The 144,179-nt window shown below is 38.5% G+C and overlaps 4 protein-coding genes across 4 annotated transcripts; 3 read left to right on the top strand and 1 right to left on the bottom strand.

Annotated features, from left to right (window-relative positions):
• The first annotated feature begins 11,983 nt into the window (after positions 1-11,983).
• On the top strand, positions 11,984-13,952 carry LOC127512025 (cytochrome c oxidase subunit 7C, mitochondrial). The gene is made up of 3 exons (XM_051892522.1): positions 11,984-12,152; positions 13,536-13,673; positions 13,863-13,952. Exons 1-2 carry the CDS (start codon positions 12,078-12,080, stop codon positions 13,650-13,652), a joined length of 192 nt encoding a protein of 63 aa, XP_051748482.1. The 5' UTR covers positions 11,984-12,077; the 3' UTR covers positions 13,653-13,673; positions 13,863-13,952.
• A 53,404-nt stretch (positions 13,953-67,356) lies between these two features.
• rasa1a (RAS p21 protein activator (GTPase activating protein) 1a) lies at positions 67,357-116,339 on the top strand. Its single transcript, XM_051892517.1, has 25 exons — positions 67,357-68,351; positions 88,493-88,645; positions 93,183-93,318; positions 93,505-93,575; positions 95,360-95,477; positions 95,586-95,617; positions 96,218-96,270; positions 99,007-99,157; positions 99,471-99,549; positions 99,638-99,761; positions 101,902-102,058; positions 102,730-102,817; positions 103,111-103,191; positions 103,542-103,699; positions 103,785-103,861; positions 105,094-105,266; positions 105,857-106,016; positions 108,129-108,271; positions 108,549-108,664; positions 109,944-110,030; positions 110,115-110,182; positions 112,046-112,134; positions 112,257-112,334; positions 112,441-112,575; positions 115,273-116,339. Exons 1-25 carry the CDS (start codon positions 67,978-67,980, stop codon positions 115,354-115,356), a joined length of 2,985 nt encoding a protein of 994 aa, XP_051748477.1. The 5' UTR covers positions 67,357-67,977; the 3' UTR covers positions 115,357-116,339.
• A 641-nt stretch (positions 116,340-116,980) lies between these two features.
• On the bottom strand, positions 116,981-122,184 carry ccnh (cyclin H). The gene is made up of 10 exons (XM_051892521.1): positions 121,920-122,184; positions 121,597-121,726; positions 121,334-121,456; positions 121,171-121,244; positions 120,859-121,069; positions 120,581-120,744; positions 120,429-120,499; positions 119,414-119,516; positions 117,277-117,340; positions 116,981-117,202 (listed from the first exon to the last, which is right to left on the bottom strand). Exons 2-10 carry the CDS (start codon positions 121,711-121,713, stop codon positions 117,170-117,172), a joined length of 960 nt encoding a protein of 319 aa, XP_051748481.1. The 5' UTR covers positions 121,714-121,726; positions 121,920-122,184; the 3' UTR covers positions 116,981-117,169.
• Positions 122,185-122,566: 382 nt separating this feature from the next.
• On the top strand, positions 122,567-124,283 carry LOC127512023 (uncharacterized). The gene has a single exon (XM_051892520.1). It carries the CDS (start codon positions 122,655-122,657, stop codon positions 123,951-123,953), a length of 1,299 nt encoding a protein of 432 aa, XP_051748480.1. The 5' UTR covers positions 122,567-122,654; the 3' UTR covers positions 123,954-124,283.
• The last annotated feature ends 19,896 nt before the right edge of the window (positions 124,284-144,179 follow it).

Raw genomic sequence — 144,179 nt, 5'->3', positions numbered from 1 at the left:
GCCATCCCCAGAGTGTCAGCTTGGGTAATAAAACGAGGTTATGTACTCCAATTCGCTCAAAGGGCCCCGTTTTTCAACGGCGTGGTCAAACCTCTGTGGAAAGCAAGGATGCGCATGTCCTGCGTTCCGAGGTAAATGTCATGCTGGCAAAAGGAGCCATAGAGGTGGTTCCTCCAGCACTGAGCGAGTCAGGTTTTTACAGGAGGTACTTCCTCGTTCCCAAAAAGGATGTCGATCTCAGACATCTGAACAGAGCCCTGATAAAACGCTCATTCAGAATGATCACTTTGAAGCAGATCTTCCCGCAAATACGGCCAGGAGGCTGGTTCTTTACCCTGGATCTGAAAGAAGGTTATTTTCACATCCAGATAGCCCCCCATCACAGGCGATTCTTGAGATTCGCCTTCGAAGGGGTGGCATATAAATACATGGTCCTTCCGTTCGGGCTATCTCTGGCTCCCCACACTTTTACGAAGTGCATGGATGCGGCTCTCTCCCCCCTGAGACAGATGGGTGTGCACATACTGAACTACCTCAACGACTGGCTTGTTCTGGCCCAGTCGGAGGTGGAGCTAATATCCCACGGATCCATCATCCTCAACCACTTAGAGTGCTTGGGGCTCAGGGTCAATTTTACAAAGAGCTCGTTATCTCCCAGCCAACGTGTATCGTTCCTGGGGATAATTTTAGACTCAACCCACATGAGGGCCACAGTCACTCCAGAGCGTTCTCTGGCCATTCAGCAGCTCGTACAAACCTTTACACCCGGGGCTTCTCTGCCGCTCAGAACGTTTCGGAAGATGCTAGGTCTAATGAGTTCAGCATCTCCGGCTCTGCAGCTGGGCTTGCTTCACATGCGCCCTCTGCAGCTCTGGCTGAAACCACGGGTCCCGCCCCTAGCCTGGCAACATGGTCGTTGCTCGCTCAAGGTGAACCAGGCGTGTGTCACAACCCTGGCCCCTTGGACGAACCCTTGCTAGTTCAAGCAGGGCGTGGCAATTGGGGCGATAGACAAGAGGAAGTTCGTCTTCACAGATGCCTCCCAGATGTGTTGGGGAGCTCTGTGTGACAACCGTCCGGCCTATCGCCCCTGGAGCCATGGCCAATCCCTCAGAGAGGGGACCTCCTCTCTCAAGGGAGAGGGACAACATGGTACCCCAGACCCGAGCTGTGGGACCTTAATGTGTAGTTTCTCAATGGGAGCCAGCAAGCCTCTCTGAGAATGTCTTAAACACTATCTCTCAGGCCAGAGCTCCGTCTACAAGACGTCTCTACTCCCTGAAATGGGCCATCTTTGCCGCCTGGTGTACAGCCCATGGTGAGGACCCATTGACTTGTGACATATCCCAGATATTGTCCTTCCTTCAAGACTTAATGGATAGAGGCCATACTCCCTCTACCTTTAAGGTCTATGTCGCAGCTATATCAGCTTCTCACGCTCCTATAGCGGGGCAGTCGATAGGAAGAAACGACCTTGTTGTTCGCTTCCTTAGGGGATCCAGGAGGTTGAATCCCCCTTGTCCCCTCACGGTTCCTACCTGGGATCTTTCTGTGGTTCTTAGAGGCCTTAAAGGCCCTAAAGGCCCTCCCTTTGAACCAATCCAGACTGCCGACCTATGACCCCAGTCACTGAAAACTGCCTTGCTGCTAGCTTTAGCATCAGTTAAGCGTGTGGGAGATTTACAGGCGCTCTCTGTGAGCCCCTCGTGTCTTGAATTCAGGCCTAAGGACTCCAAAGTCGTCCTAAAACCGAGACATTGATATGTCCCGAAAGTCCTATCTACCCCCTTTAGGGCGCAGATGGTCGTTCTCTCCGCTCTTCCTCCTTCTCAGGATGAACAGGAGTTGAACCTACTCTGTCCTGTCAGAGCCATGAGGTCTTACAATGACCGTTCCGCCTTCTTTCGTCAGGCGGAACAGCTTTTTGTCTGCTTCGGTGGCCGCACAAAAGGTCTTCCGGTCACAAAGCCCAAACTTTCCAGATGGATAGTCGACGCTACAGCACTCGCTTACTCCTCCTTAGGCCTACAATGCCCTTTGGGTGTGAGAGTGCATTCCACGAGAGGTATGGCCTCCTCGTGGGCGTGGTTCTGTGGCGTTTCCATTGCCGACATCTGTGTGGCGGCCGGCTGGGCCTCACCATCCACATTTGTCAAGTTTTATAATCTGGATGTCCCTGTGCTTCAGTCACAGGTCCTTTCTGCATGAGCCTCCCTGCTGTGTCCAGCTTATGGCTTTCCATTACGACCCCGACCATGTCTGGGCGTAACTATGTTCTGTGCCCTCTATATATGTACCCTAGGCCCCTCCTGTGAACTAGTTATGGGCTTGGGTGGAAGACTACAGTGTTTCGTTGTCTGGGCTACCCTGTCTTGAGTGTCTGTCGCGAGCCCTTTTTTCAAGTGCTCTGCACTGATGCTCGGTCATCCCCCTGCATAGCACAGCGTGATTGTACTGTCCCTATTGCGTCTTGTCTTATTAAATAATCAATAATAATTAATAAGACGAACAACGCTGTACTCGTGTAGTATCGCAAGGGAACATACTCGGTTACTAACGTAACCTCGGTTCCCTTAGATACGGAACGAGCACTGCGTTCTTTGCTGCGCTACGCACGAGACGCCTCATGCCGTCGCTTCAGTCGAATTTAATCGATTTGCCATGGCGAGACGGCCGCTTATATAGCCCGAGACCCCGCCCCTTTTGGCGGGCTTGAGCGGGCTCACTCACCATTGGTTCGTTTTCTTTAACTTCACAAACCAATGGCCGTGCAGTTTACACTGCGTGATTGTATAAAGGCTTCAGAATCTGGGAAAAAAGGAGTTTTCCCCATTGCATCAATATTAATTAATTAATCAATATTAATTAATAAGATGAATGACGCAGTACTCGTTCCGTATCTAAGGGAACCGAGATTACGTTAGTAACCGAGTATGTTTTGTGCTTTCAGAAGCAAAAGCTGCTGCTGCTCTCTGTATGTTTTTTCGTTGTCTTCTTTCACGTTCATATGTAAATTTTGTGAACTTATTTCATTCATTAGATCGAAAGAACTGGAAAAGTAATTATTTCATTTCTGTTCATCAAATGCAACAGCCACGCACGCAGCTTTTTATGGTTATTGGCCACTTTTGGCCACATATTGATCATTATCTCTATATTTTCTGCTGATGTTTACATCAAAAATAGAGCATGAAACTTTAATTGCATCTTTACATCTACTACATAGCACTAGCACTGTGCTGCTTATGCAGGCATTGTGAATGCTGTAACCCATTAATATGGTTGCCAAAATAAATATGTGCTGATTACATGTGTGGCGAAAGTATGCTTATTTGTATCCATTTAAACAGGCCTAAGTTCTGAGTGTTTTGTTATTTTCCAGCTTGTTCAAGTTTATGTGCTTAAAATTGAACCACAGTCTGAGAAATTTGTATCTGGACTCATAGTTCACTAATCCCAGGCCTTGGGGTAGAAAGGAAACCTTTCATCACTTGTTTCTAACCTTGGGAAACAACAGATAAAGATGTCACTCTAAGCTCCCGCCAAGAGGAAAAGTCACCTGATAAAGTATGCAATATCTGTCTGCCTCCGGAAAAAACAGAGGATGTTAAAACCAATCTCAGCCCACTGCATTCTTCTCACTTTGAACATAATCTTTTCAGTTCAGAAATGTCAGCTGCAACGATGCAAGACATGTTAGCTGGTGGCACAGCTGCCAAAGCAAATTGATAAAATGATTAACATCTTTTGCCTAAAGTTACTGCAAATTTTGAATAGGAGATACAGTGTTCTCTGGCAGGTGAGGTTTCCCCAGTAGTTTACAGCGATGATTGCACTTATTAAAAACAGACGAGTGCACATTAAGGGTATTTGTACCAGATTGTATCAAACTGTTTCTTTCTTGTCTTCACAATTTTCACATGAGCAAATTTGCATAGTCAAAGAACTCTGAATTATTTATTCCGGATGGAATCAGCACATCAGCACAAGGTGCCACAGACATGTAAACTACTAACAAACAGAAAGTACTAACACAACCGAAAATTACATATGTTCCAAACACATGAAAAAAAACTATAGTAATTTATAGTAAATACTATAGTGTTTTTGAACCATACTATAGTAAATTGTAGTATACTGTATTAACTATAGTGAACTGATAAACTGTAATAAATACTGTAGTAGATTTTTACTACAGTAAACTATAGTGTATTGTAGTATATACCAAAGACTATAGAATAACACAAGACGCGTCACTCGTATTGTTTTGAATGGGATAAAATGCATTCAATATGGCGGGATAAGTCCCACCTTCTAAATAAAAGCCAATCGCTGATTGGTAAAGTCATCGCGTCACTGCAGCTGCCGTTAGAAGCTCCGGTTTCTATAGAAACAGTCAGACGCGCGCCTCCGAAATGAGGCCAAAGCCACTGGAAGGCAAGCCTGCAACCTTTAGCCAAAAAAGCATAATGGCTAATGCTAACTGGTGGTACGCATTGGCGGTAGGCAGGGAAGAGTTTTGAATGGCGACACGATAAGCTAAGAGGTGCCGCACGTGATTAAGTTAGCCGTTATGCTTTCTCCAATGGTAAGAGATACAGACCCTCTTATCTCCCTATAATAATACAATCTCTGATGAGGCACAAGAGACACACATTTAGGACCGTGCATGCACATTAGCTTGATCCAGCCTGAAAAATACCGTTTTTTTGTCATGATTCAAGCGTTTAGAAACAAAATTTATGAGACAGTTGTTGTCAGGTTTCATTGGTGATTTCAAATATGAAATTTAATCGAAAGCTTGGCAAACAGCTTTAGAGAATTTTATGTTTCCCCATTCAAAGAGATAGGAGCTGCAGTTGAATGCCCGAGAGGCGTTTCAAAGATGGCCGCCAAGTGAAATGACTTGTCTTAAAGGGACTTTGGTATATACCCTAAAACTTAGTACAGTATTGGGTAAAGTAATTTGTTTTACTATAGTTGTTATATTACCACAGCAACTATAGAATTACCACAACAAATTAATTCAAGTGCTTTACTAGTATGGTATTCATTATATTTACTATATTATATATGGTATTTTACTATAAATTACTAAGGCTGGGACAATACATAGTTTCTCGTTTCACGATACAAAGAATCTGGAACAATTCTGATATTTTCAGATGTATTGCGATTCTCTTCCGAATCGATTCTGAGCTTAGGTTTTAACAGCAGATGGCACTACGTGCTTTAGAAACACTCGTACTCTGCTTGCTTCTAGTTCCTTTACAGACACCACTTAAACCTAAAATAATTATTCATAAAGTTCGAAAAGGTTGAAGCAAATTACACGGGTGTTCGTAGGGGGCTGTTTACATTAATCTCGCGTCATAAAAGCATTCTGAGCCGAGGTGCAAGTACAGGTGCATCTCAATAAATTAGAATATCATGCAAAAGTTATTATTTTTTTCTTTAATTTAATTCAAAAAGTAAAACTTAAATATATTCTAGATTTATTAGGCAAAGTAAAATATTTCCAGACTTTTTTGTTTTCATTTTGATGATTACAGCTTGCTGCTCATCAAAATCAAAAAATCAGTATCTCAAATTATTAGAATATTTAATTTCAAGTTCTATTAAATTACCATTCTCAGGGTATAAATACTGGGTTTAGGTCAGTAATCCCAACAGCAGTCATAGGGAAGTCTGCTGACTTGACAGTTGTCCAGAAGACGATCATCAAGACCCTCTACAATGAGGGTAAGCCACAGAGGGTCATTGCTGAAAGAGCTGGCTGTTCACAGAGTGCTGTGCCAAAGCATATTCATGGATAGTTGACTGGAAGGAAAAAGTGTGGTAGGAAAAGGTGTACAAGTGAAAGGAATGACCGCAGGCTTGAGAAGATTGTCAGGAGAAGCCGATTTAAGAACTTAGGAGAGCTTCAAAAGGAGTGGACTGAAGCTGGAGTCAGTGCATCAAGAGCCACCGCACACCGACGTCTTCAGGAAATGGGCTACAACTGTCACATTCCACGTACCAAGCCACTTCTGAACCAAAGACAATGTCAGAAGCGTCTTACCTGGGCCAAGGAGAAAAAGAACTGGACTGTGGCTCAGTGGTCCAAAGTCCTCTTTTCAGATGAAAATAAATTTTGCATTTCATTTGGAAATCAAGGTCCCAGAGTCTGGAGGAAGAGTGGAGAGGCACAGAAACCATGTTGCTTGAAGTCCAGTGTGAAGTTTCCACAGTCAGTGATGATTTGGGCTGCCATGTCATCTGCTGGTGTTGGTCCACTGTGTTTTCTGAAGTCCACAGTCAATGCAGCCATCTACAAGGAAATTTTAGAGCACTTCATGCTTCCTTCTGCTGACAAGCTTTATGGAGATGCTGATTTCATTCTCCAGCAGGATTTGGCACCTGCCCACACTGCCAAAAGTACCAAAAGCTGGTTCAATGACCATGGTGTTACTGTGCTTGATTGGCCAGCAAACTCGCCTGACCTGAACCCCATAGAGAATCTATGGGGTATTGTCAAGAGGAAGATGAGAGACACCAGACCCAACAATGCAGATGACCTGAAGGCCGCTATCAAAGCAACCTGGGCTTCCATTGCACATGGGGCCTCATGGTCTTTGACGTGGAAAAGTGCTTAGAGCCACGTCAGGGTCTGAGCAGACGTACACACTTTTCAAGGTCAGATTACTGCAGGTTTTTGGAAAGCTAAGCTATTCTTGCAGTTCGCCAAGGATTTGGACGATGACTGGTGATCTTTTATATGTAAATGACATTAATTTATTGACTGACTGTACTATTAATTTATTGACTGACTGTTTTGTGACTTAAACACAAAGTCTGTAAAATAAACTGTTAAAAGGATTTGATGATCACTAGTGATAGTATTTTATTCTGTGTTTATTCTGTGTTGTCATCATTCAGGTTGGATTTCAGCTTTAATGTACTGCCGACTCGCTTTCACCCCCAAGTGGCGGAAATGCAGGGCTGCTGCTGGGCGCTGGTGTTGCAATGGAACGTTCTATTGAGTGTCGCTTCTTGTTAGTGTATATTCTTTGGCCGAACGCACAATCGCTGTCCTTCTTCGTGAGCATTTGTGTGTGGTTAAAAACCAGCCTAGAGCGCCATCTGCTGTTAAAACTAAGCTCAGAATCGATTCGAGAGGGAAAATATCAGAATCGATCCAGAATCATTGTATGTAGAATCGATGTATTGTCCCAGCCCTATATAAATTACTATAGTATTTTTTCAGGAGTGTAACAGTCCAAAAGTAAAAATGCCATTCATTTTTTTCAAATGGGAATTGATTTTTAATGATAACTTATTAGCCAGGCTTACTGTGAGCTTGATGGTAGCCTATATACTTTTGCTTATACTTATTTTTTAAATAATTGTGTTTAACAGAGGAATTCCTGGTGAATTGGATTGCAGTTTTTTTCCCCTCATTAAAACTGTTAATGTTGTGATTCATCTTGTAGCTGGTTGGTTTGTTTATGGCTTATAACTCTTTAACACAGACTAACTCTTTAAAGATGTCAAAAATAAATTGGAAAAACACTTAGGGAACCAAGGCAGCTGAAAAAATGGGCTGGCACTGTTGCACCCCATAAAACTTCAGACAAACAGACACTCCTCTTTCTACAATCATGCCACTTTGGCATAACAATGATGATTTATACCTGATAAATTTACCTGTCAAGCAGAAGAAAAGCAAGTTCATCATCTGTTTTGAAGCACGTTTAAGCTTTCAACACCCTCCAGCGATGAAAAGCTTTGCAGATGTTAACTTGCTTCTTGCTTCATTTTTGGTTTCATCACTTTTTGGTTTATTTATTTCTCTCTGTCTTCATCTTCCTTTGCTTGGGTGTTGATCAATTTTGCATCCTCCAAACTCATAAATCCACTGTAAGTTCACGCTCTCAACTTCCCCCTGTGGTCTGCCTGCTGTGAATGTGCAAAATGATTACCAAGCAGAAAATGTGATTAGTTATACACAAAGCTGCAATTTGCTGTCATTGTTTATAGAGAGTCGAGTTGTCAGTCTGTAACAGAGATCTCTATGATATTTCAGGACAGTTATAGTTAAATAGTATCATCATTTTCTACACACCATTCCAGTAAATGAAAGTGTATGTGAAAAAACTGCTTACAGCACTATGTGCAGATTAATCTAAAAGTTAGACTTCATTACACAAAAATATTGTTTTTTAATGTAATTTTTAATGACAGCAAGGTCTGTAAATACAATGTAAATACAAATTGCTTTTTTTATGGAAATAACAGATTTGTATTGAGGATCATGGCACCCTGGATCCTTTATTTTTTAACCAGTTGCAAAGTGACAGCAGAGACAGGTGGTTGCTGTCCAGGTTAAGACCTTTGGCTGATGAATGCAGCATCATTGAATCATTGTGTCAAAGAAAACAAACATGCATACTCAAACACCCGGGATAACATATTCAAACATGTTGCGGCCATGGGACAAACAAGCTGTCGTGACAAGAAAATTCTTATCAGGCTGAGGGCTGAGAAGGTGAAACAGTCAGTTGCTAATCATGTTTTGCCCAGTGAAAGAAGGTTTGAGCTGCATTTCAATGTGAAATACTTCAGTTGTACCTGTATTCTGTTCACTTTGACCAGTGACCTAGATTCTCCTCTCAGGCTCCCGTATTCTGAAGCAAAATTAAATCTATAAAAGACTATGTTTAATATAAGACATTAACGCCACTTGGTGCGAGTCTAAAAAACTACATATAATGTTCGAAAGGATTATTTGGTTAGTCTGTGTCAGATGAAGAAAAATATCTTAGATGAAGGAAAATGCTAAACTCTAATTGGAAGACTCAGAGAGCTGTTCTCCTTGACATAAAAGAAATGAAACCCATACATTTTTTATAGTCTTCTCCATCTCTGAGTGAAGGAATGTATTGAACAATGGCTGAATATAGCCCAAAATCATTTTCAGTGTCCATTACTGTACATTCTTTCATATCTATTGCATAAACCAAGGGCGACAGAGCACAGTTGGAGATCAATGTTTCCCAGTGTCATTCTTCTATTGCATTGAAGAACTGTGAGTAAATATGAAAAAATAACCAAGAATATTTTATAATCCACTCTCTTAAATCGACCAGAATTCATGCAGGGACATCCAACACAGAGACTTTCTTTAAGTAATCACATTTTATATGATTGCAAGCTACCTAAAGACGAATTAAATATTCTCCAGCAAACTCTTCAAAGTGCTCCGCTCCTAAATTATTTATTGCGCTGTAAACTTTTTATGCCACACAAATGTGAGTGGGTCCATAATGGCAGTTTTATCAAAGCCTGCTGTTAGGACAGCTCCTTTGAAGTGAACTATAATCAAATTCACGTTTTAGAAGAAATGTTTCACACACAGTTGTTTATACTGAAAGCTACGGTTACTTAAAAGAATATTTCACTGCCAAATGAAAATTCTATGATTATTTACTCTCATGTCATTTTTATAGTTATGTCATATAGCTGTATAGGAAAGTGTATGGATGCTATGTTTGATAAAGAACTTACCTCAAAACCATTAAAAAAAGTATGTTTTATATGCATAGGCTTTATGGCAAACTTGTGACGAGAATACTTTTTTGTGCACAAAAAAAATAAAATAAATAAATAAATAAATAAAAATAACGACTTTATTCAACAATATCTAGTGATGGGCGATTTCAAAACACTGCTTCATGAAGCTTCAAAGCTTTAAGAATCTTTTGTTTAAAATCAGTGGTTCGGAGCTTGAAAGTCATGTGATTTCAGTAAACGAGGTTTCGTTGCATCATAAGTGTTTCGAAATTTCAGTGGTTCACGTGACTTTGGCAGTTTGATACACGCTCCGAACAACTGATTCGAAACAAAATATTCGTAAAGCTTCGAAGCTTCATGAAGCAATTGAAAGAATTGTTGAATAAAGTTGTTATTTTAGTTTTTTTTGGTGCACAAAAAGTATTCTTGTCGCTTCATAACATTAAGGTTGAACCACTGTAGTCACATGAACTGTTTTAAATACGTCTTTAGTAACTTTCTGGGCACTGAAATTGTTAATTATCTTGCTGTCAATGGAGGCCTCACTGAGCCATCGGATTTTATCAAAAATATCTTAATTTGTGTTATGAAGATGAACGAAGGTCTTACGGGTGTAGAATGACATGAGGGTGAGTAATTAATGACAGAATTTTTATTTTTGGGTGAACCCTTTAATGTAGCATGTACAAAAGACCTGAACTGGAAGCGATGCAACCTGTTTTACAGAATACAGAAGTTTGTTGTGCAATTCAGATGTACATCCGCCATGTTGTTATTGTCATGTGACCAATGGTGTCAGTTGTGTCACTTCCCTGTCAATTTATGATTTATGATGATTTATTAATTATGATGAATCAAAGTGATCTGGACTCACTGACTCAATGATCCAGTCACAGTATAGCATACAAAAATAAACAGCGATAAAGAATCTTACTATAGTACAGCTTGTACAAGGATTTAATAAACTATCCAGCTAATTACCATATCAAAAAAGATATTGGCCCTCTCAAGGACATTCATAAATTTGTGCATAAGCCACTCTTGCACTGTCTTAGCAGTGTGCTTAGGGTCACTGTCCTGTTGGAACCTTCTGCCCAGTCGAGGTTCTGAATACTCTGGACCAAGTTTTAATTAAGGACTGGGAGACTCGTAAGGGTGCCACTGAAAAACACAACCACAGCATGATGCTGCTACCACCACACTTCACTGCTAGGATGGTATTGTGCAGGTGATGAGTGGTGCCTGGTTTCCTCTAGACATGAAGCTTGAGGTTCATCAGATCAGATAATCAGTCTGAGAGAGTCCTTTGGGTTCTTTTTTGCACATTCCAAGTGGATTTTCATGTGTCTTCACTGAGGAGAGGCTTGAGTCTGGCCACTCTGCCATAAAGCCCAGATCGGTGGATTATTGCAGTGATGTTTGTCCTTCTCTAAGTTTCTCCAGTCTCCATATATGATTATGGAACTCAACCAGAGTGACCATCAGCTTCTTGGTCACCATGGAGGCCAGTGGTTGTTCCAAACATCTTCCAGTAAGCATTATGGAGGCTACATGCATCTGTGAACCTTCAATGCAGCAGAATTTTTTTTGTAGTAATTTTTGTATATAATAAATTACTTGCCCCTCAGAGTGAGCAGACGAAACCCAATAAATGCTGTTATGTTATCTTGCATTCAGATGCCTGGTGTTTGTGAACGCAATCGTGTGAGGCGCTTCTGGGAGGGACTTTGCTCAGGCATTACAGAATGACCAAAACAGCATTTCAGATGCTGTGCTACTTCTTGGCGTTTCATCCAGCGTTTTTATTTTTTTATTTATTTTTTTATGCGATATCCCAAAATGCACATAAAAATAGGTGGATGGAAACTATTTTATACAAAAATTATTACTATATACTACAGAATTTTCTTTTAAAATAAAACTAGGCCTAACTAATAACCGGGCAGCATGAGATAATGTAATAATGTAATAAAGTTATATATATATATATATATATATTTTTTTTTTTTTTTTTAAATTAAAGTTATAAAATGCTACAAAGAAACTTTGTATCCTCCTTATTTTTTAATGTAAGAGCATGCAGCATTTTCACCTTGAAGTTACTAATGTTGTTTGAATAACTTTCACATGAAATTGCTTGTAAAATAAATAGCAGTGAAAAATAAGTTGTATTTTGGTCCCTGGATTGGTTGATGGTCCCTCATGGATGGTGGATAGTCCCTCGGAAAAGTTGAAATCCCCTGAAATATGCTAATTATTACTCTTAGGGTATTATTATTATTATTGTTATTATTATTATTATCATTGACCAAAATATTTGGATATTGTTAATTCAAGTCTTTGATAGGCTATTTTCGCTTGAGTACGTGACTTTTGAAACGCCTGCTTTAAAACTGCATTTCCCATAATAGCTCGCGATGTGACTGTTTCGTTACCCATAAGGCTGTTCACCCTCTATCTCCAGGCAGGAAGGTCGTTGAGAGTCAGACTCAGGTCGAGCAGATCTAAAACTTAAGCAGGAAACAATGCTTGGACAAGCCGTGCGACGTTTCGCCACCTCTGCGGTTCGCTCCAGCCACTATGCGGAGGGACCAGGAAAGGTAAGGAGATTTTAGGATACGACCAAAACTAGTCCGTTCTTTTTTAAAGCTTCAACGCCTGTATGCCTAATCGGCACAGGCCTGGTGTTCATCTGAAGCCCGACTGGAGGTCGTTTAAAGTGTTTAGTTTAAAGTGATCAGGTTGATTTGTACATAGCTACGGTTAAGCTTGTACAAATATATGTATTAAGTGTTAAACAGTGATTGTGATGCGTCTGCAAGGGCTGAGTTCAGGAGTTTCCTTAGCATAGCTTAGCTTAGCTTAGCATTTGATCAGGCCACCGCGCCTGTGTACGTTAACCGCTTATTTTACGTGAAGGAAGGAATACAATGATTTTCAGTATGAATGCATTCATGTACTTTTATCTATGATTCAAGTAGGCTAACTTATGTTACTGTAGTGTTTAATGTCCTTGAATTGTCATTAGTGCACCTGCTGCTTGATATATTGTCTTTATCCCACGATCATGGAAAAGCTAGACATATATCACTTGTAGTCAAGGAAGTTAATAGTCTTAAATCATGGTCATTTCAAATGTTACTAATGTACATTTTTGTAGTTATGTTTAACTCTTATATTTTTCAATTGGCAATAAATTGCTTATTGTAATTATCCAAATAAATTGTTATTTTAAATCAAAGTAGTGGCCAAACGACTGCAGAAGTCCTTGAAAAGTTAAGAAAATCCATTGATCTAAAGGTGTGGGAACTCTTTCCATTCAGTACACATACACACAAATACACCTAAATAGTGAAATTCATAATCTAAGTAATTCAAACACTTTGGCAGAGATTAAGCAGTGTGATCATTTTACAAGATTCCCACTGTGATGGAAGACCTGGAAATATCAAAGAATTTTAAACTTATTTTAAAATGTTAAGAAAATTCTAAAAAATCATTGTAATTTCTATATTTCTTTTTCTAGTTAACTCTAGAATATTTTATTGTCTAAAAATTGCTTTTTTTTTTTTTTTATTAATCTAATCTGTATACAGTTATATCCAGTAATCACAAATGATTGGAAAAGTCATGGAAGTTGATTGGTCAGAAGCTCACTGGAGGATTCTGGCTAGGTCACAAAAGCCTTGTTCAGACTATCGGTCCAAATCCAAATTTTGTGCATATCTGAATGGAATCCAATCAAGTGTGAACAGCAAAGTAAATCATTTAGATCAGATTCCAATTGGATACACAAATAATCGGATTTGGACTGACACTGTGGGCATAGTCAAAGACCTTATTCAGTTTAATATATTTTAAGGAAGCAGTTTATCTTTAGTTATAAAACCAATAGTCATAAACCAGATGGAAATGTTTATCATTTTTTACATTCATTTTCCTCAATGTGGTTTCAATAATTCTCAAATTATTTATTTTTGCAGAATCTGCCATTCTCAGTAGAGAACAAGTGGAGGCTCCTTGGCATGATGGTGCTGTTCTTTGGCAGTGGATTCACCTTCCCGTTCATCGTTGTCAGGCATCAGATCCTGAAGAAATGAAGCTCCTATCAGTCGCACATTGTAAGTAACTTTGCATCATTCACATTCTGAGCACAAGTACTTCATGACTCTAAATGACCTTTAATGCTCTTTATCTCTCTTAAAATTTGAACACTGTCACATTCAAACAACATTCAATAATTTAGGATGCCATTGTTTATTCTCCTCTTACATTGCTCCTTTGTGTTTTGTTTTTTTTTTTTTTTTTAGGTCAGTGTGATTCTTGTGCAACACAGCTCTCAATTTCTACTGGTGTGGATCCTGTAATGTTATTGTAAATAAAATGACCAATTACATTTACTTTGTTTTTTCTCGTTCTTTCCTGAAACTTAAAAAACATAGGTTGAAATTACACATGAAATGTTTCTCCTTTTAAATATTTACAGGGATTGAGTCCCTCCAGTATTTTGGAATTTCTACATTGAATGAACAAAACTTGCTATTCATGCTAGTTTCATTAAATGTAGTTAGTCATTTTTTTATGATAAAATGTTTACTTAAAAAAATTCATTGATCAGTTCTAAGTAACATATTATGAAAACCTGTGGAGATTTTAGTTGTTCACAGCTCTTGCATGGTTTTATGCTCATACAGAATCCTAGGAGAGCTCTCAATGAGAATAAAAGGCATTCTACAACAGTGTGATTACAACATAAATAATATTAAAATGGGAACGTCAGCCGGAATGTTAGATATTCAGTGAGAAGTCAGCCACTAACAGCTGGTAAGGTGTTTGGAAGGGTATTGTTTTCCCTCCACACTTTTCAGCTTTATGCCTCTGCTCCTGAATTTCATATATGAACCCATTATAGTTCAATTAACCTTCTACTGCCAAAAGCTATAAATATCTGGGAACAAAACAACAGGGAGGGAGACTTGCAAAGTGACAGGGTAATATTGGAAAAGAACTGGCATTACACTTTTTATTTCACTGAAAACTGGCTCAGTCGAGTTTTATGTACATTATTCAAGGCAATGTGGCTTGCCAATTTTTAAGAAGACCAAAGGGGTAAGGGGTTGTAATAGAAACGAGCTGGAAAACTAGCTTGTCATTCAAACCATCTTGTTCATATACAGTTTGGTTGACTGATAGATTCTGCTACTTTTCAGTGCACAAGATCGCATGCAGTTGGTTCTGTATGGGAATGCCACTACTATGAAGTTGGTTTGTAATGTGCAGCCAGCGTTCAGACGTTGAACTTGGAATCAATGCACTGTGTTTACTATGTGAACAGGGTAGGAGACTGACATGGAGTTGAATAAAGTCATTATTTTTGTTTGTTTTTGCACACAAAAAGTATTCTCGACGCTTCATTACATTGAGGTTGAACCACTCACGTTGACTATTTTAACAATGTCTTTACTACCTTTTTGGGCCTTGAAAGTGGTAATAATGTCCCAGTCAATCGGAAGCCAGAAAGCATACTGATTTCATCAAAAAGATCTTAATTTGTGTTCCGAAGATGAATGAAGGTCTTGTGGGTTTGGAACGACATGAGGATGAGTACTTAATGATGAATTAAGTCTTTAACTCAATAAGACAAATCCACTTCACCAGCTAATTACATTTAGACAGTGATGCCATAGAAATATACAGGGCTAATGCAAAAACAGAAGTTCAAAGACAAAATTCTAAATTTTGCGTGCTTGTTTCTCTGGCGCATTAAAGGGTTAGTTCACCCAAAAATGAAAATGCTGTCGTTAAGTACTCACGCTTGTTCCAAACCCATTAGACCTTCGTTCATCTTCGGAACACAAATTAAGATCTTTTTGATGAGATCCGAGAGGTATATGACTAGTCCATAGACAGCAATATAATCACCAATTTCAAGGTCCAGAAAGGTACTAAACACGTTCTTAAAACCACCAACGTGACTAAAGTTGTCAACCTTAATTTTATGAAGCAACAAGAATACATTTTATGCGCAAATACAAAACAAAAGTAACAACTTTATTCAACCATATCTTCTCTTCTGTGTCATTCTCATACGTTGTTTACGTCCAGCGCTTCCACGTTCTACGCCAGAACGTCATTATTGGCCGGCTGTAGCGTCAGCATCACACGCATACGCTGTGCTGCTTACGTGATCAGCTTTGGCCAATACTGAGATGGCATTGAGACGTAAACATTGAAGCCTTCACTGTTCTTACTGCATCAACTGCGTAAAGCTAATGACAGGGAAGAGAAGAGAATGTTGAATAAAGTTATTTTTATGAAGCAACGAGAATACTTTTCGTGCGCAAAACCAGTCCTAGAGTCCTATACCTCTCGGTTTTCATAAAAAAAAAATAATAATAATAATTTGTTAATCTGTATTCCGAAGATGAACGAAGGTCTTATGGGTTTGGAACGACGTGAGGGGGAGTAATAACAAAAAATTAATTTTAAGGTCTATAGGTAATGATAAATAAAGCATTAACTGACGGGAACTTATTGTAAAGCGTTATCAATTATTTTAACTATAGTAACAATTAAGTATATTTAATTCACATATTCACTTTTAGGTTGTCTTTATATTCTTGTGAGAAGGCTCACTGTTAACTTTTGTTTTATGTTGTAAACGTTATCTTTACTGTCAGTGTGAACTTACCAAAGACCTCTTTTTCAAAGACCTGGCTTAGCATAAGTGTTTATGTATCTCTATAACACTACGTCCTTGAGAACAAAGATGCTATCTTTGCCAGTGCCAGAACTCTAAGGTCACACAGAACAGGCCATTAAAAACCAGCCATCCCTAAATCAAAGTCTGCCAGATTGTATGATAACTCTTCCCTGGACACAGGCTCTGATTAAAACAAAGCAGAGCCATTAAAAATCTATTCCATAATTGTATATTAATGTTTAATGATTTTGGACCGTCATGCAGCACTATAAAGTTAATGTACCATCAAATTTGCCATAAGCAACAAAAGCGAAGGCAACAATAAACTGTGTGTTAATTTTGGATAAATTCGTATTTGCTCCAGCTTTGAAAAGAATATTAAATTCTAGTCTGTTTAATGGAAAGCTACCATTTTACCTCTGGGCTCTTTATATCTTGTAAACACTAAGATGTCTAAATGGGTCTAACTTTGTAGGTTAATTGCCAAAATAATTAGCTGTTTATTGGTGTTAGGTTGTATTTGCTATACCTGTACCATGCAGTGACTTTCAGGTCGTAAAGTGTTTATGTTTACATCGGATTTTATTATCATTCAGTTTGAAATGAGAAGGGAAGCATCAGTTTTCAGATGTGGGAAAGATGCCTCCAAGATTGCAATACTTACTTGAAAGGATATCATATGGCTTGAATAGCTTCCATAGGACCGCCACTTACACACACTCACAGACACACACACACACACACACACACTATTATACACACAAATGAAATGGTGTTGCTATAACAATGTAACAATATGGCAAAATTGAGCCAGAAGACTCAAATAAGAGGTTAAAATCAGGATAATTAACCTCTGATAAAGCCTTCCTGTTCATTTTTGTTACATTGTTGTTGAATTTTTATGTTATGTGTAACAAAATGTCTTTCTCTGTGTTCAGGTTTGATTGTAGCAAAATTAATGCAAAAACTGACACTTCAAACCAACATAAAAAAATAAAATAAAATAAAAAATCTAAACCTTTACAAAAAGTTGTCTTTAGAATGTATAATTATATATCCAAATCCACAACTTAATAATGTCTAAAAATAAATATTTGTCTAAAAACAACTAGATTTTATGAGACTTTTTATATAGAACTAGATACGAATCTAGTGCTTAAACCATGGCATTACAGATGGCACCAATCTGCCTTCAAAAATTGGATTTTAAAAACATTGTCTCTATTTTAACATGAAATACTGCTTTAATTGAAAAGTAATAAAAATGGAAAAAATTTATTATTTTCAATGGGGAAAAAATTATCATAATTATTGCATTAGTGCCATGAAATACTATTCTCTCAAAATACAAAATGAAAAAAAAAAAAAAAAACATATATATATATATATATATATATATACACAGAGGGTACGGAAAGTATTCAGACCCCCTTAAATTTTTCACTCTTTGTTATATTACAGCCGTTTACTAAAATCATTTAAGTTCATTTTTTTTCCTCATTAATGTACACACAGCACCCCATATTGACAGAAAAACACAGAATTGTTGACATTTTTGCAGATTCATTAAAAAAGAAAAACTGAAATATCACATGGTCCTAAGTATTCAGACCCTTTGCTGTGACACTCATATATTTAACTCAGGTGCTGTCCATTTCTTCTGATCATCCTTGAGATGGTTCTACACCTTCATTTGAGTCCAGCTGTGTTTGATTATACTGATTGGACTTGATTAGGAAAGCCACACACCTGCCTATATAAGACCTTACAGCTCACAGTGCATGTCAGAGCAAATGAGAATCATGAGGTCAAAGGAACTGCCTGAAGAGCTCAGAGACAGAATTGTGGCAAGGCACAGATCTGGCCAAGGTTACAAAAAAATTTCTGCTGCACTTAAGGTTCCTAAGAGCACAGTGGCCTCCATAATCCTTAAATGGAAGACGTTTGGGATGACCAGAACCCTTCCTAGAGCTGGCCGTCCGGCCAAACTGAGCTATCGGGGGAGAAGAGCCTTGGTGAGAGAGGTAAAGAAGAGCCCAAAGATCACTGTGGCTGAGCTCCAGAGATGCAGTCGGGAGATGGGAGAAAGTTGTAGAAAGTCAACCATCACTGCAGCCCTCCACCAGTCGGGGCTTTATGGCAGAGTGGCCCGACGGAAGCCTCTCCTCAGTGCAAGACACGTGAAAAAACACCTGAAGGACTCCAAGATAGTGGGAAATAAGATTCTCTGGTCTGATGAGACCAAGATAGAACTTTTTGGCCTTAATTCTAAGCGGTATGTGTGGAGAAAACCAGGCACTGCTCGTCACCTGTCCAATACAGTCCCAACAGTGAAGCATGGTGGTGGCAGCATCATGCTGTGGGGGTGTTTTTCAGCTGCAGGGACAGGACGACTGGTTGCAATCAAGGGAAAGATGAATGCGGCCAAGTACAGGGATATCCTGGACGAAAACCTTCTCCAGAGTGCTCAGGACCTCAGACTGGGCCGAAGGTTTCCCTTCCAACAAGACAATGACCCTAAGCACACAGCTAAAATAACGAAGGAGTGGCTTCACAACAACTCTGTGATTGTTCTTGAATGGCCCAGCCAGAGCCCTGACTTAAACCCAATTGAGCATCTCTGGAGAGACCTAAAAATGGCTGTCCACCAACGTTTACCATCAAACCTGACAGAACTGGAGAGGATCTGCAAGGAGGAATGGCAGAGGATCCCCAAATCCAGGTGTGAAAAACTTGTTGCATCTTTCCCAAAAAGACTCATGGCTGTATTAGATCAAAAGGGTGCTTCTACTAAATACTGAGCAAAGGGTCTGAATACTTAGGACCATGTGATATTTCAGTTTTTCTTTTTTAATAAATCTGCAAAAATGTCAATAATTCTGTGTTTTTCTGTCAATATGGGGTGCTGTGTGTACATTAATGAGGGAAAAAAAATTAACTAAAATGATTTTAGCAAATGGCTGCAATATAACAAAGAGTGAAAAATTTAAGGGGGTCTGAATACTTTCCGTACCCACTGTATATATATATATATATATTATTGAACAAAAATATATTACATTGATTTTACTGAAAATAATTTTTTTAAAGTACATTTTAGGTGTTCGATCACTTTTGACCGCGAAACAACACAAGAGTGACCCCCAAATGAACACTGCATTCTCTCGCAAATGTTTTGAGTTCCCCCAAGAAACTTTGCGTTCTGCTGAGAAACTATGCATTCACTCAAAAGTTTTTGCAAGTGAACACAAAGTTTCTCAGGGAAACACAAAACGTTTTGTGACAGAATGCAAAAGCATTCACTTATTATTTTTCCACCCATCTCATATTTTCTTCCCACCACCATGTCCCTTTAGGGCCTCCATACTAAAGGGACATGATGATGGACAAAATATGAGAAGGGAGGAAAAAATATATTTCAATGCTTTTGCTTTTGTTTCCCCAAAAAGCTTTGTGAAGTTCTGCGAGGGAACACAAAGGTTTTGCGAGCCAATGCAAAGTTTCTCGGGGGAACACAAAACATTTTGCAAGCGCACGCAAAGTTTCTCAGGGAAACAAAATACATTGACGAGAGAATGCAAAAGCATTGACAAATAATTTTTCCTCCCATCTCTTTTTTTCCCCCCTTCACCATGTCCCTTTATGGGCTCCTTATTATGTTTGCCAAATTAGCTGTAGTGTAAATTTGGAAGATGAAAGACAAAATACCAGTGAAAATAAAACAAAATTATAGTAACCCAAAAAGAACAATAACAACAGTGAATGTTATGTGAGACACTCACTGACTCGCACACGATATTCTGCTAGGTTTTTTATGTACTGTAACAGGTAGGGGAGATTTTATTGACAAGAAAATATCAATAAAAATTCAGTCTGAAAATTTGTTTTTATTGTGGCATCAGTGCCTGGTTATGTCTGGAAACATTTGCATGCTTTATTAATGTGTACATTTCTTGAAGAAGAAAAAAAAAAAACCTATGTAAAATGCACATAATGAACAAACAAACAAGCAAATAAAGAGTTTAGAATTCCTGTAAAATAAAAATGTATTTTCCCCAAAGATTTATTCAGATTGAATAAACAATATCTGCAGGGTGACAGCAACCAGAAAGTTTGGAAAGAAATGAGACCAAACTGCCAATTAGGTTGAGAGCTTCTTGTTATTGTTGTTGTTTCATAGATGACTCTCCATACAGTCTCATCAGAGGCAAACAACATGAAATGATGAAGGCTTTACTCTGTTTCTTGCATTTCTTTTAGACTTTCATCACAGTCATTATAGGTCTATCAAAAAGGAAGTATACATCATTTAGCTTTGAAGTACAGGTCATTTCTCTTGACATTTTTTTCAAAAATATCCTAACTGCTGTCAAAGATTAATTGCTGTGCTTCAAGATCTCATTAAGATCACAATTTGATACTTTCCTTAAGTTAATTGATCATATTTTCCTTTGAGTGAAAGGTTTATTTTCCATTCATTTGCAGTAGAACTTACTGGGTAGCCCACCATGAAATATTCTCAACATGTAGCAGCTGTAGAGGAAGTTTTTTTGATGGCTTTCTTTTTGGGGTATCAAGGATTTTTTTTTTTTTTTTTTTTTAGTGTCCTAACAGTTGTACTATGTCTGGAAATGAATCAGACTGAGAGGATATTAAAGGTTTACATGCTATTGACATTGGATGCTGTTAATTTTTAAAACACACTTTATAGATTTGAATTCTGTTTGGGAGACATTATAGTGTTTACTCTTAACACTACCAGAGCCTAATGAGACATCGAGAGGGTGGTGACATATCTTTCCACTAGTAAACAGGATTGGCCAAGAGTACATAACTCTCCCATTATGCCTTTCCTCTGCCACAATGTTGTTTTTGTGTGGAGTTTGGGGGCTGTTTGTGGATCATTATTTGTTCCTTTTCGCAGCTGCAAGCTCTCTTTCCCACCCACGGACAGAAATAGATGTCTTTTGAACCTGACGTCTTGATGGTTCTGAGGTCCCGTCTGTTAGTTTCTACCTGTGGTTGTTCGTGCATTGGCAAACATCATCTGGCCTCTAAAATACGCCCTCACAAAACAAGTCATCAAGTCCCAGATGCAATATGTGTTCCACTGGAGTGGTGGCAGACACTTGTCTTTATTATAACTCTGTCCTTCATGCCACAGCAGTAAAATAAGATTCTTCCTCAGTGTTTATCGAGTACATCTGACCTTTTAATGAAAAGTAGATTTACTAAAGATAAATCGTTGTGGCTGTGAGTCTTTCAATAGGGTTCAATGGGGTCCTTGTTTGAAATAAAATAATGTTGGATGTTATTGAGTATCATTACCAAAACTGAAAAGGATAACAAATTAAGAAAATTACAACTGTGCAGTAGACCAAAGGTGTTTTATGACTCCACATTTATTTGGTTTTCAAAAAAAAAAGTCATTCCACCGTAAATCACCTATTGATACTATTGACATCTATGCCAGAGGTATTTCCACTATATGATAACATGCAATGAGAGAGAGAAACAAAAAATATAAATAATTTTCTAAAAAACCATTTGATGCAGCATGAGATTTAAGAGCCACCGATATTAAATGTTGCCTGATATGGAATGTTGCATAATATATGAAACCAAACAGGAGTGATGGGAGAGCTTTGCCTCTCAGCAGAACGATTCTGTTAGAAATAAAACCTTTAGAGAGCTGCTGATGATGCGGATCAGCTTGGTACAAACGATTCAAAATTGCTAAACTTACTCTTTGTCTTTCTCAACAATTTCAGTGACTGACAGTTTTGTCACCCAGGCAGTTCACTGATGACAACGGTAAGCGCTTGTCATTGTTGCAATTTGCAGCTCCTACTGCTGTCATTTGTTTCTGCCTTGACATACACAACAGCAGAAACACAACAAATTGCTGACACTCTTATTTCAGTTATTGTTTTCAACACCAGTGCCTTTTTTATTATTGTCTTCATCATCACAGAAGGTTTATCTCACCTGAAAGACGCAGCAGCTGTGGCTTGTCTGAGTTTAGATGGTCATGTGTCTTTCCTTTGGGATTTTGGGGTTATTTTTTAAATCTACTTTAGCGTGTTTCTATAAAATCACTGGTAAATGAAAGAGATTATTCTTGAAGCTAATTTCAGAACAGTAGATGTGAAAACATAGTTCATATTTTCTGTGTGAGACAATAAAAAAGTCTCATAACATAAAACTATAAGACTTTATAGTCTTTATATAACTTAATTAATCTGGCTAGCACTTATATTACACTATCTTCACCATTATAAAATCTATTCCGGACATCTGAGCAAAACAACCTATGTAGGTCTATATGCAGGGGCGTGGGAAGTGTTTTCACAGGATTGTAAATGCAACACAAATTTTTGTTCATTTACATTTATTCATTTTCAGCATGTAGTAATTTATTTGTAATAAACACTTTAAGAGGACTATTAAAACGTATTATTTATATGTTAAATTCCCCACATGGGGAACACATATTCGCTATTAACTACAACTTATTAATAGTTAGTAAGGTAGTTGTTAAAGGCACAATTTTTATATTAAAATATCCAAAAACCACTTGCACAGTGTTATATATTTCGTTCAGCTGTGTACTTACATTATCCTAAATGTTTCCAAGAATTTGTAAATTCAGAGAAATTCACAATTTTTATATAGTGCCCGTCCCTCCCTTGTCACTTGTCGCCGGTCAATGACGTAATATCTGCGATATACCTGGTTTCTTCTTGTACTGCATAGTAACCATGGCAACAGACGTGGACAGCTGCTTAACGTCTAGCGACACGCTGTTGTTGTTTCGTTCAAACATTATGGACCATGGCAAGCAAACTTTGGGACAAAAGGAGAAATAAAACGAGGATCAATATCGGCGTGGCGTTTCCGAGATGGTGAGAGCTTTGACAACTTTGACTTGACAGAGCTCATCTAGACAACCTAGATGACTTGACAGAGCTCACCTAGACAAGGTAAGCAAATGTAGTCTACATAAGACTAATCAATGTTATATAGCTCAACACGATGAAATGTTAGAATATCATCAGTATGATATTCTAATATTGATCTAGCTTACTGTTAGTCTCATACAGCCAACAAACTAATACATAGAATAACAATACAACTTTCAACACACTCAAAAGCAGTATGATAGTGTAATGACCAAGTGAAACGGTGCTGCGTTACCTCACAATTTTAATTCGTCAAATAAACTGACCTGTATTAGTAGTATTTCAGCTTTGCGAGTAACGTTAGTTCGGTAGAATGAAATGTCCTCATTCCTTTATATCCCCTGGGACCCGCGTGTGGCACAGATATCTGTCTCTCATTAGCAATCCCACCCGCGATTCTCGGCCACGCCCTGCTTCATACCACAGTCATGTTAAAAACATGAACGCATTCACTCATCCATAAACATTATTTCCATAAACATAATTAGATCCATCGGCATGACAAGTTCCATGAGTCCACGCTCATTCACTGCATCATCAATCTACGCCTTTGTTATTGTTTTGAAGAGTTTAGCGACCCCTAGCGGCGAAAAAAACATACTGTGCCTTTAAGATTAGGTATTGGGTAAGATTAAGAATGTAGAATAAGGTCATGGAGAATACTAATAAACAGCCAATATTCTAGTAATATGCAAGCTAATAAGCAACTAGTTAAAAGACCCTAAAATAAAGTGTTACCGTGTCTTTTTGTTTGTTACTTAGTTGACTTTGTTTTATCTAGATCAGTGTCATTTAAAACAACAACAACACACAATGCAATCTACTGCACAGCATGGTGTCTTGTCTTGCAAAGAGGACACTACTCTATCTTTTTTAAAGTCAGACCTTCATTTGCCACAAGCTAGAACCAAGGAAATGCTACAAAGGCATTGCTCATTTGACTTCTCGTCTTTCCCTACAAAGCGAATGTGAGATTGATATAACACAACTAATAATGTTGTTGAACCAAGACTATAAATGCACGGATGAAATATCTACAAAGGCTCTGGACTACTGAGGCAGAGGCAGTTTACTTTAAATCTCATTTCACTGTAAATCATTTACAAAAGCAAAGTCCTTTCCTTGTACTAAAGTTCATACCTGAAAGGTGAAATGGCATTGAATTTGAATTCAGAGATTTTCTGATATTATCACCGCTAAACTTTTTTACCAATAATAATGAAAAGATAATTTAAAAAAAGGCTTATTTTCACTTGGTTTCTTACACAATACTATGGTATGACCTCAAAACATTTTTAACAGTGTACGATTTGTAAACAAATACATTTTACATCACATAATCAGCTCCACATGTATGGCTTTTCTTGCTCAGTTATAACTCACCTGGTATAGCATTGTACTTGCGATGCAGAGCACTCAGGTAGGATAATATAACAATAATGAATACAATTAAAGCTGCAAGCAGCGATGAAAAGGCCCTCGCACCCGGGCTCACCGCCACCCGTTGGCCTTAGGAAAACAGTGAACAGTGGGCTACATGCATGTAAGCGAGCAAATACAAGGGAAATATGGCATTTCAAAGTGCCACACTTCCTGCTGCCAACAGGTGGTGCTTTGACTGTAACTGAATATTGCCATCTAGATGTCTTCTGAATATTGCCATGTAGATGTCCTCCAGGACTGTTATCAAACATGTGAAGTTTGGAGCAGATCAGACATTGTATGCCCGAGTTACAACAACTTCCTGTTTCGTGGCATGAATCGCAAACATTAGCATTTAGCCAAGTGTTGCATGATTTAACATGTTTCTAGTATGTTTGGCACTTCGTGGCATATTGAAATGTGTTTCTGGGAGTGAATTACAGTGTAAAGCATGCCATTTCCTGTTGCCAGCAGGTGGCGCTTTGACTAACTGAATATTGGCATATAGAGGTCTTTAGGCCAGGACTCTTATCACACATGTGAAGTTTGGGGCAGATCGGACACTGTATGCCTGAGTTACAACAGCTTCATCGTTCAAGGTGAAACATCAGACTTTGTCAGGCCGCCACGGACATGCGCTTCAATGAAAACTGTAGATCTTCTCAATTTAACATCGCTAAGGCCTCAAGATTAGACTGACCAAATATGATTTTGATCTGATTAAAGCTCTAGGAGGAGTTTGTTAAAGTAGAACGTCTGGAAATTGTAAAAACTGCACAAATTTTGCAGAGAAAATTCAAAATATCTCACTTCCTGTTGGGTTTACAGATTTTGCACCCCGGGGCTTTTTTGTAGGTATTGAGATGTTACATCTGTCTACCGAATGTCATACCTGTATGTGAAACGTAGCATGAAGGGCACTTAATTGAAATTTTGTAGGTGGCGCTATCGAGCCATTTTGCCACACCTAATTCCAAAACCCATATCAGACGTAAATTTTCACCACACAGTTTTCGAGCATGTTTAGGCCCTCAAAAATGCGGTGCTCGGGCCCCTAAGTACGATAATAGGCCTACTTGATAAAAGAGCTCAAACACATGTAGGTAAGCTCAAAAGGCAGGGTTGTTTCAGCAAATAGGTTTTTATCGTCTGTTTTTGTCAACAGTATCATTTAGGTTTAGAGAAGGGTTTAGTGTGATATTATTTTCAAACGTGATAGAACATTAACCTTTTAGCAACACTCACCAGACATTTCATTTCATTTCAACTCTCATGATACGTACAATATATATGAAGAGTTTGGTTCCAAAACGCTATAACTCCATTTTGATTAATTTGATTAAAAAGGTGTTTTCTTTACCAAGAAAGTGGCAAGATGAAAACCACTATTTTCTGTTTCAAACTTTCACATAGCATCTTTTGGTTATAAAAACATTAAAAATTCAAATCTACATTTTGATTTTAAAAGGTTTATTATAAAAACAGATTATTTTTTCCCCAAAATGCAATAAATCCATGACACGTTTTTTTTATTATTATTATTTTTTTCAAAATGCAATTAATCCATCAATATAAAAGTTATTTTTCATATTGAAAATACACAACAAAGTAAGTTGATTCACATATATGACAGCCTCTGAACTTTGCCAATACTAATCTTATATACAGTCATTTTACTAAAAATACATTCAGCCGTCGCTCCCAAAATGAATTCAACGAGTCATCTTGTTAAAATGAATTATGTCTCTGTTTGTCATTACCGATTAAAGAGTATCTGGCGCCACCGCAGGGTTAAAATAAACACATTTACAGAGTACACTGGTATTAAAAATGGCTTTTAAAAACTGTCCATGATTCAGTTTTGGGGACCATGACAGAAGTTTGATGCTGTCGTGGAACAAGCAACAGCTTGACCGAGTGCCTCATCTTCTTAATCTCCTCACATAAAAGATTACATTTCGATGACTTGTGTTTTTTCCCCACCGCAGAAACCACCACAGGTTCATGAATGCCGTCAAAATTATTCATTTTTCTGTTTTTGTTGATCACAAAGTACAAAGCAGATAAGGAAAACTAGGATGCCGGTGGCCTGTTGCACAAAGCCGGTTTCAGTTTCTACCCAGGTAAGTTCAAGATTAGTTTGAGCAAACTCTGGTTTTTCGGGTTTATGAAGGTGGATTGGTTTTTAGCGGGGTTTGTTGCTATGGTAACTGACGCTACACGGCTAACCTGCTCCAGAGCAGGTTTTATTCTGGGTTAGAGACCAATCAGCTGTGAGTAAAGTGACATGTATCTGATGCAATAAAGCCACTCCTCCTGTACCTCTTGCTCCAAATTAAATCAGTTTATAGTGAAAACATTTTAGAGACAAAATTTCTCAACATTTGCTGTTAATTATTCATTATATTTATATTAAATCAATTAAAATTATGAATAATTCATGACATATTCATATAATTAGGCCGATTATATTAATTGACAATATTAAACTTTGCTTTTAAATTAAAATAAATACATGCATAATATATAAAGCTTTTAAACAGATTAAGCTTACATGTATTCTTTTGAGCTCTTTGTGAAACTATATTAATTATTTGTTTGATTCACATGCATTGATATAGTCAGATATTTTCTTTCAGCTGCCTTCTCAAACTTTCACTGCAGCAGCAGTGTTTATTCCTGCTTTGTAAATGCGTTTTATTTCATATTTTTCATAACGATCTCTTAATCTTCGGAAGCGTCATGAATTGCGCGGCTCTCTCGCGAGAAGTGAATCAAACTGACATTCTCCTTGTTCCGTGTGATTGGCTGTTTGCCGCACGTGTCAGACTTTCAGGTGCACGCGCTTTGCAAACTCTGGATCAAACCTGAGAAAGTTTATACCAAACATTGTGCAACAGTTGAACCTGATCTAAACCAGGTTGGATTTATCTGGATTTGTCAACTGCAAACCTACTCTGAAACTCAGAGTTTGTTCAACTAGCTTCATGCAACAGGCCATGGGTGTATTCAGAACGCCGCCATTACTGTTTACAGTGCGTGGAATGGTGCGCTGTGATTGGTTGAGTGGATATATCGCATTCTGCAGAGAAAGGAGACTGCCGTTTGTCGCGTTTTGGAAAGAAAGGGAGAAAACATGACAGAATAACACGACGTATATCGCATTTTGCGCAAAATTAATAAATGACTTTTCAATACCGACCAGATACAATACTGATTTTGGCAGAAACTCTTTTTTTTTTAAAATGCCATTTATTGCGTTTTGGAACCAAACTCTTCATATGTACACGATATGTACGATATATTCAAATTTCACTTTTTAAAATATCGCGAAATGTGCAAGAAGAAACGTAACGGTACAAATCATTTTACACAAATGTCAGGCACTTTCTTCAATGAGCCTGGGTTGTAAATGTTTTGATAACTGCTGCAAATTTATATATTACCCATTTCATTCTTAAGTAGCCCGGCTTATCCTGAACAAATGCTTAAAAAGCTATGTGAATGATGACAAACACATTACATTTTATTGAATTCCATTTAGTTCAGTTCCAGCCTCAGTGCCCCATTCAATTAGTTTTGAATACTTTCATTAATTGAATTTATTAAATTGCTCTCCAGGTCTCAACAATTTGGTTCCTAATGGAAGACTACTTCAACTTTTGTTGCAATGCTAATTGATTTTCAAGATCCTTAAGCTTTGGGTGGATTTGCCTTATCATAGATTAGCTATGTGATACGCCTCTCCTTCCTGAATCGTTTTGTGTGATTTTTGCACGGGTGGGCATGAGAAAGGGTTGTGAGAAGTTAATTACATTTTATAGAGGCCAAAAATTGTCTTCCATATGAAACTGATTTAGAAGACTAATGCTTTAAATGACTCTTTCTTTTTCTGTCTCACAGTAAGTCAGGCTGGAATTAACCATTCAGTTTTAGTCTATGATAAATGAGCTGTGTTCTGTAATTCTGAACTTTTATTAAATAGATTAATCATTACTTCATTAAAGATGTATCCATTGGGTTGAGCAGCAGACTGAAAAAGCCATCTCTTCCTCATATCAGTTCATCTCTTTCTGTCCAAGTCTCTGAGATATTGGGTTAATAAAATTTCCAGGCTTTTTTATGTCTTTAAGAACAATCTGAAGAAAATAGAGTCAATGGTTTGATCATATGCATCAGCAGTTCGTTAATTTAATTTCAGCTAAAGTTGGTCAGACTCCCTCAGGGGAAATATTTGACATGAGAAAATTAGATTCAGGTTCAGCTGTGCACTCCCCAAGTCTATATTTAACCTTAACATCTTAAAGAAATACAAGAGAACCTGTGAGCAATAGTAAAAAGATGTTACGATTCACAGGATCCCTACAACTGCTCCCTATACACAGAGGGGATATACATAGCAGTTTACTGTGTAAATAAGTACAGATTTCCATACTTTAATTTCATGAGTTCACACTTACAAATAGTCATATAGAAAAGAGTATGCGCATTTGATATTTGCCGTGCTGTCCGAGGGGAGGCCTCCAAGCTCCCGGAGTACTCCTCCCTGGCTGGGATAGGAACCAGCCGAGAGTGAGGAGTCGAGGTGGTGGAGGGATGCAGAAAAAACAGTCGAGGAACATAGGTGAGTCGCCTATACACACACACACACACATATATATTTTGCATACTTGCAACCCTTAAATTCTTTGCATTTAAAAACACAAGACACTGGGCTGTGGAATAAGGCCTTGACACTTGAACCGAATGGTCAAACACATCTGTCTATTGCATGTTTCATAGAAAAACAAAGAAAAAACAGAGCCTTGGAAACTGGAGTGCAAAAATGCATTCTGTGAGAATGGCCCGTAAGGACAGAACCGCATGCCAGAGCACTTAACCAACGCTCTGCCAATCCATGGTCTGGCTGAACGTATTTACCATACTCTCTTATACTGGTATGGAGGCAACAAATTTCAGTGTTCAAGGGGGCAATAGAGTTACATTCAAATTTCTCCCACATTAAGCCGAATACATTATTCAGGTAAGTTGCTATAAATTCTACTAAAACTTTAACTAACTTGCTTTTTAAGATTCTCATCAAACTGTTGCTCTGCCACGCCAGCAGTTGACCTGAAGAGGACTCATTTGATGCTAATTCCAGGGTGGATTTCATAGGAAATTGCATACATAAATCATTCGTCGTGCATGTCATATCCATACACAGAGAAAGTGGCTCTGGCTACTGGCACATGCATGGTGTGGGAGTAGCACAAAGCTGAAAGTTTGTCAGAAAGATTTACCATGCGTCGTTCAAAACTGGAAACTTTTGTGGAATCAGTGGTTTCAAAACAAAGAAACTTTTATTTATGTGTCTATCCGGTCTGGTAAGATGTTCTATATCTCAAACCCCATTCATCTCTGCAGGGGAGCTCACAGGAGCCAAAACAATGTTCTTCCACAAGACACGTGCCGTTTTTAGGGCCAAATGTTACATAGTGTAGCTTTAAGTTCTTTCTAAAATAACAGTATTGATATAGCCATGTAATATGTTAAAAATAATGGCAATGAGAGATGATCAAAAAGTGTCCCACTTTCTTTATTTCCACCCTATATGTGTGTCTAATCCAAGAGTAACCCAGTTTGCTAACAGGGAACGTTCTCAGAACTTTGGCTAATGTTCTGGAAATGTTCTTTCAAAGTTCTTCCAGTAACATTTATAGAATGTTTATTTTAAGTTATCTGTTCACAAAAACGTTATTAAATGTATTTTTTTTTTTTTCTCTCCCTGAAACTTATTTTAAATTATCCTACTTGTTTCAGAATGTTCAGAGACCATTAAAAAGTAACACGCCCATAATGTTTGCAAAATGATAAAATAGAATGTTCCCTTCACATTTAATGATAATAAAAAATAATAAAACATTATAAATTCAGAAAAGATTCAGATATCACGTTTTCATAACTTAGCAAAACTTTCCTAGAACATATTTCTGTTATCTGGGTTAGAAAATGTATTCTACCAACACTTCAAAAAATTATGTGCTTCCTACTAAAACATAACACATTGCTTACCATGCATGGGTTTCCTTAACATCACTGTTTAGTCCATGTTATTTGTCTGATCAAACAGGCAGTACTTGTGTCATGGCTGTCAGCTTTGAATGGGAGAAGAGATATCAAATGTCTTGAAGGCAGACAATCTAACTCCTAGTGTGAGGTCCCCGACGGACAGCGAGAAAGAGTTCAGGGATGGGCCGTAGCCAAATGAACGATGGGGGTCCAATCTCTCAAAAGCACTGAATCAAATCATTGCTTCAGCTGCAGAATGAGATATGTGAAGTGTGTGTATAAGGCAGAGAAAGAGTATGTGAAAAAAGGAGACAGAGTGTGAGCGTGTTTAACACAGAGTGTTCTTCTTGATAAAGTCCTCAGATGAAAAGAAGCTGGGCCCACTGAGGACTTCCATCTGTGTGCTTCTTATAATCTTAGGCTCCACAAGGAATAAAAGAGAGATAGCATGTGAGAACACAGAATTACAGATAGAATGCGGGGGAGGGGATTTTTCGGTTTCTAAATATTTGCTTTCTTTCATTTCAGTGTCTTAAATACTGGACTAACTGATTGCATTCATAGTGCTCTCATGTTTACGTGCACTATCACAGTGGTAACACCTGACATATTTATTGAGTAAATTCTTATGGGCCTTGTCGGAGCCATAGTTGTTTACACACAACTTGTTTTTGCATTCCACTACACTGTTTCTCCATTGTTTTTCTATGTAAACATTCACTAGACAGACATGTTTGAACGTTGCGCTAATGTCTTTTGCATTGTCTCGCTCATGACACGGCGTTGTAAAAACATGGTGCTCAAGTTAAAAGTTGTTAAACATTAAAAAAAAAAAAAAACATGTCTTGATACTTGTTCAATGTGAAGCACTCCTTAGGGTCCGTTTACACAGAACGTGTTTTTGTGTTTCACTGCACTGCTTTTCCATTGTTTTTCTACGTAAACATGCACTAGACAAAGTTGAATACGGAAGCTGGTCTGGCGGAAGCTAGATATTTTACTTCATAACTTGTTAAATATTGATTTTTTTTTTTACACAAACGCATCGCTTCACTTCAGAAGGCCTTTTTTAACCCCTCGGAGCTGTGTGGAGTACACTTTATGATGGATGGATGTTGATGGAGGCACTTTCTTCAGCTTCATACTTGTTGGTATTGCTCACTGCCATTATAAAGCTCGGATGTGTCAGGATATTTTTTAATATATCTCCGATTGTGTTCATCAGAAAGAAGAAAGTCATATACACCTAGGATGGCTTGAGGGTGATTAAAGCTTGGGGTAATTTTCATTTGAAAGTGAACTAATCCTTTAAGTAAACTGTCTTTTTTTCAGTGCCCTGTATCTCCTGTTTTTAAACACAAAAACATATTGTGAATATGTGAATGACCCCTTATTCTAATTTTGCAGCACCACACTGGAAAAAGAAACTGTAACCGTGTCAGCTGGCCCAGCTCGGCACAGAACTGTTCAACACAATGATTGGAACAGCAGCTAATCCTAATAAGTGTAAAATGTTTTAAATCTGAAGTGTCTAGAGTACAACAGTCAGGTTCCAGAAGTAAAACCTCCATTCATTCTTCATAGGGAAATTAATAGAGGATTTTTAAGAATAACTTACAACTTTTAAAGAAAGTCCTACTGTGTGCTACAAAGTTTGTTAATCTATTATCTGTTGAAGCCACCAGCCTAAATTAGTTCAACTTACTTTTAAAATAAAAAAATAATTAACAGCGGAATTTGTGGTGAAAAACTACATGATGCTATACAGACAATTCCACCAAAGAGTCGAAACGAGCATAGTCTCACGTAGCCAGACCTTCAGACTGACAGCAGAGGGTCTGGACTCTATCGCAGCTTTCATTGGCCAAGGACCGCCCAAGAGTACGTTTGACTGACATGTAACGCAACCAATCACAGTTTATTTTGTTCTGTGTCATGTTTAGGGGCGTGAAAATGTAAAGTCGATGTCCCTACAATAACAGACCGGCATGCATCTAATAAATTATTCATTCAAAAACGTTGTGCAAGTTTACTGCAACAATGAAGTTTAGTTTAGTTGATCCTGATAAGCACTCACTGTCAAAGTTGTAAACACGACGGCGTTCTTCTTCCACGAGGGGGATTGGCGTCACAGCATTTATTTCCCAGCAGACCGTTAAATAACGCGACACACATATCTCCCGGACAACCTGTAGAATTCAACCAACCAGATCGCGACTTTGAAAATCCTGAAGTGTTTCCAGTTAAGTGTGCCATATGCATCAGATGTTCAGACAATGGTCCATGGGTGTGACTTCTGAGGCTGAGATTAAAATGAGCACAACACACAAAAAAGCTCTTTAGCTCCGCCCTCCTCCCATGAAGCACCGCAAATGACATAATCAAGTTTATGTATGCATATTTTGCAATAAATTTAAAATGTTGTTTTTATATATAAATGAGTAGTTTTGCTTCAAATCAAAGTTCGTAATGTTATGATTCACCTCATAGCTGGTTGGCTTGGTTTGTGGCTTATAATGCTTTTTTTTTTTTTTTTTTTAATCCCTATGGGAGAAATGAAGGGGAAAAAAATACTTCTGGAACAACACTGCTGAAAAGGTTGGTTGGCACTGTTGCACTCTATTAACAGCCACAGATTCACTACAACCAATAGTTATTTAGGTCACCATGAAACAGAAGATTGTGTTCTTTTGTTCTGGATATCATCAAATTGATTATCATTAGTGTCATCAGTGTGGCTTGATCTCTGTATCTCTCTCTCTCTCTCTCTCTCTCTCTCTCTCTCTCTCTCTCTCTCTTTCGCTCTATCACTCTCTCTCTCTCTCTCCACCTCCTCTTCATTGGCCAGACCTTTTCTGCTTGGTCTCAGAGGGAGAGAACTGAAGAAGAGGAGGGTTTTTCTGTGTTCGTATGCAGCAAAATGTGACAAACTGAAGTGCTGACTGCTTATACCTGAGCGCCAACTCAGGGAGGACGATGTGCCCTGTTGTTCAGCAAAAACATCAAAGTTTGTTTATCACCTCCCTCGTCCTTGATATGGAATCACAGAAATGAACTATTGTGTTTTCTTCCTTGCTGTGAGATTAACAGTCCATATCTGCTTTTATTACAATTCAGTTTTACAGAGTATGTGCACCATTGTATATGAAAATCATGAGATTAATGTCTGTGTCTCAGATTCTTCGTTCATTTTAGTGTTTTGCAAAATCTAAAGGTTATTTGAGGTTCATTTTTCTCCCTCAGGTGCTTGCTTGCAGCAAAGTTTAAATCTCTTTTGAAAAGGACACTTCATATCTTTATTTTAAAGGCAATGTGTGATTCCTATACTATTAGTTGGTTCCAACCACCCTTTTCACTCCTTTTTCCATATTTTAGCATTTAAAAAAGTTACATACTTCACTTTTAAAATACATTTCTCAAGATCTATCTATGCACAGTATCCATCCAAAAATACATTGCTTGTAATGATATGAGCTTCTCTAGTCCTGCGTTCCCGCCCAAACCCTTGTTACATGAGGAAATTATGGGCTAAATGGACTCTTAAGAGGGTTTTCTAAGTGCTAAGATGGACTGGGGTCTTGTCCTGTCACCTTCAGTGTTTAATGCTCTCTGATGGACGCTATTTTGGGTTTAAGCTAACACCACTTTACATTGAAATTACCATTCTGTAAGCGAGCCATTTAGTGAGAAGCTGTTTCTCCTCCCCTCCTTAAACTGACCTAAGTTTGGTCTCTTTTTAAAGAAGATACTCAACAGATTGTTGCTAAAAGGAAAGCACTTAAAAGAAAAATGAAAAAATAAAAAAAGTTATAGAAGTTTAAATTTATTGTAAAGCAAATGTACTGTACTAAACATTTTTAATTTATTTTATATAAAATATGTTTTACAAAATCATTTTTAATCTAAAAATGATATAAAATCAAAGCCATATATCTAATCAAGTAGTGTTCCAAACTTGAAGTAGATATCACTAAAATTGAAGTTCCTTGTTTCCATGGTAAGGCAAAGTCCGATTTCAAAATAGAATTTCACAGGAGAAATTCTGAGGGTGTAAGCTTTCAAATGATACCTAATTTATGATGATTAATAAAATGTGATAAATGTGGAAAAATGTAATAAAAATAGAGCGCCAAGCATTCAGTTTTTGTTTGAGAGTGTTTCCAAGAGATTGTTAAAGCGCTGTTTTGGTAATAGCAACAGAAATCCTATTAAAAGAAGAGCAAAAATGATTCTTAGCTTTTCCTGCGTTTCCCTTTAGGATTATTCTAAATCAGAGGCACTTAATAACAATCCAATGTCAATCCCAAACTGTTATCCCAAATCAAGAGGTAACTCAAACTTTGAATGGATGACTTCCCCAAATACAAAAGACAGAATAACTCTTCAGTTTTTAGAAGTAAGTAAAAACAATAAGTCCAATGACTTTATTCAACTTTGAGTCTCAACATCATATAGTACAGATGCTATATAAAAAATTGCTGGAGAGGTTATGAAAAAAGTCCAAATCACAATCCGCAATACTGTAGCATGAAAGCTGCAGCTATTTCACTACAGAAATAATAAATGAACGTTAGGTATTTGGTAATGCACTCTATTCATCTTTTTGAATGCTGCTAATGGCACGAAACACACTGCATGAACTCTGCAAATTCAAAAGGAAGCTTAATTTAATATCAATCAATCAAGAGCTACTGTTCAGTAACTTTAGCATAAGAGCAGAAAGAAATGGTTGATGGAGGGTCAAACAGCATATGAAGGAAGAGAGATCTCTCTGCACGGTTAAAAGCCCCTCAGCATTGGAAACGTGTTTGTGTGTGGGTGTACAGTTTCTGATTTGCACACAATGGCTCATCAGTTCCTGGGATACAACTCCTGTTGTAAGCTATTAATCACATTATGCATGCCTAATGACGTAGAAACAATTCAAATCATAGAAATGACCATTCTGAAGCTACTGACTAAATAAAACATAATTTACTGTATTTACTCATGCGTTTTGGGCGATATTCATCCCACAATCTGATGGCAAAACACAGGGGAGGCAGAAGAAATCGGACATCTTTCATCAAACCAGAAGTAAGTTCACAAAGAACAGAGAAGAATGAGGAAAAAACACAAGAAAAAGGTTTTGAGACCTGCTTTATTAAAAGACTCTTCTGAAAATGGTCAGCTGTGGGCGCTTGATCCTCAAGCATTATTTTTCATATTAATATTATGGTAGGCCATGTCAGGATACACGGAGACCAGCAAAATTAAAGGATTAGTTCACTATCAAATTAAAATTACCCCAAGCTTTACTCACCTTAAAGCCATCCTAGGTGTATATGACTTTCTTCTTTCTAATGAACACAATCGGAGAAATATTAATAAATATCCTGAAGCATCCGTGCTTTATAACGGCTGTGAGCGAGGATCAACAAGTATGAGCTGAAGAAAGTGTCTCCATCCACATCCATCCATCATAAACATTCTCCACACGGCTCCGGGTGGTTAATAAAGGCCTTCTGAAGTGAAGCAATGTGTTTTGTGTAAAAACAAAAAAAAAACATATTTAACAAGTTAAGAAGAAAAATATCTAGCTTCCGCCAGACCGCCTTCCGTATTCAAGTTACGAAGAAAGTGTAAACTGGCGTCACGTCAGTTAAGTTTTTTCCTTAAGTTGAATAGGGAAGGCGTAGGACGTAGCGTATGTGTTTTGAACTGCGAGTAGAATACGGAAGGCGGTCTCACTTCGCTTCGCTTCAGAAGGCCTTTATTAACCCCCCGGAGCTGTGTTTATGATGGATGGATGTGAATGGAAGCACTTTCTTCAGCTCATACTCATTGATCCCGCTCACTGCCATTATAAAGCTTGGATGTGTTTATTAAAATTTCTCGGATTGTGTTCGTCAGAAAGAAGAAAGTCATATACACCTAGGATGGCTTTAGGGTGAGTAAAGCTTGGGATAATTTTCATTTGAAAGTGAACTAATCTTTTAACTTCTCCATTGTTGTTTGGTCATCGTACAAGTAGAATGCGACCAATGATCCCACCCCTCTTCCACTGTCAATGGACAGCTGGGTAAAAGGTGTTAGTGACGAGCATTTTACCCAAAGTTGGACATTTTTCAACTCTTGGCGAAAAAAAAAAAAAAAATGATGAAGCAGCGAGAAGTGGTGCAACTGTCAAAGATGCCCATATAGTGCATTATAAGAGAGCTTTACAACAACTAACTGACATCAGAGCTTCTGTTTAACTGGCAGTGATGTCCGGGGAAATGTATCAGTGATTTCAGAGGTGTTGGGTTGATTGAAGTTGGTTTCATTGCTTGGCATTGGAGCCAAGTTAATGTCAGGCACCTTTGTCATATCAGCTTAATTAAATCAATAAATCACCCCTTGGGGTCCCTAATTCAAGCCCAAGTGCAACACTAACTTTATGAATTTCCTAGGGAGACAGAGCGAAAGAGGCGGGTGTCATTTCAGTCCCACCCATTTAAAGCTCACTGAAATGTTTCTTGTGGCTGAAAACTGTAAACAGGATTTATGCATTTTAATTAAGCATTTCTAGAATTACCTTTATTTACGAGTGCAGAGGCCAGGCTGAGGGAATTGGTCCATTACTGGTGTCTGGGGACTCTGGAATTTTCTTTCTCTCTCATTGTTTCTACAACACAAGGACACTATTCTTGCGTGGTCGTACATGTCACACATGAGCAAACATCACATTTAAGTCTGAACGTCATTGATTTGTAAGGCTGCTGGTTTCTGGTGCAGGCAAATTTATGGATCAGGTAATTGAAAAGCCACAAATTTGGCAGGAAGGATGGAAGCCAAGGCTGCAGAAAAATATTTAAAGAGAGAGGAATGAAATTGGAATGGAAGTGGAAATCTGGAAAAATTCAGCACAAATCTCTCACAGGCCACAGGTGACAGTATATGCTTTATATTGTATATCTGTAATGAGGTGAAACTGAGGCTAACATGTCACATTTAATTATGGTCTGTCAGAGTTACGTTTCGCTGCCAGTTTAGCCTTTTCTGTGGCATTAATGGAAGATGCCATATTAGATAACTATGCTTTAGCTATACTGAGATTTGGTGATAGGTGTTTTGGGAAAGACATTGTCATTGTCCTTCACAATAAAATATTCATTAAATTGCTGTCCCGTCACTTTTACTGCTGTACTCTGACTGTCTATGGCTTCAGTGGGAATATATCAGTACGTCACATAAATGAAAAGACACTTACTCTATATCAGGAGAGCTGAATTATCTGCTGTTTGGATGACTGAACTGCCTTTGTTGCTATGGCCAGAGGGACCCCTGCTGGAGAGAAAAAAAAATCTTTTAATCAATGTTTTCAGTGTGTGTGTGTGTGTGTGTGTGTGTGTGTGTGTGTGTGTGTGTGTGTGTGTTTGTGTGTGTGTGTGTGTGTGTGCGTGGAAGGTCATTGTGTGTGATTATTTTAATTAAATGGCTTTACATACATACAGTGGTATACAATGACGTACCCTTTTGTGTGTACACAATGGACACTGTGCAATGTCTCACAATGTTTTTTGCAAGCTCATAAACACAGACAGCTTTAATGTTTACTTGCTGCAATGTTTATTTCATGGCAATCATAATAAATATTTGCTTTCATATGCACATTTTATATTTGCATTATAGTGTTCCTTAACGAAGCAACTTAAAACAGTGTATAAATCACTTTAACTGCAAATATCAGGACATGTAGCTGACAGTATATAATGCTTAGCCTTAATCAACAAGAAGAAGCTCCTAATAACTGCTGGAAACCACTCTGTATAGCCTATACCTATGAGTCCCTAAATGCTACTGTACATCTGTATATAAACCTAAATGTGTCCCAGAGAAAATAGATAATAGATAAAGATAGTTAGTTAGTTTGATTGATTGATTGATTGATTCCCATGGGGTAGGGAGCAAGAATGAAGAAGTTTGATGAACAGGACTAGTGGGAACTCAAAGAGGCAATCTTTTGACTGTTTGCATGAGGTCTGGCCAACTTTGCAGCTTATTCTGACCAAGAGCTTAAATATAAAAAATGAAATCTGTGGTACCACAATAATATCTGCTGATATCAGCAGGCCCTTGCTGTTTTGTGTACGATATGAATCAGATAGTCTGTGAGTGGACCGTAGGCTCTCCTTTGGAGTATTTACGATATGGAATCATGTTTTGAATCAAATTTCCTTAGCTTTCTGTAAGCACTGACACTTTAGCTGCCTCATTGGGGAGTTTAAGGCACTATTTCCCGTCAAGTACAACTATGTGTATTGGGAAAAGGGCTATACAAATAGATTAAAATTGAAGTAGGCCAATGTGAAAATGTATGTTTCAATGGACAGTAAAATCACACCGAAAAGACTTCTTTCTTGTACAAATTTAATGCTAGCTACTGGCTCATTTAACGTTAATGGTACTGTAATACCAAGTTTAACCAAACGAGGGCAACACAAACACAATTTTGTACTCGTTTCACTTCAGCTTCCTGTGTTATATGGCTCAGTTTATCTTAAACATGACTTTTCTTAATGGCTAATGGGACTGCAAGCTACTAAAAGGTCAGCAAGTCATGGAATTAACTTCAGTTCATGAGTTAAATTGATCAAAATCAAAAAATCTAAATCAAAATAATAAAATAGAATAAAAACTGCTTTAAAACCTGATGGCCACATCTAATTTTCAAGCATGGAAAAGTCATGGAAATTAATAAAATTTACAGATAAAGTCACAGAAAATATATGAAAATTTCCATTGAATATATTCCTTACTTACCCTCAACTTGTAAAATGTAAAAAACAAAAAAAAAAAACAAAAAAAAAAACCTATATAAAAATACTTTGTAAAGCATAAATAATATAAATGTACATAATAATATAATATATATTAAGGATCCACAAATGAAAGTCATGTAAATTCACTGTTTAGAAAGGTGTGTGAACCCTGCACACAGCATCACCACCACACTGCAGTCTGCAAATGATGGTTGAATGCCTCTAACAGGATGTGCACATTTTAATGGAATCTGATGTTTCTCTTGTTCAACTAATGAACTGATTTGTCAGAGGCTAATAAAGCCAATGTGTTTCACTTTCTAAGCCATAAGAGTAGCTTTCATTCAGCTTGTTTGTTTATTTATCTTTTTTCATCTCACTGAATAGGTCAGTATTGGAGCTCAGAAATGAAACAGGCCTAGAGGCTTCTGAGCCAATTTTTTTTTTTTTTTTTTTTTTTTTTTTGTCATTGTTACAGTCTCTCATAAAGGAGCTCTTGGATGCGGCCTGCCTGAGGGCATTCAGAGTGAAAGCTAATGAAAAACTTGAGTGGAGCTGACTAAACATCAGAGAACATACACTACAGATTTACAAGAGAACAGCTTGTTTCTGAACTGGCAGGGAACCCAAGCCTTTTTGATACATGTGACATCAGAGCAGCATAAATGATTTTTGCACACAGACATGCTTATATGAAGCCTAATATGGGATTGTGATGATTCCGGTTTTGTTAATGAAAGAATATTAAGTTAAAAAGCACCTTAGGAGCAATTACAACAAGTCAGTTTTTGCATAAGCTTGTCAGCCTTTGTGTGTGCTTATGTGTGTGTGTGTGTGTGTGTGTGTGTGTGTGTGTGTGTGTGTGTGTGTTTTGTGCAAGCAGAAGGCTTGCATAGGCTAGGACAGCAGTACTCTCGTAGGGCTCCTGTACAGGCAGGAGCCACAGATGGGCAGCTGTCACGTACACTCAACCTCATCAGAAGCCACAAATGCTTCCTACAACCAACCATCCAGTGAAGCTGCACTGAAGATACTTCTTATACTTTATAGAAAAACAAGCAAGTTTTCTAATGTAGGCTGATAGATTAACATATTATGTAGATTTTTGCTATTCAGAACATAGTCAGTAATGTATGTTCTAGCTAAATATGCTGTTGTTTTTTTTTCCACAACACACAGTAAGTATTTGGGATTGACAACCATATTTTATAACAGGTGTGACTCCCAAACTGTCTCGTTCACACTTATATACCGAGTTGCGGCTGTATGAACCAATGTCAATCTCCTTTTTTTGTTCTCGTGCTAGACATGAATTTCACTAATTAATGATCTCGACGTCCATAACACTGGTAGTTTTAATAATCAGTAACAGATAATCAGTTTTATTTTCAGCATGAAATACTCAGCATTGTGACTATTGTGATGTATACCTGAAACTTCACAAGAAAAAAATAGGGTGGGACTTGATTTTGTCCATCAGGAATTGATTGGATCGTTGGATTTTTGTGTTTTGCTATTGCTGTGATCTCATGTGAGTGACAGGTTGTCCCGCCCTAAAATATTAGTAAGTAAATATTTCATCACAGAAGAGAAGAGATGCCACTGCAAGAGAGAGGGAAAGTTATTTTGATTAAAGATTATGAGGGTACATAAATGTAATTAAATATATAAATAAATAAAATAAATAATAATGTGCACAGATAAATAATTTATAATAAATATACTGCAACATTCCATGAATTAAAAAATGACAAAGATTTGTCAATTTTGATTTCACAGTGACTTTATAGTTTTACCCATACTGCGATTAAATTATCTGTGCAGTACTTAGTAAAACATATTAGCTTTTCTTCACACAGAGAAATAGAGCATGCAGTGTCTTTAAATAGTAAAAATGACATAAAATAACAATAGCATGTTTTCGTGTAAGGTCTGTCATACATATTAACCGTAATCAATTTGTTTATTAAATGTGAAAAAATGTTCAGAGATCTCAGAGTTTCATTTCTCATTTCGATGAAGAGACTTTCTGCACTGCACAGCAAGACAAGCAGTGTAAAGTTGGATAAAAATAGCACATGTATTGCCAGTAAGGACAAAAGCATGCCTTGTGATCTGCAGGCAAATCAACATCTTCTCTAAAATGTGAAAGCTGAGACCTACAACAGGTGTTTTAATGAGTCATTTGGCCATAATTTACAAGAGTGGCCAAAGCATTAGCTGATTAAATGAGATTTAGTCAGTCATGGTTTAAGAGGAGTTTATCATCATTAATGTTTTAATGTGGCACACAAGACTTGCTCACTATACAGTCAGTGTAAACATATTACTTGTGGATGTCTTGCCTATTCCTTTTGCTTATTCAATTCCAAAAAAAGGGAAGAGGAAGTATGTTCTATGTAGTGTCCACATGTAAATTCCACCCTCAGCAAAATACTGAAGATACTGAATACTGCAAGATTCTGCCCTTTCTTACGACAAGTTATATAAGCTCTGTAAAGTGCTGCTAGTCATTAATGCTTCTTCAGTCAAACGGTTTGCCTCAAGAGGGGACAGGAGTGATAAATGTGATTTCTCATTGATCGACCCCACTTTTCAGCCATTTGAAAGGACACACAGACATTAGTCTGTGGTGGGTGGCTGTTTTCTCCCTGCTTACAACAGAAATGTTGCAGGACCAAGTGGAAGCAACTGTACACTTTTTATTCACCACAGTTTCTCATCAGCAGTGTATTCACAACACTTTTTACCACATTTTTTGAGTAAATGCTTGCCACTGACATGAACAAATGTATGTAGCCTATGTATTGTTGCTGTTGGGCAGAAACCTTCAGCTTCGACCGCCCTCACCACTGTTTACAGCAGCGATGCCCCCTGATCATGTTGCTTTCTAGGAGCTGTGCAACATAACTGAACTCCCCTGCGTGCTACCAAGACAATGGCCCAGGCGATCGGCCATGTGATAGCCAGTTTGGTGGTTCTCAAGTGCCACCTCTGGTTAAATTTAACGGAGATCAAGGATGCAGACAAGACCACTTTCTTCGACTCCCCAGTTTCTCACATGAGCCTGTTTGGCTCCATAGTGGACAGTTTTGCCAAATGCTTCACTGCCTCCCAGAAGTCACTGCAAACTATGGACCACTTCTTGCCATTGTTGCTCGGCTGCTTCTTCAAGTTGGGAAAACAGAGCCTGATGTCAGACAGCACTCCCGTAGCACCAAGCACTGCCCTTTCCCCTACCTAACTTCGGCGTTGGACCCTTGAACCCTAAGAGGAGAAGACAAGTCCCGCCACGGCCTGACCACCTCCCAAAAAATCTTGTTTTCGCCCCCAGCCCCCTGTTTAGTTCCCAGCATTGAGGGCGCTGTGTTCGTTGCCAGTGTTGGGTTTGCAGTTCAGCGCTGTTATAGAGAATCAAAAATAATTAAAAAAAACACCTTCAAAACAAGTGCACTTCTCTTCACTCATTCTCTTGTAGTGCGGCGACCTGCCGCCCATGGCGCTCAAGCCCCTCGTCACTCGAAGCCAGGCTTTGGAAGCTATTCCGGGTGTGTCAGAATGGGTCTTGGAAATGATCAAACAAGGTGACTCGCTCCTAATTTGCTCACAGACCTGGGGCCATGGTCCAAAATTCGGTACAGAGCAATGAAGCTCATATTCTTCAGTCCGAAGTAGAGAGCTTACTAACGAAGGGTGCCACAGAAATAGTTCTGTGTGAGGTGTTTCTGACAACTGCGAACTGCGTGGATGTGGCTCTCTCCACCCTGAGATGGAAGGGAGTGCACATCCTGTAGTATCTCGACAACTGGCTTGTCTTGGCCCAGTCAAAAGACGAACTGTGCACATACAGATCCCTGCTCCTCAACCACTTGGAAGGCCTGGGGTTCAGGATCAGTTTAGCCAAAGTTTGTTGTCTCCCAGCCAATGAATTTTATTCCGGGGTGCAGTTTCAGCCCAGATGCGGGCATGGCTCTAGCCGGAGCGTTATTCAAGGTTGGGGTCTCACTTCCCCTCAAGACATTTCAGAGACTGCTGGGTCGGATGGCTGCAGCCTCCTCTGTAGTACCCCTGGGCCTGCTGCACATGTGGCCCCTTCAATAATGGCTCGAAGCCTGTGTCCCACCCCGCACCTGGCGACTGGGACAACTCAATCTCAAGGTGACCCACGGCCGTGTCAGAGCCTTGGTGCCTTGAAAAGTATCTCATCTGTATCAGTTGGGGGTGGATCTGGTTGACGGTCTCGAGAAGAAAAGTAGTCACAATGGATGCCTCCAACTCAGCGTCCAGTGTTCATCTCCTGGACAAGCCCCAGAGCAGCACTGGCACATCTGGTAGCTTACATAAGCCACCAGGGGGGTCTCTGGTCATGCCGTCTGTACAAGCTGGCGAGACGCTTCCGCCTATGGGCACAGCGCAACCTCCGTTTGTGAAAGTGGTGCACATGCCAGGCAGACTGAACCAGAGAGCAGACATGCTGTCCCTGACAGGAGTATCTCCTGGGGAATAGAGACTCCACCCCCAGATGGTTCAGATGATTTGGAATGACTTTGGGTGAGCAGAGGTCGACTTCTTTGCCTCAGAAGAGAATTCTCACTGCCCAATTTTCTTCTCAAGGAAAAAGGATGCGCTACCCCACGAGTGGCCCAGCTCGCACCTGTATGCCTTCCCCCAATCTTGTCGTCAATCTTGTCCTTCCTACAAGAGCTGCTGGATGTGGGGTGCATTCCCCCATAGCCGACCAGTCAGTGGGTAGGAACGACTTGATAGTGAGGTTCCTAAAGGGAGCCAGAAGGCTGAATCTGCCTCGTCCCCATACGCTTCGGACCTGGGACTTGTTCACAGTTCTCAGGGCCCTTTGAGGCCCTCTGTTTGAACTGCTACAGTCAGCCAAGCTGCGGCCCCTTAAGACCGCCCTTCTGCTAGTTTTAGCATCGGTCAAGAGAGTAGGTGACCTGCAGGCCCTGCCGTTGAGTGCATCCTGCCTGCCTTGAGTTGGGGCCAAATGACTGCAAGGTTGTCCTCAAGCCGAAGCATGGCTATGTACCTAAAGTGCTCTCCACTCTGTTTAGAAGACAGGTCATTAATCTGACCTGTGCTTCAGAGGCTGCACTAAGGGGCTGCCTGTTACAAAGCAAAGACTATTCTGTTGGATAGTGGATGCAATAGCGCTGGCTTATGCCTCCTTGGGCTTACAATGCCCTATTGGAGTGAGAGCCCACTCCACCAGTTTAATGGCTTCCTCCTGGGCATGCTCCAGCGGAGTGTCCATTGGTGACATCTGTGCGGTGACCGGTTAGTCCTCACTGTCTACCTTCATCAGGTTCTATATCTTAGACGTCTCTGTCTTTCAGGCACGGATCCTGTCCACTTAAGCCAGTCTAGGACCTCTGTGGGGTCTAGTCTGCTTAGGGTATTATGCCCCATGCTGGGCATGCCCCAAGGGCTCCAGCCTCATGGCTTAAGCCTAGCTATCCTAGGCAAATTCTTGCCTCGCCCCAGGTATCTTTCACCCTAGTATTGGCCATGAATAGCCTGTTTGGGGCCCTGGACTTGGGTGCCCTAGGGCTGGGCTCACAGGATGGGCTTCCATTCTGCATTTGTAGCATGGTGCTATTGGATTGCGTTCCCCAAAGCGTAAGCAACTGACGCAGTGTGAGTGAGCCGTATCAAAAGGGAACGTCTCGGTTACTCACGTAACTTCAGTTCCCTGACATAACGGGAACGAGCATTGCATAGCTGGCCGTGATGCATTCTGATGAATGTCATTCAGGGTTGACTTATATTGGCAGGTGGCCCACCTGTTTTGGTGGGCTGAATTGCCATTTGTCTTGATTCAATCAGGCTTTAGTATTTCTGAGAAATGTTCCCGTTATCTCAAAGAACTGAGCTTACATGAGTAAGATGTTTCCTGTGTTTAGTTCCTGTTTCCTTTGTTTCTTTTGCTCCCTTGTTATTTTCCATAGTTACCCTCGTTAGTCACCATGACAACTCATTTTCTACATCTCCAGTTCCTAACACTTGTTAGCCTGTGTATATATACCCCTGTGTTTCAGTCTTTGTTGGTCGGTTGTTGTCTTTACATCACATTGTGTCGCCTGTTTCCCTGTTGAATTATTCTTGTCTTCCTTGTTGGATTTATGTTTTCTTGTTTAAATTCTAGTCTTCTGCCTTTCCTATTTTGGATTGTCTTTGTTTGTGTGTTTTGTTAATAAATACTGCTTGAGCTTAGATCCTCGCCTCTCCTATTATCTGCTCACTGTGACAGTTAGTGTCATGATCATGTCTTGTTTAGTTTCATTATCTTGTTCTTATCTTGTATTTTCACAGTCATGTAATATTTAGTTTTTTGGTCATGTTTTTCATTGTCACTGTCTTTGCTCGAGTTCTCGTTCATTTTTAACTATGGTTTCTAATTAATTTTCACTATTCGTTGTTCTGGGTTAACATTTGTGGTAGATGTGTAGTGTTTTTGAGTCCCTTTGTGTTTATTAAAGTTTCTTGTAAGTAGTTCATTCTGTGTCATGCATCGTCTGTCCTGGATCCAATCTACACAGACCTATGACAGATAGTAAGTAAAAATTGTATTTTAAAAGTGTATTAGTAAATGTTGAAATTACCAGACTGAGATTAATAAATGCTGTAGAAGTACTGTGATTGTTTATTGTTAGTTCATGTTAATAAATGTAATGTTAACTAATGTTAACAAATGAACCTTATTGCAAACCAATTTTGCTCATAATTAGGGAGGGGAGTTTGAATAAATCCCAAACACTGAGTATTACTGTTACGTACAGAAGGGGACGGAGACACAGATACGGGTTAACAGGTTTATTGAAGGTAATGCAGAGCGTGATCAGAATGCAGGTAAGTGAATGCAGATGAATGGAACATAGAGCAGAAGAGCTGGCACTGATACTTGACTGAATGTTTCTTTCAGGGAGCGTGGATACCAGGAGACGTGGGAACGAAGACACACCGGAGAAACACTGGAGACGAGGAGACACTGGGAATCACGGAGAACGCTGGAGACAGGTAAGTCGAGAGCAAGGGAGTCCAGGAGGTAAGTGAACACAGGTAAGTGTCAACGAGACCGGACAGTGACTGTGTGAACTGGTGTGTCTTTTATGTGGCTGTAGTGATGAGTGTGGATTGGCGTCAGGTGAGGCTTGTTAGTATTCAGGAGAGGGAGTGCGATGTGATTGGGTGACTGTGGAGCCTGGCGTGTCTGTGACATTACCCCCCCCTCCACGGTCCGCTCCTGAGGACCGTGGACCCCGACGCCGTGGTGGCCGACCTCTACCTCGGGGGGCAGGCTTACTGGGATGTCTGGCGTGGAAGTCGTCAAGGAGGCTGGGGTCTAGAACATCATTTCTCGGGACCCATGAGCGTTCTTCGGGACCATACCCTTCCCATTCGACTAGGTACTCCAGGGACCCACCACGACGCCGGGAGTCCAAGATGTCTTTCACTTGATAGGCCACTCCGTCTTCTGCGATGAGTGGAGGAGGGGGATCTTCAGAATCGCCAGGCTCTGTGGAGGGAAGGACAGAGGGATGGTGAGGCTTTAAAAGTGACACGTGGAAAACTGGGTGGATGCGATACTCAGGAGGGAGTTGCAGGTGATAGGTGACAGGGTTGATCTGCCGGATGACGGTGAAGGGGCCAACGAACCTAGGACTCAGTTTCCTACAGGGCAGGCGCATCCTGATGTCCCTGGTTGACAGCCAGACCTTCTGCCCTGGTTGGTAGTTGGGTGCGTGGGAGCGTCGAAGGTCGGCTGTCAACCGGCGCCTGCGTAGGGCACGCTAGAGTTGCAGATGTGCTGAGTCCCAGACCCTCTCGCTCTCCCGGAACCAGTAGTCCACTGCCGGAACGTCTGAGGGTTCCCCATCCCAGGGGAAGAGTGGGGGCTGGTAGCCGAGCACGCATTGGAAAGGTGTAAGGCCAGTAGTGGGTTGACGGAGGGAGTTCTGGGCGTACTCGGCCCAGCCCAGGAACTGGTTCCAGGAGTCCTGGTGGCCGTGACAGAAGGTACGTGGGAAACGGCCAATCTCCTGTATCTTCCTCTCCGTCTGCCCGTTTGTTTGGGGATGGTAACCAGAGGAGAGGCTTACGGTCACACCTAGGAGCTTGAAGAAGGCTTTCCAGACTCGGGATGTGAACTGGGTACCACGGTCCGAAACAATGTCCTCAGGTAACCCATAATAACGAAAGACGTGGTTAAATAACAGTTCTGCCGTTTCCATGGCAGTGGGGAGTCCAGACAGGGGAACTAAGCGACAGGACTTGGAAAAGCAGTCGACAATGATGAAGTCCACTCCTAGGTGTGACCATGGGCGAGTGGGAACGGGCAGAGGTAGGAGTTTTCCGGAGGGAAGATGGCGTGGGCTTTTGGAGATGGCACATTCCCTGCACCCTTGTACGTACCTTCTGACGTTGGATAGCATGCTGGGCCACCAGAAGCGCTGTTTCAACAGCGAGAGGGTTTCGTTGACCCCGGGGTGGCCAGTGCCCAGTGAAGTATGCGTAGAGTGGATGAGGGGTGTGCGTCGTGACCGGGGTACATACTTCCGGGGGGGCAACCCAGCGGAACGTTGGTGGAGGCATTGGTCTTGGGGAGCGTTTCTTCCGACCAGGAGATGGGGCTCACGATGAGTCGTTCGGGGATGATGGGCTCTGGATCTTCGTTGTTCTCTTCGAGGCAATGGATACGGGAAAGAGCATCAGCTTTCACGTTCTTAGAACCGGGGCGGTAGGAGATGGTAAAATTGAACCTGGTGAAGAAGAGAGCCCATCTGGCCTGGCGGGGGTTGAGTCTCTTGGCATCACGTAGGTATCCTAGGTTTTTATGGTCTGTCAAGACCGTAAAGGGGTGTTTACCTCCCTCAAGCCAGTGCCTCCACTCCTCTAGGGCGAGCTTGATGGCAAAGAGCTCGCGGTTGCCGATGTCATAGTTCATTTCCGCCGGGTTGAATTTCCTGGAGAAGAAAGCACATGGATGGAGTTTGCTGGGATTCCCCTGCTGCTGGGATAACACCGCTCCCACTCCGGTGGTTGAAGCGTCTACTTCGACAATGAAGGGGAGTTCTGGGTCAGGGTGAACCAGGAGGGGAGCGGTCGTGAAGGCGATCTTGAGGGTCTCAAAGGCTTAGGTGGCGGCTGGGGTCCAGGACAGAGACTTGGGCTTACCACGGAGGAGGTTGGTGAGTGGACCGGTGATGGAGCTATAGTGCTGGATGAAACGACGGTAGAAGTTGGCAAATCCTAGGAATCTCTGAAGTTCTTTAATCGTGGAGGGAATGGGCCATTCCTTGACTGCGGTGACCTTCCTCTCGTCCATGCGGACGCCACTGTGGTCGATGATGTAGCCGAGAAAGTGCACGGAAGGCTGATGGAAGGTGCACTTCTCGGCTTTCAGGAAAAGGTGGTGGCTTCGTAGGCGTTGGAGGACCTCCGCAACGTGTCAGCGATGTTCGGCCAGGCTCCGGGAGTAGATCAGAATATCATCAATGTAGACCAGGACAGACCGGTGCAGGAACTCCCGGAGCACCTCATGCATGAAGTCTTGGAATACGGAGGGGGCGTTGACCAGTCCATTAGGCATGACGAGGTACTCATAATGGCCAGTAGGGGTCACGAAAGCTGTTTTCCACTCGTCCCCCTCACGTATTCTGATGAGGTTGTACGCGCTGCGGAGGTCCAGCTTGGTGAACACAGTGGTGCCGCGCAGATGTTCCAGGGCCGCTGGGACGAGAGGAAGGGGGTAACGGAACTTGACTGTAATTTGGTTGAGTGCTCGATAATCAATGCAGGGCCGCAAGCCTCCGTCCTTTTTAGCCACGAAGAAGAAGCTGGAAGCAGCAGGGGAAGTGGACGGACGGATGTAGCCTTGCTTGAGAGCCTCGTCGATGTACTCCTCCATGGCTTTCTCCTCCGGAATGGATAGGGAATATATTTTCCCTCTGGGCACTGGCTCACCTGGGATGAGGTCAATGGCACAGTCCCATGGCCGATGGGGAGGCAGCTTGGAGGCTTGTTTGGGACAGAAGACATCTCTGAAGTGGGAGTAACAGGTGGGGATATCCGTGGAACGGTTCTCGAGAGGGCTTTCCACAGTAGTAGCCCCAACTTGGATTTCCGGGAAATCTGGATAACTGGACGTGGGGAGTTCAGGGAAACAGTCTTGGAAACAATGGTTACCCCACTTCAGGATCTCTCCTGTCCTCCAGGAGATGGTGGGGTTGTGCTGCTCAAGCCATGGGCGCCCTAGGATCACGTCAGTTGTAGACTCCTCCAGAACCAGCAGCTGAATTTCTTCTGTGTGGAGCACTCCCACCTGGAGACGGAGGGGTCCCACGCTGTAACGCACTTTCCGTAGTGGTTTTCCTGTTATCGCGTGGACTTGGTAGATCTTCGGCGTGGGAGTGGTTTTGAGATGCAGCTGGCGACAGAGGGCTCCGGAGATGAAGTTTCCAGCTGACCCAGAATCGAGGAGCGCACAGGCTGAAAAACAAAGTTCGGCGGTAGTAAGTGTTACTTCAATTGTGAGTGGTTTCATTCTATTCAGAGCAGGCAGAATGGCACTCACCAAAGGCCGAGCAGGACGTAGGGGGCATTCGGCGATGTAATGCCCGGCACCACCACAATACAGGCAGAGATTCTGGGTCAGCCTCCTCTGTCGCTCAGCCGCTGAAAGACGTGAGTGCTCTATTTGCATGTTGTCATTAGCTGGTTCTGGAGGGCTGACGGACTCTGGCTGGCGGGAAAAGGAGGGGAATAATGGCTGGCCCTGGTGCTCTTCTAAGCACAGCTGCATACGAGTGGCGAATCTGATGGATAGTTGAATGAATTTCTCGAGCCCGATGGAATCCTCGTATGCAGCGAGATGCAACCGCACACGTGGATCGAGGCCCTGACGATACGTCGTGATGAGGGCCTGCTCATTCCAGCCACTTGCAGCAGCGAGGGTACGAAACTGGAGGGCATAATCAGACACAGTTAGTGCACCTTGTTTTAAATTGCATAATCTCTCACCAATCGACGAGTCCCAGGCGGGTTTGCCAAAAACTTCCTTGAAGTGAGTTGTGAAACTTGACAAGGATGATACTACAGGGTTATTTAAATTCCAAAGAGGTTCAGCCCATCGCAGTGCTTTTCCGTGGAGTTGAGAGATTATGAAAGCCACCTTAGAACGATCGTCGGGGTACAGGTGCGGTTGCATCTCCAGGACCAGCGAACATTGCAGGAGAAAACCGTTGCAATCCTCCGCCAGACCAGAGAAGGGCGCCGGTTTGGCCATGGGACTGGCGACCACGGGAGGTGAAGGAGCTGCGGCGGTGGATGCGGAAGTGTTCGCTGGTGTTGTTGCCGTGGAGGTGCTGGCGAAAGTGCGACGAAGAGCAGTGACCAACTCTTGAATGGGATCCGGGGTGCTCATGCTGTTACCTGAGCGGTGTCGGTCCGGTCTTCTGTTACGTACAGAAGGGGACGGAGACACAGATACGGGTTAACAGGTTTATTGAAGGTAATGCAGAGCGTGATCAGAATGCAGGTAAGTGAATGCAGATGAATGGAACATAGAGCAGAAGAGCTGGCACTGATACTTGACTGAATGTTTCTTTCAGGGAGCGTGGATACCAGGAGACGTGGGAACGAAGACACACCGGAGAAACACTGGAGACGAGGAGACACTGGGAATCACGGAGAACGCTGGAGACAGGTAAGTCGAGAGCAAGGGAGTCCAGGAGGTAAGTGAACACAGGTAAGTGTCAACGAGACCGGACAGTGACTGTGTGAACTGGTGTGTCTTTTATGTGGCTGTAGTGATGAGTGTGGATTGGCGTCAGGTGAGGCTTGTTAGTATTCAGGAGAGGGAGTGCGATGTGATTGGGTGACTGTGGAGCCTGGCGTGTCTGTGACAATTACACTGTAACTATAGGCTACAGTATATATCTTGTCTGTCACCATTTGTGCTATGAATATGAATTGAAACCTCAAATTGTACAGCTTATATGGGTTAAAGGTTACTGATCTTTCGAATGGCATTTGCATGGTGGACAATAAAACAGCTGAAAGTCAGATCTAGGGAAGCTTGGAGGATGGGCTTTTTTTTTTTACTTTGGCTATAAACAACAACTCACAAGATGCTAACACATTAGCATCATGATGGAATATTTTGCAGAGTCAAGCACCACTTACATTTTCTTCTTATTCATTGCATTTAGTTGATTAGGAATGTAATGCTTCGCATATGGTCAAAATGAATGTGGTGAGATACAGTCTGGCTCTACTGTAATAACATATTGTCATACGCTATAAATACAACACAGGCACATTGAGGGAAATCTTAAAAGCACGATTCACGTCCTCTCACTCCATGAATGTCTGATGGAAGCGTATTGATCCAGCTCTCTCACGAGTGGCTTTATTGAATCATCTTGAGAAGTTCTGTGATTGATCGACTGCAAAAATCGCTGTTGCCAGTGATAGCATCACATGATTTTAACTCACTCCGTGGTTTAGCTTAGTTGTTGGAGATTTCACAAATGATAAACCACTCTAGTATTTCATTATACATACTTCTACAATTGGTGGCAATATCAGTGTAAATATTTCTTATCTTGTTAAGTGAGAGAAGATGTGTCACCAAATTTTGTACTCATGTCACTGTAAGTACAATTAGCATTAAGAATGGTCAGGACTGAGTTTGGACTATGCTTCATGAGGCATTATGAAGAGGAGGAGGCCAGTTGAGAAAATGTCTTCTGGGACTTTCTATTATTTACAGTCTGTCTTCCTGTGGACTCAATGTGGGTTGACAGCAACCATAAGAAGTGCTTAAAAGCAAGAGAGAAATCAGAAAGATTGTGAATTTTTATGTTGTCACTGGTCAAGGGTGATAGGTTGTGTGTTTTGGGGGTTTGAAAAAAAAAAAAAAAAAAAAAAACTCAGTTAATATCTAATAAAGCAAGACTAATGTCCTTGAATTTTCTTATTTCCCTCCATTTCCTAAAACCTTGTCAGCAAACATCATTCATAAATGGACTAAATGGAATTTAATGAGAGTTTTATGCACCATTGTTGAACTGTCTTATGCTATATAAATGCATATACAATGAGTTCCAGAATGAGGCCACTAGTTTTACACTCTTTTGTAATGTAGTACAAAATTGTAATTACAATTTGAATTTACATTAAGCATAATATTTTGAGTCTTTTACGGTTGTGCCACATCTCGCTTGCTACATTATTAAAAATGGGGTTACGCTTTATTTTAAGGTCTCCTTGTTACATTGTAATTATACATTAAATACTGAGTAATAATAATTAACTACATGTACTTTACTGTAGGGTTAGGATTAGGGTGTGGTGCAGGATTAGTTGCATGTAATTATGCATAATGTATTATTACTGCAGTAACTACCTTTCACATGTGTAACAAAGACACTGTAAAATAAAGTGTTACCAAAAATAGTACTAGTATGCAGGATCTCACGTTTTTAAAAGCAAAAATGAGTTCTGTGTGAACTGCTACTTACGCCTGTCACTCAGAATTCAATGACGTAGTAAAATCAGACAGATTTCTCTCCTCACCTGGATGGAAAACAGTACTCAGTTAAAAGGTAATTTCTGATTATTAACATCCCAGAGTTTACCGATATGTTCATTCTAATGCGTGAAAGGTACACTGTAAACCCTAACTCTCAAAACTGTTATGAGTATTTAGAACTTTCTTTTTCTTTTAAGTTCACGAAACTGACACATTTTAAGTAATCTGAACTGTTTCATTGTTTTGAGTTTTATGAACTTGTTTCTTTTAATTTAGACAAACTTAAATTCACCTAAAACTGGGCTAGGATTTCTATTTCCCAGCATGCTTTGCCATGATACTCGAAAGGGAGAATAAATGCTAGTGTTATATAATGATTTTTTTTGTGCAAAATTAATGTTAAGTAGGGGATTTAGCAGTGTTTAATGCTTTGCTATCCCAATTTAGAAGAGTTTCTGTTATGGGGTTACCATCATGGTGACGAGTGAAGCATGGGCTTAGTTTGAGAACAGGTATTTCATAAATGTTCTATATTGCTGTACTCTTTCAGCAATTGTTATGCTAATGTTATCAAAGCATTGTGTTACCAATTAGCATTTGCTGAATTAGCTAGTTATAGATAGCTAAATTTCCACTGCTAAAATTATAGTTTAAGATGTTGGTGCTGATAGCCCTGTGGTTCGGGCGACCCGAGTTCGAGCCCCGACTAGCGGACCTTTCCCAACCCCGCCCCCCTCTCTCTCTCCCAATTCTATAGTTAAGATTACATGATAATTTTAAATTTATTGTATGAATTAACTTATTCAACAATTTCAAGTTAAAGGTGCAGTATGTAGGATTTCTGTCCGCTAGAGGTCGCTAGAGGCCTATTCAAAACAAAGGCGTAGCTTGATGATGCCAAGTTTGAGCGCGGAATCTTGGGACATGTGGTCTTCACCTCAACGGACGGTGCAAACGAATAGGGATAGGACTCGGGAAGAAATCATGCTCATGGATGCGATTATTAACGTTATTGTAGTATGAAGCAGAGCGGGACCGAGTGTTGTTGGAGCTGAACGAGGCCGCTGAGCGATTGCGCAACACACGCCTCACAAGCACTGGAACTTTTATTATGTCACAGTCGCCGGCGCCGCTTCCGCTTTTTCGGTCATGAGTATGAGGTAACGCAGCTTTGTTTATCACATTAGATACATTTGAGAGTGTTGAAAATTATGTTATAACATTACTCTGTGCGGCTGCTGTGAGACACTTGTTTGAGACACACTGCAGTAAGATAGATCGATTTTAGAATATCATATTAAATGCTGGATGGGTTGGTTGTGTTGATAAATGGCATGCAATTCATTTTAAAACGTATTGTATGATGAAGAAAATTCTGTATTACTGTTACTAAAAATAAAGCTGCATCTGATTATGCTATGTTAGCTACTTGACAAAATAGTGTTTTTCTCTGAGGCATGGTAAAGCATGGTACTCACAAAAAATCAAGAAAATTTGATTTAAACAATAAGACTAAACGTGTTGAGCTATATAACAATAATTAGTTTTCTGTCTATAAATATATCAAAACAGTTGTTCCCTTGTCTATTAAAACGTGTATTATATTAAAGCGTCTTTGGTGTTTCCATGGTTTCTACAAAATAAAACCGAAAACCGAGGGTAACTCCTCACACATCCCGGAGTCTTGGTTAAAATTTAAATTTTCTCACAATTTACAAATAGTTGGAAACATTTGAAATATTGTAAGTACTCAAGTGAACAAAATATATAACACTGGCCTAGTGGTTTTTGGATATTTTACTGGTATTTTACAATATAATATTTTACATATTGCACCTTAAAGAGCAATTAAAATGTATGAGTACAATATTGAAATCTGCCAGTTCTGCTTACTTAAACTTTGAATTTATTAACTTAAAAAAATTAATGTAACTGATTACCTCATTTTTTTTTAGTTTTGCCAACTTATTCGGTTTTACAGTGTATTTTAACAGTAAAAAAGCAGAAACACGTTGCTTGTGAGAACAGCAGATATCATACATGACTACTATTATTTGCTTTTAATTTTCAGAATTTTAAAACGTTCAGTATATTTTAGCAGTTTTGATCCCACTGTTTACATAAGCAGATAATATTCATTACAGCTAATTTAACAAATGCTTATAATCCAACTAACTGCAGAAGCTCTGCAGCATCTTGGGACTAAGTGCCTTGTTCAGGGCCACATTGGTGATAGGAGAGCTCAGTATCCCTAAACACTTGTCACAATCTCATTAAGATTCTATATTGTCAATCCCTGTGGCTCCAATGTGTCTTAACAAGCAGCAGATATTAATACCTCATTATATCGCTCATTATGTCTTTGAATGTACGCCAGTGGAATGAAGTTTTTAAGTGTGCCAAATCACAGGGTCTCGCCTGAGGCAGGGATTATAGACTGAAAACATCAATGCACATGCTGCTAGATTACAACATGACATGACATTTGATTTATGCAAATCATATGTTTAAAAGTTCATTCATAACCAATCAGGACTTCTTCTTTCAAGTTTTTTTTTTTAAAAAATGAATTGACTGTGGCATGTTGTTATTCTATAATGATTCAATAATGATAGTTTGAACTGAATGTGAACTGAACTGATGTGCTCTTATATTCACTTAAACTCTAAAAGATCATCTAATGAGCAAGAATCATGAATGCTTTATTTCTGATGCAAACATCTGAATGACAAAAACAACTTCTTGTTTATAAAAAATAATATCAAAACAAACAAAAAATGTGCTTTTAAGATTGTAGGAAAGTAAATATAAAACACAGTTTGCAACCAATTTCACTTTCATAATCTGATATATTTCAGTTCCAAGGATCATGAAATGTGGTTTTATACCAGAATAAAGCCAGGTGATTGAAGGGGAAGGGATGAAAATTAAAAAGGATTTGTGACATCATCCAAAAAGTAAGACATTTTGGTGGATAATTTAGATAAAAGAAAAACAAAGATATATTATATAAAGATTTTTTTCTTACTTGGGACAATAATACCAGAAATGTGCATTAGGAAAGTAAATAAATATTCTATTATGAATTTATGTTGACTGTAGAGCTTTCATGCTCTGATGAAGTCATCCAGCTTGCAATATTTTTCAGAAGCCTGTCATCCATGAGAGCCTTTCAGTCTGCCATGTTATTATGGATATTTCAGCCTAAAAATTTTTAAGAGGAAAAGGTTCCCAAAGACGAGTCCTCATACAGACTCTCTGAATGTTCTTGTCAGTCTTACCACGGCAACTCCAGACGGGAAGAGAGGTGAGCTGCTCGTGCAATGCTGGTATAAAATCATCTGTAAATTACATTAAAGCTGCTCTGCTGTAGGCGCAGTGCCATAAAATGCATTTCTAAAAGTGACAAAACTCCTTCAGTGTGTGTGTAGGCTATGTGTGTAAGGTTTTTGTTATAGTTCTAGACATTGATTGCATACAAGAAATTGAATTAAGTAGCAACAAGACACAAACAGGGCTGGCAAAACTGATTGCTACCAACATATAATCTCATTATATAGTGCCCTAGATGTGTATACACTATACAGACAAAAATATTTGGAAAAACTGACCAGTACACAAACAGGGACTTTAATGACATCACATTCTAAATACATAGACATTATTATAGAGTTTGTCCCCCCTTTGCCGCATGTGGATGCTGCACATTGGTGGTGGTTGAGGAGATTCCCCCTTCCATATGTAAAGCGCTTTGAGTACCCAGAAAAGCACTATACAAATGTAATGAATTATTATAACAGCTCGTTTTGGAGTGTTTCTGTAGGAATTTTTGCCCATCCATGTGAGGTCAGGCCCTGATGTTGGACGAGAAGACCTGACTCTCAATCTCCATTCCAGTTTATTACAAAGGTGTTCGATGGGGTCACAGGGCTCTGTGCTAGCCAGTCAAGTTTTTCCTCACCAAACTCATCCAACCATGTCTTTATGGACCTTGTTTTGTGCAATGGGGCACAGTGATGCTGAAATAGAAAAGGGCCTTCCTCAAACTGTTACCACAAAGTTGGAAGCATAGCACTGTCCAAAATGTCTTGGTATGCTGAAGCATTAAGATATCCCTTTATTGAAAGTAAGGGGCCTAGCCCCCGAAAAACAGCCCCAAACAATTGTCCCTCCTCCATCAAACTTTACAGTTGGCACAATGCAGTCAGGCAGGTAACATTCTCCTTGGCATCCTCCAAACCCAGACTCACCCATCAGACTGCCAAACTCCACAGAACACGTTTCTCCAGTGGCAGTGTGCTTTACACCACTCCAGCCGACGCTTGGCACTGTACTTGGTAATGTGAGGCTTACATGCAGCTGCTCGGCCATAGGAACCCATTCCATAAAGCTCCTGCCGCACAGTTTTTGTGATGATATTAATGCCAGTGGAAGTTTTGAACTCTTCAGCTATGGAATCAGCAAACCGTTGGTGACTTTTACACCTCGGCACTCGGTAACCCCGCTCTGTGACTTTACGTGGTCTTCCGCTTCGTGGCTAAGTTGCTGATGTTCCTAAACGCTTCCACTTTCCAATTCTATTTACAATTGGCCGTGGAATAAGCAGGGATGACGTTTCACAAACTGACTTATTGCAAAGGTGGCATCCTATTACAGTACCACGCTTGAATTCACTGAAATCTTGGCTAGGTGCTTGATTTTATACACCTGTGGCAATGGGACTGACTGAAAAGCCTGAATTGATAAAGAGCCTTCATTATGTAGCCTACATACAGTATAAGGACACTACCTGTTGGTAGCAATCAGTTTTCCCAGTCCTGTTTGTGTCAGTAAATATGGTAGGCCTATACAGTATGTTGTTTTATTAATAGTGCTGCAGCAGGTGGCTATCATTTTTAAATGAGCCAAACATGTATATATCCACACTTCTGAATTACACTTCTGTCACTCTAAAAAAAATATATATATATATATATATATATATATATATTGTGGCGAGGGGGGCGTGGTTCAGCGGAGTCGGCAGCGGGAGAGAGAGTCAGGAGACGAACGGTGAGTGAGTGGGTTAAATGCAAATGACGAACACCTGTCTCTTGTTTCAGTAATTGGTGTGGAGAGAGTATATAACGCCAGGAGAAACAGGAGTGGGAGAGAGAGAGAAGGACTACTGACTGCTGCCCACGTTGGATGTGTCGTGTTTTGTTGTGGAGAGAATTTGTGATTGATTTATGACCGTTTTGTGCCTGTCTGCACACCTTTTCTTTTTTGCTGAATTTGTTGAATTAAGCAGTCAGTAGTCAACCCGACCCTGTCCTCTTCCTTCCTAAACATTGAACCTTGTTACACTGGTGCCAAAACCCGGGAAGGAAGACGGAAGCCGCCGCCATGCAATCGTTCTCCGGATCGCCATTTGCGGAGATTATCACCTCCCTCGTGGTCATGCAACAGGAACAACACAAGGCCCTGCTGGACTTGAGACAGGATCAAGAGAGATGTTTTCAAGTCGTTGTCCAAGCCCAGCAGGAGGACCGCGAGAGGTTCCGGAGCTGGATTGACCGGGAGGTTCGACCGGAAGCCCTGGAACCTCGAGCTGTGCCCACCCACCTACCACTCAACAAAATGGGATCTGAGGACAACCGGAGGTATTCATCGACCTATTTCAAAAGACGGCCGAGCTGTCGGGCTGGCCGCGGGACCAGTGGCCGATGCGCCTGGTCCCGTTGCTCTCCGGGGAGTCCCAGATAGTGGCACAGCAGCTTCCGGTGCAGAATCTCCTGGTGTTCGACGACCTGAAAAGGGCCATCCTCCAGCGGGTCGAGCCCTGAAGAACATCGCCAGCGGTTCCGCTCCCTGGAACTGGGCGAGTCCGGCCGACCATTCGTGATGGCCCAACAGCTCCGGGACTCCTGCCGCAAATGGCTGTTGGCTGAGGGAAGCGACGTGGAGAAGATTGTCGATCGAGTGGTACTGGAGCAATTCATTACTCGGCTCCCACGGAAGACAGCCGAGTGGGTCCAGTGCCACCGCCCCACGTCGCTGGACTCGGCCATCCACCTCGCGGAGGACCATATGGTGGCGTGCCTAGGGGTCGGCAAACCCCTCCTATCTGCTTCTCTCTCTCCTTCTTCCCCTTCTGTTCCTCTCTCTCGTCCTGTCCCTCTCCCCAGGTCCCGTCCACCTGGCCATCCTCGAGTTTGACCAGAGCCAGTTTGGGGGTCCCAGAGCCCCGCCCAGGAGGGCGGGACTGACTTCCGCTGGGCAGGACCCCGCTCCTGTTTCTCCGCTTTCTCCACGCCAATCATTTACCCTATTCCCTGCCACTGGGGCGGCGGGGAGGTCTGGGCCAGCCTGTTGGCGTTGTGGGGACCCGGAGCATTTCGTGGACAGGTGCCCGGTGATGGAGGTCGGGACAATGGTCCGGGTCCCGGACGCCCCGCAGACTGCCCCCGGTCAAGCTGGCTGGTATCAAATACCTGTGAGTATCAAGGGGGGTACCTATCAGGCCTTGGTGGATTCAGGCTGTAACCAAACCTCGATCCATCAAAGCCTGATTTCATCCGGGGCATTGGATACAAGTCGCGTGGTTAAGGTGCGGTGTGTGCACGGGGATGTGGTGGTATATCCGGTAGTGCCGGTCATTATCCAATTCCGGGGCCAAAAGCATAGTGTTGAGGTGGCAGTTAATCCGCACCTCCGGCATCCGTTAATTTTGGGGACAAATTGGCCAGCATTTTCTGAATTATTTGGTTATTTATGCACGGATGCCTCTTGGGGAAAAAATGTGATGGTTGGGGATGCGCAAGTACAGGCGGGAGAGACTGAACGGGGACCACTGAGTGCTGCTTCAGGGGAACAGAGTGAAATTGAGAGAATAATTCTCTCGGATCGCGATGACTTCCCCTGGAGCAGTCTCAGGATGAGACACTAAAACGTGCATTTGAGCAGGTCCAAACCATCGACGGTCAGCCTCTCCAGCCTGGAGGGGCGCTTACCTATACATATTTTGCAGTTATAAAAAATCGGTTGTATCGGGTGACCCAAGACACCCAGACAAAAGAAGATACAACCCAGTTGTTAGTTCCAAGGAGCCGCAGGGAAATGCTTTTCCAAGCGGCTCATTCTAATCCAATGGCTGGACACTTAGGGCAGGCAACGACACTAAATCGCCTCATGACCCGATTCTTTTGGCCGGGCATTCACGAGAATGTGCGCAGGTGGTGCGCGTCTTGTCGTGAATGTCAGTTGGTAAATCCACCGGCCACCCCAAAAGCGCCTTTGCGCCCCCTCCCATTAATGCAGGTCCCCTTTGAGAGAATTGGTATGGACCTCATCAGGCCATTAGAGCGATCAGCTAGGGGACATCGCTTTGCATTAGTCATTGTGGATTATGCAACACGATATCCTGAAGCAGTGGCCCTCCGCAGCATTTCCACGAAGAGTGTTGCGGACGCACTGTTTAGTTTAATCTCCCGGGTGGGGATTCCAAAAGAAATCCTCACCGATCAAGGCACGGCGTTTATGTCACGTACTTTACGCAAACTTTACGAATTATTGGGCATTAAAGCGGTCCGTACCAGCGTCTTTCACCCACAAACTGACGGGCTGGTCGAACGTTTTAATCGCACGCTTAAAACCATGATTCGTAAATTCGTGCAAGAAGACACCAAAAATTGGGATAAATGGTTGGAACCCCTGTTGTTCGCTGTGCGAGAAGTCCCGCAAGCCTCCACGGGGTTTTCCCCCTTCGAGCTTCTCTACAGACGTCAGCCCCGCGCGGTACTGGATGTCCTAAGAGAAACTTGGGAGGACGGACCATCTCAGAGTAAAAACGAAATTTAGTATGTAATGGACTTGAGAGCAAAACTCCACACTTTGGGGCGGCTATCAACGGAGAATTTGTTACAAGCCCAGGACAGACAGAGCTGGCTGTACAACAGGGGAACTAACTTACGTAAATTTGCACCGGGAGAGAAAGTGCTTGTATTGCTTCCAACGTCAAGCTCTAAATTATTAGCAAAGTGGCAAGGACCATTTGAGGTCACACGGCAGATTGGAGATCTCGATTATGAGGTTATACGGTCTGATAGGAGAGGGGCACGTCAGATATATCACCTCAATCTCCTTAAAAAATGGAATGAGGCAGAGGCAGTGATGTTGGCAACGGTAATTGGTGGAGAGGATGATCTCCCAGGAGGAGATCATCTCTCGCCCTCCCAGCTCACTGACCTAACGAAATTACAAGCAGAGTTTGCGGACGTGTTCTCACCCCTACCGGGCCGTACTAATTTGATTCAGCACCATATCGAGACAGAGCCGGGCGTGGTAGTTCGCAGCCGGCCGTACCATTTGCCTGAACATAAGAAAAAAGTGGTTCAGGCAGAATTAGGGGCAATGCTTGACATGGGCGTAATAGAAGAATTCAACAGTAACTGGGCGAGCCCGATAGTTTTAGTTCCGAAAACAGACGGCTCGGTTCGGTTCTGTGTGGATTATCGCAAGGTGAATGCTGTGTCGAAATTCGACGCGTATCCAATGCCACGGGTGGACGAACTGCTTGATCGGCTCGATACGGCTCGTTTTTATTCGGCACTGGACTTGACAAAGGGATATTGGCAGATCCCCTTGTCTCCGTTATCTAAAGAAAAGACAGCTTTCACCACGCCGTTTGGATTACACCAATTTGTCACCCTTCCGTTCGGGGCTCCGGCTACCTTTCAGCGTCTCATGGACAGGATTTTACGGCCCCATGCTGCGTATGCTGCTGCCTATTTAGATGACATAATTATATTTAGTCATGACTGGCAGCGGCATATGCAGCATTTGAGGGCTGTCTTGAGATCGCTGAGAGGGGCTGGGCTCACGGCCAACCCGAAGAAGTGTGCAATTGGGCGTGTGGAAGTAAGATATCTGGGCTTCCACTTGGGACATGGGCAGGTGCGTCCCCAAATTGATAAGACGGCAGCAGTTGCGACCTGTCCGCGTCCCAAGACCAAAAAGGAGGTGAGACAGTTCCTAGGGCTGGTGGGATATTATAGAAGGTTTGTACCTAATTATTCGGACCTCACCAGCCCTTTGACTGATCTCACTAAAAAGGAGGCACCAGATACGGTCCAGTGGACGGAGCCGTGCCAGCAGGCCTTTACCCAAGTGAAGGCTGCTTTATGTGGCGGGCCGTTGTTACACTCTCCTGATTTTTCTCTCCCATTTCTGTTGCAGACAGACGTGTCGGACAGGGGGCTGGGTGCCGTCCTGTCCCAGGAGATAGAGGGGGAGGAACGGCCGGTGCTGTACATTAGTCGGAAGAGTGGGTTAAATGCAAATGACGAACACCTGTCTCTTGTTTCAGTAATTGGTGTGGAGAGAGTATATAACGCCAGGAGAAACAGGAGTGGGAGAGAGAGAGAAGGACTACTGACTGCTGCCCACGCTGGATGTGTCGTGTTTTGTTGTGGAGAGAATTTGTGATTGATTTATGACCGTTTTGTGCCTGTCTGCACACCTTTTCTTTTTTGCTGAATTTGTTGAATAAAGCAGTCAGTAGTCAACCCGACCCTGTCCTCTTCCTTCCTAAACATTGAACCTTGTTACATATATATATATATAATATATATTCTCACAGAATAGCCCAATCAGCCATGCTTACATGTGTTATTTAGTGTTTGGTGTAATAATTCTTGAACACCATGTATGTTATGTGCTCAATATGGCAATAAATTAGATTATCACACACAATATCTTGTTCTACTTTTTTTTCTTATAAATAAATCAGATTTTTTTAAAATGAAATCTGTTGGTGTTTACAGTGAAACAAAATATGTTCATGTTGCATTTTAGGCGATAATTAAAAGCACACCACTGTCGGAAATTATTGTCAGCGTGATACACTGTCTTTCAAGTCATTTGAATCATGTCATTTTATTATACTCCATTTGCAGGCCAAAGTTCTCTTTGCTTTTACAGTTTTTTTTTTTTTACACTAGTCATGTTGTTATACAGCCATACTTTAGAGAGCTATCTGTGTGCTCTATAAATATTTCATGAAGCCATTGCAAGAGCGACCAAAAATCTAATTGCAGACCAATATAAAAGAAGAACATCACGCTATGCGTACCCTGAGGTGTCCAGCAAAGCATCATAGATGTTTGCCTGTTTGCTTCTCCCAGTCCCTCAGGGGAACTAAGTGAGGTGTGGATAGTCCATATATTTTCTACCACATGTGAATCGAGACAATAATGGGAGGATGGAGACAAACTAAGAGAGGGACTGTGGCTTCAGATGCCCAATTAAAAAAAAAAAAAAAAACATATACACTAGTATGTGTAGGGTACTGAATTCTGACAAGGAGGTGATTTAACTGGTGAGAAGTAGAAAAGTGTTTAGAAAAATATTCTGGTCATGGTCTTAAGATCATGCTACCATACACTCTTTGAAGAAAAGGTTAAATAGAAGCTTTAAGAAACCTTCATATATAGAAACTTTTAGGGCTTCCCCTATTTCTTATATAGAACCTTTTTGGTAAAAGTGTTCTTTAAAATTGAGAAATTCTGTATAGAACCTCACTGAACTTCTTTTTGCTAAGAGTGTACATTAACATAGAAAAACAGGATATATCCAAACAGATCTGCAGGATGATGATGAGACCTTACTGTCCATGAGATGACCCTAATTTGTCCATAACCAGAATGTTTCGTCTGTGTGTATAAAAGCACTCATATACTCTAGTGCCTTGAGCTGGCTAGAAGACTGCTTAAACATTCATGGATTTCCTCATTTTAGAAATATAAAATTCACATCATTTATTTTTAAGAGCACTGACTGCTTTTGGACATTTTCCCCTTCAAGACTTCAAGAAGATAGTGATAATGCTAAAATTCTCTAAAGACAGTTCCTGACCTAGACTTTTTATGACACTCAGGCTGCTTTAAAGTTTTATATTAAGGAAGAGAAAATTTTGTTATAATTTTGAATTAGCTGAACTGATTTTATGTTTGGGTGGAAAGTTCGTGTTCAAAGTTCATGTTTTTTTTTTTTTTTTTTTTTCAATTTATTGTAAAAAGAATATACACTCTTAAAATAAAGGTTCTTTATTGGATTATTTTTCCATGAATAACTTTTAACATCTATGGAATCTTTTCATTCCACAAAAGGATCTTTAAAGTGGTTATATCTTTAGGTTATTAAAATGTTCTTCACACTAAGAAATTTATTTTTAAGAGTGTAGGATAAAATAGCTCTACATTAAAGGGTTAGTTCACCCAAAAATGAAAATTCTGTCATTAATTACTCACCTTCATGCAGTTCCACACCCTTTGTTCATTTTCAGAACACAAATTAAGGTATTTTTGATAAAATCCGATGGCTCAGTGAGGCCTCCATTGACAGCAAGTTAAATTAACACTTTCAAATGCCCAGAAAGGTACTAAAGACATATTTAAAACAGTGACCACAGTGGTTCAACCTTAATGTTATGAAGTGACGAGAATAGTTTTTGTGCGCCAAAAAAAACAAAATAACAACTTTATTCAACTATATCTAGTGATGGGCGATTTCAAAACACTGCTTCATGAAGATTCGAAGCTTAACGAATCTTTTGTTTCGAATCAGTGGTTTGGAGCACGTATCAAACTGCCAAAGTCATGTGATTTCAGTAAACGAGGCTTCGTTATGTCATAAATGTTTTGAAACGTTTCGAAATTTTAATGGTTCACATGACTTTGGCAGTTTGATATGCTCCGAACCACTGATTCAAAACAAAAAATTTGTGAAGCTTTGAAGCTTCATGAAGCAGTGTTTTGAAATCGCCCATCACTAGGTATTGTTGAATCAAGTTGTTATTATTATTTTTTTTTTTTTTGGCGCACAAAAAGTATTCTCATCGCTTCATAACATTAAGGTTGTACCACTATAGTCACATGAACTGTTTTAAATATGTCTTATAGCTTTCTGGGCATCTGAAAGTGTAAATTATCTTGCTGTCAATGGAAGCCTCACTGAGCCATAGGATTTTATCAAAAATATCTTAATTTGTGTTCTGAAGATGAACGAAGGTCTTACAGATTTGGAACAACATGAAGGTGAGTAATTAATGACAGAATTTTCATTTTTGGTGAACTAACCTTTTAAATGCTATATTACAGTGGCCCCAGAAAAGTTGTTTTGTTTATTTTTAAATGTTAGTCATTGCATTACAAAACAATATCAAACCAAGTGACATTTTTTAATAATTATAATTATTTTTGACATTTAGATTTAGACAGATGTGGGGGGCAGCAGACATAACATGACCTTCTTGACCTTACTTGTTGTTGCTGGTATACAGACTATGAACATTTGGATTGCAATTGTGGTGCAAGAGATACCACTGATCTGCTCTCAGCAAAAAAATATCTGGATTCTTGCACTATATCCGATTGTCTTCAGTACCTTCAGCAGTGACACACACACACTCACACACACACACACACACACACACACACACACACACACACACACAGAAAGATGTCTATAATGACGAAGTGAGGGGCTGGTACTCATCAGCAGGTGCTCGTGCTTCTCCACTTGGCTAACAGTCTAAGATGGACGATTAGCTGCTCCCTGCTTTGAATCTCATTATCGTGGGTCTGGCAGACGCCATGGCAGCAGCAGCCTGTGCAGCAGGACAAAGAGCCATCCCTCTTCCCTACAAATCATCCACACAACACAAGCTGGCTTCCCGCAGCGCAGCCCAATCACACCACTGAGACAACACGGCCTCACTCCTACTTTGAGCACAAAAGAATGAATTATTACAGAGTGTATGGGAGAGGGTGATTATCTTGCACAGTTTCTTGACAATATGTTACAGTTTTCTGACTGCCTATAGGGAAAAAACAAAACAAAATGTATAGGTTTGAAATAATCTAAAAGGGTCCTAATGGGATCCAATAAAAATTCTGGTAACACTTTACAATAAGGTTCATTTGTTAAAATTAGGTAATGTATTAACTAACATGAACTAACCATGAGCAATACATTTGTTACTGTCTTTGTTAATGTTAGTTAATAAAAATACAGCAGTTCATAGTTTGTTCATATTAGTTCACAGTTTTCAAAAAAGTAATAAGCAGCACAGCTGTTTTTAACAGTGATAAATATAATATAATATAATTTAAATTTTATATTAAATCTTTTAAATTGTAATAATATTTCACAATATTACTGTTTTTGCTGTGTTTTGATCAAATAAATGCAGCCTTGGTGAGCATAAGAAAAACAAAACATTAAAATCCAAACATTTGAATGGTGTAGATATACTGCGATTTAAGAATCATTTTGTAAGAATAAAATATAAACAGAATAAAATGTTAAACTGGACAATTAAACAAAGAAAAGTCTGATGTAAAATAACAATATAACCTTGTATTTAAATTATTCAATACAAGTGTTGTATTGTCATATATGTCCATTTTCCTTTTAATATTGAAATTACAAAATGTAATTTATATGAGTAAAATATGCTTGTAGGTGCACTTTAGTTCACCATGAAACTTTGCCACAGCAATGTACAATGTACAGGCTGTGTTCGTATCAACATGACAGAGGCAAGTGTTTGGTCACCTGACATTTGAGAAATGTCATTGAGCTTTATATAGAGTCCTCTGCAAGGCAGATATGTTTTGACTGTAGATGAGGAACAATGAACACAGATGCATCTGCCAGCCCGTAGTTCCCATGGCTACATCAGATCATTGCCTGATTACTTATGTCCAGCAACATCTCTGCCTCCTCTCAAACACAGCTGTGAAACATGGTTTCAACTGTAAAATATAAACACCAGCTCAGTTATGGAGGTCTAAGAGTGACATATAAAAATAAAATGAAATAAGTTGTCAGTTTAATAATTCAAACACAAAAATGGAAATAAATAAATCACTTTCATATATGGAAACACATTTTATATTTTACAGTTTACTTGTGGGGGCAACAATCAGCTTTCGACTTAATTTTATTCTGAAATAGGCTATTCATTTAATAACAAATGCTTTGTGTATAACATTTACAGTCAGAGACCACAAACACCATAATTCTAATAATAGTTACAGTGATTTCAAAACGTATAGCCACTGTGTCATTAAAAAATATATATGCAGAAAATCCATGACTCAGCTATGGTATGATTTTATTAGGCTAGCCTATACCAACGACAACAACTAGCACAAAGCACATTAGTCTATATTAGACTATGTTGAAAGGACAAACTATTGATAGATAAATATTTGTGCTGGGGTCAACATTTATTCCGGGATCAAAGGGCAGGCTGTGTGTTTTGAATATGGGCAAATATCTTTTTTCTTTTCTTCTAGATCGCCGAGCTCAATGATGTGAATGCATCGGCTCGGTGATCTGCTAGCTTGGTCTGCGCATGAGCGGGGACGCGCAGGGAGAGGAGTGGGACTGGGAGCAGCTGTGGCAAATGTTCCACCAGTCCAGCAATCTCGAGAAGAAAAGACAATTTACGGCAGAAGAAAATACTTTAACATACTATTTGAGCGCAGTCGATTAAGGAGAAGCGTGTCGGACGTCCGCGATAATCTGCGAAGCGTTCAAAGTGGCAGATCGGCGCGTTTTCTGAACTCAATGCAAACAAAATAACAACCCTGAAAGACTGACAATAAAAGCCCACAACTGACACCAGACCGAACCAGGGCCTCGACACACCATCCTCTCATCTACTCGGACATTTATCTTACATCATTTCAGAAAAGCCCTTCTTCTCTTTGTGAAACTCAGGAAACAATGAAGACCTAAACTCATGTGCTAGCCGCTGAACTGAGAGTGTGTGTGTGTGTGAGTGTGAGTGTGTGCTCTTCTCCTCTCTTCTCCAGGAAACTTTCTCCCGTCGCTTTAAAAGACTGGAAGCAGAAGAAGCTTTGACAGACTTGGAGAAGAAGCTCAGGCTGTCTTCTAGATTTCTGCATGGAGGTGAGGGGCGAGGACAGGGGATCGGACGGCAGCAGAGGCCCCGACTCGACCCACTTTCTTCTTTACAGCAAACCCGCGCGAGTGCGGGTCACAGATCCTGACATGATGATCTACCCTAGCGCTGGAGGAGAAGATCTCACGGGGAGAACTGCTGCTGCTGCCGGCTGCGAGTCTCCCTCCTCAGATGGGCCGGGCAGCAGCCGGATGTCACCCACCGACGGGCCCACCGTCTTCCCACCTTTACCGCCGCCCCCTCCGCCGTCTGGAATCGGGCCGCAGGGGAGTGTGGATGAAAGTGATCAACAGGATGGGCCAGAGTATGAGGAAGAGGAGGTTGTATTCCCCCTCTCTGCGCCGCCCACCAACCAGTAAGGATTCATCTCGCACACATTTATCTTATATGTTAGTAATTCATGATGGGAAAGCATCATCCTATTGGCTGTTTCTCAAAACCTAGTTATTTGTCTACATATATAGGCTTGATTCTGTCTTCCACAGTCATTTAGTTGTTGTTAAATAACTGGCAGCTGTTTTCTCCAGAAATCTACTTTAAATACAGTGAAGTTGCAAGCATTAGATGACGTTTATAGCTCTATACATCTAGAATAGTATATTAGCTATTCAAATCTGCCTGTTGTGATTCAGGTGGTACATTGAAAGGCCACATACAGTGCCACTTGAAAGTTTGTGAACCCCTTGCAGAATCTGTGAAAATGTGAAAAAATTTAACAAAATAAAAGAGAGAATACAAAATGCATGTTATTTTTTATTTAGTACTGTCCTGAGTAAGATATTTTACATAAAAAATGTTTACATATAATTCACAAGACAAAAAAATAGCTGAATTTATTAAAATGACCCCATTCAAAAGTTTGTGAACCAATGATTCCTAATACCCTGTGTGTGGTTACCTGGATGATCTACAACTGTTGATTTGTTTTGTGATGGTTGTTCACGAGTTCCTTGTTTGTTCTGAGCAGTTAAATTGCCCAGCGTTCTTCAGAAAAATCCTCCAGGTCCTGCAGATTCTTCAGATTTCAAGCATTTTTTGCATATTTGAACCCTTTCCAGCAGTGACTGTATGATTTTGAGATCCATCTTTTCACACTGAGGACAATTGAGGGACTCAAACACAACTATTAAAAAAGGTTCAAACATTCACTGATGCTCCAGAAGGAGAAACAATGCATTAAGCGCCGGGGGAAGATGATCAAGGTAAATTGAAGATCAAGGTAAATTGTACTTAATTTGTCTCCGGGAAACATGTAGGTATCTTCTGTTGCTTCCAAAGGACAGTACTAAATGAAGAAAACAACTGATATTTAAACAAAATAAGAAAAAATTGGACATCTTCATCCTGTTCAAAAGTTTTCACCCCCTGACTCTTAATGCATTGTTTCTCCTTCTGGAGCATCAGTGAATGTTTGAACCTTTTTTAATAGTTGTGTTTGAGTCCCTCAATTGTCCTCAGTGTGAAAAGATGGATCTCAAAATCATACAGTCACTGCTGGAAAGGGTTCAAATATGCAAAAGATGCTGGAAATCTGAAGAATCTGCAGGACCAGGAGGATTTTTCTGAAGAACAGAGCTCAGTTTAACTGCTCAGAGCAAACAAGGGACTGATGAACCATCACAAAACAAAACAAAAAAAAAAGTCGTAGATCATTCAGTTAACCACACACAGTATTAAGAATCAATGGTTCACAAACTTTTGAACTGGGTCATTTTAATAAATTCAGCTATTTTTTGTCTTGTGAATTATATGTAAACATCTTTTATGTAAAATATCTTACTCAGGACAGTACTAAATAAAAAAAAAAAAAACATGCATTTTGTATTATCTCTTTTATTTTGTTAAAATTTTTCACATTTTCACAGATTCTGCAAGGGGTTCACAAACTTTCAAGTGGCACTGTATAGTTTCTCAAGAAAATGTAGCAACTCAAAAATAAAACACCATTAAAATAACGTAATAAAGCATTAAATGTATCAAAATACTCCAATATACGTAACTGTTAACAAAATAAGAAACAATTTTTAAATAAAACCAGTTATAGTCCACTATAGTCCATTAAATTATATTTAGTGCATACAATTCTTATATATTCCTGATTACTTGTAAGGTAACACTCAAAAAAACTTTTTACTCATAAAAAAGACATAATTTTAACTTGTTAAATATATATTTTAGATATAGTTTTGTATAATGTAAGTTTGCATAATTCATATGTTTTTACATCATTTTACAGTAAAAGCACATGTAAAATATATAATGTAAAAATATAGTAAATGTTAAAATATAATATTTCTTACTGTGTACTGCAGTTAGACTTAAACAGTTATTAGCTTTTTAGCATTTGTACTTTCCTTTTTCTTTATATTTTTTTTGACAGTATAGGTAGACAGAAGCTCACTATTTGAGACCGACTCTTTGACAAGCATTCATGACAACTTTTTTTGTCGGTGGGTTTTGTAACCAACAAATGTAACTGTCCATATGCGTGCTCGCATGGGCTTATTTACATTTAGCAGACACTTTTATGAAGTCACTTTTGTGATTTCCAGATTATATATTTGACTTCCTAGTAGTGCCGTCAAACGATTATTCGCATCCAAAATAAAAGTTTATATATAGGCCTGTGTTTGTGTACTGTGTATATTTATTATGTATATATAATTACACATATGCCTGTGTGTGTGTGTGTGTAAATAAATATATATATATATATATATATATATATATATATATATATAATAAAAAATAAACAGTACCAACACATTATGTAAACACAAACTTTTATTTTGGATGGGATTAATCGCAATTAATCGTTTGACAGCACTACTTCCTAGTATTGCAGAAAGTGAGGCTATGTATTCTGTAGCTGTTATGCTATTTATTTTGTACTATGGTATAGCCATATAACTTTACCATTATTCCTTCATGAGATATGTAGTCTCATGTCAAGACTTTTCACTGTATTCCACCAATACATTGTGTTTTTTTAGTTGTAGAATATAATTGTGACCTATGCATTGCATTAATACAGTGTTTTGGATTCCTTTATGTATCCAGACCTTCCTTCTGCACACATTGTGAAACGGCAGTTGCTGATAAATGATTGCGACTGCTTTCTGTGTTATCCATTATCATACTGCTGACAAGATCAGTGGCTGAATCTAATGAAGAATGTCAGGGTGGTGACACTCTGTTCCTAGTCTACATCACGATAAGCTAAATGATAGTGTGTAATTTATTATGCCGCTCTCATATCTTTGGTTGCTCAAGAGCAGGTTGCTAATCTGGCCTGGGGTTTTATATTATGCACAGTTGTTTCAGCACATCCTTAAACTGAGTTAATTAAACAAAAATACTAGCAACAAGTTTTTTTTATTGCATTGCTTATGTTTATTTCATTGATCAAGCCAAAGCATGATGTTTTTCAATAAGAGACCTGCCTATGATTTGACAGCAGCTTCTCTTTCATTTTTCAAAGCAAAAGAAAAAAAAAAAAATTGTGAATCAAGCGTTTTCACAACGATAGGAGGATATAAAGCCCTGTTAGTTGTCAGTGGTTTCCTTGAAAGAGCTGCAAGTTGTCACAGAAAGTGTGCGGATGAATTAAGAGTTTTCGCTTGGCTTTTTGGTATCATATATACTTTTCAAATGCCTTTTTTTTAGTACTGCACAGTGCATAAGAGAAATGATAAGTCTGATCTGTGATTTGTGCACTGCTGCTCTGCTCATAGTGGTTAGCTCTTGAGATACACTGTTGCCTTAGACTGGTGACCCAATTAGGATGAAAGTTTCCTCAGAGCTTCCAGATGATTGACTCTGACAGACTCGACTGCCTATAAGGCTGGGCAGAGTTGCTTTCTGATGCACCAACTCTGAACCAGAGGTGCTCCATAAGCTTATATTACCGCATGCACTCAGCGACTGCTGAATTTGCGCCATGATGAGGTATTATTCACATTTCAGCCCTTATCTGCTCAAAATGGCTTAGGCTGTGACATAATAGAAGCCTGTGTCGGCTTATGGCTCAGTGCACGTCTAAAATGTGCAACACCTTTGCAGTGAAGAGGAAGCATGTGAGTGTCCTATTCGATGCTGGTGACGTTAACAGCTTTCAGTCTCTGTTGTTTTATATTTAGTGTATATTCTGATGCCAGAACATGAAAAAAAGTCCTTCTTGTGTAGGAAGTGCATAACTTGTATAACGTGTATAGCTACATATTTCCTTGATTTCATCATTTCGAGATCAACTTTTCTTTTCTTTTCAACTGAGGCAGTTGTTTCAATGTTTTCTCACAGTACTAGGTTGAATGGCAGCGCAGTGTGGTACACATTCTCCGGGTTGGATGCAGTCCTGCTTGTCAGAATGTGTGACTAAAGTTAGGGCTTTAGTCGCGCACAGAAGACAGCCATGATCGTTCATGCCTCACTACTGTGCACTTCATTCATAAACAATGATGCCAGCAGCGGAATAAATATTTCACAGATGCTTTCTACTGTTTAACAAAGACAAAAAGGAGAGCGTATGAAGAGCAGGGCAGCGCTCCTCTCAAACACTGGGCTTTGAACGCAAACAAACAGCACTGTGGAGAAAGAGCAGGTTGATTTTGTTTCCACGAAGATTAGAAAGGATTTTGAGTCATAAACAGTTTCCCTCAAGAGCTGGAAAGAGAGAGAGAGAAAGAGTTTGATTTGGAGATCAACAGAAGTGCATATTGTGTCTGCTAGATAAGCAATTGCTCAACAGACTCACTCTCAGTCAAGGGCTAGGCTAATTGAGCACCCATGCTGGTTAATTGCCTTTTTTTTTTTTTTTTGAGAAATACAGGGACTTTGGAATGCCAAGTGGCACAGCGAACTAAAACTGCGGGTTACTGCGCTGAAATATGTTCTTCATGCAGTCAAGAGGCTTATGCACTAGAAAAGTCTTCTTTCCTCTTTTTTTCATTAAAATAGCCTGGAACAACTTCTCCAATTAATTTTTTTTGACAGCATTCATGATCTTGTGTGTTTAGTTAAAGCAACAGTTCTTTTTGGACTGATTGTTTTTAACCAAAATGTCTTCTGTATTTACTTTTAACCACCTCCTTGTTTCAAAGTATCTGAGCACCAGGATTCATTCGAGCGTTGCACGTTTAATATCATTTCTTTGCTGTTTCTGGACATCTATTGATTTCTCTTGAGAAGAATGTAGGTCATGTAGGCCAAGCTGATATGATGCTTTTCCCCATTATAAAAAGTCTAAAGGCCTGTACACACCAGGATGAATATCGCGCGCGATTATCGCCGATGTTTAACGGCTCGTGACTAAACAAAGGGCGCCAGTGTGAGTGTGCACACCGACGTGAAAAACGGCAGGCGTAAAAGCGTCATTTAAAAAAAAAAAAACGCCTCAGGTTCATTTTTTTTTTCCTTAAACATTCAAGAAATATAGTTGAGAATGTCTATTTCATAAATATGTTTATTTGCACTACCGTTCACTTGCACTACTGTCATTGTGACTTAGTTGCACTACCGTTTCTGACTACCATCTCCTCATGTCATGTATATGCCATATATGCCATTTTATATCTGTATTTTTATCTTTAATTTTATTAATATCATAAATATTTATTTGCACTACCGTTCAGCACAAGCGCCATAGGGAGTTAATTTGCACGTTCACTCGGCGCGTCGCCAGTGAAAATCGCTTGGGTACGAACACGAAAATCATCTCGAAAAACGCTGGCGATAAGCGCGCGTGATATTCATCCCGGTGTGTACAGGCCTTAATGCTCTGCTTTTATGGATTGTCTAAAGAAGTTAGAAAACTAATTTCTTAGATTTCATGATATATTCATTATATTGCATGAATATTAGCAATATATTGTGAAAGAAGATTAATCAGCCAATATTTGGTGATTTATTGGCTCTTGAGGATAATTATGCCCAATTTGTCAGTTGTCAACAGTTTTGTCATTGGTTAGTGCACATTTTCCAACTATTTGTATTTGAAGTTTTAATAAATCTGTTCTAAAACCAAGTGCCTTGAGCAAGCTGCCTTGCTCTATTGTGTTTGCATAGGCATCCACCTTCTAAGGCAGCATCCTAACTGAAATGGAACCTGAGAAGTGACTGATTTTGGAACACTGTACATAGGCAGCAACTCTGTACATCAAACTAAAGGCTGGAATACACTACAGAAATTTTGCTCAGATTTTGCCCCAATTTGCAGTTTAAAGAAGTTGACAATAGTCTTTGTCAGATTTCACAGAAAAACGTATAGTGTATGATGGGCACAGAATCTTGTTTTTCTTCAGACTATAATTCCATCCAGTTGGAGGATATCAAAACATGTTTGATATTTTGAGCCGATTTTAGAATGCCTATCGTAGTGTATGATGGATTGCTACTGTAACTGAAGCTGTCCTCTATCTACAGTGTTGCAATAAAATAAAATACAAATACATTAACAATATAATTAATAGGTGTAATAAATTAGCCTCAATATTTGACTCATCAGCATGTATAAAACTACTGACTATACCACTCACCTCTAACTCCCATTGTAATCTGTCCATACCGATACTCCTAGCAGCGAGACATGTGTTTCTATGAGTTTGTTGTGTTCAGAACGATTTGAAAGTCTGGTAGTGTATGGTCCTCAGTAGTTTAATGTATGATTCACAGTTTTTCTCTGTAACCATTTGCAAAGTTGACAAATGTATGATGCCTAGTGTTTTGAAATTGTTCAGAAGTCATGGTGTATTCCAGCCTTAAGAGCGTGCAAGAAACTCTACTATTTATTTCAATGAAGGCAATGCACATCACCATAATTTAATGTGTATAAAGTGTATTTTAGTTAAAATAGTCTGTTTTTAATTAAGTATTTATAAACAACAATTCTTTTGTGTTATCCACCATCTTGGATTTAGTTTTTCACAGAGCTTGTCTCAATACATTCTGGAATTGTCATTCCTGTGAAGGATAGTTGTTATGGTGCCTTTGAATTTGGCCAAAAAAAGTCTCTTAGGAGGCAACATAATTACCTAACATTTGGAACGTTTATCTAACTTTCTTCACTTTCTTAATCTAAGTTGTTTTTTTTGACAGAGCTGTTGTTTAAAAAAAGTTAATTTACTTTCAATATGATATAAAATCAAAACATAATGTATTCAGACTTAAATTTGGTAGTTAACACTAAAAAGTTGATGTTAAAGGGGGTCATGAACTGCATGTTTTATTGTTTTATAATCTTTCCTGGGGTGCACTTATAATGTTAGTATGCTTTTTACATCAAATATCACCATAATTTAGAAATAAAAAACATTTTTCCTATTCTGATTTTAGTCCTCTTATCTGAAGCTCTGTTTTAAGGGGCGTGTCTGCTGTGAGACTTCAGTGTAAACGCCCACTGCTCTGATTGGCTGACATCTTTCCATTTGAAGTAGTACACTCTCAAACTTTTAGCATGTTTTTACTATTACAGCTCTCAAGGTTAACTAATCGTGAAAAGTGTTTCATTACATTTATATCTCTATGGCATTAGAACATTGTAGCCAATCACAGACATGTTGTTGAGCACATGAAAGCAGTGATCGCATCATTGCAACTCAATTTCTGCACACTGACGAATGCTTTCATAGTAACTAATAGTGTAAACGCATTGTAACTAAGAGATTCGTTGAATAAAACAGGAGTTTTGGCAAGTGTCCAGAACTGATAAACTTGCGCTGTTTGATTGACAGCCCCAGCAAGTGAAGCATTCTTTGATCGCTTCTTTATATAATTTAATCACTGTTTAAATAACTGATTATTTTCATCCTACTAAGAGAAACAAAGTGAAGTTGACCATAGTCACTGGTTTGATTTACTCTGACACATAGACAAAGAACATCTGACTGTACATGAATCATTACATATCAAATCAGGCATTAGAATGCACAATTACTTACATGTTGTTGCATTACTGTCGAGTCCATATAATAAAAGTCTGTTTGCAAAGCCTGTGCCGAAATGCGATTGATTTACCAAAGAATCAACAGTGAAATCATGAATACAAATAAATTAATGCTCAACTGAGAAATTCACATAGTTGAAAATAAATAACCATATTCCTAGCATTAGGATCCTTTGAAAGGTAATGTTATTCTTGTCCTGTATCGCTATTCTCTCCTCGTCTTCTCACTAACACGTCAGTGGGCAGGGCAAAAGTAGCAATGATGAAGTAGGCATTGATTTCTTCTGCGGAGGCGGCATTTCACCTATCTGTTGATGGGCCTGGTGTCAATAAAAGCTTTTATTGGACTAACAAGGAAGTTTTCAGTTCTGAAACAGGATAGTCTTATAGTACGATGACCTCTTATATATCAGAAGCTCAAGGAAAAGTTGATTTCTCAATTCATGACCCATTTAAATGATTTTAAATTCTAGGAGTTGGTAGGAGATAGGAATTTGCAGATAATTAAATTATATAATTTTAGGAACAATGTCTAGTTTAAAAAAAAAAAGCTTTTACATGATAGCAGTGACTTTCATTTTTTTTTAAATAGACAGCCCATTTAGACTAACAGCAGATTCATGAATCAGTTTGATACAGTACTTTGAGGACGTATAATCCATCCTTCGTGTGACCCCTTTTCAGCTCCTGCCGCACTATAACTGCTCGCTGAAGATGGGCTCTTTAGTCATCCATCTGTGTGCTGGAGGACAGTCCCCGTGTGCTGACTTTAACAAGCTGTGACGCTCCATCATGTGTGAAGAAAAACAAAGCTGTTTGGCAGCTGCTCACAGACCTTGTTCATCTCCACCTTTTTTTCCAGTGTGGAAACTCTTGAAAAATGACATCGCTAGTCTAGGCTCTTTAAATAATTGTTGGTCGCTGAGCAAACCAGTGGGTTACTGATGTTTCAACCTGCCAAGTTTGCTCACTTATAGAGTATGATGCTTTTATTTTGCTGTTTGAAGAAGAGAAAAGGTGTGCGGAAGTTTGAATTTAATCATAAAAGTTCCATAAATTCTTTACAAAATAGTCAAAAATTGAAACCTCTACCATTATTTACAGACATAACAAATATCATGAATTTTTTTTTTTTTTTTTTTTTGGAAACTATTCTTTAAGTCTCTTGAGTGGTGGTCAGATTTTATCCTCCCACCTTGGAGTTCTTAGTGTCTCGCATCCTGTTTGTCCCCTCCCTCTCTTTTGCTGAGCCGTTTCATACTTTATGCATTATTTGAGTGACTGCCTTCACAGAGGAAGGATGTCAAAGGCAGACAAGGCAAATTCAAGGGAAAGGTCTTCATTCTCAAGCATCTCTTCGTTATCGGAGTGATAACCGGCGTGGATTATTCCGCATTTTGGACATTATCTAAAACTGTGCCGACCATATGTGAGGTAGAGCCCCCCCCTCACTTGCATGCAGACATAGTTTCTGCTCACTGACTTCAAGAGCTGTGTGGTGATCGCAGTCGAACAGCAGGTTCTCTGGGACATGGCGACGACCAAATGGGATGTTTGTCTGGTGAGACAGAGACAGACCCCAGTGACTCGGCAGCTGAGCGGGATTACTTTGTGAGTGAGTGAGAGCGAGCCGGACAGCCCAGGATGCAGCAGAGGATGAATTCAGCGTAAGTGGGGCACTGATGCTTCTGTTCGGAGCTCAGACAGGCAGACTATGGAGTCAAGAACTTCCTTTTTTTTTGCTGTATTTGCCTAGTTTGTTCCGTTCTCACTTTCCAAAAATATTTTAAAGTACTCACTTTTATTGAAATTGATGAGCACAGTTCTCGCCACAGATCGCTGATTTATTGCACATTCATGATATATAAGACGTTTTAATATCGTCTCTGATTTAAAATAAGCCGCAAAAATGGCATTACAGATTGTATTTTTAATTCATTTTTGTGAATCACTTCGAACTATTTCTCTGAATCTATTAAAAATGCTGATTCAGTTATTCGTTTGTTTCGTCTTCACTTAAAATGTTCATGGAAGTTTTTTTGTGTCATTTGTTATACTGTGTACTGTGTGTGTGTGTGTGTGTATATACATACATATATATATATATATATATGTGTACGGCTGCACGATAAGTCATTTTAGCATCGATATCGCGAAGTGCACATTCGCAATAGTCACGCCGCAGCATGTGCGATGTCAAGAATAGGGATAGTTGATCTGTGATCCATACAGACCAAGAACCACGGTTTGAAATGCACATGATTCTCGGATTAATAGAGAAGTTTACCCATCATAGAGTGAAAGTTTATCATTTGCACATGTTTTTGGTCCTGTCAGTTTAAACATTCAAGCGATTTTAAGCCATTCGAGCTCACAAAGACGCAAAAGAGAACTAATTTCTGAACTCTAACGCAAACACCGAATTCCGTTCTCTTCTGTCTCTATTTGTGCTTGAACAGACACATACACACAAAATAATGTTAAAATACCCATCTCGGCGAGTATCCTCATAAACACGGTCACATATGGCTTACGTGAACTTAAACAATTGAGAAAGAAAATGGATGCGTATCATTGTATTGGATCCGTTCTTTTTGTCACCTTATTGGTTCAAATACACACAGTTGTGTGTCAAATGGCCATCTTTGTGAGTATCCTCATAAACACAGTTTATGTCTTAAGTGAATATAAACAGTTGAGAAAGAAAGCATGTGTATCAGTATATTAGATCAGTGCATTCAGTCATAAAGGGGACAGCAGCCTAATATATCTGCTGCTGTCTGTGCCATTAATGTTAACCAATTTCATACTCTTGACTGAATCACTTTTGTAACTTTAATAAGAATAAATGTACAGTATATTAAATTTACACTATTAAATATACTGCGTACACTCTGCATTATTTTTGTCCATTTAATTACTTTATACAATTTATGTAGAAACCCATTTCTATAGGTCTATCTAGTGCTTGAGGTTTTTCAGGTCTCTTCATTTGTATCTTTGTTCTATTGTAGTGTTTTGTTCTACTGCTTGTAAATAGTTTCTTTCCTATCATATCTATTTTATCACCCTTTAATTAATTTGAGCAAATGCATAAATATTGAAATGTATATTGAATATTGCCAAAACACTATGGAGAATTTAAGCTACATCAACCAGCCCTAGTTCTCACTGAAGATTTATTATTTACCTGAAATATTTCTCTTTTACATATTTATATCATATATTTTTATATAATTTGACAGTTAATAATGTGTTTAGTCATGAAATAATTAAAAGTGTCGCAGGTGGACAGATGTTAACTGCTTGAATTTGTAGTCGAGGGTGGTTACATAGTGCTCGTAGGAAGGGCTGTTAAATTAGTCATGTGTTTTTTCTTCAATATGAATGTTTCAAACCATTTGAGGACAAAGTTGCTTATTCATCAGTTTCAGACTGTCAGGGTGTTTTCACAACAGTGATGCTATTTTTCTGGGGTTCAGTTGAGATCATGAGTTCTTTGGTGTCCTCGTGCAGAATGAGAGATGGGCTCAGATGACAGCTGACAGCAGTGTTGAAGGGCACTGTTGTAAGGTTGTGAAGTTTCATCATCATACTGATGAGCGGTGACGTGACATATTTAGAGGTGTTTTTTTGAGGTAGTCGAGACCTATCACGAGAGACGGATGTGTTAAAAGTGCTTAAGAGAGCGAATACGACCCCTCAATCAAGTCTCAACAAGCCCGCTCTGCCCTTGCTTCCTTCCAGATGAAGTGTTGTAAATTGAGCGGTCCGACTCCTTTCCTTTATGTCTGGCATGGACTAACCACAGAAAGGTCATGTCCTGTTTTCATTGAGCCATCTATGAAGATGAAACACATGCAGGAAGAATTTTGCCCTGCTTCCATGGTATCTTGTCAGGATCTTTTCATGGCATTTTTGGTGAATAATTCAGAAGGCTTTTTTTTTCAAGGCTATATGGATCTAAAAATACAGCCATTGTCTGGAAATCATAACATATTCAAGTGTCGAGAGATTTGTGCTTCAGGGTGAGGTTTAAGTGCCTGAGTGCTAGAACATTGACTCTCTTATTGGGTTCATTTTGCAGTCAAACAAGCCTTTTCACTTCATGTGTGAAGTACCACTTTTCTTGTGAAGTGTCATTATAATGTCCTGTTTGTGGGCTAATACTCACATGGTTAACTAGTCAGTGCATATTTTGCACTCCTATTTATGGTTCAAAGCTCCTTTCTGTCAAAGCTGTGAATGAAGTTGCTGATGACATGCTGCTGTGGTTGTAACCATTTATTTTTGTCCACAGTGCAGCAAATATCAGTTGATTTCCATTACAGCAAGGCATAAAAAGTGTCAAGGCATGTGAGTGGTTTGAGTGCTATTAAGAAAGTGGCACCTGTCCCCTTCAACACACTTCCTGTTCCTCTGCTTTTGCAAACAGCTTTTGCAGTCATGCTTGATGTATATTAGCTTCAGTCATCTCACATGCAAATGTGTTTGCACATCATTTGAGAATTTTATCAAAGTGTGTACTGAAGATACTCTTAATTTGAGGACACTTGGCTTTTGGCCTGTACTGAAAAATAGGCAGATTACAGTATAACCATTATTGAGATTTTAAACCTATGAAAGGTGAAGCATCAGTTCTTATCGTTGTGTTTATACTGTTTTCAGCATCTGCTATCTCAGTATAAGAGGACAGTCCACATCAACTCCAGAGCTTCTCTGCGAGTTAACTTCATGAACATTTCACCATTTTATTTGATATAAGGGTCAATGATGTATAAGGAATTTCGACAGGCCCATTTTAAAATACAAAAAATATCTATTGCAGTTGTTCAAACATTAAGAATGTTGTGTACACATAAATTCATATTAAAATTTTAAATTAATAAAAATGTTTTAAAAATACCATTCACTTAAGCATACTGTATCACTGATTCATATTTCAGCCACAGAAATTTAGATATTTTATTTTTAATTTAACACAGTTATTGCCATTATTGGTCGCACCACATGTGTGGTCGCTCCAAATGACATGAAGACCTTAAATATCATTAAAAATCCTATTTAAAGAGATCAATAAACAAATAATAAAAATAATAATAAAAATAATTTAAAAAAAAATATTTAAACCAGATTTCAGAGAATTTTCATGACCAAAAATGGTATAAACTTTTTTTTTTATATTAAAAAAATCACATCGCAAACATAAGTGCACCATTTCATTTAAGTTGACTTAGAAAAAGTTAATTAATACTTTAATTCGTCAAGGACACATTAGGCCTAAATTGATCAAAAGTAACAGTAAAGATATTTATAATTTTACAAAAGATTCTATTTCAAATAAATGCTGGTCTTTTGAACTTTCTATTCATCAAATAATCCTGACAAATAAAATATATCACAGTTTCCACAAAAACATGAACATTAATAATCAGAAATATTTCTTGAGCAGCATGTTAGAATGATTTCTGAAGGATCATGTGACACTGAAGACTGGAGTAATGATGCTGAAAACTCAGCTTTGATTACAAAATAAATTTCAGTTTACAGATTTACAGATATTTTAAACTGTAATAACATTTCACTCTTCTCCTAGCAAGGTGTAAATCTATTCTTGCTGCAGGGTCAGAATTAACACGCTGCCTGTGGTTTTTACTTTGCTTGGCAGTGGCATCTGATAAAATAGATTGAAATAGTTATAAATAAATAAATAATAAATGACTAATAAATTCATATTTACCAAACTGAAATTACATTCTCTAATCTTTTTTTTTTTTTTTTTTTTTTTTGCATTTTTCTCATATTGTACAATACAAACAAACTGTCTGAAATATTTTTATAAAATGACGCAAATTGCATAAAAATCTATTCCAAATGATACTAAAATAAAGTACTTTATGTATATAAATTATCAATTGAATACAAAAGCACAAAAACTAGTCAATCTAGGACATGTATCTATCATGGAAAACACTCTGCAGTGGTCGCACCACATGATATTTGGTCGCACCATATGATATTTTCAAATTCAGTCAAAATTTACAGGCAAAGAATTGGCCACCTAAACAAAACAAGCTAGCTTCCCACAAAAGGTCACTATGAAATTTGTAATAAGTTATTTCTGCAAATATATACTTTTAATATTCATCGTTTTTTTGGTCATACCACATGATATCCAAATGTGTTAACTACATATCAGCCGTTAAAAAGGTTATTTTTTTTTCCAAATTTAAGACAGAGTTGCAAACCTGCTCGCTGTTTCCATGGGTCCTTGGCAAATTGGTTTATGATGCAACTTCCTGTCTTTGACTGGATTTCAACATGAAAGTCCCAAAGTGGTAGTTTTATGATGGTCACACAACATGATATTTCATAAAATGGACATCATCGGGCAACGTTTGTTTGTATTATGATGGAAATATAAATACAAATGCTTTACAAATTTGTGCAGGATTACAAAACATGTTGGAAATCATGCCAAATAGTACAGAAAATGAATTTGAATAAATTTAGAGTAATTTCAAAGACATTACCAAAACAGAAGTTATGGCCGGACGGTCACACCACATGATATTTTGACACTTTAAATAACAGAAAATTACAAACAACTAATGTTTTTTGAAAAGTTAAAGTGAGTACATGCACGGGAGAGGTACTACATATAAATGGTATCTTTTTATTCATTTAAACCAGATTGTAACTAAAAAAATGCAATCGGATAGAAAATGTAGGCGTCACGTCATTGACCCATATACTATTGTCACTTCATATACAGACAGAAAACGTCTTTACAACAGCATGTCAAAATTAAAGTTTGGTTTAACTTGATGAAATTGTGACAGAAATACATTATTGTACAGTAGAATGTACTTCTCAAAGTGATATACAAGTGATTATACATTTTATTATAAAAAATTTTGTTTATTTTTTAAACCATTAACTGTATTTCTGAAAAATAAAAGAATTTGGGGAAAAATAAAATGGCCTTAATGCATTTTTTTTTTTTTTAAACTTAATTAATTGTTTTTTAAATTGTTCAAGTAAGGAAAAAAAAAAAAAAAAAAATCAGAATCCAGAAAAATTTAAACTGAAATTTAGATAGCTCTGTAAATTTTTTGTTTTATTCAGTTTCCTCTTTAAATCACTTTTCGTCCTTCATGGAAATCCAAGTGGCAAACCAAAAACGCGTCAGTCTTTGCATTGAGTAAACGCCATCGGTGTAGTCCATTACATAGTCTTAATACTCACAAAAGTGGATATGAGACTTTCACGTGCTCTTTGTCAAGTACACTACACAAATCATTGGATGCTTGGCACAATACACATGTCAGCTAATTTAATGCAAGCATCAGTTTCCTGAGAGGTAAAGAGACTATGATGGAACGCTATTTTGACTTCATGGCTTTTATTCATTGAAGGCACCAGCTAGTGATCAAGCACTGACACGATCAGGCATTCCTCAGGAGGATGAAGGCTGTGCTTGTCTATATCCTATCTGGATGTGCAGAGGGATCTGTTATTTACCCATAGGCCTTGTTGTCGGCACAGGAACTGAACTCTACTGCTATGAAGGAAGAATGGTGAAATCACTAGCCTAAAGGCCAGTTTACACTGAGTCTGATGTCATTCTCTGGGGAATGGGGGAGAAAAGATGCTTGGCATCCAAACAATTTAAAAGTTGATGATAAATTTCCATTGTATTTATTTTTCTATAGAAAAATACCATTTAAAAATTGTAATATTAGTTACGCTTTCAACTCTTTCAAATTCAAAGATTTTCGTGTGTTGATCATTTTAGCGAATCACAGACATATCTGTTGAGCGCGTGAACACAAAGGCCAATCAGAGGAATCTGCTTCACAGCACTCAAAGTATCACATTTTTTTAAATTTCAGTACCGACTTGGTATCGCGGTCTGTACTTTTGACCACACTACTCCACTGTGTTTCCTTTTAAAGGGTTGTTGGTGTGAACAGTTCTTTAGAATGTGTGACTTTTGTTGCTTATGTGTTTGCTTGTACATCATCTCATCTTCGTCATAGCCAATATCGAGGATGACAAGGCCTCTTCATCCTGTTCACACATCTGTGTTTTCAGGAGGCTGTGATTCATCTGAGCACAGAAGTTTTAATAGAGCACATTATCCAGTGTGCTAATAACCTTGTATTGCTGATGTCATTTTATAACGTACAAAGCTGGGAGGCAGTCCCGCTGAGAAGAAAACGCAGCCTCTGGGAATTATGAGGGACTCTCCTTCTGCTAACGGTGCAATTTTACTCAAAGGACTGCTTCATAGAGCCTGTCTGTTCAATAAATTAATATAGAGAGAAGAGGAACTTAGCCTAGTTAAGCCAGCAGTGTGCAGATTACGCCTACACTCTATATCACTGTGGTTGATAAAATGGGCCAATAGTTTACATGACCAAGTGCGTTTCTCATTTTACATTTCGGACTGTATATAATGTGTTATAGACTAAGCTTGGTTCAGTCTGTAACACTGTTGTTATAATTACAAACATTATTATGAATATTATAATATTATGTAATCATAAAAATATTAATTCATGCAAATATTAAAATAAATTATATTGTTAAGCATTCAGAATTCAGCCTTGGTCCATGTGGTAATATGTCGGGCAGAAAATCCAAAGTGTTGGAACATTTAGAGAGAGTAAAGAATGACCACAAAAAGGCGACGTGCGGCCTCAAACATGACTTATTATTTAAAAAATGTAAGTATGTTATCCATTTAACATGGCCGCTCGCTCTATCATTAATGTGAACCTTGATAAATGTGTGCTTAGTCACATATCCAAGTGTTTAGTATAGCCAAATTGCCCAAATTGTTGTAGTGTTTCAGTTTGTTGCTATACTTTATTTATTCATTTTTATATAATGTATATTTATTTTGTTTGTTTTCGGGATTTTTATTCTATGTTGATTATGTCTGCTATGTTGATTATTACTGATTATGTCTGATATTTCTCTTTTAAGTGTTATCCAGTGTTATCAGGTAATCGGGGGCGGTGCCCTGTGTGCCTGTCCGCTACGCCACTGCGCGTGAGCTTTTTTTTTTTTTTTTTTTTTTCCCATTTTACTGACCTGCATCTCGCATTTTTAACCGCAAAACAGTGTTCTGTGTGAATGGCCCCTTACATATTTATCTGCTTTTGGGAGTCCATTTGTACAGACAAAAACAACATTTGTTGAAATCAGAAACCTATCCATGAGCTGTTTGTCAAATTTCTTTTGGACTTTATTAAACACACAGTACAATAGAAATGTTGAACTGCAGCATCTCTTGAGCAAAACTTGAAAAAATCTAAAAGTGACATTCAGCACAAATGAAACTCTCTGGTGCATATGCTTCCTCATGAATACAATAAGTTAGAGTGTGGGAGGGCTGCATACCCACATGATGTCATGCTGTCTGCAGTCAGTGTGACATTTCAACATGGGCAAGACTAAAAAATATCACAGCTGTTCCTGTGTCTCACTCTTATCTATCACCTCCTTCATTCACCTGCCATCGCTTCCTCTTCGCACATCAACAGCAACACATATGTGCTGACTTTTCTGCTATAATTGATTTTGCATTTTTCACCCATGTTTGCAGTGCTAATTGGCCTATGCTTCTGAATGAAATTAACTGTGCAGCCAGAGTGAGTCTAAACAAAGTGTAAGCGAATACATACCTTGAAGCTTTTCACAGTTTAGATGTTTTTGATCTTTATTCTATTATAAAGAGCATTCTTTGGGAAAAAAAAAATGTACGAGTTAGGTTACATATTGTCTTATAGCCTAAACCACAGTGAAAATGCAGAATCATGATTAGAATAGATTTGAAGACTTCTGCCTGACTTGTTTTTGTAAGGACTGTTTGACTTTTAAACCAAATGAGAATAGTTTATTCCCAGAGTGGGCAACCATTTTGACATGAAGGGTTGGTTTTCACTATATTTAAGGATGCAAGATTTTTCAGTAACAGTTTGGTTATCAGTTTTTATTTATATATATATATTTTTAATTATTACCTGAATATTATATTGTATATGCTTATTTTCCCTTTTTTAACATTTAGATTTAGTAACGATGTTAAATTCAGCAAATCTCAAAATTAAAATCAATTTTTTTTCATACTGTACATTTATAGTGCTGTGATGCCTAAACTCACTTGTAACATTTAAAACGAGTTATTCTAGTTTTTAGTGTTTTGTTTTGTTTTTAATTTTATTAGATAAAATAGTTTTGAATTTTCATTCATTTATTGGTTATTGGCTATGACATGAATATTTGCCTGCTTATCATCAGTATCAGCCAAAATGTAATATCAGTGTGTCTCTACTGTATATTCTAATATCGATTTAGCTTTACTGCAGTGTGTAACAAGTGTCTCACAGCAGCCACTGAGCGAATGCGCAGAGTAACGTTATAACATCATTTTCGACACACTCAAATGTATCTAATATGATAAACAGAGCTGCGTTACCTCATACTCATGACCAGAAAAGCGGAAGCGGCGCCAGTGACTGCGGCATAATAAAAGTTCCGCTGCTCGTGAGACGTGTGTTGCGCAATCGCTCCAGCGGCCTTGTTCAGCTCCCGCAACACTCGGTCCTGCTCTGCTTCATACTACGGTAACGTTAATAATCGCATCCATGAACATGATTTCTGCCCGAGTCCTATCCCGATTATTTTCCATCAGCTTGTGAGTTGAAGACCACATGTCCCAAGATTCCGCGCTCAAACTTGGCGTCATCAAGCTACGCCTTTGTTTTGAATAGGCCTCTAGCGACCTTTAGCGGACAGACATTTTTACATATTGCACCTTTAAGAGCAAATAAGAAAGCAGACCAAACTACATTACCATGTGCACAAGTGAGTGGACCCACTGGATAAGCAAAATGGTTTACTTGTTTTGTTTGTTTTAGTTATGTTTTAATCACAATGCGCAGTCCAGTTAGAGCATTTGGCTTCCATACAGCTAATAACTAAATGAATCAGGCTGCGTGCAATGAGGAATGATTACTGCAAGTACGCACAGAAAGCCACCTGTGGAACAACATGAGTTCTTTTTGCACTTTTAATAATTTGTTTTAAAGGGTTCACCCAAAAATTACATTTCTGTCATTAAGTACTCACCCTCATGTCGTTCCAAGAGGTTTTTTTTTTTTTATCCCCCATAGAAAGCAACGTAATTACCGTTATTCAAGTCAATGTGACTACAATGGTTCAACCTTAATGTTATGAAGCGACAAAATTACTTTTTGTGTGCAAAAACAAAACAAAAATAACGACTTTATTCAACAATTTCTTCTCTACCCTGTCAGTCTCCTACGCAGTTGAAGCCAATACTGAGCCGGCGTTCTGATTTAAACAAGGAAGCGCTGCACTGTGTCAACTGCATAAGAGACTGACAGGGTAGAGAAGAAATTGTTGAAATGTTGACTATTTTAACAATGTCTTTATTTCCTTTCTGGTCATTGAATGACACTAATTATGTTGCTCTCTGTGGGGGATTTAAAAAAAAAAACTCTTGGATTTCATCAAAAACATCTTAATTTGTGTTCTGAAGATAAAAGAAGGACTTACGAGTTTGGAACGACATGAAGGTGAGTAATTAATGACAGAAATTAAATTTTTGGGTGAAATAACCCTTTAATATCAAACATGTCTTATTTTACAAAAGTCACGTTATATGATTTTTCTGATTTGCACGTCAAGTTAAAGCGCAAAACTGGACAGGGACAGAATGGGGCAAAATAATAGTTTTATCTCGATTATCCTTTTTCATAATCTTTGGAAGCCAAATTTGAAATCGAAACTCAATTTCGGTTAATTGAGTAAAAGCTACAGTTGGTTTATGTGCAGTCTCCATCTATCCAAGTAAACATGACACAATGGTTAATTGAATATTTGTAGGGTTAAATACACAGCAACTCTGTCTTACTCTTTTGCATTCTGTCTTGACCCCCTGTAGCAAAACACTAAAATCAGACACGAGTGTTATTTTTTTTTTTCTCCAGGGATCTAAAATCTCTAAAACATTAACCAGTGTTGTTAGAAAAGCTACTGTTTAATTTAGAGACCTTCATGTTTTTAATGGCTGAGGCTCTGCAGTAAAAGCTTTTTAAAATTTCTCACTGTGCTGAGGCACCTTTTTAGAGCAAGATTTCACTTTCAATATTTCCGCATGAGTTTTTGTCAAGAGAAAAATTCAGCCGCCGGAGCCCTGTCACATCTCTGTGGAGTGAGAGGGCGGCTTGCATGCTTTTCTTTAAAAAAAAAAAACTCTAAAAAATCCAATGCAATCTCTGCAGGTCTCTTTTTACAGAGCTACTGCATTATAGCAAAGCTTTTTCACAAATCTGGAAGGTGATTTGGAATAACATCAACTAAATATAGGCTTATGTCAGCATGCCAAAAAGAGCCTTTAAAAAAACCTACTTCAGCATTTTCCAACAATTCAGGGTTGCATTAAAATCGATGCTGGTGGAAGACACTAAAATCTGATTTATTGCTGACTAACTTCTTGACCTGTGCTTGCTTTCTTTCAGATGGTACCATGGAATGTTGGACAGAACCATTGCAGAAGAGCGATTGCGTCAGGCTCGGACACCAGGCAGCTACCTCATCAGGGAAAGCGACCGCCGGCCTGGCTCCTTCGTACTGTCCTTTCTCAGCGTGACCAATGTGGTCAATCACTTCAGGTGAGCAGTGCTGACTAGGGCTGAACGATTTTGGAAAAAAATCTAATTGCGATTATTTTTTTACCAATATTGCGATTGCGATTTAATATGCGATTATTTTTTAAGCTCTTTATCTTTTGTATTAAATAAACAAAGACAAGCAATAAATCATTGTAGGGGTGGGAATCTTTAGGCACCTCACGATTCAATTCGATTCCGATTCTGGGAGTTGCAGCCCGATTTCAAAATGATTCTTGATCTTTTTTTCTTATTGATTAGTCTATTAATAAAACTTTTTTTTTATTATTTATTTACGTAATATTATGTAATTATAAGTACATTTTAAAATAATTACACATTAAAACATTTAATTAAAACAATTGCATGTTAATAATTTTAAATAAATATAAGACAGGGCTTAGATTAAGCCAGGATTAGGCCTTAGTTTAATTAGGACATCTAGTAGCTTTTATAAATGTGTCTTAGAAAAAAAACATTACTGCTGTGCATCTTGAGACAAAACAATGGCACTCTCATACAGTGGGTACGGAAAGTATTCAGACCCCCTTAAATTTTTCACTCTTTGTTATATTGCAGCCATTTGCAATATTAGTAGAAGCACCCTTTTGATCTAATACAGCCATGAGTCTTTTTGGGAAAGATGCAACAAGTTTTTCACACCTGGATTTGGGGATCCTCTGCCATTCCTCCTTGCAGATCCTCTCCAGTTCTGTCAGGTTGGATGGTAAACGTTGGTGGACAGCCATTTTTAGGTCTCTCCAGAGATGCTCAATTGGGTTTAAGTCAGGGCTCTGGCTGGGCCATTCAAGAACAGTCACGGAGTTGTTGTGAAGCCACTCCTTCGTTATTTTAGCTGTGTGCTTAGGGTCATTGTCTTGTTGGAAGGGAAACCTTCGGCCCAGTCTGCGGTCCTGAGCACTCTGGAGAAGGTTTTCGTCCAGGATATCCCTGTACTTGGCCGCATTCATCTTTCCCTCGATTGCAACCAGTCATCCTGTCCCTGCAGCTGAAAAACACCCCCACAGCATGATGCTGCCACCACCATGCTTCACTGTTGGGACTGTATTGGACAGGTGATGAGCAGTGCCCGGTTTTCTCCACACATACCACTTAGAATTAAGGCCAAAAAGTTCTATCTTGGTCTCATCAGACCAGAGAATCTTATTTCTCACTGTCTTGGAGTCCTCCATGCGGGCTTTCATGTGTCTTGCACTGAGGAGAGACTTCCGTCGGGCCACTCTGCCATAAAGCCCTGACTGGTGGAGGGCTGCAGTGATGGTTGACTTTCTCCCATCTCCCGACTGCATCTCTGGAGCTCAGCCACAGTGATCTTTGGGTTCTTCTTTACCTCTCTCACCAAGGCTCTTCTCCCCCGATAGCTCAGTTTGGCCGGACGGCCAGCTCTAGGAAGGGTTCTGGTCGTCCCAAACGTCTTCCATTTAAGGATTATGGAGGCCACTGTGCTCTTAGGAACCTTAAGTGCAGCAGAAATTTTTTTGTAACCTTGGCCAGATCTGTGCCTTGCCACAATTCTGTCTCTGAGCTCTTCAGGCAGTTCCTTTGACCTCATGATTCTCATTTGCTCTGACATGCACTGTGAGCTGTAAGGTCTTATATAAGCAGGTGTGTGGCTTTCCTAATCAAGTCCAATCAGTATAATCAAACACAGCTGGACTCAAATGAAGGTGTAGAACCATCTCAAGGATGATCAGAAGAAATGGACAGCACCTGAGTTAAATATATGAGTGTCACAGCAAAGGGTCTGAATACTTAGGACCATGTGATATTTCAGTTTTTCTTTTTTAATAAATCTGCAAAAATGTCAACAATTCTGTGTTTTTCTGTCAATATGGGGTGCCGTGTGTACATTAATGAGGAAAAAAAATGAACTTAAATGATTTTAGCAAATGCCTGCAATATAACAAAGAGTGAAAAATTTAAGGGGGTCTGAATACTTTCCGTACCCACTGTATGTCAGTGCAGGTTGCTTTCAGTTAAAACGGCTCAAACATTTATTTTAGTCTGGGACTAGGCTTAAGCCTTGTCTGTGAAACCAGGGGAAAAGCTAGTAAATAAGAGCGGAAAAAAGAAAAGGAAAAAAAAAAAAAAAAACATATTACAAGTAGGCCTAATAAACAAATAGTGCTTTCAGTATTTAAGAGTATCTGAACATTTTTCTTCTAAGAGCTGTGATTTTTCTCTTTCTCAGCTTTACTGTTGTTGAATATTATGATGACATCACAGAGAGCGGGAGATCTAATAAGCTACATTCACACTAATGCACAGATCTCTTTTGGAATATAAGATGTGGTTTGTCCTGTCTGTTTGATCCCTTAAGACATAACTGACTGTGTTTACATTAATTTCGCGTCATAAAAGCATTTTGAGATGCAAGTATATTTAACCACTTAAACGGAATCGCGCACAGCCGCACGCGCGAGCACTCTTCACAAAGCGCGCGTCAGCATTTAAAATTGACTTACCGACATAACTGAGGCAGCATTCGTAGAATATTTGAAAGGAAAGTACCGGCGGACGAGACGACATACTGCAAGCGTAAGCAAAGCACGCATTTCTCACAGTGCATATTCGTTTCAACCTTTCCAAACTTTATTAAAGATTATTTTGTGGATGGTTTGTGTGTGTGTGTGAGAGAGAGAGAACAATTGGAAGCAAGCAGAATAAGTTTCTAAAGCACACGCAGCGCCATCGCGCATCTGTGGTAAAAACTAAGCGCAGAATCGTTAGAGAGAGAATCTTTTCTGCCATCTCTATTGTATAGTATGACCAACACAATATTATACAGATTAAACATAAACTGTGCTTTTGCGTATGCGTAGCGTGCCAAGTTGATGCTTCCTCTGCAGACTGCTTTACTCTCGCGTGTCACGTGACGTGTAATCGCAGCCTTTGCGGTTAAAAGATCGCATTTTGCCAAATCGCGATATTATCGCAAATGCGATTAATCGTTCAGCCCTAGTGCTGACTGGACCATATAGTTTCATTAATGAGCACAAAACTCCATTAAATTTCACATAATTATGTCCCATCAAGCAGACAGTTGTTGTACAATAGTCTCTGTTAACTATTAAACGTACATTGTCCTTCACTATATCTACTACTTACATGATTGATGCCTCAAATCATGTGAATTGTTTGAGAACATGTGTGCTTTTATTTTTCTAAATAGATGATTTTCAACTGGTAAACTATAAAACAGCCAAAAAAAAAAAAAAAAATCTTGGACTTACATGGATAGTGGCACTGAAGCCCTATCTATAGACTAGAATATTACAGAGACAATTATGAAAACAGCACTTGCTGACCCCAAACTTTGAAATGGTAGTATACATTTCATCATTTAGCAGACACTTTTATCCAAAACAATTTACAAATGAGAAACATGTGAGCAAATAATCATAAGACTGTGTCCTAACCAGATGCGATAAAAGGTATCTTTTCCATGTTAATCAGAGTTTTTGTCCTAACCAGTCGTGACAGCGATACATGACAATTCTATTTTAGAAATGGTTTTTATTTCTGCATCGTCGCAGCTGGAACAATAACATAGAAAGTATGACAATGATAATCTCAAGTTCTGTTTATGTGTTTTAATTAATGGTAAAAGCATCTAATGTGAGTTTGAATATCAATTTGTGTGAACTTTATAACCATACTGAAAGCGACAATGGATAATTCACCTTAGATCTTGAAAATAAATTAAAGGAAGCCTGAACGTCAACAAACAAGTGTATTCTATGACAAAGACTGTTTTAGTCACTCAGTATGTATTTTTAATAATGTTAAAATGGTGTAATATTTATGAATTTGATTATATACTTATCAATTTTGTTGCGAATGCAGTGCGCTTGCAGAGAGCTCTGCCCACACACTCTTCTGATTGGCTGTGATTTTTATTTTTATTTTTATTGATTTTGTCGCGTCTCGTAGTCTCGTTGTGTGTGGTGTAGACGGACAAATTGCTTGTCACTGGAATCTTATCGCATTGCGTCTGGTTAGGACACTGTATAAGAGCCAACAATTTTTGCAGTACCCATTGCCAAGTTTCAAGTATAGGCTAGATTAGTACATGAGCTAGAGCAGTAGTGAAATGCAGTAACATCATATTTCTAAATGATAAACACTGGCATTTATTGGTAAAGGTTATATGCTGTCTTACATCAATAATGAACAAACTTGTTCAGCCTATAATGATCGATTTATAAAGAAACAAGCAATAAACAAACAAACACGTCCTTTTAGTAAAATATTTATCTTATTCTCCATCACACATGCTTCTAGAGTGTTGCATTGTCTTGCTGCAGTAAAATTAAGCTCTCACATTTAAATAAACATGACCATTTGCACAACTTGAGCTTTACAACCACTGGAAGTGCTTTTGTGGTCCTGTTGAATGTATTTGGAATGACTCACTGAATTAAATATTTTATCCCAGTAAATGTCAGTCTTACTCATTCAGGCATTGTAATTTTAATGAAGTAAGGCAAGACACTTTCTTCTTTGTGTGCGTGTTCAGGATCATTGCTATGTGTGGAGATTACTACATCGGTGGACGACGCTTCTCGTCCCTGTCAGACCTCATTGGTTACTACAGCTATGTGTCTTGCCTACTGAAAGGTGAAAAACTGTCATCTCCAGTGGCTCCCCCAGAGGTACGATCAGAACTTCTGACTTTATGAATAACACATTCATGTGCTTCTCGTATTTGTTGCTATATCTAAGGTTTTGGATCCAGAATCAGAATTGCATTTTTGTTAATCTTTCAGTGCTGATCATCATTGCGGTAATATGTGCCATTGTCCTTGTGGTGTTCCTATAACCTCTATTTCTCCTTCCAGCCAGTGGAGGACAGGCGACGAGTGAGGGCCATACTTCCATACACCAAAGTGCCAGAAACTGATGAGATCAGGTATAAAAACCCTCTTAAAAGTCATCCTATCTCATATTTCGTGATCCAGTCTGAAGTGTCCTGTGTCCTAACTGTGTCCTGCCTGTTTGCGGGAATGGAATTTAAACCCATTTAAATGCTTGTAACAAGGGCTGCATGATTAATCATATTTTAATGGTGATTTCACGATTTCTGCTTTTGATTAAGCATTTCTGCAATTATTGGCCCACCAGTATTGGACCAAAAAAGAAAACACATAATTTAGTTGATCATTTTAGTAGTAGTTCGCTTAGCGTTCACGGTGTCAGTTTTAAGACTGAACCTAAGGATACAAAAAAAAAAAAAAAAAAAAACGACTTTTGAGGTATATTTTGTGAATGAACTTACCAAACATCCAAAACAATGCTGTGTGCTGCGAACTTATAAAATGTGTTGCACATAAACAAATATCTGCTGCAAGGAAACTTGAACTGAACTGTATTGGGCAATGTTGCTCCTATGATAAGAAAAACTAGGCATTCTTGAGCATTCTGTCCTTTTTAGGGTCGCATCTTGTGACATCACATCTTGTTTTTGGTTCACTTAGATATATTTGGTCCATCCTTTTCAGGGGTCTCGGTCTGCTTGTTTTGTGCGCACCAGGGTTAGGGTGGCACTTAACAAAGCAATCGCACCAGAGTTCATTTTAATCGGACCAAACCTGCCAAGTGTGAACACATCCTTAATGTATATGACAATTACAATAAATCAAAATGCTGCATATGAATTGACATTCTCTTGATTTGTGCTTGCATGAAAGTGCAGTAATTCTCATATAATGTAAAAATAAATTTCTCAAATGAGAACAATCATGATTACTAATCACAGTTATAATTTTTGACTGAAATAGTTGATTGAGTTTAACCAGTACTAATTCTGGTTTTAAATTCATTCAATTTAGCACTTCAGTAATACTACTCCATCCATTTCTTCATCCAACAGTATGAATATAATTTAGACATACTACATCCACCGTCTTGACATTATCATGTTACCTACAATGTCAGCTGTGTCACTATTTCCCACCATTTATGCATAAGATGAATTCACTGTTACTTTATGCAATATTAAAGTGTCCGTCAGACTTCAGAATGTTGGGCAGAAGCAGTAGGTCATTCCGGTATTTTTTTCCTACTATTTTGAGAATTCAGACATTACTCATTTCACATGCTGCTTTTTACATACTGTATAGAAGGGAAGCAGGCATATTCGGATGCGGGGCAGTTCTTGGAGCCTCTAGTAATGAGCTGCCGATAGAAATCATTTGTGTTAAATAAGGGAGACCTCCAAAATGTGCAGTGCTGGGCTACTCCAGGACCTGGATTGAGATGGTTCACCTGAATAGTTGGTTTGCATAATCTTCCTCTGTGGTGTTCAGTGGCACTTACAGGAAGCTACAAAAAGTTAGTGTAAAGGAAAGCAATTTAGATTGCAAGAAAAGCTGGAAAATCCTCTATAACAGACTAATTCCCACCCTAAATTTAAAACCTTTTTAAATAATATTTGGAGCATTTTAAGCCACCTTATAATTTCGAAAAAGCAATTTCAAACCTCCCACAGTGACCCTTCAGTGACTTCGTTATCTGAGAAAAAAATGTTTTCTGCCTGTCACATTTATAGTTACTTTTACATTCAGAAAGGTTATCTGAAAAGATGGAATAACTTTTTATATCTTTATAATCAAAAATTGTAAACAGTATTTATTGAAATTATTTTGTCATTTCATTCCATTATGTTTATTTTTCTACTTTATTGTGTGTCTCAAGTTTTCTCAAAGGAGACATGTTTATCGTTCACAATGAACTGGAGGATGGTTGGATGTGGGTGACCAATGTTCGGACAGAAGAACAGGGCCTTATCGTGGATGATCTTGTGGAGGAGGTGGTAAGTGTCTCTGAGCTTTTATCCTGCAAAAGCTCCTTACAAAAGATTTCAGTGATCTTCCTGTAAATTTGCACATTGAGTAATAGATTTATTTAAATATATTCACAGGGAAGAGAAGAGGATCCCCATGAGGGAAAAATGTAAGTACATATATAATTAAACAATATATATGTTGCACTTTTAATAGCCCTCCGAACATAGGCACTGGTAAAACATATACTATAATATAACAAATGTTTTTTTTGAAACATGGTTACTTTAGAACGGCCGTCAATGGAGAAACATGTTTTTTTGCCCTCAGAATGGTGTATTTACAACATGTACCAGCAAAGGTTATCTGCCCATGTTAACCAGCCAAACTTTTGACCCCTTGGTCTAATCTAATCCTATCCAAATTGACCAAACTAAATTGCTTAGAATCATGAAACGATAATTTTCTCTGCTGCCATCTTTGTTTAGTTTCACATATCTCTTCTGCCCAGTTAGTTTTAGTTAGCTCAGTGTGCCATAGCAGAAGAAACATCAGTCAGAATCAGGGACCAGTGCTACACTTATGCAAATGAATGCGAGCGTTTGAGCCTGAGGCTGTGGATCTGATCAGAGTTGATCCCTTGTGCTGTGACCATATTAGGCTACACTGACTCAGACCTGAGTCACAGGGCCTGGGGTGCTGCTCTCTCTGCCCTGCTTACTTGTCTCATTTCCTGTTTCCCCTTGTTTTTCCTTTTCTATCTTCATAGCTGGTACCACAGGATGATCAGCAAACAAGAGGCGTACAACCTGCTAATGACAGGTACATTGACAGGCTATTATTGTTTGTGTAATGAGCATAATAAAAAGCCCTGACAGGATATTTCAGGTGATGAGCTCACTGTATTTCACTAGCATATTTTGACATTATTAAAGGAATAGTTCCTTTCAATATTAGATTTTTTTTTTTTTTTTTTTTTGTTCATGCTTGTTTCCCCCATATTTACATTTAAATGACCTTCGCATCATCTAATACTCAAAGTTAACAGTTAAAACCGGTCATCCCCCTTTTTGAGCGTAGATGTGAAAATGCACTATCCAGACTTAAAGGTAGGGTAGGCAATTTCAGAGAGGCTAGCAATAGCAAGCTAGCTTTGATGAGATCCCACCCTCCCTTCAGAGCGCTCTCCAAAGCAGTGTTAATTTAGTTGACGAATAATTTTCGACAATTTTCGTCAACAACATTTTTTCACGGACGAAAACGAGACGATGACTAAATAAAAATGCATTTTGAATGACTAAAAATATGACTAAAATCTACTCTAATTTCTGTCAACAAATAAAAACGAGACGAAAATGGTAGAGAGGGACGATTTTGGAAGATATCCAGTCGGGACTGCTGTCCTGTGTTGAAGATGCGCACATTTGAAGTGTAACGTGCTGATCTAACCGCAGGAAAAGCGGCACTGTTGCGCACTCTACAGGCTCGTGCAGCAGCATTTCAGACTGCTTCGCAATTAATGAATAGCGCACGTTTATGCCAAGCGATTGCTTATGAGCTAATGTTGATGAATTATGACGATGTTTACTATACAATGTTTATACGGTTATATGTTTTAGACGGTTGTAAGAACACACATTTTATTATCCCTCACCTGAACTTAAATGAGCAGCCTGCAACTACAGTACAGACTACAGACATTTCAGAACAAGAGTCACGGTGTATTTTGGGATGGTTTATTATTATTGTTATTTTGTTTACACAATAAACTGTATTTAACTTAATTTAATTTCTATTTAATTCATAGTAAACTATTGTATCTTCTGTCACAGGAAGGAAAGACTAAGAACATTATTTGACACATTATTAAATATATTTTACAAGTATAAGGGTTATTATAGTTAACTAAACCTAAAACCATTACTTGAAATAAATGTTAACTGAAATAAAAAAAAAATATATATAAAAAATGTAAACTTATTTTATTTCAACTAGTTTCCAAGCTTTAGCTTAACTTGATGTACTAAAATAACTAAAACAGAAATAAAAAACTATATAGACACTTCAAAGCAAAAACTGAATTGAAATGACAAGTACTGAATTGAGCTCTCTTTCGTGACTTTTTGCACTTGAACGGTCAAAAACTGTCCACTTTGGCAAGTAAAGTAAAGTTGGTTGTCTTAAGTGAACATAAGTTTGGAGAATATCAGATGTATATCAGTGTATTGCATCTGTGTATTGTTAGAGAAATTCTTACTTAATGCATTACAGTTTAACGAAGTTAGATTTTAGTCGACTAAATTTACTGTAGATTTAGTTGCCTAAAACTAGACTAAAACGAAAACAATTTCCGATGACTAAAATATGACTAAAACTAAATGCCATTTTAGTTAAAAGACTATGACTAAAACTAAATCAAAATTTGCTGTCAAAATTAACACTGCTCCAAAGCCACGCCTCCTTCAAAACACATGAGTCAAAACACAGCAGAGTCTGCAAAGCGCCACGAGGCGAGAGATGGCGTTAAATTACCTCATGTCTCCAAGATATAACATTACAATAATTCATGAATGCTTTGGAATACAGAGCTAAGATCGGTTTTGTTTTAAAGACTACACTCAGCAGGTTATTACTGAAGTGAAAGCACTTCAAAAAACTAAAGATGTTTTAAGTTTAATTTAAAGCAAAATATATATTTTACAAAATAATTTGGACTAAAATTGCTAGAAATTTTGTTTAGGCATTATACCAATTTTTTTTTTTTTATGCGATTTTCTCTCACAAATTAATACGTCTCTCTCACCATATCACTTCTATCTCAAAACAGTTGCCAAATATGGAACCTTGAGTCTCAGACCTTTCCAGTGTTTTGTCGATAAGAAAAAAAGATTTGATTATAATGCAGTAAATTTCAAAATCTAAAACATGACACCACCCACTAAAAGGATTTAAAGCCCCTAAAGGATTTAAAGTATCGTTTCCATGATAACGCAACGTCCAATTTCAAAACTGTTTTCACAGGATGAATTTTGAGTGTTTAAGCTTTCGAATGATATCTACTTTGATTACTGATTACTACTCTCAAAGTGAATATCACATTTTCATTCTGAATGGTCTGAATTAGTCTTTTATCTGTTATTAGCCAAAATACTTATCGGTCTATCAGTGGATTTACTCACTCTCATGTTGTTCCAAACCCTACTCAAGTCATAAAATAGATTTGTTGGAGGAACAGACTAAATAATGGCATAACTTCCACTTTTAGGCTAACTATTCCTTTAAATCATGAAATTGTAAGCACTTTTGATTTATGAAGGCATTACATGCATTATAATTAGGCATTATATGAACCATAATAAGGCATTATGTGCATCATTTGTCATATTTGGCCATATTTGGTCTCACATGCATTAGCATAGATTACAAACTTTTACTATTTGCAAACCTAAAAAGGGGCAAATTCATCAAATATCATTTATTATGTTAGAGTACAACAGAAGCTGTTATTATTTCATAACTGCCATTTCACTTCTGACACATTACTTCTCTGTTTTCCAGTTGGCCAGGTCTGCAGCTTTCTGGTCCGGCCGTCAGACAACACACCAGGCGACTACTCCCTCTTCTTTCGTACCAATGAAAACATCCAAAGGTTCAAAATTAGCCCCACTCCCAACAACCAGTACATGATGGGAGGGCGGTACTATAACAGGTAGGACTGCAGGCAAAGGCTTTAAAGTGCCTCGACAATGTATCATGTGGCATCTGGAAAAAAATAATTTACCTGCAAACATCATTTCTGTTCACATTACATATAAACTAAACAGATTTCAGTCATGTGCTCCAAAAATCAGATTTTTGCTGCCTGTCTGAAAGCATTTTGGAGATTAAACCCTGTCCCATATATTGTGCCGCAGAGCTGATTTAATTAAAATTTAATACTTTTTAATTTACCGAACAGTAATGAAAAATCACACAGCTTTACATTCAGCTGGTCTCTAATTAAATAATGCTCTTCCTGGCAGTGTTGACGATATTATCGAACGTTACCGAAAAGAGCAGATCGTGGAAGGCTATACTCTGAAAGATCCTGTCTCAGTCCAGGTAAATGAAAGGTCATTCCAATAAGCTCAGATATTGCTGAAGATCATTGCAATAACAAGCATAATACTGTGTCCTTTTTGCCGTTTAGCAAAAAGAACAAGTTCTCTCCGACGTGGTTGACGGCAGAGAAATCTATAACACTATTCGACGGAAAACAAAAGATGCTTTTTACAAAAACATTGTCAAGAAAGGATATCTTCTCTTCAACAAAGGTACAGCAGGCTATTTTTTATGCATCCATTGACTTTTTACTGATTATTAACATATAAGGCTGTTTGACACTCGTTACATTTGTATTCAGTGCTCAGTCTTGCTCAGTGGGACTTTGTTTGATCACGAGAGGATGTGGGTAATTTGTAGCACATAAGCCCCATATGAGTGTGGTTTTGTCAAACCTTGACAGTCTTTGATCACCTGGGAAATGCTCAGCAAGGCTCTTCACAGACAGCTCAGGGTGAGCTATGCAGAACAAAAAGCAAAGCGTTTACCTGAACACATAGAGCTGTCCAGTTCAATGACAGTGGCTTTGCTTAATAAGAGATTTGGCGCTCTGTGGGGTTCGCTCACTGATCAAAGGGTATGAATCTTAATTAGTTTTGGCACCTTGTGTGGTTAGTATTCAGCTGTTGTTTGTATTTAATATTCAGGTGGTTTAATGTGTACTGAAATCATTATATCCTGGTTGTATTATACAGGCTCCCCATATACAAATAAAATTTCTCAACTCTTTAAAAATTGAAGGCATAAATAAATGAGGTGTTCTGCAAGGAATGAGAAGCGTTTGCTAAGTCATTATACGATACATGTACCTTAGTGTTCTGCATTTTAAAATGAATTTCACATAGTTCTGATTAGGGCAGTATATATAATTTAATCAATTTTAATAAATATAATTTTGATGCACCAATATCGATTCTTAAGTCCCAAGAGGTCTTTTAGTCTATACTGTTTTCTGTTGATGCGCGAACCAAAAAAGAAAAAAGGTAATTGTAATCTGCCTGCCATCCATTAATCATAATATGCTTTGTGCTTTTTTTATTTTTCATACGAAGCAACATCTCCGCTTTTATATTGTGTTGCTTTTATATTCTGTCAATTTTATTACAAAATCCAGATCAATATCGTTTTTGGCACTCTTTCGTATGACATGACAGATCACTATATGATCTTCATGACGTAAGTTCTGGAGGAGTTTGTTCATCTAATACAGACAGTGATGTTCCAAGGGGTATACAAGCAGTGTCTTAGCTTACCATCTTCCGAAGACAACGCTCAAGCATCCCTCTTTCTCCCCTTCTCCATCTTAAGCCTGCATTTATCTTTCTATATATTTCTCAAAGTGGTGAGAATCTAAATGCACAAATGCTCAATGATTTCGATTTCGATTTAAGAGCAAACTTTTAATCATGGACAGCAAGCCAAATCTGTCTACCTATACTTTGCCATTATGATCAAGCGAACTCATGAAAGTGCATCAGTTCAAGCGAAGCGGCAGCGCAGAGCACATGTGATCTGATCATCTCTTCCTCTTTACTCCTAGCTATAGCATGAAGTAAACATGAATGAACAAAAGAAACAGTACAACTTACTGAAATGTATGTTTCATGTAATCACTCGATCAGTGTTTCAGCTGCTAAAGACATCAATAAAACAGGCTGTGTAAAATCACATAACTTTGTATTTACCTCAGGAAAGCCATTCAAAGCTTGTAGCTCACTAGTCAGCCTAAAATAAAATAACTTTAGAGAGCAGCATATTGCTAAATATGTCTTCATTATTTCATGTATGTTTAAATAAATGTTATGAAATCATGTTTTTAATGACAGCCACTGTTTAAATGTTGTACAGTGTAGAATGTGGAAACAAACATAATTATATCATTAAAGAGTTGATGCAACTTAAATGTTTGTATACCACTTTTGATTGAATGTCTAAGAAAATGACAGGGTTTTTGTAGAGTTCATAACTTTAGTTGAAAGAGACATTTTTCCTCAAGAAAAAATAAATATACATGTACTATACCTGATATATATCCAAATTAATCAATATCAAAATCGGAATCAAATCATAAAACCTGTGTCAATACCCCATCTCTAATTCTGATGAATTTTCTAGTTGGCATTCAGCTGTAGTTTGTATTTAACATTCAGTTAGTTTGATGCGTACTAAAATCTTTTATTATACATGCTCCCTGTGCAAAAATTAATATGCTTGTCTCTTAAAAATTTATGACATAAATAAATCAGGTGTTCTCCCATGGTTTGGCTCCCTTTTTTTTTTTTTTTTTAACCCTTCAAGAAGGTGATGTGAGTTCAAAGCATCTTGCTCACATTTTCACTTGTACTTCCACAGGTAAGGGCAAGCGCTGGAAGCACTTGTACTTCATCCTGGAGGGCAATGACGCTCAGCTCATTTACTTCGAGAGTGAGAAGCGAGCCACCAAACCCAAAGGACTAATCGATCTGAGCGTGTGCTCTGTGTACGGGGTCCACGACAGTCTGTTTGGCAGGTATGTGAACAACAAACATGTTGTTCACATACAAAAATTAAAATTCTGTCATTAATTACTCTCCCTCATGTTGTTTCAAACCCGTAAGACTTTCGTTCATCTTCAGACATTGATCAGCAAACATAAACCGAACCGACTTGACTTGACGCAAGAGAACAAAGTTTTTACGGAAGCTCAAACATGCTGCATAACACACGAGAATGAACCTCATTGGTTCTCGCATGTCAAGCAAACATGCTTGAACTTCCGTTCACCACAACTGATGTGTGAGTTGATGAATGTTTACATGTGAAAAAAAGCCCAAATTAAATCTGTTAATCATATAAAGTGACCATGTCTCTTCAGAAAATTTGGACCAAACGGCTCAATTCATATGGATTAGTTTTAAGATCTCTTTATGAACTTTTTGAAGCATCAAAGTGGTAGTTGCGTGGCTGTGTAATGTGTATGGAGGGACAAAAACACTCAGATTTCATCAAAAAGATCTTCATTTGTGTTCCGAAGATTAACGAAAGTCTTACGAGTTTGGAACGAAATGAGGGTAAGAAGTGAATGACAAAATTTTCCTTTTTGGGTGAACTAATCCTTTAAGTGTCTGCACTGTTTGGGTCCAGTGTGCCAATAGCAGATAGACGTTACATGTTTTCTGTTGATGTTATTTTTTTGTCCAGGCCAAACTGTTTCCAGATTGTGATTCAGCACTTTAGCGAGGAGCAGTACATTTTCTACTTTGCTGGAGAGTCACCTGAGCAGGCACAGGTACATATCACTTCTATATATATATATATACATCATTTACTTACAATCTTACAACCAATAAAAAAAAAAAAAAAAAATATATATATATATATATATATATATATATATATATATATATATTTTTTTTTATTTTTTTTTTATTTTTTTTATTGGTTGTAAGATTGCAAGTAAATGATGTAAATGTCTCTTACGCTCACTAAGGCTGCATTTATTTGATTTATTTGAACAATAAAAACATGAATATTGGGAAAAATAATTGCAATTTAAAGTAACTGCTTATAACGGTTTTACAGGATTGGATGAAATGCCTGCAGACGTTCTGCAATAATCTTAGGAAACCCTTACAGACCACATTCAACAAGCGTTTGCGTCAGGTAAGAGAGACCAGCCGTTGTGTGTGAAATCTCACTGTTTTCATGAAACAGTGGCTGCCGTTCCCTTAATCATGAGTTCAGGTGTTCAGATGGCTCTGAATGTGCTGTCAGAAAGGGCCACAGCTGAACCGTCTGGATGCCGGTGAGCAGGGGGATGAAAACCTCTTTCAGTGCACCTGATCCCAGACAAGCCATTAGAGCTAAATCTAAAAAGAACATTGTCATCTTCATTACCACAGGCATATTTTTGGAAAAAGATCTCTGCATGTCATCTGCCTTTGACATCTCATCACTTATTCATTACAGAGCATGGAAAAATCTAACGTTTGCATGTCATTCTCTCACCTTAGGTTAGCAGTTTAGTCCTGTATGTGGAGGAAGCCCACAAACTTCCCATCAAACACTTCACCAACCCCTACTGCAACATCTCACTGAACAGTGTGCAGGTGGCAAGGACACACCCTAGGGAGGGACAGAACCCTGTGTTCACTGAAGAGTTCATCTTTGAGTGAGTTTATTGTGACTCTTGACTTGTTTAGAGGTTTTAAAAGTGTTGCTTGATTAAGGTTCTGATTATCCTTCCTCTCTCGCAGTGACCTGTCGAGCGACATCAACAGATTTGAAATAAGCTTAAGCAACAAGACCAAGAAGAGCAAAGAAAGTGACATCTGTGAGTATCATTTTCTGTACTTTCCCATACAATTATAGTAGTTGATTTATTTTTGATAATACCTCACGGTGGGTCCAAAATTAACACTCTGCAAGTATCAAGTGTGAAAAAAATTATGCTCGTTTAGACAAATGAAATGAGCTGAATGATAAGAATGATTTTCTGACTGAAGCAAATGAAAAGCGGTTCAAAGGTACAAGTCTCTATATGTACCGTTCAAAAGTTTGGGGTCGTGTGTCCACCAAAGCTTAAGACTAAAAATGTAGACACAATGTAGAGTACTTGCGATGTATGTTCAGAGACCAGCAATATAAATTTCTCATCCATTTTGTTCCGTTCTCTGCTTGTTGATGTCGTTGTACAGCAAGAATGTTGTGACAGGTGGTCGGTGTTGTATTTGTCCCGCCCCTCCTCCACTCTGATTGGATAGCTGGCTAAAAAGTGACAGTGATGAGCGCAGCGTTTTACTCAAAGTTAAACATTCTTCAACTCGACATTACCCTTAAAAAACTTTGAGCTTGAGTGTGGAAAAGACGCTCAGCGCCTCTTTACACTCCTGGCGTTTAAAAAACACGGCGCTCCCATTGAAAACAATTGGAAAAGTACGCTAGTCGCTGGAAAAACGCTTTGGTGGACACACTGCCTTATGTTCTCCATGGCTGCATTTGATTAAAAATACAGTAAAAACAGTACTATTGTAAAGTATTATTACAATATAAAATAGCTTTTTTTGATTTTAATATATTTTAAAATGTAATTTATTCCTGTGATGCAAAGCTGAATTTTCAGCATCATTACTCCAGTCTTCAGTGTCACATGATCCTTCAGAAGTCATTCTGATATACTGATTTAGTGCTCAAGAAACATTTCTTCTTCGTCGTTTTTCAGGATTCTTTGATTAATAGAAAGCTTAAAAAAATCTAGTTATTTGAAATAGAAATGTGAAATAAAGACGCATCCTTGCTGAATACAAGTATTCATTTCTTGCCGAAAAAATCTTGCCGACTCCAAACTTTTTTTTTTTCTCAGTTATTATCAGATAATATCTGTGGTAATCAACAGCATGTCACAGATGCTCCATACATAGAGCTCAATTTTTGCTGACCCGCAACATTCCTTTAAATCCCTCCATTGTTTTTTTCCTTGCACAAGTGCGCCCTCTGCTGGGACTTTATAGATTGAAGCACGAATACTGTTCTTCTCTAATTTGTTTTCCTTCTGTATTGTTTCAGTGTTCATGCGTTGCCAGCTAAGCAAGTTGCAGAGGGGCCAGATGATCGATGAGTGGTTTCCTCTGAGCTCCTATGTGCCACTGAAGGGAATCGAGCCAGGCTCACTCCGTGTAAGAGTGCGATACTCCATGGAGAAGATCATGCCTGAGGAAGAGTACAGTGAATTCAAAGAAGTGAGTGTACACATGGTCATTTTTACACACAGATGGGCCTTGACCATACAGGCTGGTAACAAAAAGAATTAAAACAATTTAACTTTTTTTTTTTTTTTTTATTAATCTTTGCTAGATTCCCAGTTCCCAACAGAGAACATTCTCAGAACTTTAGATAACTTTCTGCCAAGGATCTCTCAAAGTTATGAACAAACATTCTTCCAGTAACAATAATAGAACGTTTGTTCAAAATGATCTGGTCTTTATTAAATGTTCTCAAAATGTTATTCTCACAAAAACATAATTTATACATTATTCATGGAAGGGTATTTTTTCCTAAAATATTTTAGTTGGATCTTCATTCAGGATGTTCAAAGAACATTCAAAAGTAACGTTCTCGTAATATTTGCAAAATGATAAAATGAAATGTTTCATTTGTGTTCGCATAACCAAGAAAAAACTTTTTTTTTTTAACTAAATGTTTTGAACATTCGGAAAACATTCAGAAATAATGTTTTCAGGACTTATTGCAAATGTTAGCAAAACATTCTTAGAACATATTTTTTGATAAAAGCATCTTTTGCTGACATGTCCTCGCTGTCCATCCCCAGCTCATCCTGCAGAAAGACTATCATGTGATCTATGCGTTGGCTCACGTCTGTGGGCAGGACCGCACCCTGCTGGCCAGCATCCTGCTCCGGATCTTAAGACATGAGCGAGCTGAAGCCCCCTTACTGAGGACATTGAATGACAAAGAAATTAATATGGAGGGTAGGGCTCTCTCTTTGTATTATTTAAAGTTCAGTATTCAACAGCAAACAGATGTCACAGCTGCATCGAGGCTGGGCAGCTTCCCTCAGGCTTGTTCATCATGTTTTAGCTACAGAACAAAGCTTTGACAGTTTTGTTTGTGCATTTTACACAGTTCCTCTTTTCAAGCAATGAGCAATTGTCCATTTAATAGACTGAGCAATCAAACACCGTCTTGAAAATGTGCAGTGTTTTAAGAGAACAGTTGTCACGATACCAGCATTAGTATTGACTCAATTTGGTATGTGGATGAATTTACAAATTCAACCATGGTGAAAGTTTGCCTCATGAATGTTAGATTGTGACTTGACCTGCAGGAAGGTTATGAGGCAATAAAGACTCTGTAGTTGCATTCCTAAAATTTACTTCTAATTAATCCATCTTGAAATCTCTAATTCTAAGTGGATTGGACAGTGTAGTATGGATGTGAAATTAAATCGCAGAAAGGATAATGGATCCAAATATCGAGTGTACGTAACTCACCCTTAAGTTGTTCCAAACCTGTATGAATGTCTATCTTCTACTGAACACAAACAACATGAAGGTGAGTAAATGATGACAGAATGTTCATTTTTGGGTGAACTATCCCTTTAAATATACACTACAGTTCAGAAGTTTGGGGTCAGTAAGGTTTTTTTTTTTTTTTTTTTTTTTTTTTGAAAGAAATTAATAGTTTAACTTAGCAAGGATGCATTAAATTGATCAAAATGACAGTAAATACATTATAAATAAATGCATAATAAATGCTTTTTTTTTTCCATATTTTTAAATACAATCTACTTTCTATTCATCAGAGAATCCTGAAACAACAGGGATTAATTACATTTTAAAATATATATTAAAATAGAAATCAGTTACTTTACATTGCAATATTTTCTAATGTTTTCTAACTGTTTTGGCTGTATTTTAGATCAAATAAATGCAGCCTTGGTGAAAGACTTATTTCAAAGTCATTTACAAAATCTTATCAACCACAAACTTTTTAACAGTAGTGTAATTATAACTATTTTAATTGTTAAAATTATAATTATAAACAATTATAAAAATTATAATTGTTATAAAATCTTAGTACATTTTCCTCTGAATTTTAAAATAATAATGGTTAGTTCACCCAAAAATGAAAATTCTGTCATTAATTACTCACCCTCATGTCATTCCACACCCGTAAGACCTTCATTCATCTTCAGAATACAAATTAAGATATTTTTGATGAAATCCGATGGCTCAGTGAGGCCTGCATTGCCAGCAAGACAATTAACACTTTCAGTGCCCAGAAAGGTACTAAAGACATATTTAGAACAGTTCATGTGACTACAGTGGTTCAACCTTAATGTTATGAAGCGACGAGAATACTTTTTGTGTGTCAAAAAAACAACTTTATGACGATATCTAATGATGGGCGATTTCAAAACACTGCTTCATGAGGTTTTACGAATCTTTTGATTCGAATCAGTGGTTCGGAGCGCCATAGTCACGTGATTTTAGTAAACGAGGCTTCATTACGTCATAAGTGTTTTGAAACTTCACGTGCCTTTGATACGCGCTCTGAACCACTGATTCGAAACAAAAGATTAGTGAAGCTTCATGAAGCGGTGTTTTGAAATCGCCCATCACTAGATATTGTCATAAAGTTATTATTTTTTGTTTTTTTTGCTGCACAAAAAGTATTCGCGTCGCTTCATAACATTAAGGTTGAACCACTGTAGTCACATGAACTGTCTTTAAATATGTCTTTAGTACCTTTCTGGGCATTGAAAGTGTTAACTGTCTTGCTGGCAATGCAGGCCTCACTGAGCCATCTGATTTTATGAAAAATATCTTAATTTGTGTTTCGAAGATGAACGAAGATCTTACAGGTGTGGAATGACATGAGGGTGAGTAATTAATGACATCATTTTCATTTTTGGGTGAACTAACCCTTTAAAATGTTTCATATAAATTGAATGATTAATATAATGTTAATTTATTGCTATAAACAATAGCAATGTATAGAAAGGGATGCAGTATGACTTTTTAAATTGATCATTGTATAATGAACATCCTAAAATGTAGCTTTTTGTTTTGGTGTTGCAGATGAAGCCACGACGCTGTTCCGTGCCACTACTCTGGCCAGTACTTTGATGGAGCAGTACATGAAGGCCACTGCCACACCTTTCGTCCACCACGCCCTCAAAGACACCATACTGAAGATCATGGAGAGCAAGCAGTCCTGTGAGGTAATGGAACCAAACACAACATACAGCAGACAAAAATGTCCCACTGTTAACGCCATACTCCATTGTGCCTCAAATCTGTAAACATTCTGTTCTCCTTGTCCTGATGTTTTGTGTTTAGTATGTCTGAGCCAAATGCATCAACATGGGGTTCTCTCCAAAGCTCCTGCCTTGTGAAAATTGGCTTTTGTTAGGTTTCTGTTGGATAGTGAATAAACTGAACTAGCAGTCAGAATCCTTTTTTCCCTCATGTGGAGTGTTTTCTGGTCTCCCTCCATAGCTGAACCCATCTAAACTGGAGAAGAATGAGGATGTTAATCTGAATCTAGCTCATTTACTCAACATCCTGTCGGAGCTGGTGGAGAAGATATTTATGGCTGCTGAGATCTTGCCCCCGTAAGCATGATAGCGCACCACCATATAGTGTCCTATCAGCATTACTGCTTTGTAGTGCAACCTTATAAATGTGGTACCATACTGTCTACTGATTATCCATATACTGCCATGGCATTGCTAGTTTCAGTACAACACTGTATATACTGTAGGGATGCAAAAATATATCTTCATCATCAACAGTAATCGACCTATATATAATATTGTTATTTACTGATAAAAAGTGGATTTTTATAGGATTTTGGATTTCACTTATCATCTAGTGCTTATTTAAGTGGACATTGCAAAAATATTACAAAGATTTAACCTTTTAAGAGTACTATTTCTTGAACAGCTTTTCAAAACATAAAAAATAAACTTTAAGTCTCCAACAAATTTCCAGTAATGTATAATGTAAATACATTACTGGAAATTTGTTGGAGACTGAAAGTTTATTTTTTATGTTTTGAAAAGTTTCTTAGGCTGCATATACAGTATTTGACCTATATTTGCAGTTTAAAATAACTGCAACAAAATTTACCTGAAACACAATATATATAAAAAAAAAAAAAAAAGTTTTTGTTAACGAAGGGTTTTTAAAAATTCTTCCTAACAAAAATGTAAGATCATAAAAAATGTTAAAATTTGCAATGTATTCGTAATGCAATTTGAATGCGATCTACATATACTGTTGGCTAAAATATGACAAAAAATAATAAATAATACTGCAATATATTTGTCAGTGCGACAATGATTTTCAAAGATAAAGAACAATTTAGTTGATTCTAGCTGTCCAGTTAACTTCTAAAAAGGACCTAATACTTTAGGATAATAATAATAATAATAATAATAATAAGCCTCTTATTTCAGAATATCAAGAATGTAGAAATCGTGGAAATCATGATTATTATTATTATTTTTTTTTATTTTTATTTTTATTTTTTCAGGATTCTTTGAATAGAAAGTTAAAAAGAACAGCATTTGAAATAGGAATGTCTTTACTGTTACTTTTGTTCAATTTTTTATATATATATATATATATATATATATATATATATATATATATATATATATATATATATATATATATAAAATGATATGTAAAAAAAAACATTTGCTGTTTATTGATCAAAATAACATCAGCTTATCATATTGGCCAGAGTTTTTGTATCAGTACATCCCTACTATATTATCATCTTGTCCATGTAGTGATACATTGATATGTTTTACGGTATTCTTTACTGTACAATGCTGTTTATAAAGTCTGAGTATTCATAGTTAGTCTGTTTCCTCCCTGTCCAAGGACCCTGAGGTACATTTATGGCTGTCTTCAGAAGTCTGTGCAGCAGAAATGGCCTACCAACACTACAATGAGGACCCGAGTTGTGAGGTAGCAAGTTGTCAAGCTACATTTCACATGTTTACAGAGGAACATCTTGCAAAGTGCCAAAATGTGTTTGTCTCTGTCCCCCAGTGGTTTCGTCTTCCTGAGGCTCATCTGCCCTGCTATTCTCAACCCAAGAATGTTCAACATCATCGCTGGTGAGTGCACAGCTCGCATCACAAGCTCCTATTTCCAGCTGCAACACATTGAGGTCAAGAACCCACTTAGATATTTCATTCTGCACCTGTTAGAGCTTCGGTCTGATAGAAGAGCACTTAACAGTCCAAATGTGTACATGCATAAACATGCCACTGTGATAGTCGACAGATTATTTCATATTTTTATATGAAAGTGGATGAATTGCACATTTTACATAGACCTGCAAAAAATTATTTGTTAACAAAGCGTTTTAAAATTCTTCCTAACAAAAATGTAAGCTCATAACAAAAATGATGCTGCAATATATTGCTTGCAATGATTTTCGAAGATCAAGAACGATCTAGGAAAAATATAGTTGATTGAAATTGTCCAGTCAACTTTCAAAAAGAAACTAATACTTGAGCATACTACGTATAAGCCTCTCATTTCAGAATATGAAGTATAGTATTTGTCTCATGACCTTATGGGGAGCTCAAGGCTGCCCCCTACAGGCTGCATTTAAACAATGTCACATGATGTGCAGCTGTTCTATTGTGCTGAAGATCAATACTGTTATATGAAGTTGTTTATGTTGAGTGTTCACATAAATTAATGTTTATACATTTTAAAGAATGTTTCAGACGTTAGTGTTCAAAAGTTTGGTGTCAGTATGTTTTCTGTGCTTTTGAAAGAAGTTAATACTTTTTATTCTGTAAAAGTGACACTAAAAGCTTATTACATTTCTATTCAATTATTTCAAATGCTTTAATTTTTAAACTTTTTATTCATCTATTCTTAAGCACCAAATCATATTAGAATGATTTCTGAAGGATCATGTGACACTGAAGACTGGTGTAATGATGCTGAAAATTCAGCTTTGCATTCACAGGAATAAATTACATTTTAAAATATATATTAAAAAAAACAAAAAAAAACAAAAAAAAAACAGTTCTCTTAATTTGCAATAATATTTCACAGTATAACTGTTTTTACTTTATTTTCCTCTATATATCATCATAAGAGTAGTTTACATCTAAAGTGGGTCGCAATACCATTTTGAGTGGGTATACAGTGTATATATGTGTGTGTGTATATATATATATATATATATATATATATATATATATATATATATATATATATATATATATATATATATATATATATACCAAACCTTGGCCAAACCAATCGAGAACCACTGCAATAGACATCAGGAGTTTACAAAGTCTTAAGACAGTGGGCCTCCCTTCTAACACAACATGCCCTATTCCGCACCTCCCCTAACATGCTCTTGTGCTCCACTGTGGAGTTGCACCCCACACTTTGAAATCCCCTGGACAGCATTACTAACCCGAACTAATGTGACATGCCAAAAAAAGTGTAACGCTGCATCCCAAATCAAACTATATAGTATGTGAAAACAGTACGCCAACAGAGTAGTAAGTCCGAATGCATAGCATTCGAAAAACAGTAGGAAAAAAGTCCCCGGACGGCCTAGTACTTCCGGTGAGATTCTGAAGTGCACATTCGCTAGACACTTTACTATCCCATGAGGCCACAGGAGAGGATTTACGAATGGCAGTGAAGCGACACAACTGACGCTGGTAGGTCACGTGACAATAACAACATGGTGGATGTAGTAAGTCCAAATTTCATTCATACTACCTATATTCATACTATATAGAACATGCTTTTTTTTAATGGTCACGAAGTTCAAATTCAGATGTAGTACCTACTCAGTATGTGATTTCGGATGCAGCGCAAGTCTTTTTTTTTTTTTGTCAAAAAATTGACTATACTATTAAAAAAAAAAAATTAACATTGCTAATACAGTTAGTTTAGTATGATATTAACAATGATAAAATTGTGTCTTGTTTTTCCAGACCCTCCATCCTCCACAGCAGGTCGAACGCTCACTCTGGTAGCAAAATCTGTGCAGAACTTGGCCAACCTGGTGGAATTTGGTGCTAAGGTGACTTGATTTTCACGCTGTGTTAGAAAATGAGTTACCCTGAATAGGCGTCAAAGAGTCTGTGAATGCTAATGTTACAGCAGTGGCATATCAACTTTTGTTGTGATGTGTTTGTGTTGCAGGAGCCCTACATGGAGGGGGTGAATCCTTTCATCAAGAACAACAAACAAAGGATGATCATGTTTCTGGATGAGCTGGGGGTAAACTGCCCTGTATCCATTTTTAAAGCAGCATGGGTTGCCTGAGGCTCAGTTTATGAGCTCTGTGTGAAGTAGCTTTCCTATAACATTCTCTCTGTGTCTCCAGAATGTTCCTGATCTCCCGGAATCTACCGAGCACTTTAGGACTGATTTGTCCCGTGACCTTGCTGCCCTGCATGAGATCTGTGCAACTCATTCTGACGAACTCCGCACCCTCAGCAACGAGAGAGGAGCACAGCAGGTATGTGTCTCTCTCATGATACATGATAGTAAGAAATATATAAGACATAATGTGCAGTCAGCCGGTCATTATCCCCGACAGAGTGATCGTGACCCTGACATGAATGTATAGACTGACTTTGTGTTATCGTGTTTATTACACAACTACTTGACAAATAGTAGCTGAAATTATTTTATTTCATAAGATGAAAGAGGCTGTTTTGAGAGATGTAAAACTAGCACAGCTATAGAGAAAATAGGTTACCAGGGAAAACCTTCAAATATATAGTTTAGCGGCCATTATACAAACATATTTGACCACAGAATGTCTTGTTTGGCCAATCAGAATCAAGTATTCCAAAGAGCCGTGTGATCATACTGTGCATTCAATTTACAAAATCAACATGATATTTAGTCAGCACAACTTCTTGTCATGCAAATATTTTATAATATTTACATGATATATCTTTATATAATATTTATTATATAAATAAAAAAATAAATATTAGGAACATCTGTGATTAATAAAATATGATTATTTTACAAACATTTTTATTTCTCTTTATCTCCAAAAACACTACTTTTCAGGAAATGAAAAAAACACTTTTTTTATTACACTGTGTTGTTAAAGTTGATATTGTGGCTTTATGTATGGAAGGACACGTGCATGTGTCATTATATTATTATTTTACCAAAATCAAGCTCAAATGGTGTTATGCTATTTTTGACCTGTGAATATTGCATCTGAGGCAGTACATCGCATCATGTTTTCATGAACTTATAGGTTTTAAATGTTATTGTGGCTATGTGGGCGCTTAGTTTTTTTCCATCATTTGGCCAAAATCTCATGTTAAAAGATGAAGTGCTAGGCAGTATTGACAGTATTGACTATGACTCGATGACAAATGCTAGACTAAGACACTCTTCTCTGCTCCTCAAATACATAAAACATTAGCCTTTATATATATATATACAGTAGTATTTCTTGAGTAAAGAAAACACTGTACTTATTCAAACAACCAGTTCTTTATTGACCCAAGCAGAAATGGCCCAAAATGTGTGTGGCACTTCATTCATGATAGAGGTGGGTGAAGTTACAAGTGGAGTTTACTGACAGTTTTGAGGATCCAATGGAGTTACGAGGTTTAATCACAATCTCTTTTTAATACTTTTCATTGGTTAGATATTTGCAAAACCCACAGACACGTGTAAATGGTGACCAATAGTAATGATTTATAATAAAAAAATAAATAAAAATGACGAAATATGGAGATGCAAGGTTTCCGCCAGACAGCAACGATTCCTAATCTGTAGAAGCCCACAAAGACTGCATTATTTTTTTTATGTTTTATTATCTCAAGATCGCTGGACTCTATAGATAAATGATATTCAACATTTTAATAAATGATTTTAATAAATTAATATTTTTAGTAAATGAATTTATATGATTTTTATAGTTATTCATGATATACTGAATTTTTTTTTTTAAATGTGTTTTTTTTTTTTTTTTTTTACTCACAATTTCAACCCAATAAAATATTTTAGAGCTTGGCATACCTAGAAAACTTTTATTCAAGGTAAGCAAATAAACAAGTAAGTAAAAGTAAATAAATAAATACATTTTCAAGTCTAGAAATCCTTTTAAAATTAGGCTACCTCATATACATCCAGATTTTTCAGCCCTGTTTCTTTGTCTTATTTTAAATAATTTGAAGTCATCTGAGGTTCCCTTGGAAGTTTACTGAGGTCCCTTGGTTGAGAAACATATATGTGGTGTAGTACTTGAATTGGAAAAATAAAAGTGCCGGTACTCCCAATGCTCAGTTCAAAATGCGTTCCTGAAAAGGAAGGGCACAGTGGACTTCCGTGCACGCAACATGTCAGAAGTGCCGGTACGCTAAAGGTAAAAATAGAGAAGTGGCGGTACTGCATACCGGTGCGTACCGGCCCATTTCAAGCACTGATGTGTTTTAAGTCAACTTTGAAAAACCCACTAAAGTCACCCACTATGTGCAAAACACATAGTTGTTGGTGCAAACATTAATAAAAAGGCCACCAGAAGATCAAAAAATGACTCAACATCACAAGAAGTCTTAAAGGCCCTGATAAACTAATTCTTTTTCGTTCTTCGTTTAGGAGTAAAACGAAGTTCGAAATGCGTGACTAGCGATATACTGTAATCGAACATTTGACGCCGCCCACACTGCTGAGAATGATGGTTAGATGAATATGTAAATATGTGCTGTACACTTTCTTCTCAGTAATAAAATAACACAACAAAAATGAGAAAACTGCAAGCATTTTTTATAGAAAGCATAAGAAAAACGTCTGGTCATAACAACATTGGTATGTTAGCATTTCAACAGAAGCACAAACTCTACAGTGAAATGAGTCAGAGAACAGTTCCACGTGAATGGAGGCGACGCCTCGGCGCACACCTCCTGTTACGTTTTCGTCACGGACCAATGGTAGTACGAAGGTGTTTTGCAGCTGGAGCACATTTTTTCTGAAAGTTTGCTTTGGCGAGCCATTTCGAACTTCCAAAAAGAACACAAAACGAACTTCGTTGTGGCCTGATTTTGTTCGAAATGATGTCACATCAGTTCGTTCTTCGATTTCGTTTGAAGTATATCGGGGCCTTAAGACTTCGCTGTGCCAAATCCAGCAGGTGAAGATTATAATGCAATTATTTCCCATTGTTTCTTTCTCTTCTTCACAGCATGTGTTGAAAAAGCTGCTGGCCATCACTGAGCTCCTCCAGCAGAAACAGGTGCACTATGCCATGTCCAACAGCAACAGGTAGTTCCACCTCGGTCATTTTGTCTGTCAGTTTGTCTCCGTCTTCCTGGAGTAGCCAATGGGATCCCAGCATGCTCCACCCTCATCCCCATGTCAGTTCCCACCCTTCCCATATCTTCCATCATCCCTTTTCCTCGCGCCTCATTGTCTGTGCCACGAGAACTATGCAAAATACAGCTGCAAAACAAAACAGCTGGACTCCCGAAGTCCGACACCAATGACTTTATAATCACACGCCCAAATCGTTCGGTTTGACTGCTCGCAGTATCTTGGGTACATATCAATTTAACAGACGGGTCGACCAACCAGTGACCCATTAAGTCCACAGAATAATGTTTTTGAATACAGGTTGCCAAAGTGTATCTCTTCATCTGCTTGATCTGAAACTGAACTGACACAAGGCTGCAACGATTCTTCTCTATAACTGGATTATGAGCTAAAAATGATTTTTATACTGTAATTTGTTACTGATTTACATGGCTATGAATATGCAAAATGTGCTCAGACTAGTGTTCTATGTTCTTTTTCCTGTTCTGTTTAGTTCGAATTGTGCTGTAGACTGGATTTTGTTTTTCTTTTATCATCCTCAGAGAGTATGATTATTTTATATCAGAACAATAAATTCTCTTGCTGGAATCATGAGTATATAATTTGAGGTAACCTGATTTGTTTTCCATATTGTACTTATGTTTGATTGGTTTAGTCTTCCCTGAGACAAATTCAAAGCCAGATACGTTCTCAGGAGAAAAGTTCAAGGTAAAAAATGTTTACATCAGTAAAATTTACAGTAGTAAAGATTGTATCAGGAATGCATGCACTTATTAAACATGTTTTATAAAGTACTGACTGGCTTATGTCTCAGATCAGCTCGTGAAAGCAGCTTTTGAAAATAAGACAGCTGTTGTGCTCTAAAAATATTCTAGTGTTTGTCTACATTTTCAGTTCTTGATTTTAAATAAAGAACCATTATTATGGTTACCGACAGCATCTGTGATGTCAATTGAGCATAACTTGAACCCAGAACACCCCCTTTTACACCAGTTTTCTTTAAGGAGACCGTCACTGTAATAAGTGTACTGTAAGACATCTGCTAAATGACTATTTAAAGGCTAAAAGACTTTTGCAAGCAGATCTTTTTCAGTGAATTTTAACATAGTACACTACAATTCAAAAAAGATGTTTTTGAAGTAAATCTCTAATGCTTACCAAGGCTGCATTTATTTGATCAGAAATACAGTATATATATAAAAAAAAGTACTATTAAACATTACCACTTACTATAATAACTGATTTCAGTTGTAAAATGTAATTTATTCCTGGGAAGGCAAAACTGAATTTTCAACAGCCATTACTCCAGCCTTCAGTGTCACATGATCCTCATCATTCTAATATCCTGTTTTGGTGCTCAAGAAACATTTCTTCTTATTATTAATGTTGAAAACAGTTCTGCTGCTTAATATTTTGGTGGAAACTGAATTTTTTTGGTATTTGATTAATAGAAATTTCAAACGAACAGCACTTATTTGAAAGATTTTCTGGTGACAATATGACAAGTCTTTACGGTCACTTAATGAATTGAATGCATCCCATCTGAAAAAGTATTTCTTAAAAAAAACAACCACCACCAATTATGGGAATAAAAAAATATTTTATTTTAACAGAAGTAAAAGACATGACAGTTAGTTGAAATATTTACAATCTAGTTTGAGAAATGTGTCCTCTGTCAGTGATGAGTGTCAAATGGAATCACTCAACCCGGTCATGAAAAAAAAAAAAAAAAAACTTTGAGGATGTTGCAGATTTAAACGATTTCATCGTCACAATGCATCCAAATCCTCATCAGTCCATTCCTGCAAAACAGAAAACCCATAAGCTTCAAGTGGCAGCCTGAAGACATGCATTTGAGGAACAAATATAAACTTACTTCCTCAGCAACCATCTGCCTTTTCACAACGTGATCATCATCTTCATATCCATGTTTTCTTTTCCTGAAGGACATGGACAGAGGAAAGCATCAGAACCATACGCTGTTATCATCTGAAGACTGCATTCATTTAGTGACTGTCTTTGGCGACTCATCACTCACACACATCTAAGCATGCAAACTAGTGCATTACTGTAGCTCATAAATGTGTAGTTATAGATCATACATAGCTTTTGTCCGTGTCAATTTGTTGTAGCGTTAACAGAAAAGTATCAGGTAGGCATTTAAAACGCTTGTGAATTAGAAGAAATCTTAAGTGCACACAGGGTGAAAACAAGCTTATCCATACCATATAGGCATCACGATGCCACAACCTTCTGAAAGTGCTTGAAATTTCTTATGCCTCACTATAAAAATCGCTCAAGAAAGGTCACCATGCCTAATTTTGTCTTTATTTTGCAGAACTGAATGTACCTTTATGGCTGTAGCCACCACTATCCAGATCCTCTAAAAGAAAAGATTGGTAGCAAAGACAGCAAGACTTGTTCTCACAAGATGCAAAGGAAGAAGATGGATGCGCGAACCAAGTTTTGCTCTGACTCTAGATTGGCAGTGTGTTGCCTATCTCAATCTCTCAAACCAACTGATTCAAAACTTGAATTCACAGATAAGCCATCAAACAGATGGTTAGAGGTTATATCTATCGAAAAGTATATCTTGGATCTTCCAACACTGAAAATCATGAACACTCCAAGAGAATAACCAAAATTGAGTGTAAATCGGAAATGCTTGCTGACTCAACCCCTCTTGGAGACTTCTGCAAAATCAACGTGGATCTGTCTGACTTCGATTCATACTGCTGGTGTAAACGGTTTGGGAGCCGTGAGCGCTAGACTGGTATCTGTAGCAAGCAAGAACTTCGGCACTGCATTGCTTTTGACCATCAGGGAAGCAAGATGCACTTATGGTGCAAGCCTTAAAAACCATCTCTACACTCAATTCTGCCGCACAACCTCTTCCTGTTTTCGACTGCGGTTTCAGGTGCAGGTAGGCTTAGATCCTAAAGATAGCAACTGATTCCTATCTTACCATCTGAACCGCTTCGCTTGACAAGATGCTGCATCCTGGCTTTTATCTCCAAACCAGTGTTTGTGTGTGATACATGAGCAGATCAGTGAGACCGATTCAATTTTGGAGGACAGATTACACAAGGTTGGTGCATGTGCCCACTTTTAATAACCTGCCCCCTGTTCTTCCACTGAAGCAACAGCAACAAACTCCAGCTCAAATTAATTTTATAGCTTTTCCCCAGAATGGGCCGAGTGGATTATGGGCTTCCTGGTTCATTTCACATGATAAAAGAAAGACCTATTGACTATCAAACTGTATTATTTTATAATATCAGCCTGTTTGTGTTTATCAGACTTGCTTGAGGAATTAATTTGGAAGTTTCTTGATGTGTAGTATTATTCCCTGAATTATATAAAACTGCAAAACTTATCTGGATGATTCTACAATTTCTTTTTTTTTTTTTTGGACAGGTAGTTGCATTGTCCTGTACTTGCAGAGACCCTTACAAAGAAAGTACTGAGGTGGTACCATTGGTGAAATCTGATGCTAATACCATGGTACTCTGACATACATCACTGTAATGAAAGATTACCGTGGTACATGTCCAAAAAGAACTGGTTTAACCATTGTACTGTGTCCTAAAAACATGGTAATACCCTGTTAGATTTATGTTAGTATGAGGTGTATATTCACTACCACTGACTTGAAACAGCTCACTCTGTATTTATGTCCTGTTTTCACCTACAGCTCATGTAGGGGATTCTCTACAGTACATTTAGCTGCATTTTATGAGCCAGCAAATCTATGTAAAGCATGACGCAGATTTACTTTTTTTTTTTTTTTTTTGTATTTGAGGTAGTTCATGTATTTTTATTTTTCTATTTTATACTCGAAAAAAAAAGAAAAGAAAAAAAAAAGAAAACTTTTGCATCTTAGATACAAAACACCAAGTGACTAACCTGGCTGAATAAAACTTAGTATGATTAGTTTGTGTGCTTTTTAAATGGACTGCTCTGCTTAAAACTATTACGTACTGTGTCATTTTATTTTTCCCACAAATACTCACAAGTTTGTAGCAAATTCAGCATGAATCCTTTCCAGTTTCTGTTTGCAGGTACCAACCTCCTCAGCTTTAGGAAACTCGTATGCTTTAACAAGACTTGTTATTCCTATAATGAAAACAGACACAATATAGAGTCACTTATATCCTTAATGTACCAATAACAAATGATTGATAATCCTTGGTAATTCAAATACACACACTACCATTGTAAAGTTTGGGGTTGGTAAGATTTTTTTTGATGTTTTTGAAAAGTCTTGCTCACCAGTATAAATGTAATTTATTCCTGTGATGGTAAAACTGAATTTTCAGCAACATTACTCCTGTCTTCAGTCTCACATGATCCTTCAGAAATCAGACTAATATGCTGACTTGGTGCTATAAAAGTAGTAGTGATATTTTTTGAGTGCTAGTGTGCATTAAGTCTACATAGGGTTACCGCATGGAAGGCTTTGAATGGATCTTCTATATTCTATAATGTTTTAGTCTAAATCAGGGGTCTCTAAACTGGAGGTCTGTGGTCCTGGAGGGCCACTGTCCTGCTGAGTTTAGCTCAAAAATATCTTAATTTGTGTTCTGAAGATGAACGAAGGTCTTATGGGTGTGGAACAACATGAGGGTGAGTAATTAATGACAAATTTCATTTTTGGGTGAACTAACCATTTAAACACACCTGAACTATCTAACTAGCTAATCAAAGTCTAATTAGGCATACTAGAAACTTCCAGGCAGGTGTGTTGAGGCAAGTTGGAGCTAAACTCTCCAGGACGGTGGCACTCCAGGACTGAATTTGGACACCCCTGGTCTAGACTATAAAGCTTTCAGAATGTCGTTTCACAGCAATATGGATCTTTAGAAAATAAACCTCTCATAAAATAACTTTGATGAATTTACAGGCCATCAGTTATCAGATTTACTAGCTGAATATGTTATGAAGGACCTGTTATGAAGGTTTTACAGGAGTTATGCATCTCTTATCTAGTGACATTTTAACAGGGGGGAAAAAAGGAAAAATACTTACGTCTCATTGACTCATACATCTTAGAGAGGGTCTCTTTATCGTCTTTAAGCCCCATGCATTCGGTCAAATATCTGTAAATGTCAAAGGAAATATTTCTTTACATCTTGCAATCTCCAGTGTTAGAATCTCAGAATTCTGAAGGAGAAACCTACGCCTCAATCTTCAGGCCAGCACGCGCAGCACTGTTGAGGATGGCGGTGAGGGCGATCTGAGATGGAGAGAAGAGGAGTCCGGCATCTGTCATCACTGCTCTGTTGAGAAAGTCTTCGGCACTTTTTCTCAGCATCTCTGGGTTCTCTAACAATGGGTATCTGGTCTGAGAATACAGAAACCATGCACTCAAATTTACTTACAAAGTGCCTATGATCTCTGGCGCCTCGGCCAATGGCGTGCCTTTGGAGTGGGACTGTCTGCAAGGCTTTAAACCTACCTTCAGGTCAATCAGAAAACCCTCCAAGGGCCGATACGGATTGTGAACAACCAAATGAAAATTGAGCTGCTGGATAAGGAGCAGCTCATACTCCAGAATCTGTTCTAGAGCTCTCTCCTGTCCCGCTGGGCTGTCCTGAAGGTTCCCCACAAACTGAGTGCTGGACACATTAAACTCATCCACTTTACAGGAGAGATACGCACATGTCAGCCTGCAAAGGTAAGGCGTGAAGGTCAGAACTGCAAAATCTCAAAAAAAAAAAAAAAAAAAATCACAAAATTATAACTTATTTCACTCTGTTGATACGCTTACATTATTGTCCGAGGGTGGTAATCCATTAATGAGTTGTTCAAATAGAATCTTCGAAAATACATACAAGCTGTTCCCTGAAAAATATATACAGGTTATACAAAAAGCCAGAACAACAGAACTAAATGATCCCATCTTTAACTGATAAACAACTGATATTGATTACCACAACAGATTTGGGCATCACAGGCTTGAACATGGCACAGAAGTCTAACAATCTCTTCTCATAGTGTCTGAAAAGCACTTTCTCTTCCCGTGCATCAAGAAACATGGATTCATTTATTCCAGGCTGAAAAACAGAAAAAGATATAATGCGATTGTCTTTCATGCTGTTAAACACTAAATTGCTGGTTTACTGTGGATTGTGGTGGTGGGATATATATACACACACAGTATATTGTACATAGAGAACTCCAAATTGTGACTTACCTTACCACTGGATAGGGATTTTGAGGAGAACTTCTGATTAGCTTCATGTCTTAATTTATCTAAAGTTTCCTCTTTATCATAAGTCCAAAATTTCTTCTGTGAGCTGTTGTGATACATGATGAATAGTAGGCTGTGGATGGAAAAATACACCTATGATTACACAGCAAATACGTGTTGTTTGACATCCTGCAGCTCTCGTGCATAAGCCCATATAAATCTATAAACCTACTAATTTCTAGTATTTAAGCTAATGTACTGTACTTCCGAGGCAGTTAACTAAAGCAATGTTTTCATATCTCATTAAAAGTATACTTCAATCTCACCCCTCTTGGGCACACGGTGATGTTCCGTCTGTGTAGTAAATCGAGGATGGTTGTACAAATATTAAACGGTTGTAAAAGATTCAGCTGATCTTTGTTTCAACCAAGATTTCAACAGTAGACATGCGTGTTTTCAAACATCGCGAGAACGCGTCGCCTGCCATTTACGCCACTCTTTAGGCGCCTTTGGATGATGTTGATTGTGTTCCTCACTCACGAGTCTGATTCTTTTCGGCGAGTCGGTTCTTTCAAACGGTTTGTTTCAAACAACCGGATCAAACAAATAATTCAGCAATTATTTTACTTCATGGCCTTAGCTTATCACACCCTCTAAAATGACAAATTAAAGTCATTTATGAACACGTACTTTTGTTTTATTTTGATTAGGTTTTATTAACAAGGGTGTTTATTCAAATCATACTTATGGATAACAAATAAACTGGTACACTTACAATTACAATAAACACTGAATGATTCGTATTCGTGTTGATAAACTGTCATACAATCATGACATAAACACATTCCCATTATGTTTTATTTGTAAACTGATGTTTGGTACACGAATCGCACTGAATCGACCCGAGCAGTGACAAACAGCAGTTTACAAATAAAACACACTGGGAATGTGTTGAGAATCATTCTGACCGAACCGGTTCAACTGATTCACTGAAAATATCCGACTTAAAAGAATCGCCTCCAGAGTCCAAATCTCCATCGCTTTTCAAAAGCATCTAAACAATGGCCACGAGGAAATATGTCCGTAGGTCATTTCAGGAAAAAAAGCGTCTACTGGAGAAATACGATCAACTTCCTCCAATGTCCCATAGCGCTGCTGCACGTCTGCTAAACATCTCAGGACCTCTGCTTTCTTTCTGGCTCCGGAAAAGGAATATTAAAACTGCCAAGTCTAAACTTCCTAGGACTGTCTTTCCATCTCGCAAGACGCCTCGAGTAGAAGCTGCACTGTGGAAGTGGATCGATACTTGTCTTGGGAACGGTATTACAGTCAATGATTTAATGATTCGTAAAAAAGCGACTCAAGTGGCTAAAGAAATGGGTCTCTACAATTTCAGGGCGAGCACAGAGTGGTTGACACGCTTTAAAACCCGGGAGGGAGTAATACGACAGATGTTTGACCGAAAAGACGCGCTAGGAGAGCCCAAATCTTGCAATACAGCGGCGGAGCGGTTTAAAGAGCATAAGAAAGACCTCACAACTAGAAAGACGCATCGAATCGAAGCTGCACTGTGGCGGTGGATCGATTATTCCCGAGAGAACGGTATTAACGTAAATGAATCAACGATTCGTTCAAAAGCGGCTCGGTTGGCCAGGACGGTGGGATACCCTAACTTCAGGGCGAACACAGACTGGTTCACGCGCTTTAAAACCCGAGAGGGAGTAATACGAGCGATGTTCCATGATCGACCAGAAAAGCTTACATCTGAAAATAAGGCGGCGGTACCAAGGATGGATTTTACATCTACAAAGATGCAGCAAATTGAAGGCGCGCTTTGGAGATGGATCGATCGTTCTCATGAGAACGGCATTACAGTAAATGAATTAATGATTCGTTCAGAAGCGACTCGGTTGGCTAGGATGATGGGTTTCCCTGACTTCCGGTCAAGCGGAGACTGGTTCAGCCGCTTTAAAATCCGGGAAAGAGTCGTACGCGGGATGTTGCTGGTCGACCAGCCTTCAGAAAATACACCAAGTGACCAAACCGAGGACGACAGTGCGTCCGAAAACGAGCGTGTAATGCAACAATCTGATGAAGCCACATCTACGAACCAATCTAACTATAAGAGCGAAGCACTAACGGATCTGGACGTTCCAAAACTCGATCCAACAGTGGTCACAGCTGAGCTCAATGGCGATTTACACACTGTCACTGTACCCTCACTGTGGCAAATGAAGGAGGCTATGAAAACACTAGCAACCGGTTTACTGTACAGAGGATTCTGCGACTTTAAACTTCTTCATCAGTTTGAAAAAGAGGTTGATAATGTTGTAAGAAGATCTTTGACCCTAGGATCATAAAATCCATGTTTAAATGCATCTGTATTGAAGTCTACAGTTGATTTTTAGAGACTAGTAGTCCAGTATGTAGCGTAATAACGGGACACAAACGCGCTCTCTCAGATGACCACATGGGGGCGCCAAGTGTTTGTTATAACACATTCACCAATATTGGGGGAATAAGTGATTCCATCAAGTGTTAATTTTAATCCACCTTTTATTTTGTAGCATGAATGTGTATTACATTATTAAGGTACTTAATTTGTCCTTTGACTTGAATTTTTGAACCTTGTTTTAATGATATTCTTTATTTTTTACATAAAAGCATTAATAAAAATACCATGTTGCTGACTCCTTCTCGTTTTTTATATGAATAACAGTCAGTCAAACAAAATATTAGCTTTTTTTAAAAAGCAACTGAAGCTTATAAAGCAAGACAGAATAAATTACCAACCTCCTATTTGAGTAGGGCTGTGTAACCTAATTTGCATAAACATGAGTAATTTATGAATAATAAATGTCCTTGTATTCAGCGTGATCCATTAATTTGCATATCACCATGGCACTACAGTTATTTTTCCTGTGTGCTGTGCTACCATGAAGCGATAAGAGCCTGCACAAAACTGAATCAAAAGGTGAGTATTTATTGCCTTTTTACACTCTAGTCTCTTGCTGTAGTTGAGGCATGATATATATGTTTTAAACTAAATAACTGTTTTTTTTTCTTTTTTTTTTCCCCATGCTTGTGAGTGGGTATAGGCTGTTGTATGTTTGTAGGGATGTTGTCAGTATGTGACTGCAATCACTATCATGTACTAGTGCTCTGTCATTGTGTGAATTGCATAAACATGATGTTTCGTTGCATTATTGATGAGATCCAAGCTCTGCCGTATAGGTGAAGTGATGGATCATGAGTGCATTTTTGTCTACACCAAAGATGATACTAAACATATAAATATGTCTTTGATGGCAGCCTCTCAGACCCTTGGTCAGTATTTTTATTTTATTTTATCATTATCAGGTGGTCTGGTGGAATGAAAACCACAGGTATGGTCACAGCATTCTGCTGCCGTATAAGATTCCTACTTCTGAATCCATCAGAGGTCATTTGCATGATCTGTTTGTCATGCAGCATCTGATTTCTGGTATCAGCAGCACTGCCTTCAGCCTAGAAATGCGGGCTTTAGGTTGCCAAGGAATTTCACAGTTTGACATTTTGTCTGTATTGGTGTTTAATGCAGGTGGAGATGAGTAAGGTGTCAGAGCTTTTATCCTTAAATTGTGAATATATTCTGGCAGATGACTTTAGTTATCAGCTGATGTCTTTGGGTGTTGTTGTTTCAGTCTGTACTGGAATCAGATGTGTCTCACACTGTCCTCAGTTTATCTTTATTTATCTGTCAATATTTCCTCTCCGTAATTTCAACAAATGATACATACTGATGGTTATGAATAAATCAATGTCCAGCCATGGCAAATTGATAGTATGCAGAGATAGAAATGTCTTGTATACTGTCGACATGATGAACAGCTGTCACTGTGTCCCCTGAACCACCCAAATATGCAAGATTATTGTGTGGAGGCTCGCTGTTGAGCTCTGAGCAAATCAATAGTGCTTTAATAAACTCGTTATGTTGTATTCAGGCTGAAGCATGTGTTATGCACATATTGAAAGTGTATGTTGGTGCTTTTTCACAAGTCTCAGATCATCTTGAAGAAGCAATATCGTGGCATTGACCCTACTCCTTATTTCTTTAGTAGATTGCAATGTTTTATAGTTGTGAGCATGCAGCAAAGAACCCTTGAAAACACTTCCATGGTGTTTACCTGCATAATGCCAGCCAACGTTACCCATCTGAATGATTGTCTTCTAGAGGCTATACTACATTATGGCTCATGCATGTTACAAGAACATCCGTTTAGAGTTAGACGATCCATTGCTGTGGCCTTTCTTAACTTATCAACATAACAGCGCCAGTACAGATTCTATAGAGAACCAGAACTCACCAAATTCAGTGCAGTAAGTTGGAAGATATGTAAATTTGTTTGGTTATGTAAATTTGTACCCAATAGCACTTCTCACCCAACCTAGTGCAATATCTAGGACCTCCTTTGTAAAATGTTGTACATATTACTTTTCCATTTTAGACGTGAATAATGCAACTCCTGTTTTTATAGACAATCCTTTTTTTCGTTTATTTGTTGCTTCTTAAAGTAAGAGACTTTATAGTCTAAACATTTATTGATATGTAATAGGGATGCATAATATATCAGAATCATATTGGTTGACTGACATGACATATTTTATCATTTATAAGTATCAGTATTTTTATATTTAGAAGATGATGGCTAAGGTGATACACTATTATTTTTGTCAATATATAATGCCCTTTCTTTACTGTACATTATAATTAGGGCTGGGTAAACAATTCTCGATTTTAATCGATTCTCGTTTTTAGGAACCGATATCGATTCTTAAATCTTAAGGATTTAAGTCTAGTCTGTTTTCAGTTGAATGAACAGAACATGTAGCGCGCCTCCCATCCAATAAATCACAATGATCTTTGTGCTTTGTTACTTTTGATATGAAGCAAAGTCTCAGATTTCAAATGGCATCCATCTTATTATGAGATTCAAAAAATAAATACCGTTTTGGCGCTGTTTAATGTGACGTGACAGATCGCTTTAGCGCCTCAGTTAAAGAGAAGCGAAAGCACGGAGCGCATGTGAACTGATCCTCTCCTCCGCTTTAACACCAGTTACAGCACGAAATAAACATGACTAAACATCTGAAGGTATGTTAAAATATACAGTACAACTTACCGAAATCCGTATCATGTCTCGTGTAATAGCTCAAACAGTGTTTCAACCTCGGAAAGATCAGCTTGTAAACAATGTCACGTAACGTCACATTTACCTCAGAAAAACATATTCAGTGACCATAAACCCATTAGTCAGCTAGAAAAGTGTACTCTAGAAAGCAGCATTCTGATAAATATAGCTATGCACCGTTACATATTCATTATAATGTTCTTCAATATTTAATGCTTGAATAATGTTTGAATAAATCAGTTATGACAGCCACGATTTAAATAAAAACAACAACAACAACAACAAAAAACGAATTGGAGTAGGAATATGATTATGTAATTCTAAACTTTATTTATTATAAAAAAACATATTTGAGTGTAATTTAAGTGTTTGTATATAAATAAGTTAATTTTAACCTTCAATATTATAGTAAAGTAGTACCAACTGACTCCCATGTGTAGCCATAGTTGAGAAATTTTTTTCCTCTAGAAAATTTGCCATGTACTGTAACTGATATACTACATCCAAAATAATCGATATCGAATCGAATCGCAAGCATGTGAATAGAAATCAAATCGAATCGTGAAAAGCCCTAATGTTGTGATACATTTAAAACCAATTATTTTATTTATTTATTTTAATTTTAATTTAAGACAAAAAAATAGTAAAGAATATTCAAATATTGTCCATTAATTAGGCTAAAAATATTGACACGAAAATCAAGTTATTTATTTTTTCAGTCAAAATCGTAGTAAAGTGCAATATTTTATTGATCTTTTTTCGCCTTCGCCAAAAAGGGAAAAAATCTAATCAAGTAACCATTAATATGCAAGAACAGCAAAATCAAATTCCTCCTCCAAAGTGAAAGAATAATTTTCCCAACAGTCAAATTTATGTTGACAATGAATAATATTTAGTATTTATAGTTTTTTTTTTTTTTTTTTTTTTTAACTGCTTTTAAACCCAAGTTTTTGGTTTCGGCTTGGTCATATATTTGGATGTGTACCAGACACTAGCACTGAACAAAGGCAAGCCCAGGCTTTCACATATCATCCACTCTTTATGCAAAATTAATGCATGCACCCCCATGACAGCATGATTTAATTTCCTCCTTTCATTTTCTGTCGCCCGTTGCCATGGACACCAGCGGAGGGCTGTTGTGATATTAGCTGCTACAATATGGACAAGTGCAGCTCTCTCCATGAAGCAAACAGCTACTAAATCACATGACCTCATCAAATCTCTATTCTGCTTGCAGACTGGCTGGCACTGTGCCATGATCAAGAGATGTAATGTATTCATAGCTTACTTACAATTTCAGGCTGAAAAACCGTTGGCGATTTATGTCAGACATACCATTGGAAGTGTTACATTGACAAACCAAACTATTTTGAAAAATGACTGAAAAATGTATTTGAGGGAAACGCGACACATACTCTCATAGCACATTTCGGAGGATAGCAGGATGCTATTGGCTTGTGGTCCTCATCGCGAAAAAGGCGATTGCACTAGGCAGAATGGCGTCATAGTGTTCGCTGTGTTGCCACCCAGATCATGTTGCCTGCAATGACCAATTGTGTGTGTTTATGCGTGTGTGTGGAAGCATATTAGTCTGCCTTGTCTGCCAGCGGAGTAATGTATGCCTGTGAATCCAAGTGTGGAGATCAAAATGTCTCAGGTTGGCATCGGGCACCCTTCCCCCATCAGCTCCACACACACCGCAGGTCCCATCCTAACCATCTCCCTCTAATTGGGCTCTGTCTAGATTCCTCAGCTTAATATTGCATCCTATTTGCCAGTTGTATTCAGGGCATCTCAAACTGTACAATACCACCGACTTTAGTTTCAAAACTGGTTAAACTAGTTTAAATAGTCGCAAAAACACAATTTGTCCATTGATGAATTCATTGTTATTGTTTTTTAGGTACACAAAACTTTAGTTTGAGGGAGAATGTAATTAAATAGTTTAGTACAGTAGTACTAGTAGTATGCTCACCCAAAAATGAAAATTCTGTCATCATTTACTCACCTTCATGTCATTCTAAACCTGTATGACTTTCTTTCTTCTGTGGAAAACATTTTTTGTGTTCCACAGAAGAAAGAAAGTCATACAGGCTTGAAACGACATGAGTAAATGATGACAGCGTTTTAATTTGTGGATGAACTATATCTATTAAGTGTTATTTATTATGGAGCATTAATGAGTATTTTAAGAGTTCAATTATTTTTCCTCACTACTGCATTGACTGAGGAAATATAGGCTAAGTGGACACTCCTCGTACCCCCGAATCTAAATTCTGGCCACTTTCATTCTGACACACTTCTCAACAGCAGTGTGCCCTGTCAATATAGCTGGAGGTGAATAGATAATCAGACAGCAATCAGAAATTGAGATCTGCCATTCAAAGGCTATCTCTGTGTGGACGAGGAAGAGGACGGGCATCCTGAGAGTGCGAGCATTCATGTGAAAATCCAATCCTTCACAGTACACAGCCCCCGCAAAGCCTGCAGAATGACCCTTTTATCAAAGTGCCATGTCCGTAGCTCTCCAAATAGCCAGTGCGCTCTCAAGGTATAGATGCATGTACAAACCTGGCTGAGTAATGTATGACCTGTCTTCACAATGTTCTGGGTTTCTGACCCTGCAGTATGTGTGTGTTTCTTGTGAGAGTGTGTCTGTGTGTTGTCCTGTGGAATGTTTTGAAATGGCTTTCTTATGTTTGGGTATACTGAGTATTAAATGTGTTATTTACGTGGCTTTGACATGTGAAAATCTTATTTTCCTGACAGTCTTGAGAGTGTTGAAAGTGTCTCCAAAACAGACTGTATGAAATGACAGTGTTTTCATTCTAGAGTAAGAAGGGTTTACTGACACTGAGAGATGAAAATATGCTGAAAATAGTTTTTTTGAAAAAAATGGGACAAAAGCAATATTGTATGGTAAATTCTATTAATGTTAAGGTATTGGGGGGAAAATTTGGTTTGTAAAAGAAATAAATCTCGTATAAATTAATTGACATGACTACATGATTTTTAAGTTGTTGGAATGTTCTGGTTTGGAAAACAATGATGGCATTTTACAAACTCCAATTCAACAGCGTGATTTAGCATTATAGATGTACTCATGTCAAAACAAAACATTTCAGCATGTAATTTTTTTTTAAAAAAAGTATTTGATTTTAATTACAAAACAACAAAAACAATTCCATATGATTTACATATTTTAAATCATGAATCAAGCTGGTTTTATAATTTAAATGTAGTTTTCATAATACTAGTTTGATAATCATTTGTGTGTGTGTGTGTGTGTGTGTGTGTGTGTGTGTGTGTGTGTGTGTGTGTGTGTGTGTGTGATTCAGGTATACCCTACATTATAGGGACAAAATGTCCCCACAAAGATGGCAATAACCGAAATCCTTGTCTTTGTGTGGATATTTTTGGTCACCATGAGGAAAACAGCTTATAAATCATATTAAGTGATGTTTTATTTATTTATTTATTTAATTGGAAAAAAAAAAAATTGCAGAACACTTTCTGTGAAGGTTGTGTTTAGGGGTGGGGTTAGTGCATAGAATATTCAGTTTGTACAATATAAAAATTATTATGTCTATGGAATTTTCCCATAAAACATGAAAACCCAACGTGTGTGTGTGTTTGACTTTAATTAGTCTATACTATATTCAAATTGCAAATGGCCCCCTTGTGGTAATAAAGTCAAAAATAATTTCTAATAGACTATACTGAATAACTAATGGTACAATATGCTTAATCTCATAAAGCAGTGCTGTTCTTTGCCTTGGAAATCTGAATTTGTTTCACATCCCTTATTCTATTTTTTCACTCAAGTTGTATGTTAATGTAGTCATAGTTATTTAAAAAATAATCGGCTATGGGAGTACAAAACTAAATAAGTAGGATAAAACAAGAAAAATATAACCTTTTTATTTCATAATACCTTTTAAATATTTTTAATTTTAATGATAAAAAGACTGCTGATGGTGCCCACTTCCACCTCAAGATGGCGCAATGACCTTATTGTTTGACTTGGTAACTGCACCTTAAAAATTGCCCAGATGTGATTTTATGGCATTTCTAAAATTCTCTTCCTAGCATGTTTTGCAACATCCTGAACACTACATACTTAAGAAAGCAACACTAAGTAACCTGAGAGTTTATTTTGCCTTCTCTGGCTTGATTATGTGCTTCTAACTACATGAGCGAGGATGGAGCTCAGCTTGTAAGCTAACAGTGGAGTTTAGTACTATGGTGATTACAAGTGGCTGTTGATTAAGCTATTGGCCTTTATGGGCTACTCGTCTGTCTTTCTTTATTCATTGCATTCGCCCCTTTTTCTTCTTGAAAGAGACCAAATGGATCCCAGCAGGTGAAAGTAAAGAAACGTGAAAAGACGCCCCTTTTTGGTTCTGCTTTCACACCAACACAATACCCCGTCCCACCTCTTTCTGTCCGGGTTTCCTACCTGATTAAACCTCTTCCTATGAACCCATTGATAGATGGTGCAAAACCTAAATCAACAAAAGCTGTATGAGCCCCTCTTAAAATTTCAAACCCTTTTAACAGTACGCTTCAATTAGCTTTTGTTTCATGTGTATAGTGAGCACGTGACAGAGAGAGAGAGAGAGAGAGAGGCACGAAGAAAAAGATGTCTTTTATATGCTTTAATGTAATAGTTTACGTGCTGATTAATTCTGAGATTTCAAAGATAAAACTGGACTCTTTTTTATTAGTTTCTGTCTTTCTCTGTATGTGTGCAGAATTCCATTTAGCTTATGCTTTCTTATTTCTTATTTGTTTCATTAAACAGCACAAAAAGCACATAGTAAAATTACAGAAATGTTCACATTGTTTGTCATCAGACTTTTTGAATTTGTGATTTGTCGAGAATAGCAGCTTCACTTGTTTTGGAGACTTTCATTTTCTGTCACTTTTAATTTCTGGTGCCTATAAATGTGTGCAAATTGATTCTATTATCAGTGTGTTACCAGGCCTCCTTTTTGTCATTCAAATGAGTAAAACTTCAAATAAGAATTTTTTTTTTTTTTTTGGACTTATCCACTCATATTATGCAGTGTTTGGTGTTGGTGAGTGACATGGGAACCCATAATTGACTGAGTGTAAAAGAGGGTATGTCGTATCGTAATATGTAGATTCTATGTCTCTGTTCTTCAGGAGTGACATCCTGCATCCATGACAATTATACACATACACAATAAAGCTTTGATCAGCACTGTTTTCACCTCTTTATATCAGTATATTTATAGTATTTTTTATTATACTGTATGTTTGGTGGCAGATTTAAAATTGTGTACCCCATTAAAAAAAAAAAAAAACACCTGGGCATCTTAAGGGTTTTAGTAAATGAGTGCAAACTATCCATCTCTTAGTCTAATAAATTACTTAATACAGTATTAAAAATTGTATTGGATTTGAAAAAATAAAGTCCTTGTATGTTTATTGTACTACATTTATTTTCACTGGGTTTTCTTAACATTAATTCAACATTTACAATTTAATGCTAATTGCTTAATTGGGGGACCGTTAATCTGAAGCAGTGAAAACATTCAATAGAATTAAAATTGGTAAACTCAAGCTCTATTCAATGATAAATTAGTTTATTAATAACCATGCATTAATAACCAATGCACATAACGATATATTGTGAATATAGTAATATAATGTATACATTATTTATCATAATATTACTTATATTATGACAACACATAAATAATATAGCATACAATAGCAAAAATCCAGATCTTTAACATTTTATTTCGTCATTTTAGGTGTCATTTTTCTCCTTTATCTTAATTCTGGCAAAATACATTTTCGAAGACTAGCAAGCAAATTTATTTTAAAGGAATAGTGAACCTAAAAGTAAAAATTAATTTACTCACCCTCATACTGTTCCAGTGACTTCCAGTGTTAACAAGATTCACAATAAGTCTCGTAAGGTCATACATACAATAGCTTTGTGTGTTGGAGACCAAAATTTGAGTCATTATTCATTGAAATTCTTTCTGTAGCTCTCAAATTTCATTTGCGTATTTAAATATTTAATTCATATTCAAATATGGTGCAGACAGCCCCTGGTCCCCTCCTCTTTCATAGTATAGCAAAGAGCAGCATTATCATTCATCTTTAACAGTTCCTCTTGTGCTTTACAAAAAAAAAAAAAAAAAGGGTTTTGGAACAACATGAGGGTGAGTGCATGATAGAATTGTCAATATTTGTGTTAACCATCCTTTTAATAACCTGTAGTAAAGAAAACTATACAATGTAATATTATTCACTCTATCATGTGCACTTCTCTGAGATTTTACAGCATAATAATTTAGTTATAGACAGCAGCTCTGTGTAATTGACCTTTTTTTATACTGATGATCTGATTGACAAACCCATGGAGAAGAATGGATGGGCAATGTCAGTTGCTACCAGAGGGGTGAGGGGTGAGGTTGGCACACCCACAACCCTGTGGTCACCTCCAGGCATGATATCACACACTGACAGGCAGGCGTGATGCCACGGCACTTCACACAAACATAGCCACATTGACAGCTGACTGACCCAGGCTGACAGCACCAGGAAGAAGAAGTGGGGGAAGGCAGAGGTTCTCCGTTTGTCCGTCACGGTGTGAGCGTGTTGGGGAGTCAACAACGTTTTTCTTACAGTAGCCCCCAAACCCTCCGCATCAGAACACGTTCACATACCCAAACATCCGTGACCTTACCGGACACGGGTCACTGTACATTAGCACTCGAGACGGCTGCAGTGGTTTTGATAGGCTAAATAGAGTATGCTCGTGTCATTACTGATGGGTTGAGCTGAAAGACTTGTAGACAGAGGATAGGATCTAACTTGATTTAGTTAAGTTAATATAGCTAGACTAGAATGGATGTGGCTCTGTGCCATCTGAGCATCTTTTTCAGTCATTAAGCATTATAGATGCATTGACTGCATGTCAAAGGTTTAGTCACAAAAGCTTGGGCTGAACCAGAGCCTGTTATGCGTTTTATCTGTCTTTATTATAATAACATGCTGTAGTGGGCTTTGCTATTAACAGTTACCAGTCAATAGAGTCTTTCAATTATGCTATGGTAGTACCATACCAAAGTGCTCTGTACTGCCAATGGTTCTTTTATCAAAGTAAGTCCTTTGAAGTAATTCTATAGAAAGACTGCAAAGGTAAAAATGTACAGGAACTCATGAGCAATTGCACTGAAATGACATCACTGAACATACAGGGGTCTTTTATTTCAATTTGAGACAGCAAGACCATCATCTTTTTTCATCCTGCATTTATGTGGGAAGGGAAGTGGAGAAACTGCATTGTCTTTATGTTTACGAGAGAGAGGTATACTCTATGATTCCCCTTGAAGTTTCGAGAGACGCCAGTGAAGATGCGGGCCTCTGAAGTTGATAACCCTAGCATCATGTGACAAGGAGATGAGAATGTCTGAGGCATTCAGAGCCCTATTGAGGTCCCTCCTCATTAAAGAGCAACCTCTCAGCTCCTCTTTAGGGAAGTTGACCTCCATGGTAAAAAAAAGGTGGGGGTACAGGTGAAGTGAAAAGCAAACATCAACACAATGTATGGATCCCCAACTATAAGGCCACTCTTGTTTGCTATATTCATTTAAAGATGGGTGGAGAGAAAGTGACATTAGAGTGAAGACAAAACACACTGTGGACAGTCACACAGAACATAAAAAAGAATGAAAAAAAGATGGACAATAAAGTGGAGTGTCATACAGTAGCTTTGTCCACCTCCAGATGTCCTCTATGTTGGTGTCTTTTTGGTCTTTGTCCATTCTCCATGGCTTGATCTTCAGCACCAGGTGGTTCCAGTTCCATGTACACTACAAAGTCCTTAGTTTCTGGTAAGAATTATCAAAGGACTGATAGTTTATCCCCTTCATGCTGAGATGATGACAATACTGACCCTGTGCTGGAACCAAGAGTAACCAGGTAGAGCCTCATCTTGTGTAGGCACCAGATTGAGCCTCTTCAGGTCCCTCAAGCCCATTGAAGCAGGTTGCTGACTGTCTGTAGGTGATGAGAGGTTGTTGAGGGCATGGAGCCTTGCTGACAGGCATGAAAGGGCCAAGGATCACCTGTCACCCGCCTCATCACATCAAAGTCCCAAGTAGAAGCTCCTTGTGTGAGGAATCTGCTCATGAATATACTGGGCAATCTGATCCCTCTTATTAGTGAGATAAGGTTTTTGTGGATTGTGTGTTGAGCACGGATGGCACATGATAAAGTACCACACCTCTTGAAGTATGTGTGCTTTCACCAGGAATATTTTTTTAGGTCTTTTTAATGGTATCATCATCTTCTTATTAGTAGTAAGACCCCTGAGTGCCGAAGTGAAAGGGACTTGTGGTGTCCCCCCTGAGCCCTTGCTTTTACCCCTTAATCCGCTGGCTAATAAGTTCATAGCCAGTCCATATGCTCTGGTGCTGTTCAGGAGGGGGAGGTGTTGCCCCATGCTACTTACACCGAGCGGACCCATTTCTCAGGTACCTCTCCTGCTGACCGACCTTTTGTTCTATCGGATCAGTCCACTCCACGGCCAGAATAGTCTGAATTGATTAGCCCTGCACCGTATAATTGCCAGCAAATCCCACTGAATCGTTTCCCATCCATTTGAAAAGGACAATGTTCGTTCTTTTTCTCCCCAGCTTTTCTCTGTGCCCCTCCCCCATTACCCTCCTTTTCATGCCACTTGGTTCGTCTCCTGCCCCACACCCCAAGCCACCTCCTCGAGGTAAGGCGAGAAGGGGGGAGGGGCCAGAGGAGAAAGCGCTCCTATTCCGGACGAGCCCCCTACCCGAGCACTGGCAAAGGATGAAAGCGGGCGGCGGGTGGACGTGTTCTAATCCGTCACCCTGGAGTGTGAGTGGCGGGCTGATCGGAGTCCTTACCTGCCGGCGCACAGTCAGGGTTGGGAGGACAGTGGGAGGAATCCAGGGAAGGGGGAAGAGCTGGGGTATAGTGTGAAAAGAAACTGTGGGGATATGCACGGGATTATTCAGAGGCCCAGGCGCCAGCGTCAACTGCTCCTGCAGTTCTACTTATTCAGAGAGGCCCAAAATCTTGGGTCGGGGCAAAAGTCCATCAGTCTTACTGAGAATATTGTTATATTGGAGTAGACCTGGAGGGCCGATCGAGTGTGCCATGTCTGGAACAAAGGCTATTTTAACATGTTTTACTTTGAGATGGTCCTTTCCCCAACACACAGCTACAATTCAGGTCTCTTTCTACAATGTTTGTGACCGTTCCACACCATAATTTAATAGTCCACAATTCATTTTAATATCACACATCATAAGTTCCGCATCAGCCCAGAAATGAATGTGACCCACCTTCATAAGACTGACAACACACAGGTCCTACCGTTATCCTTGGGCCAGGCAGAATATCTTTTATGAGTTTTGGGGTATACCAACTTTGTTTATTAGGTCATCATTAATAAGATGCATTCTAATAAAGTCAAATGTCTAATTAACCTGCTTTATCCTCTGCATGCATCGTGTACCTCACCTTGAGGATTGCTTGCCCTTCATGAGAATGATCTAAACTATCTCAAAAAGCTTTGCATAATTTTATGCCATTGCCAAACTGGTGTAAATTGAAAACTTTGGTAAAAAAAAAAAAATAAATAAATAAATAAAAAAATCCATATTTGAATACCTTATGTGATAATGAAATGCCATCATTCTCTTCTTGTTGTTCATATTCTATGTTTCAATCAACTTTAAATGACCTTGTTCTTTGGACACTGGGGCAGGTCCTTTGGGAAAAGGTCATAGGTTTTGGGTGTTAAGGGCTGTGACCCTTACCATTTTTGACCAGGCCTGTGTTCAAGCTCAAACAAGCTCTTAGATAGAAGGCCCTCATGGGGTTTTAAGAAACACATGGCCTATTGTCTGCTTTGAGAGCTGACCACAAACAAATTGTGTATGTTCTTACAATATGACCCTGGTGGCCACATGCTAGGGATGTCTGACTAATGAGATGGTCACTGAATCACACCACTTGGGAGAGTGAGGACACTAGAGATTGAAAATCCCTTTCATCAGTTTTGCTGTTGAAAATTTTAATTTTTCCAAAAATGAAAAAAAAAATCAAGAGTTAGGATATCGTAAACCTGGAACTGTGGTGTACAATATCAATCTGGAAGTACATAGGGGTGGGTGGGTTGGTGTGTTTTTGTATTTAGTTTTAACATACTTTAGGAACTATAGAAAAGTGATAATGATTGGTATCGTTAGAGTATGAATATCAATTATCAGAGCTGATAACTGGTTTTCCTCTGTGGCATTCTCTACTTCTGTCCAAGTTCACCCATATTGTGGGTCATGTCCTTCCCAAAGGGAGTCTGTGACATTGACAAGACCTCTGGCTAAAGGTCATATTGGTAGTGACCACTGAAGTGGTTGATGATGAACTGGTCAAGCCCCTCATTCTCAATGCCCCTCCCTTTCCACCCAAAATGAGCCATTTTACCAGCTTATCTATTGACTCAGGTTGCTTTGGAGGGCAGGGCAAGTAGAATGGTTGACATCCTATAGGTCAAAGGTTAAATGACAAGGACTGTTTACAGGGAAAAAAAGTTCAATTCATGATCATCATAAAAGCTGGCTTGAATCTATAAGATGGTGATTGGCCTCAACACAGGAAATGTGTTTAATGAACTTTGTGAAATAATTGTACAAAGCACAGTTTGTAATCAACACTTCATCTAATAAACCTGATCGATTCTGGAATAATAGCCCCTCATTAAGAATATAAATATGTTTAAATAAATATTTAACCTCGGTTTAGTCAGTCTCTGCTGACTATCTCAGAGGGGGGTCTCCTGGGACACTTCTCTGATTCGCTAGGTCACTGCTCTGCTTCATGCCAGATAGTCATCAGTCATTTTTCCCATGTTCCCTATTGTCCCTCAAAGAGAGGCTCTTCTAGTGTTTGACCCAGTGAGGGTTAGTGCTGGGTAGATGACAGGCTTGGGGTGTGAGCCTGTCTTGCTGCTTAAGTTCTTGAATGACTCCCTGGGAAACTGCGTAACTGGGAGTGGTGGAGTTGCCCAGGACAGCATGTGGTTATTTTCCAGCTTGCTGCCCCTTAAAAGGCCTTCAGTGCACAGGGTCTGTAATCAGTACATTGAGGAGGGGTGTCTTTTCGACTGTGCATGTGTATGAAAGATGGAGAGAGAAAAAGCATTAAGGAAGAAAAAGCATGGCCTGATGGGAAAGTAGGGTAAAACTGTTGGAGAAGCAAGATGAGATCACTGTAGTGGTGATGTCATTGCTGCATGGTTGGCTGGCATTGGCCCATGTGTGTTCTGAACAACCAATAATGAGGAGACAGTGGCACACACATTAAACTACCGGAAACATCTGGAACAATAGAAGAAAATGTGAACCTGTCTGGTCGGATAAATAAAAGAATAAATCTATATGATTAAAAGTTAGTCTATCAAAGATATCTTCGCTTTCAATAGGAGCACAATTTACAACATACATACTCAAAGTGAATATTAAACTTCACCCGTCAATCCAAGGCAACACAAAACAGCTAAATAATGTTTATTGGTTATGTATTTGCTTTTCTCTTAGTTAAACAGTTCAACACTCAATATGTTGGTTGTTTGTGTCACATTTTAGGTAAACGGTAATTCTTATTTGAAAAATAATTATAATATATGTGTACCTGCCCTCTATAAATTCATACTGTTCTGCATTTGTTTTGCTCATCTGCCTGAGTTCACAGTTGCATTACAGCTGTCTCTGTCCAGTAATTGATTCCTTCACTGTCAGCCATTTTCTCACTCACGTACTTCTCCCCTTCCCATTTTCCATTCCATCTTTAGCATGGGCAGCTAAAGGAGGCAGATTTATCTGCATCACCCTGCCATGATGACAGAGTAAATATTCATCCAGACGGCCAAGGTTCCCACACCATTACCAGGGCATTCACTGTTGGCCCTGCTGGTGCAATCCTTAAAGGGATTGTTCGGAAGAATGAATGGATCCAAAGTACTGAAGGGCATAGAGTTGTCCAGACAAAAGTTTTAATGTTATTTCCGGATGCGAAGTCTGTCCAATGGGATAAAAAAAGGTCAAAACAACAACAAAAACATGGTGTTCACAAGTTCACACTTACAAATAAGTCAGATAGAGTAAATGGTATATGTATTCAGCGTGCTGTCCGAGGAGAGGGATCCAAGCTCGGTATTTGACCCGAACCCAGAGTACTCCTGGCTGTGGTAGGAACAAGCCAAGAGTGAGGAGTCATGGTGGTGGAGGAATACTGAAAACTGTCGAGGAATGTAGGTGAGTCGAGGAATATAGGCTTCCTGTCATGCTGATAGGATAGTTGTGGTAATTGCTGATGACGAGTTGATTGGATAGATCATTTGCACATGCTCCTTTTGAACTTTGTTAATAAAACATAATTTAGTGACAGTGATTTAAAGAGCAACACAATCTAGCGCTGCAAGGTTTAACGTTACTGTTTACATATATATATGTATGCGGTATATATATATGATCTTTGTGATGTCCCATCACCAATAATATTTTAAACGCCCTCAAGTGGTGATATATTTTAACATTTAAGATCCACCCTATCTATGCTCTAAATACACGTCATATTGTGAACTATTCGTCCATATATATGTTTCATTTTTTTTTTTTTTTTTTTTTTTTAATGACCTAATATTTTTAATCAAAATGTCATTACTGGATCTTCCGGTAGAAATTAGACATCTTTCTAATGACTTATGCAGGACTTTTCCAATCATTTAGTCCATTTAAACAGCCCCCTGCAAGCTCATGTTTATCTGCCTCCACTTTTGAGTGCAACATCCACATCTCACAAGCCAATTAACAACTGATGCATAGAACCAAGTATCCGCCCTATAATTTTTTTGATCATCTGTTCAACTGATGAACTCAGATGTACATTGCAATATGGGAAAAAAAGATCTGTCGCTATGTCATCGCAATTTAACAGTTCCTGTTTACAAGCATAAAAATAAATGATGGTGGTCTTGGGTGCCCTAATAGATCTAAAACTTTTGTTACTTTGTGTGTTGAATCCATTTAGTTCTAAAGATAGCTATACATTTAATTGGTGACTTGTGAGATATTTATTTGTTTAGATGTCGTGAGGGGTTATCTACATGGTGTTTGTGAGGTGAATCTGTGTGTAATTGTGTGTGTGTGGGTTGTGCTATTGCTTTGTGTCACGCTGGGAGCCCCTCCTGAGAGGCACTGCAGAACACTGAGGTGGGTGCAGCTGCAATGGCTTTCATCTCCTCAGGCACTCGGTGGGGAATCACAGTATTTATGAGTGTATACGTGTGTGTATGTGTGTGTGTGTGAGAGAGAGAGAGAGAGAGAGAGAGCAGTGAGGATGCAGTGTCTGTCATTTGAAGCTAATTAAGGGTGGCAAAAATATTGAATTTCTGTATCTCAGACCTCACATCTGGGATTGTAACACTGGTAATTCAATATATCGGTATCAGTTAGGAGAAAAGTGAAAACTCTTTCAGTGTATTTGTACTTTAATAAAAAGAAAGTCAGTTCAGTGGTTCACATGCCTTTTTGGAGAGCATGACTGTAAGTTTCCATAGGAACAAAGCTATGAGAAATCATTCAATGGGACTGGATTCTGCTGACGGCATCCACATTTGAAGGACATCTCCTCTCCTCAAGAGTGTGTCTGAGTCGATCATCCACTGCGACTCCCTTCTGGGCTATGTGTGGGGGGAAAACACGCGTGTGAACGCGGCCACACGTGAATCTCTGAGGTTGCCCACGGCTAGAGCGCGGGCAGCTAATCCGCAGTACGGATGCCGTTTACAGTTGGGCAGAACATTTTAGCCCCCGCAGTGTGCCGCAAGGCAAGAAGTGATACCTGCAGAGAAAAGAGTTTGCTTCTGGTCTCTGGTTCTTTTCTTCTGCTTTCATTTCGTTCCTCCCTAAATCAGTGACAGGGCATTGAAGGCCTCATTTAGGCCTTTACCTTTGACTTGCAGGTAACATCTATGTCAAAGTGCACTGATCAGGTCTGGCGTGTAAGATTAGGTTTAGTCTTGATCTGGGCTCTGTTATATCCAGTGTAGATCCAGTTTGTTTTGTTACTAAATCTTTCTCTCCATCAGGGAATATCAGATTTTGTCTAGTATTCAAAGTCAGTCAACTTGGTTGTCATGTTAACTCTTCTACCAGCCAAGAGGTAAATGCGGGGGAAGAGCAGAAGGCAGGAGACGAAGTGATGATAAGTAACAAACAGAGTTTATAGAATATATTTGTGTTTGTGTCAAAGCTCAGTCTGAGTTTGTCTGGCCAGAAACAAATTCAACAAATGTTCTTAACTGCTATGACCTTGAAGACTTTAACTGGAGACAATTTGTCATCTCTAACTTGTGAAGACAGCAATAGTTCTTCTGGCAGTCAAAGAGTTCAGTCTTGTACAAATTTAGGCTAAACATTATCATTTAGACAAGATTATACAACTCTAAATTAAAACATAGCAAAAACAATATTAGTGGAAAAGTAATATGTAATTAATATATATAGCATTTTTAAGATTTATGTTACAAAAATTTCTTTTTCAAATAAAAGCTGTTCATCAAAGAATCCTGAAAAAAAGTATTGCGGTTTCCACAAAAATATTAAGCAGTGTAACTGTTTTCAACTGTTTGATAATAATGGGAAATGTTTCTTGAGCAGCAAATCAGCATATTAGAATGATTTCTGGAGTTAATGTGACTGAAGACAGGAGATGCTGAAAAATCTGCTTTACCATCACAGGAATGAGTTACATTTTAAAATATATTAAAATAGAAAAAACAAGTTATTTTAAATAGTAATAATTTTATATTTTTGATTAAATAAAGGCAGCACTGGTGATCATTATTGACTTTTTTCTAAAAACAAACAAATGTTTGAAAGGCAATGTACACACACTTCCATGTTTTATGGGGCATTCCATGATTTTTATACTGTACAAACGGTATATTCTGTCCCCCTACACTAACCCTAACCCTAAATCTACCCATCACAGAAAACTTTCTACATTTTTCAAAAACACTTCATTTAGTATGATTTATAAGCTGTTTTCCTCATGGGGACCAAAAAAATGTCCCCACAAGATCAAAATTTACTGGTTTTACTATCCTTTGGAGACATTTGGTCAACATAACGTAGGGAATACCAGGTACACACACACACACACACACACACACACACACACACACACACACTGCACTTAAGAAATTCAGAGCCTTAGATCCTTCATGTCTGAAGGAAGATCTTAGAGTGGGATGTATCAAATCAACGAGTCAAAAGGAGGAGAGCTAGTTAAGATATTTTCCTGTCATTTACAGTTCCATTCTGGATCTGAGCAGAGGATTCAACAGCTACGGTTCTTTGAAAGCCATGGTTTTCATGACATTGCTGTTGAGCATGCTCTAATCTGAGTTTGGAGGATAAAGGAGCTATTTTGTTTTCTAGAGTTCTCTGTAGATTTTGCTGAATTCTTACTCTGGCTCTGATAGCCCTTGTCAGCTTTCTATGGTGAGAGTCCCTATTAGAGATGGCACCACTCTCCCAGCATATTCAGAGATGTGAGGGCTGGCTTGATCATTAGTCACTGCGGTAAAGGGCCATATCAAAGTAGCTTCTAGTCATGCCCTGGGGCCTTAAGGCCCGAACTTGGAAAGGATCTAAATCTACCTGCCTATTGTAAAAGCATTATTGAGGAATTTGATGAAAACTATGACCAATTAATATATATATATATATATATATATAAAACCATGCACTTTCATTGTATGGAAAAGAGAAGCCCTGGCATTTAAATAATTTCCAGTCTTTCAGGGGAAATAAGTAAGTTGAGTTTTGAGCGAGTTTTGAGGATGGATAGATGTTGAAAATTTTATGCAGCTCGTCTGAACTGAACAGATTTAGATGTGAATGCATAATTTCTGCCAAAATATGTTACAGAAATAGGTTTTTTAACCTTGTACAATTCATGTAATCTTTTTCCTTTTTAATCTTTTTTTTTTTTTGGACGTCAATGTCAACTTCAAAAATCTTTACAGAAACGAACGTCATAAAATAAATATACACTCTTGCTATTACCACTATTCCTAACATTACTACTGCTAATGATAATAATAAAAGATCTTCACTTAAGTATTGTCCTAAATGCCCCCATAATGAATTAAATAATCAACCTATAATATTGTAAAATGACCTAGCGTGCTCCTTAATCCCTTTTAGCAGTATTTTAAACAATTTAACCATTAAAAGCGCAGCCCTTTTTCATTTGGCTAGCATACCACGAACATACAAACGCAGAAACACTTTCTACTTTCCTTTTTCTAGAGAGCTTTTGTCCTCAAGTAAGGCATAAATGACAGTCCAATGTGTCTGTGGCACAAGGCAGTAATGATTGCATGAAATTACAGAGGCCTCCCCCTCCCTCTCTCTCAGGTAGCTGGATCAGCTCTCACCCCTGCCTTCCTTTCTCTCTCTCTTCTTGCCTCTCACAAGCTATTCAAAGGGAATGTATAACTGAATATGAGATGGAGCGGGCGTCTTTCAAGGGCCAGAGCTAATGAGACGTTTTACCTTGAAATCAGAGCAAGACAGGAGGAGACCCTGTTGAGCTGAGCATAGGGGGATCACAATTGGGTCTGGATCCTTCAGCGAGAGAGAGAGAGAGGGAGAGAGAGAGAGAAAGAGGGTGTGATCCATTCCAGACAGGAATAATGCTCTCAAACAAGAGTGGATTATGACAGGAGGACATTTTCAAGCGACAAAGTGACCTCACAAAAGACGCTGGCTTGTTTCACGCTAACGTTGACCTGCTTTCTTTTGTTGCTTTTGTCCTGGGCGACACCTGTACGTCAAAGTTAAATCTGTAAGGCTTGGCTTTCAGGTGAAAGCAACAATTACTCTCACTTGGAGAGGCACAAACTGGAACGGGGTTGGATTGAGGTGATGAGAAGGAAGCGAACAGGTACTCTTGACAGTTAGCAGTGCCAGCATGGATCAGAGAGCCATGTTATATGAGGCCAGGGATGAAAGGGGACAGGAGATTTGTGTTCTGAGGGGTCCTCTTTTTAATCAGGGGCCCAAAGAGATTGTTGCAGAGCAGGCCACTAACCAGTGTCATGCTAATAAAAGAGAATAAAAGTGTGAATGGAGGGTGCAGCTAGTTATCTACACTCTAATTAATGTGGTACCGGGAGCGAGATGCTTATTTGCGTAGCATTGAGAAGAAGGGAGGCGGGAACGCTGAAGTGTGGGGGAAGGGTGAAGAGGAGCAGCCTAAGGCCGTCCATCTTTTGTGCAATTGTATATGTGAGAACAAAGCCGTATATCCAATCTACAT

The sequence above is a fragment of the Ctenopharyngodon idella genome, chromosome 5 (genome assembly GCF_019924925.1).
Source record: "Ctenopharyngodon idella isolate HZGC_01 chromosome 5, HZGC01, whole genome shotgun sequence".
NCBI classification, from domain to species: domain Eukaryota; kingdom Metazoa; phylum Chordata; class Actinopteri; order Cypriniformes; family Xenocyprididae; genus Ctenopharyngodon; species Ctenopharyngodon idella.
This window is presented reverse-complemented; position numbering and strand designations above follow the sequence as displayed.

Coding starts and splice junctions, on each gene's coding strand:
- LOC127512025 (XM_051892522.1), top strand. CDS start 12,078: ATGCTTGGACAAGCCGTGCGACGTTTCGCCACCTCTGCGGTTCGCTCC. Junction 12,153..13,535: donor ATGCGGAGGGACCAGGAAAG/GTAAGGAGATTT, acceptor TTATTTTTGCAG/AATCTGCCATTCTCAGTAGA.
- rasa1a (XM_051892517.1), top strand. CDS start 67,978: ATGGAGGTGAGGGGCGAGGACAGGGGATCGGACGGCAGCAGAGGCCCC. Junction 68,352..88,492: donor TCTGCGCCGCCCACCAACCA/GTAAGGATTCAT, acceptor GCTTTCTTTCAG/ATGGTACCATGGAATGTTGG. Junction 88,646..93,182: donor AATGTGGTCAATCACTTCAG/GTGAGCAGTGCT, acceptor GTGCGTGTTCAG/GATCATTGCTATGTGTGGAG.
- ccnh (XM_051892521.1), bottom strand. CDS start 121,713: ATGTATCACAACAGCTCACAGAAGAAATTTTGGACTTATGATAAAGAG. Junction 121,245..121,333: donor TGATGCCCAAATCTGTTGTG/GTAATCAATATC, acceptor TATATTTTTCAG/GGAACAGCTTGTATGTATTT. Junction 117,341..119,413: donor GCTGAATTTGCTACAAACTT/GTGAGTATTTGT, acceptor CATGTCCTTCAG/GAAAAGAAAACATGGATATG.
- LOC127512023 (XM_051892520.1), top strand. CDS start 122,655: ATGGCCACGAGGAAATATGTCCGTAGGTCATTTCAGGAAAAAAAGCGT.